Source organism: Plectropomus leopardus, chromosome 10, assembly GCF_008729295.1.
Source record: "Plectropomus leopardus isolate mb chromosome 10, YSFRI_Pleo_2.0, whole genome shotgun sequence".
Classification (NCBI taxonomy): Eukaryota; Metazoa; Chordata; class Actinopteri; order Perciformes; family Serranidae; genus Plectropomus; species Plectropomus leopardus.
Genome location: NC_056472.1, coordinates 11,523,210 through 11,645,796, shown reverse-complemented (window position 1 = coordinate 11,645,796; position 122,587 = coordinate 11,523,210). Strand labels below are relative to the sequence as shown.

The following is a 122,587-nucleotide window of genomic DNA, read 5'->3' as shown; positions in this document are numbered from 1 at the left end:
GCATATCCCCTGTATATTCTGGTTGTATTTTAGTAAAGACATTACTGAGATATGTATGATCATAACATCCTTCTTAAAATAACAAAGTTTAGGGTGGCCTAAGACCTTTGCACAGAGCTGTACAAAACATTGATTAGTAGAGTACAATGTTAATATTGTACTTTGCCAACTTACATTAGGCTACTGCTTCCTCAACACTTCATCAGTGTCAAGGTAACAGGACTTTTTTATGTGATACTGAAAGCATAATTTTTTACAGTACAAAAACAAAGCAATAAAACTCTAAATTGATTTCTTAAAATTAAAGGGAAACTACAGTTTTAAATTATTTATTATTTATAGGCTATATGTTATTTCTGTGGTCTATACCAGGGGTCGGCAACCTTTACAATGAAAAGAGCCTTTTTTGACCAAAAATAATTTTAAAAACCTGTCTGTGGCCGCAAAACATATATGTGAGTCTTATAGTTAATGTAAAACAGCCTATTAAGTCTAAATAATTCTTTCAAATATTTGTCTAAATACATATTTATTAACATATTTTACAACAATGTGGCGACTCTACAGTGGGCTTTTCATGATAATTTTGTACTTAACTTTCTAGAGTTGGCAGTTAAAGCAAACAAATCTTTTTACACTGTTAAATCTTCTATTTTCCCCCAAGACTTTTGGATTTGTAGTACATAACTAGCCTAGGGAACACCGTCATTGAGGTTTGGCAAAATTTAAAAGAAAAGGCACCAGGCCATAGACGTATGACACAAATTTCATTTAAGTTTAATCTAATTATTCTATGGGTTTTCTAGAAGTGGAAAGTGTATGCATTTATTTAGACCTAGAACAGGAAAAAATAAATACATTAAAATGTGAAAAAAAAATTCATGTCCAGTGTGTCAAAGCCACTGGAAGCCAGTAGACAGGTGCTACATGTGGCTCCAGAGCCACAGGTTGCCTACCCCGGGTCTATACAGTCCAAAAAAATTAATACGCTAAATATGGACCAATTCCAAAAGTTGGAGAGGTAAAACTTGGAGAGGGTATAAAGTCCAGAGCTGCTCCACAGACAGTGAATGGTTTAAAAAAAGTTCAGGATGGCTCTGAGAGCAGCCAGGGGAATGTTCTGAGTATATGGGAACATTTTCTATTTCACAACAGTGGAAATAGGCTTATTTTGGTATTTAAAAAAAAAAACATTCTGTGGGTCCAAATAACCAGTCTCTGATTCACTGTCTATGGAGCAACTCCAGCCTTTATACTTAATAACATCACAAGAGACGTCTCTAGTTTCTGGCATTGAGAACGCATGTACACCAATATTGCTTAAACTTTCCTCACCCATGAAAATAGCACACTGGAATTTTTAACTTAGATGGTAATCCCTTTTAAATATTGAATAATTCTCCAAATCATCTGCAGGTCCTTAAGATATCTTAAAATGTCCCAAATGAAGTGTGATAAATATAAGGGCTTAAAAGTCATTTAATAGTCTTAAATTTGATTTTTTTTAAATGTCATATTGATTGAAATCATACCCCACACACATACTGTAACTAAGTAGGGGTTTTCTGAATGTAGGATGTGGGTTTGTCTGTCACATAACAGTGTTGATGGTTGCTTTTTGTATAGTCTTTTTGACGACTGCTGGGGGGGGGGGCAACCTTACATATGTTTTTTAATGTGTTTTATTGTTTTTTTATGTCATTCTGCTGATTGTAGACACGTGACAAATTTCTGTGAAAATGGACAATAAAGTATTATATATCTCATTGCCACAAAACAATTTATCACATTTAATTTTTCCATCTTTTAATTTTTGTTTTGTCAAAATGAACCAGGCTCGTTTGTGTGAAAGTCTAAGAACCATATTCCTGCATAAAACCTACCTCTGCATGGAATTACTGGCAATCCTTGCGTAAGAAAAATGCATTGTTTTTTGTTTTCTTTAAAACTGTCTTATATTTGGTTAAAATTGTCTAAAGGGTAGTAAAAAGCATTGAATGTAAGTGTCTGATACCTGTAGACATCCTGCAGTTGGCTTATATGTATATAAGTTGTGTTCCGTTATGTTGTTATAATACAAGAAAATAACTGCAAATGTAATTTTGTTTATTGGCCTTCTTCCATGATTACTGTTGTTATCATAACAACACAATATGCACATGTAATTGTATGTGCAGATTGGATTCCCATGGGTTCCTCAGCTGTGTGTTGGACAGCAGAGGTCTCCCTTCTCTGAATTGCAGAAGCAGCATCTGCTACACCTGACCTTTCCAGGCTCAGATTGAAGTGCAGATGACCTACAAGTGGTGCGACATAACACTGACACAAACACATTTGCACTGATCAGGGTTTGAAATGTAGACTGTACAAAAAAAAAAACATGTGAACCTTGTTCTTAGATAGACAGGATACACCAAAAATTGCTGTGAAGCTGACTTCTTTCAACATCTTCATGCAAGCGTGATTTTTGTTAATAATGTTCTGTTGTCTCTCAAAGTTTCTTAGACAGGATACCTTGTTATACGCCCTGTTTTACTAGAATAATCCCTTTACTGTTTAGAGAGTGTGCGGTCCTTCACATGGAAGGACTAGTCTACATCAACTTTTCCATGCATTTGGTGTCGGGAGGCTCAGTGAGTCAGCCCCTGGAGAAATACCTGAAGGTAAGTGTAACATCTGCTCATTTGCTCCTCCACATTTTAGTTTGATTTCACTGCTCCTGACTCACTCTACACCAATGCTCAGGAACTATTACGGGTATGTTTTATGTCTGAGCTTGGCTTTGATATATTACCAATTATAAAAGCATTTAAACTCAAACATGCTTTCTTCTGTACTCCGTTGCAGGAGGCTCAGTTGGAGTATCAGAGGTCATCACAGCAGTGGTCCTCCTTAATCCCTGACAAGGTGAGCCAATGTCCAAATGTCTTAACACAGTCATCAATCCTGTTGCCATGTGATTCCACTGACCAGCGTGGACATGTAAAACTTTTCAGTGATGGAGTTTTGGACTTTCTAAGATGACCTGTTTTTAAAGAAGTTTGTGAGACATGTTTCATCACATTATACACAATTTTACTGCCTTTCACACTTCCTCACATATATAATTTACACTAATAAATATACACAGTGTCTCTCTGGCTCTGTCTCTCTCTCTCTCTCTCTCTCTCTCTATATATATATATATATATATATATATATCCCTCTTCCATGGTTAAACCCCTTTTTTTTCCCTTTCCTTTCCCTTCCTTTCACCCATGTTCGTGATTAGCTCTTGTTTGCCGTTTTAGTGTTCTCTATATAAAAAAGTGTCCAGCAGGTTTTGGCTCCTACTTTAACTGCCTGCAGTAAAACGAGGGAAAAAAAAATGAAAAAAGGAACTAGGGCAGGGAATCCAGAGAAAGAGGGTCTAATATATTTGCCTTCTTGGAGCTGAACATGAGACATTAAAGCATTGCAGCTGCTGGCAGGAGCTTCTGGGGTCTTAAATGTGCTGCTTTTGCTTGCTATAACTTCATTAGTCCCTGTTAGAACATCTCACCATAACTTGAACGCACCTCATCAGCTGACTTTTAAAATGAACATGTGTTTTCAAAATTTTGTTGTTGTTTCTATGCAACAATACCATAACTTTGGCAATAATCTGCAAACTGATTCAAACTGGACAAAAAAGAGAGGAAACAACGGCTGACCAAGAGACAGGGAAAACACAGCATGTCTTGAAAATGGTTAGGCATAATCTAACATATTTTTTCCTGTACCCTATTTTAGCCCTCCATCCAACCCCTTTCACACACACACACACACACACACACACACACACACACGTACACACACACACACACACAGACACACACACACAACACACACACACACACACACACACACACACACACAAAGTAACCCCATGTCGTGACCTGAGTAGCCAGTATTCCCCTGTCCAAACCCTCATAAACTTCTACTGCAGCTGGAAACAACACAACCTGGATTTACAAGACTGTAGAGCAGTGTGTGTGTGTGTGTGTGTGTGTGTGTGTGTGTGTGTGTGTGTGTGTGTGTGTGTGTGTGTGTGTGTGTGTGCGCGTAAAACCATTCAGGGTTGCAGCCAGGCCACAGCGACACAGCAAGTCTGAGAAAGCGGTTAGATTGACCACAATGTCGTGAGGAGTAGGTAACACACACACACACACACACACACACACACACACACACACACAGCACTCAGAGCCTATGATATATGCAACTGTCAGCAAAAATCATGCATGATTGTTGTATAATTTCAACCCACTTGCTATTGATATTTGTTTGTTTCTACATCCTTGGTTATAATCAACCTCATAAAAAAAGGAGAGAGAAGAATATGTTATGGATATACCAGATATGGAAGTCAGACTTCCATATCTGGTATATCTGACTTCACTTATTGCATTGATAAAGATTTTGAACTTGTGATCGTAAAAAAAATAAAATAATAGAAATGATCTTTGGATTCCTGAGAATGTTGAATTGAAAAGTAATTTCTGTAAAGTAACAAGGATGAGCCATAATTGTAATGGTTGATGTTTTCTTATTTTAAGGTCAGATAGACATCACCGGTACCTGGGTTTGTTCTTCTTCAGGTGAATATTCTTAAGTTAACATGTGTAGGATCTGACTTACTGCTCTTATGATACATGGCCACAGTCAGCTTTGCAATACTGTTTTTATCAGTGTTTTATTCACACACAGTTTGATGCCAAAAGAACAAAAATTGAACTTTGTCTCAGACACAACAAGGGAGGGGTTTCATTTTAACTATTTGGCACTGGAAGTACCGTGTGTGCGTGTGTGTACGCAGCGTATTTAAAGAACATTGGAAACACATGTCTGGAGCCTGATAAAACCATTTTAGGCACAGGGTAACTTGGCATGATCACACACAAACACACAAGCACACAAGCATGCTCCCTTGGGTGGAGGAAGTTTGACCCTCTGGGAAACAATATTTAGATGCATTAAATATCTGAGCCAAAAAAATGAAGAACTTTAATTTAAACTGTCTTAAGTTAATTAGTTTAGTGAATTTAAATTTTTAAAAAAGCCCTCACACAACCCTCAAAAAGTATCGATTTTGAGCAGAAACCGTACACTGTTTGTCCTGCAAAGGCTGCAATCTCTGTAACTAATACAATATACATATTGTGACAAATATACATTGGCAGATATGTATGGTTTTCTGTGTATGTATTAGAAAACTAAATTTAGGCGGCATGACATATGTTAAAAAAGGTAAAGAAGATGAAATTAATTAATTTACTTTGTATACAGAAAAACCATAGATTGTAAAAAAAAAAAAAAAAAAAAAAAAGAAGAATAAAAAAGATTTTAAAATTGGACATAGCTACGGCATTTTGGCCATTGCCATCTTTGATTTTTGGAACAAAAGTGACCGAATTTGGGTGACAAGCTGAAGCTGTGGAGGAGCAAGGGGTGAATATAACTGAGAAGCCAAGGTCTGTGTGTGTGTGTGTGTGTGTGTGTGTGTGTGTGTGTGTGTGTGCGTGTGTGTGTGTGTCTGTGTGTCCGTGATGTTAGTGATCAAAAATGTAAATATGTTTTGGAAAGGCTGTCAAAAGTTCAAACTGAAGACCACACTGAACAAATGTTTCTCTCTTACAGTTTTTCCATGTCCTACTTCTTGTAGCCTAATTTGTTATTCTTTTGCTCCACTCCTGAGACATTTGGGTTTTACACCATAAGCCTGAACCAGGAAAATCCCAAACTTACAATGTGTGATCTCCACTGATCACAGAGACTTTCAGGGGACAGAAATTTGTCCTTAGTATACAGCTCCCTGTGAACGCATGTTATTGATACATCATTGCTTTGGCATTGTTTACCTCGTTCACACTACAATGCTAGACTGGTGTTTTGAAACGTATCCAGTGTGGAGAGTGTATTCGAAGCCCTCGTCTTTTTTAGGTGTGAAAAACACTGGTTTAGTGTGGACATGACAGAAAAAGAGAGTAATAAAAGGAGAGAGCGGTGACCATCTGGCTCAGGTCAAACTCCCACAGAGGGTGATGATCACAGTTAAGTGTGTGTGTGTGTGTGTGTGTGTGTGTGTGTGTGTGTGTGTGTGTGCACGCGCGCTTGCATGTGTGACTCCCCTGCAGTGAGAGGTGATGACCACAGCTGTGCGTTTGACCTCAAAACTGCAGGAGGCCTCCCCCCACCCAATCCCCTTCCTTCTCCATGTTCTCTTTTCCTCGCTCTGCGCCTATTCTTTATCTTCCTTTTCCTCCTCTCCTCTGTTTTCTTTATTCCAATCTCTTCATCAATTCTCAATCAAAAAAACACATTACAGTTTCTTAAATACAAATCATGCAAGCAAGAAGAGCTGCATAAATCTTAGTGGGACAGCCATTGTGGCTTCACCTCCTCCATTACTTTGACTCAATTAGCACATCACCTCCAGGACTGCAGTGTTTGTGTGTGTGTGTGTGTGTGTGTGTGTGTGTGTGTGTGTGTGTGTGTGTGTGTGTGTGTGTGTGTGTTTGTGCTGTGGGGGAGGGGAGGTAAAGGACTATTGTGTGTAGTTTAGTGATGTTGCCTAACTCAGTCTGTTAAACCTAATTTATCTGAGGGATCCATGGTCATTTACAATGTGATATCATCAGAAGTTTCCATGACAGTCCCTTTGGCACTCTGCTTCTGTTGCGCCCTGGAATGGATGCTTTTACAAACTGTCTTTTGTGCATGTTTTTGTATTGCTTTTGTCAATACAATATACAATATAATCAACAGCACACAGCAGACTTCTGCATGACCAATTACACAGTGAACACCAACCACAAATTCCCATTTTTAATTCTTTGTAGAGCACAGAAAAAGTACTTTAAAGGCCCTGACACACCAAGTTAACAGTCGGCTGTCAGTTAATGTCGGGCCGTGGGTAAGAATCTGTCACCCTAGTTTATGTGGTGTGGTCTGCACGGTTTGCTTTCATCTGCCCTTGTTGGCTAATTTTCAGCCAATTCTTGTTAATAGAAGGCAAGATTTACTTTCGTTGGCCATTGGGATCTTTAGCAGAAATGTTTCCTGGTGGTGCGTGTCACTGTTGACTGGCACATGGTAAATATAATTTGTTCTTTCAACATCTCGTTTTGCTGTTATGCGCTAACTGGCTAAGTAGTGACATAACAGTCTTCCTGTCTCCCTTTTTGAAAGGTTTCTACAGACAATCGCCATCTGCTGGCATGGAGAGATATTTCCTCTCACACAGGCACAAAATGTACATTCTGGTTGGCCATCTGTGGCAGCCTTTGCAGTGTATTCATATACAACTTCTTGGTCAGGACACAGGTGATATGAGGCGACACAGCAGTCTGCTTTTGTTGCTGCTAGTTCTTTGATAGTAGTTTGGTGCGTTCTAAGTATCATTCTTACCACAGTAATGCACAGTCCCTATAGTCAACAAGTAGGTCTTCTTCTTTGCGGTTGGTTGCTTTATGGCAGAAAATAATGCAGAGATGCAAAGTAAGACCAGAGATTTCTTTGCTTGGACCGACAATGAGGTGGAGCATAAGGCAGTCAAGTTTATGAAAACCTGATTGGGAGTCTTCAAAGCAAATACTGTGACATATCGCTAAAATCAGTGCAGCACTGAGAGTATTATCTTTCACACTCGGGGAAGCCATGACAATGGGAAAGGACTAACTTTACCTATAGAAAAGGGATGCCGGTAAGATAAGACCAAATCAGGAGGCGAACATGGGTGTCTCTGTCATTGTTTTCAAAAGTCTCTGTTAATGTCTGTCCACACTAAAAGGCAATCTTGCATTTTTTTTCAACCAAAAGGGGGTCAGCAGTTTTTTTTCAAAGGTTGCCATTTTAGGGGTTCCAAAACACTGGAGGAGTGTGTGGACAATGATAGTGTGGGTCTAGCCTCCGTGAAGGAACGAGGGTGTTACTTTAACAGTTCAAAACCTGAGATGGAAGACTTCCCTCAAGAATTCAGCTCTGTAGTTTACATTCCACAGCAGGCAGAAAAAGCTCACGCCACGGATGACCTGAATGATATTATCTATAGTTTGGAAAATGAGGCAGCTCTCAGTTTCAACTGCGCCAACATGACAAAGGTTCTGCCAAAATATTACCAGTATGTTAACATACCTACTAGTGGTTAATGCATGTTGGACCACTTCTATACAAACTTCCCCCGCCTTGCCTTTGGGATAGCAGATCATATCTCTATTCTCCTGCTTAAAGAATGAAGAAAAGACTCAAACAGGATGAACTGGTTCTACATTACTGTCCAGTGCTGAGTGACCACACAGCTGCCACTGTCCAAAGCTGTTAGAGACTACAGACTGTCAGACGCATCTGATCGTAAGATCAAAATATAATTCTGACTCTGTTAAGGGATACTGCAGAGTGCATTAAATGTACAGCCCTGTCTGAACACAGCACAAGAAAACTGATCGATCCAGTTTTCAAGGGGTTAATCTAGTGGAGTGCGATTCACTGCCTCAGGTCTGGTGACATGGATTTGGGACTTGACACCTCCCTCTGCAGCTAAATCCTTGATCTCCTGATGAATAGGCCTCAGGTGACAAAAATTCACAACCCCACCTCCTCATTGACCTTGTGCACTGGTGTCCACCCGGGCCGCATCCTCAGCCCTCTGCTGTTTACTGTTCACGTATCATTAACAAATTTACAGATGACACAACTATCCTCTGCCTCATCACAAATAGCGACAAGTCAGCAGGTCTGCTTTGCAAGCAGCAAAGTCCTTGTGAGTCGGCGTTACAACAACACCTCGTACCTCAACATCAACAAGACCAAAGAGGTGACAGGGGACTACAGGAAGGCAGCCATATCCCTGCTGAGAGGGTCAGCAGTTTCAATTTCCTTGCTGTTCACATTTCTGGTTGACCTCAACTGGACTGTTCACTCAGAAATCTAGTTTCAGACTGCCCACTTGTCCTTATTTTTGGGAGTCTGAAGAAGTTTGGCATGGACCTGACTTTCCTCACAAACTTTAACAGGGCGTTGAAAGCATTCTGACTAGATGCCTCTTTGGTTTGGCAGCTCTCTGCTCACAACCTCAAGGTCCTCCAGAGATCAGTGAGAACAGTGGCGCAGACCACTGGCAGGAAGCACTGTGCCATTCAGGACACTTACCACACACGATGTCTGTGGGGAGGCCTAAATGATAATCTTGGTCTCTTGCCACCCAGCACACAAACTGTTTACCCTCCTGCCATCTGGCAGACAGTATCAGTATCAGAGACCCTCAGGTCTAAAGGCCCCATAACATGAAGACGTGCTTCAGCTCACATAGTTCTCATCCAACATTGACTGCTGTTATGATGCTGCTACTCATTCACATGTGCCATTATGTCAACAACTGTGTGAATTTAACATGTCTTATAATTGATGTTGTGAATAATTATTTTCCATTTTTTGTTCATTACTGATCTATCTCTATACTTGGTGCTCTTCTATACATTTAATCATCTTAAGTTTCTTAAGTTAAGACTTTTTAGTCATGCTTGCGGCATGGGAATCCCTGAAAACAAAAGGTTTTCCCCAAAGGGGTGTAGTTTTTGCAGGATGCAGCAGTGTATGCTCCATGACTGTCTCTTAACCCATGCTCTAAACGCAAGTTCATACTTTGTACCTGTGTGCCTTTGTAAGAATGCAGAATACAGTTATGCATTATTTCAGACTGATAAAAATGAGAAGTTAAACTGAGAGGCAAAGTATGGTCTAGTTTTATCTCTAAAACTTAAAAAAATCAGGCAAACAAAGGCATACAGAATATTCAGATCATATTTTCCCATAATTTGTAAACATGGTTTCATGTATATAGAAATACGTGAAGACCCTAAATCTGAGAAGATTGTTGTCGATGGACATAACTTAGTTCATCGAAGTGTAAGTATTTAAGCACTATTTAGTTGTACAAATTTTTCAGTATAATGTCATGATAGTCGGTTTAAGAATTTATCAGCAGTCAGACAAAAGTCATTTGTAAACCTGATGGGAAGTTATATGTTGTTTGTGGTTGCAGCTATGCAGCAGTACAAGGACCAGAAATCTAAGTGTATCTTTGTAATTCAATGATTACAAAAAGAAGAAAAGAAAAGAAAAGAAAAGAAAAGAAAAGAAAAGAATTTCTGTTTGAAGTTAAAGTTAGGCATGAGATCTCTTTGTCGGATTATAATTGTAAAGATTAGGTTAATAAACAACTTTTTGGGTCATGGTTATGCTAGCTTATCCAACAAGTGATGGGTGACTCAAATGCGAGCCCACAAGAATGTGCATCAGGCACACTCGTGCTTTTAGGGAGCCTCCTGCAGCGGGGCTCAATCTGCTTCTCAGCATGTGTGCACTGTTATTGTGAGCATGCGAACATTGGCATTTACAGTGCTGTAAGCATGGGTGTAGACTTTGTATATATATTCTAATATAATTCCTTCTGTACTGGAGCAAAAGATCAACATTGCCATACATGTTAGCAATAACAAAGAAAAAAATAGCTTAAAGGTCAAAATTAAGTGCAAAATCCAGGAGTACAGAGCCCAAACGATAAACAACACTGTCACAGTCTCAATATTTTTTCAGTTGCACTGTATGCATCTGTCCCAGCCATAATTTTGCAGCCATATGAGGTGATCAGTCAATCTCACAATGCTGAGCAGTCCACTGATCCATACCCCCAGCAACATCTAACCTGCAAGACATTTACACCAAGCGATGCAGAATGAGTGCCAAGGGCAGCGCCCGAGATCCCAGTTACCCTTACAACAGGCTGTTTTCTCTGCTGCCATCAGGGAGATGCTGCCGCGTGCTGCAGGCCAATACCGAGAGGATGAGGAAGAGAAACTAACACATACTATTCTTCACATTTGCACTTTGGAATTGTTTGCACTATTGTTTATTGCCATTATTTATTCTCATTAATTGTTATTGTTTATTCTCTATGGTCTTGACCAGAACAGGTACATAAGCATGTCACTGTGTATTGTACTTGCATGATTGTGCATGAGACAAATAAACTTGGAACTAAATACAACAAGACTGTGCTAAGTTTGTCTAGATTGAAATGGTTGTATTTCATTATGGTATCCCACATTTAGTGTGCAATTTATTGCATGGACTTTTCTGGCCACACACTCTCGTGTGGCGTTTTTGTCCAAGTAGTTGAGATGTCAGCCAGTAAGCTTCCTGCTGCCTGCCACTGGACCGAACACATACTCTGTTGGTCCAAATAAATCGTTCTTTCATCACACTGTGTGTGTGTGTACGAGTAGTCCAGTACTGTAGGCTCTCTGTGTTGCACTGACAGACACAAACCAGCTGCCTGCATTCCTCTCCCTCTCTCTCTCTGCTGACTTCTTAAGGTCGATCTCCCCTCCCCCCATTCAGACGAGTGTCCCACACATACTTCTATAATGCTATATATACACCAACCCATAACACAGACACACTCACACACAAGTAAGCTGGGCAGGAGACAGCTAAATGAAGGAACATATAGTGAAACGAAAAGAGCAGAACTTTCTCTTTTTTTTGTGTCGCACCTTTTACAGCAGGCGTTTAAGTGGCCTTATTCAACACACGTCACTCATCTTGATGTGTTGCCATCTATTTAACTGAGATAACTGATGTAACAAAATCCACCGCAGCCAATCAGATGCTTTATCCCACTTCAGTTTTCATGTCTATGCTTTCCTCCATTGTTGTTGCCATGACTACCTGCCCTGTGTGTGCTTGTCTGACCTTAATACTACTCCTCTTACTTTGGACCTTAAGTTTTTGGTTGGGGAGCGATTTTGGATTAAATTTGCTTTAAAGCTGTTAAACAACTTTTAGCTGATGACACAAGTTCAAGTTGATTCGGCAAACTTAATAAAAAATAAGTTGCATACTAGTATTTACACATCCAGTCACGGACCAACATTAGCACTGATTTGGAGTTATGTTTGTGTCCACCGGAGGAATGTGAGTTTAATACTCTCCTTCTTGATCTGTTTTGTGTTCATGGGCTAGGTGCTAACTTGGCGCAGGACAAATATAGCATACAGTATCTTTATCAGGGCTCTTTAAAAGTGCTGTATGTAACTCTGGAGAAAGCTAGTTAATTGTTGAGTCTCATTCCCAGGTCATCAGATACAGATGCTTGGGGCTGGGGGTTCAATCCGACTGGTTCAAAACAACACAATAGCTCCTTTCCCCACTGAACTGAAAAAACACCAACACCCACTAGCATCTGGCTTTTGTCTTTAGTGTTTGAAATCAGCTTTCACTCCCAGAACAAATGACTCTACAGAAATCACGGGTAAAGATATCGGCTCCAGCTGCGATCAGCAGTGACAGAAACATGAAACCTGCGTTGAAGCACTAATTTTCGTCCCCTTTTTATGGTCTTATGCAATGATGGACTGCCACAAATTTGGACTGTGTCCGTCCAAGCAGGGAGCGAACATTGTTTCAAATTAGCTTGCACTGCAAAGAGAGACTGAATAAGTAAAAGATTTAAAAAATAAGTAACCACCATAACATTCACGGGCCTCCATGCTGCTCTTTACTTTGCACTAACCGGTTTTCTGGCATGTTTGTTACATCAAACGTGACACACGTGACATACTCATCTAATGGTAATGGTAAAGGAATGTATGGCCTATTTTTAGCAGGATTTCCACGTTTGAAAAACTTGCAAATACATGCTAATTTTGGTGGGGTATAAGTTTACCAACTAGTCGCTAACTGCTGCAGCACTTGTGAGTGGTGTGAGTGAATAAAAACAGAACAGCAAAGTCACGGGTCGGACAGATGAAAAAATGAGTTGAAAGTCAGAGCAGGCCTGCAGCTTCATCGAGCTGAGGGAAGCAGCAGAGATGGATAAAAATTATCTGTGGGTTCGTCACTCCTAGCAAAACCTTTTAAATATGGTCATGTAAATCACTGTCAATATAAAAATATACATTATAGTCACTTTAATCTCACAGAAGACTTAAATCTTAAAACTGGGCTGTGTAATTGCAGAATCAGTTGGGTCAGATTTTTAAACCACGAAATGTTGATGGTCAACACATTTTTTGTAGCAAGTAGTCCATTCAGAACCTTTTTTTAAGCTTTTGGTGATGACAAATTCTAAACAAATGCAAATGAAATTGCAATGTTTATCATTTCACATTTGAAACTTTAAAAAGTGAATGTAGACAGCAGGAGAGTGATGCTGCAGCATTAAAAGCAAAACCAGAAGTAAAGGTTAAAAGATCATTTAACTTACATAAAAATCACATCTCACAACTCATAATGAAACACATATAGATTAAAGCATAAACATAAACTGACATGGTGCATTAAAATTGTTTCATCTCCCTCCTCAGAAACACTTAATGCTGGTTAGACCAACTTGGTCAGCCAACATGTCCTGTAAGCCATCCTCAAATTTGAAAACCTCCTCAGACCAAACAAAAAGGCTTGTGTTTTTCCACCTCGACTCCACATCTAAATAGTTGTTCAGTATTAGGTTTCGCACGGTAGCTCACATACTTTGCATGGCGGTCACGCTTCTGGCTGTACTTGTACTGAGCAAGCACAGTCCAAACCATGAAAATCTTTTTTGTTTTTGTTTATTTCACCTTGGTCTACTGTAAATCTAGTTGTTGTTTGTGTAACCGTTTTTTCTTTCTCTCCAGCAGATGTCCAGCTGCAGCACACCGCAGTCCAAACAGTGACTGACTGTCTGGAAACCTGCTGAACTGCCCACATCTGCTTGACCACTGCAGACACTATCCACATAAACACACACAAACAAACGGCTACAGTTAAAACATGATGGAGTGTGTCCATTTGACCTGGTGTGGCTACTAACTGCTGTGTTTTACACTGCAGGGAGAAACGACAAGTGTGTGAGTGCGTGTGTGTAAGAGGCAGACAGAGATCAAAGTAGTTTAAAGCTCATTTAAAACACCATCATCTCGCCTCCATTCTTAACTGTAAATTGAATGTATGTTGTATGAATGTATGAGTGTTTACGTGTTTGTGCCTGTGTTTGTCAAACATATTGTTATTATCATATGCATGAAAGTCTGGTATTACCATAAATTATCCTCCAAATTAGTGGTCACCAATTAGAGGTGACCACTTGATTATGCATAACTTTAAGCCTTAATAAAATGTCAACGGTGTGTGTGTGTGGGGGGGGGGGTTCAAATGAGGATTTACTCACCTCTGGAGCCAGCCTCAAGTGGCTGATCAAGGAACTGCAGTTTTTGGGACTTCCGAGTGGGCTTCATTTTTCAGCCCCGGAGAGCGCTGCTTGATGCTGACCTGACATGTCATGGCTGTACCTGCACATGCACACATTAAAGAACAACAGAGGAAAGTCCTGGTTACATACCGTAATAATGTTTAGCATGTACACTATGCAAATGTAGCAAGATACTGAAATAAATTTCTCAAGCAATCTTATGAATGACACCAGATTAATTATAATTATTTTGTAATTCTTCACTGGTATGTTCATACGTCATAGCCGTGGCAGCCCACCAAAAACTATCCATCCACTGACCCATCTAATAACCCTTGCTTTTATTAATCTGTGGTGTCTGACGTCACTGATTTTGTGGGCTGAGACATTCAAACACAATTGCCAGAATAATTGTTGGTATTGAATATTTCTGCATACAATGGATAAATGACATTTGTACATAATTTGTTTAAGAAGAAGATATGGTGAAACTTTGTATGACATTGTTGTTAACGTAAGGTTATGCGTGGGCACAAAAACCACTTGTTTATGGTTAGGAAAAGATAATGTTTTTGCCTAAAACACCCTGTTTGAGTGGCACAATCAGCTCGATATGCTTTTTTTTTTTCCACAAAAAATAACTGGTTCTGTTTGTTTGTCTTGATCAGTGGTCTACAGCCAGTGTCACACCATCCCCTCCACTTCCTGATAATAAAGTCAACTTATGTACAAGCAATCAGAACTCGACACTAAAGAAACATTGATATGATACGTTTGAAACATACAAATGGAATGTATAAATGGTTTGCAGAAACATACAATGTCAACATTTTCTTCTGCTGACTGGGATGGACATTTAGACAGTGATATGTCCACTATTCTCCTGGGAAATCAGTGTACTGACATCATTGTTAATCAATAGTGTGTGCTGACAACATTCTTAATGAATAGCTTTAACAGCCAGGGTCGTTAATTATTACACAGCTGCCCATTAGCTCTATATATCAAGGCGTTACCTGACCAGTGAAACCAATCCTCAAATCAGAAGCGTTGCCACCAAATTTGCCACATTCCTCAGATTGATAATTTAATTTCAAGCTCCATGCTACAGTCTCTGTGTCATTCAGCTCATATATTTGTGTAATCATAATGCCCTTTTTAAAAAAAGAGGTCACAGATTTGGCCCCCATGGTGGCTGTGTCTCTACAAAGCATCCTAGGAAAGCTCCCAGCCTAGAAAGTGAACAAACTGTTTACAGCCAGACACCACATTGAATACATTTCCCGTCCTGTTGACCAACCTCCACGACTTTTGCTCATCAATACAATCTGCTTTCAGTAATCAGTGTATTGCTGATTAGGATGAGGTCAGTTTGCATATTAGAAACACAAGTTGGGCAGATATAAAAAGACACAGCTGTTAATAAGGTTTTAGACTTATTTCATCTACAAAATCACTCAAGGAAAAAACATATCTGTCTGCATTTTTTTAACTGGCAACTCAAGATTATTCATAGTTTCACTTGAACACAGTTCCAGGTTGCATAAAAAAATCCCTTGAAAATTTCTAAGTAAAATGATTTTTTTATAAGATAAAAGGGAGAGAAATAAAGAGGGAATTCATGAAAGTGAAAATGGTGAGTACTTAACATTCAGCCAGAGGCAGTGGAGAATATAAAAGTCTGAAATCTAGTTTTAAGGATGTTAAAGTGGCTATAATTGGTTTAAAAAGATAGTGTCAGATAAAAATGTGAAAACAATGTGAAAGGGGTCACCTGCAGTGATGAACCTACCAAGAATTATCATCTCAATCTGCAGCTCTCCTCGGCTTTTCAGAGCTTTATAACAAGTTTCAACTCATTGTATAGCCGCCTGGCCACAGTTTTAGTCTCGTATTTGTTCTTGTAAAAAGACTCTTTACAGGACTGTAGTTTCTGAATGAGACAAAGTAGTCCAACCCCCCGTCCAAGTCTTTTTAGTTGTATTACGGTCAACCATGTCACAGGCAACACAAAGCTTCCTAAGGACTAGGAATAACATTTTGTCTGATTCAGTTTTTGGATGAATATCACTCTGTGGTAGGTGTGAAACCCAGATTAGCGTACTAGATTAGCCTACTGGCCTGTTCCAGTGTAACTTGCTAACTGGCTTTCTTTTTGCAGGCCAGTTTACAGCAGGGAACTCTACTGACTTTTCCTTTTGGTTCTCTTCCTGCTCCCTCTCCTTCTCTTTCTCCCCCTGCCCTCTTCGACCTTCTCTCTTCTTCCTGTCCCCTCCCCCACCCAAACCTTCCCCCACCCTCTTTTATCCCACTCAGGGTAGAAACACACCAAATGCAGAGAGGCCAACCTCCTAAACCTCCCACACTTAGGTCGCCTGTGCTGTGGGCAGATCGATCATGCTGTCAATTCAATTTGCTGCCGCCTGAACTGTTGATGTTGTTAATTCCCATAATTATACAGATCAGTTGTGCATCCGATTGTTTGCAATGAAACCCTTTAAGCAGTAAACAGCAACAGGTACTTGTGGTGCTCTCTGTGGTCGAGCGGTTAAGACGCTGGAATCCATTTAGGGTTTTTTTTTCATGGTTTGCTCACTGCACTGCAATGTGTTTACATGTCCTGCACACAGTGAGTGACTGTGTGTGTAGAGATTCTGTGAGGAGATGGAGAGAGCGCAACCTCACAGCTGCACATTTATATAATGTAGATGGGTGAAAGCTTTAAACTTAAACAGACGTAAACACAACTCTCTGTTGGGGTGTGACTGCTTATGTAGAAGATGTGGCACGATAAAAGCAGAAAGTTATGGAATGAAGTTATGGAATAATGTGTTTAAACCTGCTGCTCTCTCGCATCATGCAGATAATTTTTTACAGGCATTAGAAACTGAGCAGTTGACCTGCCAAAATGGGTAACCTGACAATACTGTGTTTATATACCCGATAATCATACTTAACAGCTATTGCATTTATTAACATTACTTGAATTACTGAAAAAATATTAGATGCGGGTAGCAATAGAGAAAGCCTCAGTTTTAAAATAAGATAAGATAAGATAAGATAAGACAAGACTTTATTTATCCTGGGGTTAATTGTATTGCAAGTGCTGCACAGCAAAGTTAGCGGAGTGCAGGTACAAAGCATGCAATATACAGTGCAAGGAAGGTGCAAATAGGTGCACGCCAATAAAGTATAAAGTATATGCTAATAAAAACCGATTACCAGTGCGTACAATCGATATAGTATGGTTAATGCTTTATGCACTTTATTTAGAATTTCCAAAGATTCATATGATGTGTGTTTTTATCATCTCAACAAAAGTTACACATTAAATTTCATTCGGAGTATATTCTACACTAATATTTTCACTTGAAATATGTTTTAACATTGCACTTTCATCTGTACTTTTTTTTAAACATTCAATTCATAAGTAGTACAGCTTGCTTTGTTTTTCAATGAATGAATGAGTACAAACTATTCAGTAAAAATAAGGAAAATAAACAAGAAAGAAAGAAGTACAATGATTTAATAGTTGACAAATGTGTTAAGGCAGGGGTGTTGAAACTTTTTTTGAATGGGGGCCTGATAAGCGAATGTGAAAAATACATAGGGGCCAGCTGCTACTTGAATCACATGGTTCACTTAAAAAAATACATACATACAACACAAGCTTTACTTCTTTATCTTTCAGTGAAAAAGTGTTCAATGTAGTTACTACTTGGTGCATGTTTACAAACGGTTTGATGGTCCTGCCATTGTGGAGTGACTGAAAATAAATGTAAAGTGATCTTGCTTGATTCATCAATATTCTGTTAAGTAGGAATAATATAGTATATTTTGAAAGACTAGCAAAGGACTGTTTAAAATCAGTCTAAGGGCCACAATTTGTCCTGGACCACAATTTGGACATGACTGTGTTAAGATCATGTAAAACGCATGTTTTTTTTCTTTGTCATAGTAACAGCAAGAAAATCACGCAAATTCGTGTTATCTAGGATATTCAAGAGATCTGTAAAATGCAGCAGAAGGCAAATTGTTTTGAAAAAAACTAACTTAACTTCATTAAATGATTATTTCTCTAACCTCTGGTATAATGTAATTACTGTAACACATTTTCTTTCTATGGGGAGTAAGGGCCAATCAAGAAGGAGTCCTATAGGAAAACAAACGCTGGGATTGGCTGAGACGCGGCTTCGGTTTCAAGGCGCCCTGCGTTCTGTCGGAGGGTCTTGTGAATGAAGGGGGTGCCTGGAAACCGGTGGAATCTGCACGGAGTGAGGAGAGCGAGCCTCTGGACTTCCAACCGCTCAGCATGTGAACCGACGCTCTGTGTGAAGTCAGGTCGAAAAACGATGGAAATATAAGACTTTCTTAACTTTTAAACGCTTCTTCGTTTGAGCCAAAGTAGCAACGCTCGAGTGTTTGACGCGCTGGACTAACTTGGGTTTTCATTACTTTGAGAAAATGGGACTTTGAGTGTTATTTTCACCGGGTCGGGAGTGAGAGTGGGCTGCTTGGAGTCACTTACAAAGACCATCAAGAAGTCATGACACGACGAACGTTTCACTTGGATTTATCTTCATAAAACACGAGGAAAAGACGATTGCGACGACTTCTACTCGAAATACTCGGACTACAAGATAAGTGTTGCGGCATTTCATGTAGATTTTCTTTGCTTTTCAACCGTTTTCAAGTCGCCCTACTTGGATCAAAGTTTTTCCTTCCCTCCCCCCTCCTCCTCAACTATGGCGGCGGCCAGGTCCACCACTGGCTCCGTGTTGCTGCGGATCATGTGGCTTGTGTGCGGGCTGTCTTTCTCATCTGCTCAACATTACAACAGTGAGAGTGGGATTTCTGTACCAGAACACGGGTTCTGCCAGCCCATTTCCATCCCGCTTTGCACCGACATCGCCTACAACCAGACCATCATGCCGAACCTCCTGGGCCACACAAACCAGGAGGACGCCGGACTGGAGGTGCACCAGTTCTACCCTCTGGTTAAGGTCCAGTGCTCTGCGGAACTCAAGTTCTTTCTCTGCTCCATGTATGCACCAGTCTGCACAGTGCTGGAGCAGGCCATCCCCCCTTGTCGGTCCCTGTGTGAGCGTGCACGGCAAGGATGTGAAGCCCTCATGAACAAATTCGGCTTCCAGTGGCCGGAGCGGCTCCGCTGCGAGGCTTTCCCCGTCCACGGAGCCGGTGAGATCTGCGTCGGTCAGAACACGTCCGAACCCAGCAGCCCGGCCTCCTCGTCTTCCCCGTATGCACCCGATTATGTGACCCCTCCCCCAAACATCGGCCGACCCAACCAACGCCCGCCGCAACACAACCAGTACCACCAGTTCTCCTGCCCCCTCCAGCTAGAGGTGCCTTCCTACCTGGGCTACCGATTTATGGGGGTCAATGACTGCGGAGCACCATGTGAGCCCACTAAACCAACTGGCATCATGTATTTCCGAGAGGATGAAGTAAAATTTGGCCGCTTGTGGGTTGGGATCTGGTCCATTCTGTGCTGTGTGAGCACCTTATTCACAGTGCTCACTTATTTAGTGGACATGAGGAGATTTAGGTACCCCGAGAGGCCCATCATCTTCTTATCTGGGTGTTATTTCATGGTGGCTGTTGCCTATGCTGCTGGGTTTTTCCTGGAGGACAAAGTTGTTTGTGCTCAACTAAAGGAAGATGGCTACAGGACAGTGGTTCAGGGGACCAAAAAGGAGGGGTGCACCATCCTCTTCATGGTGTTGTACTTTTTTGGTATGGCCAGCTCCATCTGGTGGGTGATTTTGTCCCTGACTTGGTTCCTCTCAGCTGGGATGAAATGGGGACATGAGGCAATTGAAGCCAACTCCCAATACTTCCATCTGGCTGCATGGGCTGTCCCGGCCATTAAAACCATCACCATCCTTGCCATGGGCCAGGTGGATGGTGACGTCCTCACTGGGGTGTGTTTTGTTGGCATCTTCAACGTGGATGCTCTCCGTGGCTTCGTCCTGGCTCCGCTTTTTGTCTACCTGTTCATTGGCACATCCTTCCTTTTGGCTGGCTTTGTGTCCCTTTTCCGGATCCGCACCATCATGAAGCATGACGGCACCAAGACAGAGAAACTGGAGAAGTTGATGGTGCGGATCGGTGTGTTCAGCGTGCTCTACACGGTACCGGCCACCATTGTGATTGCATGTTACTTCTACGAGCAGGCCTTCAGGGAGCACTGGCAGCTGACATGGCACATGCAGACCTGCAAGCGATTCGCCGTGCCCTGCCCGGTGCATAATTTCGCCCACATGACCCCGGACTTCACAGTGTTCATGATCAAATACCTGATGACCATGATAGTTGGGATCACCTCGGGTTTCTGGGTCTGGTCCGGGAAGACTCTTCAATCATGGCGGCGGTTCTACAAGCGGCTGAGCAACGGTAACCATGGAGAGACAACAGTGTGAATTTTTAGGAAGTTACTAAGCCACAGAGTTTGGATATAACAACCATGTAAATGAGGTCAAATAGCTTTCATTTTAAACAATATTTTTGGACTTTTTTTTAAAATGTTTTTTCAGGTTGTGACTGCAATTCAGGTTTTTGGACACACAACTGAACTTTGAGCTATATTCAATACAAGTTGGATGAATTTTCAATTCGTTTTTTGTTTTTTTTTTGTCATCAACGGATAACCCCTACACTCCTGGCTTTTGCATCTTTGGATGATAAACTGGTTAAAATGGCCATACTGGTCCCTGGACTGCAATGCCGGATTGCTGAGGTTATTTTCAATATGAAACTCCCCTCATATTATTGATTATATCCCAAATATTGCAATTTGAATGTACTCCTCCTGTCTACTCTGATGAGAGCTTCCCAGTGGAAAACACCGAAACAGAAAAGACTGATGGGTCAAGCAAGTGTGGCCTTTTGTCCATGCTGCAGGAAGGAGGTCAAAGGTTAGATCGCTGCCACACCCTCTGACTGTGAATTCATTTATTAGAGATGCCTGCATTATACATGTACATTTTATGTTACTCTGCTTTAGCTTAAGACTGAATGCTTTAAATGTGTTTTAGATATTGCAGAGCACAATCTTGCCTGTTTTAATCTAAAAGAAAGTCCACCAACTTGTGACTCCATGCCATTATGTGCCAAGTGGCTGCCCAGAAATCAAACCTTTTTTTTTAACTTCATTTTTTAGTTTTTTTAACTGTCGAGTATTTGGCTCTGTATTGAATGTTCACTCCGAAGGTGAATGAAGTTATGTATCGGTTTGCACAGCTATCCTTAAGGTTAATAGTGTTAAAAATGACTGATTCACTACAGGATGACCTGGATCAAACAGTTTTAGAGACCACACACACACACATGCGCCTCCACTCTCTGCAATGAAGACACAACAGCTCATTGTTTGTCACTGTGTGTGGTCTCTCAACTGTTGGACCCCTCCCCATCAAAAAGACTTTTAAGCTTTTAAGACATCCAAAGCACCATTTCAAGGATCTAGATTTAATCCACACCAGTTGGAAATGGTTGCTCAGGATTTCTGATGTTATTTTATCCTGGATAAAGATGACTGTACACATCCATGCTTGTGTTCATCCCAGTGTAACTGAATCTGCCGTAAGTGTTACATGGTTTTTACAAGCGGGCCGAACATTTTGGAGTTTTAATGAATCTTTATTTTAGTGTCTGGGCTACCTTACTGAAGCCTTCAAAACAGAGAAACTGCATTTATTTTTTTCTCCATGTAGAAACAGGTCTGATGTTTGCTGTTCTAAATCATGGAAATACCAGGAAGGAGGTCAAAAGTCACAACCATGTGGATTTTTTTTTCTGTCTTTGGAGAGAGGGTTGAAGAAACACTGTGCAGTGTTAAGCAGAGTTGGAGAATTTTATCTGGGACCAAATCACTGGAGACAATATAGCCAATCACTACAACATAATTGTTGAAATTGATCACCCACAACCTAATGATTAGTTCAATATACATATTTAAAATTCACTGGAAACATTTGAATACCACGCAAGGTAAACTGTCAACTAAATGTGCCATTCTTGAAAATAAAACAATACAAAAGTGTATTTCAGTATTCAGACTGTTCATTTTTTTCTGAAATCTAAGTAGTTTTGCAATATTAGTGGAAACTCAAATTCAAGTGAGAAAACACTAAATTTAGTATAATAATGTAACCTCTCAACAGTCCTGAATACAGTATTGGTGACAATAGCCTCAATGAAAAATGGCAACCAGTGATTTAGTCCCATCAATGGTCCTCTGATGCATGCAGAACATGGCTTGAACTGGATCGGCAAACTTCACTTTATTCCTATGACTATATCATAACAATCAGCAGGAGATCTTATGGGGAAACCTGAGCAAAGAAGCATGTTTTATCCTAGGGGAGTCGGCTACAAGGCAGCATGTCTGACAGAAGGTTCTTGTCATAGATCACATTTTCTCTACCTACATCATTTGTAAATGATAATGGAAACTCCTTGCAGCAATTAGGGTAAACTCAACATTATGGCCTTATATACCCGATATTCTAGTTATTTAAATCTACAAAGCTGTGTCCTGCATTCACACATACTAACTCTAGAAACTACACTAAAAATACACTAAATTGTCATAGTATACTGTTGAAGCAATTTGTGTACAAGATGTGTCACATTTCCTATGTGAATGTACTACATACCTCAAACCCCAGTTAAAATGAGTACGTAGGACTGAGTTAGGAAACAGGTCAACACTCCACAAAACATCTCGTCCATGTTTTAACCTAACAAGGCAAAAGTATTCAGTGTAATTGCCTTCAGGCAGCTGAGATCTGCCAGTGTCAATGACACTAAACTAATGTGTTTGTCCTGTATTAAGGTTTCAGAAGGAATATCAGTGTGTGTGTGTGTTTGTTTTTATTGGAACATATGCAACCTACCAAGTACACACATACTGTTTTGTAAAAGGCATATTGTATTTATGGGGATACTCATTTTTGTCTTTTTTACTTTTTTTTTTTTAAAACAAGTTAAGCCTGTTGTATGTGTACAGTTTGAATAAAAACGATAAGGTTTGTAATTCATTGATCCCTGTCGTTTGTGTTCAGAGGTGAACGTGTGCAAGTTGATCAACAGTAAATTCTTGACCTTGGAAACAGCAGTTGACAAAACAATCTCAATTTCAGAGTAAGTAGACCTTGAGTTCAGATTATTTTGCCAACATACGCATGGTATTTATTGTTAAATAATACACTGCCTAAACTGAGTTTAGCCCTTATTGCTTTCACTTCCCACCTAAACCTTATGGCACGCCAGTGAAAATACCTTTCATTCATGAGGTGGACACATGATTTTGTAGACATCACCAACGACACACAGGCAACATTGTGATGCTGGTAAGCAGCACATTAGCTCAATAACTGAACAAGACAAGTCCCACAATGCTAAATGTTATTTATAATAACCTGGTGTGTTTCATTACTAGCTTTATTGGCCAGGTATGTGTGCACAAACAAGAAATTAGAGTCAGGTTTTTCTGGTAATAAATGCAACACTGTGGGCAGCTTTAATGGTACAGTAACAAGTTATTATATGTAAATGTGAATCCAGTATATTGAATCTAACTTCACATAGTATTGGGTCTGCATTGCTTGTTCATGTTCACCAAAACCACCCCAGTTTCAAATAGTAACATGACTCTCTGACACTAGTCAGAGACAATAGTGGTGTTGTTTACCTGCCAAATATCTGTTACTTAATGACATTTCAGCATATTACCATGACATGAATAAATAAATAAAAACATCAAAGTAAAGTAAGTAAAAAACACAAGTATCAAACTACAGTTTTTTGTTTATATTCTGCCACACGTCTGTAAAAATTATTTGTATTTTTTAGAACAAAATGTACTAGTTTGTGATGCTGCAGCATCCTCTACAGTCAGACAAAGAGAAGTACATATATTGTTACGTCCTGGGGGTAAAACAGAAGAAATGTCTGTTGATGTTGACCAGATGCAAAGGAGCAGGACTGAAAACAGAAATTATGCTGCTGTCAGAGATTAGGCAGCACAAGATAATTAATGTTTAAATCTAACAAAGTACCTCATTACAAATGCACCGGGTGGGATACATAAAATTTACATTTAAAAAAAAAGGTATTTGTATATGCATCAAATTAATAATTTTCTCAACAGGTTCTCCATGGCTAAAACTAGTTAATATTCATTACTTATTCTAATACTCTGCTCCATTATGGACCATATGTGAATGAATGTGAATCCAATTTTGTAAATGCTACAGCACTTCCTGGTGGTATAAGTGAGTACTGCAGTGACTACTTTCTGTATAGATGGTTTCTAACCCAATGCAGCAGGCACTTCCATTTCTGTTGTGCCTCAATTTACTCAATGTTGTAATGTTATAAAGTAATAATACTCCATTATAGTCCTGAAAGTTTTTTATGTGTGAGTGTCTGTAGGCATATAAACACCTGAGTTTTTATATTTTTGGCAACTTTCGCTTTTAATCCACTACATTTCATTAGTAAAATGGATACTTTTACTTCAAAACATTTCTCCTAAAGATCTTACTGTAAAAAAGGGAAGGAAGGGAGAAAGGGTTGGACGGATGAATGAAGTAATGGGAAACAAGGAAAAACTCAATTTTGATTTAGCATTACGTCCAACAATGATTCAGGAGTGTAATGACGGATAGTTTTAAAAAAGCACCAAAGCTGATGCAGCTGAATCAGAGATATTGCCTTCTTTTATTTCACGCATGCTTCTTCTTTGTCAAAACCCCAGCACCAACATTACTCACAATGCAACTCAACTGCTGACAGTCAGCAACAGCAATCATTTCAACATCACAAATCAGCTGTTTTTCATAAATTGTGCAGCTTTCAAAGCTAGGAGCAGGAATAAATAGAAACAAGGTTCAGCTCTAAACGCAGTGCTATGTTGCCTGTGGCCATTTGTAACATTTTAATAAACATGTTTTCATCCCAAGTTGTCACATACTGCCACTTTGCAATGGACTTCTATTTCTACATATTACACTCTAAGTGTCTGCGTTTTACGTTCTGGGACGCCGCTACCGTGATGTCAGCATTTGCGCATGGTGGGAAACGCAGCACGTGGTTATGTTAGGCAACAACAGCACAGGGCCATGCCTGAACATCAACTACACACTTGCTGGCATGGATGGTTGAGATTAGGGGGAATAAGCACAAGGTAAGGTGTAGAAAAAAACCCCATCACATTCAGACAGGAAGTAAACACCGGATACCTGCATTAAAGTCCAGGGTTTGTTGCACTCATTCACCACCACTTCCACTGTTAGGTGCCTGCATGCTTCTTATATTACATCTATTTCCTTAAAGTTATATACAGATCCTTTAAGTAAATGCATTTGCAGTTTTCATTACTGCATCACTACAGTTGTAGTTTTTATCCATATCTGGCAGAAGCGCAACAATAAAATGGAAAAAAAGAGAACAATGGCACTCCTCTTTTGTGGTCACAAATAGAAATACTTAAAAATACATAGCCAACAAAATTATGTTTACTTGTTGTTACTTAGCCACATTATTGAATTTGTTACATGAACCTTGTCAAGCCCTTTCCCCTCCTAGAGTATTTCAAATATTTTGTCCCATAAATGTGTTTAGATTTACCACAGATGTAATGTGCAATACAAGGTGTGGGTGAAACTCCATGTTTCATATTATGAAGAGATTTTTCAATGTCTTTCCATTTAGAAAGTAACTAGATTTACAATTATGATCTAATGATCTCTGACCTTGTGAAGTTTTTGAGCACTGGTAGAGCAATATTTATTGTTGTCTGTTTCAGTATAATTTGTGACACCGGCACTTGAGATTGTTAAAGACTGATATTTCAAATCCTGATGCTATGAGTAGAATTTTTTTCAGACAACATAAAAGTATTAAGTTGAGAAGAGAACTTGAGGTTTACTTCGATTAGCAACAGCCAAGCTGAGAAATGAGCCTATTGATTGATGCTAAAAGCATTGATTCATCAAAATTCATAGTAAATGTGCATAATATTCATTTATTTAATCAACTGCCCTAAAATGACTTAAGGTTGCTGTAATAATATTGAAATTCCCCTTATAGGTTATTGGTCTGACCTTTGTTTTCCTTAAAGTTCATCATTGTAGGAGTTACAGATAAGTCAGTGGTTTAACATCACAAATGCACATTAAATTCTCTGCAACAAAAAAAATCTGCATATCACAAAAACTGCTTTTGAACAGAGTATGAATATACAATGTGTGCAGCTTTGTAGAGTGTTTGTCTATGAATTTGAAACCAGATTCTGGAGACCCCCCCCCCCCCCCCCCCCCCCCCCCATTCTTCCCCCAACAAACTCTTATATAATTATTCTTCATCAAACAAAAAAATGTTTACATGATTGTCTTATTTTTGGTAGGTAAAATCCATAAATAAAGGGGGTCATCATTGGTTGGCAAATGAGTAGATAAACAGATAAAAAAATGCGCGCTTTATCCGGTATAAGGGCCACATCAAACCTGGAATCCAGAAAGTGAAACATGCTGCCGACAAACATGTTTGACAATGAGACAACCTGAGGTGTACAGGTGGTAATGGCTTTTTGCTTGTTTTCTTTAGACGTATTTAGACAAACATTTAAAATCTTAACGTAAGATATGAAAGTAAGACTAAATGGGATAACAATAGTCACAAATGCAAAAAGCAGGTCAGATATGTTGTTAATTACTGAAACTGAACATGCAAGTTTAATTATTAAGTGATGGTCACAAAACACTTTGTCAATGACATTTCCACAAAATGTTAAATGGATGATGAATGAAAATGAAAATAGAAAGTTAGCAAATGAATATCCCCATATAAGCAGAATGATCATCCCTACTCTACCTGTGTTCATGACTGCATTGTAATGTAAAGGATGACAGATAGAGACATATCTGTCGTAGGCCATGGCTGCTAAACTACAAAACTCAACAGAGGCACATGTGTAGAGATAACCCATCTGCAGAAAACACCATGGCAGGGTCACTTCATGGGTATCTGAAAACATCTGTGACAACAGAAGAGGATAAATTGCTGTGCTGCCACCCATTTCATTCACAAATAAATTACATAATAATATATACATCGGCTCATGTAACCTTCTATCCACATAAATGACTACAATAAGAACTGTGTTGGCCACACATATGGAGATGTACCATAACAGCATTATAATGAAATACAGGTATTTTAATTTTCCAATGTCACCATAGGCAGTCAGCACAAAGGACATAATCTCAGTTGAATTCTTCATTTCTTTCTTCTGAAATCTGAGTGGCACACTATGAAACACAGAGCAAAGTAATAGTGTTATCTATGTTTCTTTTGAATTATGCATCAGCCCAAATATTCTACCTGCATTTACCTGCACATGAGTTTATCTAAAGTTCCTTTACTATAACTGAGCAAAATCTGAACAACACTTATCTTTGTATACCAGTTTGCAACAGCACCTGTGTCTGTTTACCACATTGGTCAAAATAACAAAGAGAAATGAATAACAGTTATAGAGAAATATACATCACTTATTTAGACAATGGATTATGATGCAGACAACTGTTCACGTCCTTTCAGTCACAAGGGACAAAATGTCAAGATATAGATACCACTACTCAAAGAAAAACATTAAGCATACAGTATATAAACATCAATTCATATTCACATTTACACATATGTTCCCAGATTACTGGTTTCTCACATATGCAAGCCTCCAGGTGGCTGCTGTAACCCTCCCACCTGAACAACACAAAAACCTCCACTGAACTTTATACACTTGTCGTGCAAAGAGATGGGCTGGGCAGGACTAGAGTAATGAGAGACTGGGATGAGAAGCAGGTGGGAAAACTTTTCTTTCCAAAACAAAAACATTACATCACTTACACTAAAGTTTACCTTTGTTATACTTTCTCCTCTTTATACATACATTCACCAACTCTCACACAACTTGTGCAGCATACTACAAGTCACATTTATCCAGTCATATACTTGGTACTTCCCACACAGCATTTTTTCCAATCTGTACAGCATATGATACCCTCTTTCCTTAGACCCTTGCTTGGGATAAGGCAATAGATGTCTTGAACACATTACCAGTTTCATCAGATGGCAAAGCAATTCTTGACATATTTGGAGAGGTTCATAGGAGAGTATATGGGAATATGGGGGTACTGGGGTCACAGCTATGAGCCAACTGATCTTTTTTCACCAAAGTGGGAGCTATGTCTGTTCAGTTTGCACAAAGTCAAACACATTTTTAGTGGGTTCTGCCATTTTCATCGGCTTATCCGGGGCAGCGGGCCGAGCAAGTTACTCTAAATATGCCTCTCCCCTGCAATGCTTTTCTGGTCCTCCTGGGGGATCCCAAGGCGTTTTTCCAAACCAGATTAGATATATAATCCATCCAGTGTGTTCTATGTCTGCCGTGGGGCCCCCTACCAGTTGGACATTCCAAAAACCTTGAACAGAAAGTGCCCAGGAGGCATCCTAATCAGATGGCCAAATCACCTCAACTGGCCCTTTTCTACGCAAAGGAGCAGTGGCTACACACTGAGCTCCTTCTGAATGTCTGAGCTCGTCACCTTATCTCTAAGGTTGAGCCCGGCCACCCAACAGAGAAAACTCATTTGGGCTGCCTGTATCCATAATATCATTCTTTCAGTCACTAACCAAAGCTCATGACCATGGGTAAGGTTTGGAAGCTAGATGAACTGGTAACTTGAGAGCTTTGCCCTCTGGCTCAGCTCCTTCTTTACCACAACAGTTTGGCACAGCATCAATATCACTGCTGAAACTGCAATAAACAGCCTGTCAATCTCACGCTCCATTCGACCCTCCCTTGTGAACAAGGCCCTGAGATACTTGAAGACCTTCAGTTATGGCAGTAACTCTTTTTCACCCAGAGGGGGCAACGCACTGTTTTCCAGCAGAGAACAATGACCTCAGACTTGGAGGTAACGACTCTCATCCCGACCGCTTCACACTCATCTGCAAGCGGCCCCAGTGCATGCTGGTGGTCATGGTGTGATGATGCCAACAGAGCCACATCATCTGCAAAAAGCAAATATGCAATTCGGAGGTACCTATCAGACCCCTTCCTCCCCCCACCTGCGCCTTGCGATCCAGTCCATGTATATGCATATCACAATAAAATTGGTGATAAGGGTCAACCCTGGTAGAGGCCGACATCCACTGACAATGGATTTGACTTTGTGCCGAGTATGCGGACACAGCTGTTACTTTGGTTAAACAAAGACTCAATGGCTTGTAGCAATCACCATGGTACCCTGTATTCTCACAGTATTCCCCACAAGACTCCCTGAGGGACGCTGACCTAAGTTTTTTCCAAGTCCACAAAACACATGCAGACCGGATAGGCACACTCCCACTACCCCTTCAGCAGCCCTGCAAGGGTAAAGAGTTGGTCCACTGTTCCACGACCAGGACGTAATCTGCATTGCTTCTCCTGAATCTGAGGTTTGACAAACAATTGAAGTCTCCTTTCAAGCAGCCTGAAATAAACTTTCCCAGTGAGGCTGAGCCACGTGATACCCTGATAATTAGAGGACACTGGTCCCACTTTTTAATAATGAGAACCACCACACCGGTCTGCCACTCTGCAGGCACTGTACTCAACCTCCATGCAAGACTGAAAAGGTCAGCCAAGACAACCCAACAATGTCCACTGCCTTCATCATTTCAGGGTGAATCTCATCCACACTGCCAAGGAGCTTTTTGTCTACCTCAGCTACCTCTGCCAGACATATGGACAAGAGTGCCCTAAAGTCTTCAGACACTATCTTCTCCACAGAGGACATGATGGCCAGGCTCAAGAGTCCCTAAAAGTGTTCTTTCCATCTGGGTCAACTGTTTTCTTTTCCTGCTAAGCACAGCCTGAGACAAGTCCTGCTTTCCCATTCTGTGACTTGGAACAGTTTTTTTTTTTGCCACCAACAAAAAGTCCCTCTCCATAGCCTCACTGAATTACTCCCACGCCACAGTATTTGCTTTGGCGACTGCTGCATCTGCAGCCCTTCTGGCCAACTGGTACCTTTCTGCTGCTTCAGGACACCCCTGGACCAGCCAAAACTGAAAGGCCTCCTTCTTCAGCCTGAAAGTTAATTATTTTTTCCCCGTCACCATAATCAGCTTAAGCCTAGGTAATGCACATAACCGAATGAGCTGTCATCAACTCGATGAGTAAAATAAAATTTATCTGCATGTGGGGTGGCAAATATCAAAAAAATATGCACCAGCACCTCAAACACATACTTGCCTGCCTAACTTGCACTTCATCTGAAGTGCAAATTAGACACTGCACTATCAGGCAACATATGACACTACATCTACACTACATCCAAGACTTATAAAACAGAAAATGTGCAGTTATATGTAGAGGCAGGCATGGCACAGGCATGGTGAATCAGGAAGGATGTATTTATCCAAGGAGAGAGAGAGAAAAATAAATTTGCCCCTCTGTCTACACCCTGTGGCTCATTTTTGCAAGTACACCGTATATGTTCTTGTGTAATATGTAACACAATATATAAATAAAATGCAATAAATTTCCTGTTACTTTCTTGCAAGTTGATTTTCACCCAGCATAATTTACTTTAAGATCACTATTTCACATTCTGACATTGTTACCAGAAAATCCAATATAATCCATTCTCTTCAAATAAAAAAAAAAAAAAGGAAGACAGAAAAGACTGAGAAAAAGACAATCCATATTTCACTCAAACTGTTTTGCGCATTTTTGGGAGTTTTGCACAGCATATGAATATACAATGTGTGCAACATTTTAGATTATTTTTTGTCAAAGGAGCGTTTTCCATTAAGCAAAGATGCCCCCACTGGCTCTAAACAGTCTTCCAACATGAAGACAGATATTTATTTTCGAACAGAAGTCTTTTACATGACTGTCTTATTTTCAGTAAGTAAAATCCATACATAAATGGGGTGATCATTGGTTGGCAAATGAGGAGATAAACTGATAAAATAATGCGTAATTTATCTGGTACAAGAACCACATCAAACCTGGAATCCACAAAGTTAAAAGTGCAGCCAATAAACAAGTTTGACACTGAGACAATCTGAGGTGTACAGGTGGTAATGGCTTTTTGCTTTTCTTTAGGGGTATTTAGACAAACATTTAAAATCTTCATGTAGGAGACTGAAATAAGACTAAATGGGATAACAATAGTCACAAATGCAAAAAGCAGGTCAGATATGTTGTTAATTACTGAAACTGAACATGCAAGTTTAATTATTAAGTGATGGTCACAAAACACTTTGTCAATGACATTTCCACAAAATGTTAAATGGATGATGAATGAAAATGAAAATAGAAAGTTAGCAAATGAATATCCCCATATAAGCAGAATGATCATCCCTACTCTACCTGTGTTCATGATTGCATTGTAATGTAAAGGATGACAGATAGAGACAAATCTGTCGTAGGCCATGGCTGCTAAACTACAAAACTCAACAGAGGCACATGTGTAGAGATAACCCATCTGCAGAAAACACCATGGCAGGGTCACTTCATGGGTATCTGAAAACATCTGTGATAGCAGAAGAGGATAAATTGCTGTGGTTACATGAGCCGATGTATATATTATTTACATAATAATATATACATCGGCTCATGTAACCTTCTATCCACATAAATGACTACAATAAGAACTGTGTTGGCCACACATATGGAGATGTACCATAACAGCATTATAATGAAATACAGGTATTTTAATTTTCCAATGTCACCATAGGCAGTCAGCACAAAGGCCATAATCTCAGTTGAGTTCTTCATTTCTGTCTTGTGAAATCTGGGTGCCACGCTATGAAACACAGAGCAAAGCTGGCTCAGCAATACTATTATCTATTATCCTTTTGAATAATGCCTCAGCCCAATATTCTACCTGCATTTGAATTTTGTTATATTTGTGACTTTAAGGCAGGCAAACACATTGAGATATTTCTCTTGACTTTCAAATTACAGAGCAAAGAAACAAGAACAAGAGGCTGAGCAAAATTTCAACAACACTGATCTTTGTGCTCCAGTGTGTAAACAGGACCACAGTGTGTTTCACCACACCGTTCAGAATAACAAAGATAAATGGATTATGGCCATAGAGGAATACTCACTTGTATAATGGATTATGTAGAAAACTGTTAAAGAATCTTTTTAGTTGCTTGTGACAAAATGTCAGGGCATCAATATCACAACTCACAAAACAACATTATGCATACAGTAAATGACCATGAATCAAATTCACATGTATGTCCCAAGATCACTGGTTTCTCACACATGAAAGCCTCCAGGTGGCTGTTGTAATCCTCCCAACCTAACATCATAAAAACGTCCACTGGACTTTATACACTTCTTGTGCAGAGAGATGGGTTGGGCTGCACTAGAGGGCCAAGCTGATTCTATAAGCAGAAAAACGTTTCTTTCAAAAACAAAAACATTACATCTCTGAAGAGTTTACCTTAGTGAATGTTTCCTTGTTTGTTTTACAGGTGCATATTTTTTCTTATCAATTGAAATATTTTTTCAATCATATAATTAATTAAGTAAAATCTATTCATATATATATCCCCCTTTCACAAATCATAAAACTTGCCTTAAGGGGCCACACAATCTTTACAGCATACGACACCCAAAACCAAGCAGCAATCTCTTGAACTGAGATAGTTATGTCAAACACAGAATTGCCAAAAACTGCAGTTCTTTGAATGTCCACTTGGGGCTGGCTCCAGGAGCAAGTCAATTTCCCATAGACATCAATGTTAAAATGCTGAACTTGACAGCAAAAATAGCAGCCTGGTCTCTATAGCTAATTTACCTTTGATAAGGCTTAAAACTATATATAATTAAGGGAAGGGCAATGTTGATTGACAATTTGGTCACTTCTGGTAACAAAATACCAAGGTGGCGACGGCCAAAATGCCAAACTCTAGGCCTCAAAACCAGAGTCCACAAACCAATGGTGACATCCATTTTTTCATACACTTTGTAGAGAACAAAAACAAAAAGAAAACAGTAGTGGGGCTAACAGTTAAGGAGATGAAGTTTCAAACTGAACATTAAACTTTTTGACCTGTAAAGAGAAAGGAACTCTATTCAATGTCTCATGCTCATTTCTGTGAACTGTATTTATTGCAAGTAGTTAAAGTTGGAACTAAAACAAGGCCAGTGATGTACTGGTTTAACCCCACACACAGGCCAGCATAACTGCTGAAACCATAATGTTCACCCTATCCATTTTTCAAAGTGGTATTAAACTGACAGAGAGCCTGGTTTAGTTCAATTTTGGTAATAGTTATAAAATCAATAGCCAGATCGTTCTCAGCACACCAGGTCTGTGTGCCAAGTAAAATAAGACACAATTGCACTTTCATAAAGTTAGCAGACTTCTGATAGAAATGTTAAAATGTGGCAGAGGCAAGAAAATCCTGACTTCAAGTTCCTCGGCTAGAGCAAGCTCAAAATACTTAATCCTACACTTCCCATAATGCAATGTGATAGTCTCTTTTGTTAGACCCTCCCTGGGTCATTCAGACTCAACACACCCAATTTGTGCAGGCTTTCTCTTCCAGATACCCAGATGACATTATCAGTTTCTCTTTGGGGTTGTTTGTTTGTTGTTTTTTTTTCCAAAATTTGGAAAGCTACATGCAGAATCATAGAAAACATTATGCAACTATAGTCACAGAATGAGTCAAGCACTTTTAAGACAAGTAAACTGAAGCTGATGTGTAAAATCTGTGAACGGCCTGTTTAACTATAGTACATGAGGAAAAATGGCATTATTAAAATGGTATTTGAAATGGTATAAAGAATGAGGATAAATGTTTGACTTGTTTGTATTTAATCAGATAAATATTATGAAAAAGCTGACTTAAATACTTTTATTTACTAGATATGACAGAAAATACGGAAGACATGGTCTACAAGTCACACTGTATGGCATCAGACTCAATAAAGAAGCATTATCTTTATTAAGTACTTTCATTAAAGTGTTAATGTTACAAACACTTGAGTGAAAGTTTAACTTGGCTGAAGAGTGACCTGAGACACTTAGGACATCAGACAACATATTTCCTCTGAGACAACCTGTTGTGTTCAGTCCACTCACATGAGATTACCATGTTTTTGATCTGTGGATGTAACTCCCATTTGTTGTGATGCAATATCACAGGGACAAAGTAAGACAGAGTAAATATGATGAAACAGCCTCAGGGTCATTAGTCCACTACATCGCTATATCCCCAGGACATCAATCTATTGTTAATGTCATGCTCTGGGACAAGCAGTCTCCATGCAAAACATATGCGTAATTTTGTGGAAACTCCCTACAGAGTAAGAGAAGCTTTGATGCTGAAATAAACAAAACAAGAAAAAAGCTCCCATGTTAAATGAAGAATACACTCTTTACAAATTCAAGTCATAGTGGACCAAGTTTAACAACAGCAAAACTATGTCAAAACATCCATCCACCCACTCTCTCACAACTTGTGCGGTATAATCTAAGTCGCATTTATCGAGATCTATGCTTGGTACTTTTCAAACTTATACAGTGTCACTAAAACACTTGGAAGTGCACAAGACAGTTTGTACTGGCATGCTGTGAATTGTAATGTTTAATGAAAATGAATGTGTCTGGGAAGCAGGCCAGCCATAAGAAACAGGATGACAAAAAATCAGGCCCCTCATCACATACACTCTTTCGCCTGGGGGGGTAACTCTCTACCAACATAAAGGGAGCAATCCAACCTTTTCCGGCAGAGAAAAGCACCTCAGACTTGGAGGCACAGACTCTTATTTGGACAACGTAACACTTTGTTGTAAACTGCCTTAGTGCATGCTGGAAGTCATGTGCCAACAGAATCACATGCAAAGGTCAGTGCTGGAGTGGAAGTATCTCGGGGTCTTGTTCATGAGTGAGGGTAAAATAGAGGCTGTTTAATCCCCTCACTTATGGTCATGGACTTTGGGTACTGACAGACAGAATGAGATCCAGATACAAGCAACCGAAATGACTTTTAATTCATAGGACAGCCTTGCTCAGACTTAGAGATAAGGTGAGGCACTCTAGCTAATGTTAGCTAGTGATGCACACTGTTAGCACTGTAACCGAGCTACAGAGAGACAAGAATGGATGTATAAAGAGACTTGGATACACCATTAGAGGTGGGGTCATTTTGTCGGGGTTGTGATAACACACTACAAAAAATTGGCTTCAAAGCCTGGCGCACTCCTTGGTTGGCTGGAGGCAAGGCATGGAAAAGCTCACTATGTCACATCTTTTAGATTTTCTAGTCTGAATTATGAGTTACTTTACAGCCTGTTCACCCATTGGCAATAAAATAACAATTAATGCATGTATAAAGTTACAGTGCCTTTAAATATCTGGATAAACCCTTTAATTTTACCATACATTTTCAGAAAAACTACATTTTCAACAATCAGCAGATAATATGCAGACTCCTTTTATACAATAATATTATATTAATAATAATATTGATAAATAATAAAATAATATTGAAATGTGACATACAACTAAAGGCAGGTAATTAAACCTCTGGGGCTATGGTGAATTCTAGCAGCTGATTGGTTTGTGATGATGTTCAACAAAGATAAAAGCAGTGACACTGTTTGCTAAACAAGTGGTGCATTATTCCAACCATTGCATTCAATCTTGTTAATACTGCTTTCTGCATATAGCCAACTGAGGCAATCTTAATCAAGCAGAAGACAGAGATAACTAGCCAGTGCTTTTTTTGAAAAAAAAAAAAAAAAAAAAAAGTTAACAATGATAAATGCAACCATATTAAGTGCATTTACCTTATCAGGATTAAATGACACAACGATGAAGCACAGGGTCACTCTTTTCTCTCTCACCTTGATGTGTTACATTGTAATTTTGTTTGTAAATGGTGCTCTTATTTTTATTATCATATTGGAAGAAAAACTTCATGAACCCATGTACATCTTCCTAGGTAATTTATGTCTTAATAGCCTTTATGGGACAGCAGCCTTTTACCCCAAATTCCTTTTTGATTTATTGTCAAACACTCATGTCATATCTTATACTGGTTGCCTGTTGCAGGTCTTTGTTATATACTCGTATGCAGCAACTGATTTTTCTGTTCTAGCCCTGATGGCCTATGATCGGTATGTGGCTATATGTCGACCACTGGAGTATCACTCTGTTATGACTAAACATAGGGCAGTTGTGTTGGCGTTCTTCTCCAGACTTTTACCATTGCTCTGTCAGACTATTCTGATGATAATGACCTCCAAAATGGAATTATGTGGATCCCACATAGAAAAACTTTATTGTGAAAACTGGTCAATCCTAAAACTTTCCTGCAATTCAATTACAACAAATAATATTGTTGGGTTTATCATCATATTTTTCTATTTCGGGCATGACCTTTTCATTTTCTGCTCATATGTGCAGTTGGTAAAATATACCTTAAAGTCAAGAGAGGGCAGAAGGAAGTTCATGAAAACATGTGTGCCACATTTATTATGTTTGCTTAACATCAGTGTTGCTCTGCTTTTTGACCTCATGTACACTAGATATGGATCAAGCTCTATATCACCGAGTGTAAAGAACTTCATGGCAATACAGTTTCTCATGATTCCACCTGTCCTTAACCCGATTATTTATGGACTTATACTGACTCAAGTTCGCAACAGTTTTTTTAGTTTGTGTAAAGTCAACAAACAAGTCAAAGCATTAGGGTGATTCATTGAGAAATTGTTTTGGGTCAGCCATTCCGTCTTTTATGATCAGGCTCCCATAATATAATATGGGAAAGTGAATCGGCCTGCCCTTTCTTTGAAAGCAAAGGAGTTTATCAAATTATACTTTCCATCCTCTTTCCATTTCTGCCTCCAGAATTTGGTTGATGGATAGCAAAATCATAGATTTGAGCCCTGAGGTGCACTTTCTGAGTCCATAGTTCTTATCAACATGTCATGCAATCATCTGTAGTTTATTCATCAGAAAAAAAGCAACACTGTAAGTTTCAAAAGATATGTAGGCTGATGCAGATTCCATATGTATAATAACATTAAGAACTGAAGAGGCTAAGTATACTTGTACTTTCCATTTTCAATCATACTTCAGTTTTTATCGTCTGTCTCAGAGAGGTGTTATGTGTTAAACTTAACGGTCATTCTGGAGGTTGTATTTTCTGCCGCTGTTGGCTTGTATAATTAAAAGGTGTTTCTAATATTTGCTAACTCCCATTTTTCCATTTTCACACATGTGATCTTCAGCCCCTAATGACGTTGCCTAAAGTTATATCACTTATAGCTACATTTGGTAACTTTTGTAACTATGAAGATAATTTTGTGCCAAATTTGCTGAAACTGTCACTATATTCTGAAAAAAGTTCCTAAGACACTCATTGAAAAAAATTGCATACCTCCTCCTCCTCAAACTGCTTGTAAAGGCATTTTGCTAGAATCGACTGTGGTGCACCAGAAACAACTAATCATATCAGAGATGTCTCTAACACAGCGATCAAACTGTCAAACTATGCTGCACCGATAAAAAATGAATCAAGATTCTGTTACTGCATTGCCTGTTTCTTGCCTTAAATGTTTTACAAACATTTAGGGTACTGTTTAGTTGTAAAATGAGAAAGCTGTTCCAGCTGGTGAACGGTGCTTGGTGCTCAAGTCCACTGTATCCAGCATTGCCGCCGAGTCACAAAGTATTAAAACTGCTAATGAAAAAGAACCTCAGAATTCTTTTGTTTTTTACCGAATACAAATTATATGTATATGTGTAATACCTTATTTAAGTCATTCCATTTTGCATTTATAAGCGGCATATTAGCATATAAATTATAAACACATTGGAATGCAGTTGTAAGCATATATATAAATCTTTATTATCAATATCTCCACAAAATGGATTAAAATGGCCCCTTCCCTACTTCCCAATCACCTACCTCCCGGGCTGTTGCTCTGACCACACCCATCTTTGACTGTTTTCATTGTGATCTCAACCACATAATGTTTTGTAACTGCATCTTGAACAGTTGCACATCACAATATGCCAGTAAACTGTGTATACATTCATTTCTACACAAACCTCTGTATTTATCCAAGTGGATGTGAGCGGAGGCAACGATCAAATCTCACATTAGCCCTAAATTAATGTATGCAAGTTTGAGTCAGCATGGACTGGCATTACAGCATAGCAAATGTAGCTGAGTTGGATTATATTTATTTTTATTTAATTTAATTTTATTTATTTTGATTCTGACTAACATCTAAGTATTTGCAGCCACATATTAATCATTTAAAATGTATAGTCTATGAGGGAAGTATTGTATCTTGTAACAGCCTACATCACCACAAGCTCTCCATCACAGCTGGCAGTTGCTGTAAAAGGGTCAGGAAGAGTCAGGACCAAACATGCTCTCCTTTATGCTGTTTAACACTTGCCATCAAGTAGTAAATATCCTGTGGAAGCTTATGAGTGCTGCATGGAAGAATTAGACCATTTCATAAGAATGAAAACAAGAAATCAGGGTCTTCATTCCCAAAGGATAAAATTCCACCACCATCATCGAGTTCAGAGGGAATGCCTTGCTGATTGAAAAAAAGAAGATCTTTGTCTCGATTCTGGCTATGCCAATGACCACTATCGACAGGCAACTTGACAAAAGTTGCCAAAAGGCTGGATTTCCAGGCTTCCGTGGATGCAGTGAACACTTCTCTAAGATCTGAAAGCAAAAACTGCATGGTAAGAGAGAAAGGAGAGATCTTCATGTGGTGTGGCCACACAGGCTGATCAAGTTTGCGCTAGAATTTCTTTAAATACTGACAAATGTGCCCAACTCCATAGCTAAGTATTTGAGCAAGCTCCACGTGTGCTTGGAAGTTGGTGTTGCCATGGAATGTTCAATATTTCCCATACTCTTTGTGGCCTCTTTGAGATGATTCTCATCTGAGCCAGGAAGTAGTCCAAGGCCTAAGGTTACCATCCAGCGGCAGACTCTCTTGTGAGAACTTGAAGCTACATGGATGGTTTCACAAGCATCCAACAGACAGCCTCATACACAGCCAGGCTTCTGAAGTATCCCAATGAGCTGATGATATGGGCAAGGATGAAGATTATGCCTTAAAAGTTACAGAGCCTTTTGATCAGGAAAGAAGTGAGAATCTTAGCATTTGTCAGGCTGCAGCAAAGATCCTGGAAAGAGTGCAAAAGAGGCAGGTAGAGTTGGCCTAGTCATGGAAGAGGTCATACAGGTGGAGCAGAAGCACTACCTTATCAAGAAAGTGTCTCTGGGCCAGCAAGGTACATGGACATGATGCACACCTGACTCCCCTCTGAGCATAATACACCAACATGTTTTCATTCAATTTGATGACCCTGGAAATGTGGTGGGAAGGGTGTCTATTGCTTGTCTTTCAACTCCTGCAAGGTTTTAGGGCACAGCTCCACTCAGTTCGGTTGTTTACCACCTGGGTTGGCTGGGACCCCGTACTTCGACGCTTCACTGGCCTAGGTTATAAGGAAGTAGGCAAGCTATGGCAACTTCAATTTCAGGATCAGTGTGGCTTGATCAATGTTATGTTGCCACTGGCCATTCATTCATTCATTCATTCATTCATGAGCCCCCTCCTCTTCACTCTGCTGACCCACGACTGCACACCGTCGCACAGCTCCAACCTCCTCGTCAAGTTCGCCGATGACACAACTGTGGTGGGTCTCATCAGCAATGACGACAAGACGGACAACAGGAGCGAGGTGAGCCGCCTGACCTTGTGGTGTGAACACAACAATCTCTCTCTGAACGTGGAGAAGAAGAAGAAGAGATTGTTGTGGACTTCAGGAGAAAACGTCCCCAGCACGCTCCTCTTACCATCAATGGTGCCACGGTGGAGAGGGTGAGCAGCACCAAATTCCTGGCTGTGCACATCACCGAGGACCTCTCCTGGACCACCAACACCACATCCCTGGCCAAGAAAGCGAACCAGCGTCTCTACTTCCTCCGCAAACTGAGGAAAGCTAGAGCCCCGGCCCCCATCATGCACACCTTCTACAGAGGCACCATCGAGAGCGTCCCGATAAGCTAATTTCTTTCTTTCTTCTTGCACTACCATATACATTTGCACTACTATAACTTTGCCTTGTCTATTTTTAATGTGTCATTGTTTGAATTGTACAGTTTTATTTATCTCTTTTTAAATATATGTATATTTATGTCTACTCTCTGTCACAGAGAGTTGAGAGTAACGTAATTTCAATACTCTGTTTGTCTTGTACATACTGCAGAATTGACAATAAAGCTGACTTTGACTTTGACTTTGATTAGCTCTAGAGCTAGAAGACCGAGCCTGTGTGTGATAGAACAAAGATTACAATACTGTGACCTAATTTCTATCAGAACAAGTGGAGCGCTCTACCTAGAGGTCCTGTCACTCCTTACCGCTCACTGAAGAGGATGTGTTTGGATATCTGAGGACAGGAAACTGCCAACGTATATACTGTGGGGTATGCACATATTCAGGGAAGCACGTCCTGATTGGGCGGCTACGGTTATGCTTTTCTCGCGAATGCGTGCTCATGATTTGAGGAGTATTATCCAAAGGGTCCAGCAGAGGGCTCTGCCGGTGCTATTAGACCTAGGGTTACAATATCATAACCGTCATTTTGACCACCAGAAGGAAGCAATACACCCCTTGTGCCTTGTCTACAAAATTTTAAAACAAGACGAAAAGTGCACTTCCTGTGAAGAGGAAGACTTTCAGGCCCAAATGGAAATCAAAGAGGGTTTACCTCATTAACAGAGATCCATTTTGCCAGCTGTAGCCTCTTGTTGTCTTTTCACACTTCATTATGAAGCTTTTGGCGCGCAGAAGTGTACATATTTCTGATGACATATAACAGGCAGTCCTTCAGTTTTGCAAAGGACACATTAGCATGCACACTGCTGGCCACAGACCACATCAGAATACTGTAGCAACAAAATTTAGCCTGTTCAAATCTAGTGCATGGGGTCATAGTGGGCTGGTTGCCAGGTCTGGTACCAGCAATAGAACCACTGCTGGTGTAGAAGAGAGTCGGGGTGGTTTAGATCCCAGCACTGGGGTTAGTATTGGCTGAACCCCAAGCTGCCACCACAAATAAAAGCAAAATAAAAACAATGCATATACGTTTGATAATAGAAAGGATGGCAACTAATATTAATAAATACACAATTTTTTTGTCAAGTTGGTGAAGACATATCTTGACGCTTGTTTTGTGTGTGGTTGCTGTGTGCTGATCTCTCAGCGCTACCGTACTTTTTGTAATGTGGTGGGTTCAGAGAGAGATCAGAGATTTTTTCTAAATCGTTTCAGCCTTGTATTTATGTTGTTGTGCATTCTAAATAAAAGGTCTAAAATTTCAAGTTATGAACAACACTCACATTTGTAAACAATTTTTTCTTCATTACATTAAAATCAAGACAATATTCAACAATATAACATAGTGTACTGATTCTTTCTCTCTCTTTTTTTTTTCCTAAGCTGCCACAGCCAATGACATGCCTGCAGTGGAAATGGAGGGAAGAAGCCCCCTTAACATCCCTCCATAAATGTCCACCACTAACACTGTGTAACAGTGATACGTTTGGACATGTAATGTTCAACATACACAGAAGATGTTCCGGACTAACACTAATTGTTTCAACTTTTTACAGCACTGCATCTTGTCCTCTAAATACTGTTCATATTTTTGACAGTTTTGATTTTCTAGAATTACTGCAAAATGAATATATCTAGTGTAGTTTTATTTACACTGTCTGGCTTTGGTGTTACGGTCAACTACAGAGTTATACTTTTCTCTCTCACTTTACTATGTTATATCCTAATTGTGGTGGTAAATGTGTCTCTTGTTTTAACTATAATCTTGGATCAAAACTTACATGAACCCATGTATGCTTTTTTGTGTTCTTTGTGCATAAATGGACTTTATGGGACTGTAGCCTTTTATCCTAAATTTGTCTTTGATTTGCTGTCAGATATTCAAGTAATATCATATGCAGCATGCTTTGTGCAAGTCTTTGTTATATACTCTTATGCAACAGGTGATTTCTCTATTTTAGCTCTTATGGCCTATGACAGATATGTGGCCATATGTCGACCCCTGGAGTATCACTCCGTGATGTCTGTGCGAAAGACTGCTGTGTTAATAAGTTTGTCCTGGGTTGTACCGCTCTGCTGTCAGGTTATGGTTGTATCTTTGACATCAACTCTCAAATTATGTGGCTCCCGCATAGATAAACTCTATTGTGAGAACTGGGCAATTGTTAAGCTTGCCTGTGGCACAACGAGAGCAAATAGCATTGTTGGGTTAGTTGTCATTGCTTTCTACTGTGCGCATGTCCTCTTGATTGCATGCTCTTATGTGCAGTTGGTAATGTCATCTTTGTCATCCAGAGAGGGCAGGAGAAAGTTTATGCAGACATGTGTGCCACATTTGTTATGTCTGCTTAATGTCACTGCTGCTTTGCTTTTTGATACTATGTACTCGAGGTATGGAACAGCATCTATGCCACGGAGTTTAAGGAACTTCATGGCCCTACATTTTCTTGTGATGCCCCCTATTCTCAACCCAATTATCTATGGACTGATCCTGACCAAAATTCGAAAGAGAGTAGGAGCTCTGTGTATGTTGGTAATGCAGAGAATTAGGTTGAGACTCAGGGCATGATTTTTAGAATTCGCATAATGGCCACCACACTTGTCTGTGGTCTTTGTACGGACTAAGTAAGCAGTTTCTGTCATTCTTTCTGTACATTTAATTATCAAACATGCATATTTCACACAACAAATGCATGAAGCAATACATGAGGTATGCGAGCACCTGAATGAATAATTCTTTGGGGCTATTAAAAACAATCACTAATAAAGGTCACAGGTTTTCAAACTCCATCAAAATACTCCAACTCTGACTAGTCTGGTCTCATATTGTTCTCTGACCAAACAAAACACTTTCTCTTCAGCTGAAATCTGACCATCCTTGAGCCTGTAAGTCAGACTCTATCAATAGTCTTTACAGCATGTGCATACCCTAGCTCGAGCAAGTATAAATTCAAACCCTTTGAGTACAACACATAACTAAATCCACTTTCATTGTGTATTGGTTTAAAAATAATGATAATAAAGGTACAATAAAGCAGCCAATGTGTGTGACGTATCTATTTATTCATTTATTTTACCACTGTCAAAAATATGAATAAAGTGGGTCATGTGCAATAATTAAGACTATGAATAATTAAGACTAAGATTATCTGATGTTGGTTCTCTATATTTGTAAAAAGCAAACTAAATAAAATTGGATTGAGATACGTCATCTTTGAACCCTGTCTAAATTCTGACACCTGATAGTTTTGGCCTTTTGATGAAATGTTCATATTTACTTGCCATCTTTCTCTATTTCAACAAATCAAATCAAATGAGCATGAAGCTTTTATCTGGTATTTTGGTAACCTTTAGTATCGAAATTAGGGCTTCTGTACACATAGACCTAAAGATATTTTGTGTTTTCATTACATTATCCATTATTAGCTTAAAGCGCTGCTTTACAAGCTTAAACACTGTAAGTCATGTTTCCTTTTTTGCAAAAAACAAAAGGTAGACAAAGTAACTTCAACACCTTTCAGTACACAGGGTTCCTACAGCTTAAGGCAAGTTATATTAAAGACTTGTTGCGACTTTTTTGATGCCACTCAGGATCAAGTTTTAGACCAATTTTACAATAACCAAAATGGAAGGAAAACACAACATGAAACAACATCAGATACTCTGAGTTAAGGACCATGTTGCCCAAATGTTGCCCAAATGTCTAATATTAATTAATAGAATGCCTTTTAAGACTTTTTTATGTTTTCCCATTTGAAGACTGTTCTCCATGGCCCTGACCTCTGGTTGTTATTCAGACCTTTAGTTCAAAAGGCATTTAAGTATAAAGTTGATATGCCCTAAAACTGATTGAAAATATTGTTTTGGTGTGTGTGTGTGTGTGTGTGTCTGTGTGCATGCGTAAATGTGTGAATGTGTGCGTGTGTGCAAGTCTTATGCCTCAGGGGTATGAATGGACAACAGCTTACAATCACAATGATGAATACGAGAGATACAATCTCCAGACCGAGCTGCATATCGTTACCATAGCTGATGAGAGGCTGCTGTAATGGGTATCATTACTGTGACCTCCCTCATGAGCATCAGTGGAAAACAACAGGCCTCAGGGAACAAGGACGGCTACAGCCAGCTAATTATCATCCACATGGACAGTGTGTGGTAAACTCATGGGATGGTCTGCTGAAGAAATGCGTTGATGCTTTGTTAATATAAAAAGGACATTTTAAATGTTTCAGAATGTCATGTTTTAATGTCTGATATTGCTGATATTTTTATTTAGTAGTGACTTTATCCGACATCAAAAGCTTTGAAAAAGAACCAAATAATTATGAGTGCTAATAAAGTAACCGAATACATGCAGTAATTATGTTAGAAGTGGTCAACAGGTCATTAACGCCACTCTCCTCTGAGAGCAATTACGAAAACAAAGCCACTCTGGAGAGCAGGACTGGGAACTGATTCACCCAAACAGACTCTTCAGCTAGAGTCCCCTCACTTTAACGTACCCAAGGAAAAAAGAATGAAACACATTACACCAAAGAAAGGTAATATTTCACCTCACTATATATATATATATATAGAGCTGTTGTATTATTATTACCAGTCTTCACTGATCCGGCAGGTTAAATAGTGTAAATTTGCAACAATCAGGAAAATGCCACCATCAACTACGGCCTCAAAATTTGCAGACCACACACGTGCACGCGCACGCACACGCACACATGCACAGATATATGTATACATATTGGAGATCAGAGAGTACTCTGAGTGCAGATGGAGCAATAGAACACGAGGTGCAGTGAAAGTGAAACTGTCATTCCTCTGCATCAGCTGATCTTCTCATCCATTGATCTAATCAGGTCTGATTGAAAGATCAATAATCCACCCTGTTGCCATAAGTTCTCAAACTGCTGCTGAGGAAAAAAAGAATTCATGAAGAGTTCTTACTGTAGTGTTTCTCATTTTACTAATGTTAGTTTTGCCAAAACAGGTAATGTTTGCGTACTCTGAGAACTCTGTGTTGCAGTTTCGTCTTTTACAGTGAGTTTGGGAGAATGGGTTGCGAGGTCAGCCAAGCTGGAGCTCAAATTGGAGCTCAGGCAAGATGGCACCCAAATGCTTGAGCAGGTCCCTTCTTCACTGTGGGCCAACCTGCATTCAGGGACTCCGCTGAGCAATGGCTGGGTCTTCCAGAAGGTTTACAGGTGGGCACCAGTGGATGTGCTATCTCCTGTGTCAGATGGGAGCTCCTCTGCCCGACATCTGTACCCTTAACCTGCGGGACACTCCATCAGAGACCAAGGATCATGCACTACTTTTCACAACCAACTCCACTGCGGGTTTCACGACAGCCCCATTCAGCCCAGTATGTTGTCATAGACTCATTCAAGGACTACACTACTTGAAATGAGGAAATAATATTAGAAATAATATTATTTCACAAGTCAACTTTGTTAGCTAAAAAATGCATAAAGGATGCCAAGAGCATGTAGGTATCTAGGACACCTCAAGTTATCAGTTATAGATTTGTTTTTCAGAAAATGTGTAGGCTGAGAACATCTAAAATAGGACTTGCTATTGTCAAGAACCTCGCAATTCAATGCAATTTCGATTCGATTTCGATTAGATTCAATATTGTTCCAGTTGCTTCGATATCGATTCAGTTGTGTGTTGATGTCAGAAATACCCAGATAATTCATTAGAATACCTTCTGATATGTGTTCAATAAAGCGTGCATTATCTGTACTGATTTAGAACAAACTGACACTAAAACTTATTTTACCATTACATTATTTATTAAATAAACATTAAAACTAAAATAAATTTAAAGTACAGAAAAGTGCACATTTTTGCCTGAGCCTAACATAACAAAATTAATAAACATTTATACAGGATTTGTCAACCTGCATTTGTGTGTTATCCACAGCTTTAGCGTTAGCAACAGGTTGCAAAACATCAGCGTGGTGTCAGCTCAAACGGTTACGTAGGTTCGTCGTATTGTTGCAGTGTTTTAACACTGACTCACGAGGCTCACACCACGTAACTACTATCGATATTGAACTGGCAAAAAACACAGTGCAGCGTACTGATGAATCAATTTCTTTACCCAGCCCTAATCTAAAAAGTGTCAACTGTGCGCATGAAAGTTGGCAACCTTGGATGCTAAGCAGGCTTATGTTTACCATGTTTATTTTAGCAAGCCAAGATGCTAACATTTAATAATAAGCTCTGAACACAAAGTACAGCTGAGGCTGATGGAGATTTCATTAATTTTGCATGTATTTGGTCAAAAATAATAGTAAGCCTATTGGACAAATTAATTGGCATGTGGCCATAGCTTTACCATCAACTTTCTGAAGTGGACAGTGTGTCAGACTCTCTTGCTCGAAAAGTTACAAAACAATCCATTGTGACCCACTGTCTGAACACATGAAATACCAGTAATAATACAGCTAACTGGCCAATATGTGCAACAAAAGGTGCTGCACACCTATTAATCTTTAGCTAGATCACATGATTGCACAAGGATTTATGGGTAATGGCCCATGATTTAGTTTTTGCACTGTAAACTTAATAGGCTCTATGAATAGGGAAATTTATCTTCACTAATAATATGTTGGATTCATGTTAATGTGCATTTTCAGAAACATTTAAATTTTAGAAATAAAACCTTAAAACTGTAATTAGATTATCAAGAGGCAATTCAGCGCACCCCCTGCAGTAATTCTGAGGACCCCCTAGAGGTCACGCACCCCTTGTTTAAGACACACGCACTAAAGGAAAAAACTGAATTGTCAAATTAAGAAGGATTCATCCACTGGGGGCCATGAAGGTCAAAACAAAATTCCATGGCAATCTATAGCATACTTGTTGAGATATTTCAGTCTGGACCACAGTGGTGGACAGACGAACAAACAGAACAGCATTACCATCACTAAAGCCATGCCACTAGCAAGGCCAAAAATGAGTGCTCAAACCGAAAGTTTAACATCCACTGTGGGGAACTTTCTGAATTCCTCAGAGGTGAAATAATATGATGACATCTACTAGGCTGGACAAGATAAAAGACAATGAACGACTCGCGGAAAACACAGTTGTGGTTTATCTTTTTATAGATCTCACCGAATTCAATGTGCAAAATATAGATTTCTAAGTAGGTTACAGTATGTTTTGTTTTTCAAAATGTTCTATGATGCTGCCTGTACAGTTTAGTACGTGATAAATTTTCAAAAGCGTGATAAAAGGGTTGTACAAGAAAATATATGAATAGCCTACTGACTCTTTGATTTAGAGAATGGAAAACAGCACTGTTTTTTTTTACTTAAACCTAACAATGTTCATGAACATTGGACATTACCGTTATCCTACCTTTGTCTTTTGCCTCCTGCTCTACAGCTTTATTGTGACAGCTAATCTTGCCATGATATTGATAATAATACGAGAGAAAACACTGCATGAGCCCATGTATGTTTTTATTGCATTTTTATCTGTCAACTCTCTGTACGGTTCTGCTGGTTTCTTCCCCAGATTCCTCATGGACCTTCTGTCTGATACTCATTTGATATCTCGTCCTGCTTGTTTCACTCAAATCTTTATTATTTACACATATGCTACTTATGAACTGACTATTCTCAGCATTATGGCATATGATAGATATGTTGCTGTATGTCATCCTTTACATTATCACAGAAAGATGAACTCTAAAACTGTCTACACATTGTCATGTCTTGCTTGGGTCTGTCCAGCCTGTAACCTTACAGTAAGCCTTTTTATGATTGTCAGGCTTCCTCTGTGTGGTAACAATATACAGAAGGTATACTGTGCTAGTTGGAATATTGTGAAATTATCATGTGTCACCACTGCTGTTAACAGTATTGTTGCTTTGTTGGGTGCCATAGCCATAGCCTTTCTTCCTTTTAGTTGTATCTTGTACACTTATCTGAGAATAGTGGTTGCTTGTTGGAAAAAGTCATCAGAGGTCAGGGGGAAAGTTTTGCAGAGTTGTCTTCCACATGTTATCTCATTTGTGATATATTCCATCACATCTTTTAGCGATACTGCACTAAGCCGACAAAATCCTGATGAGATAAATCCATTTGTGGCTGTAATAATGTCACTAGAATTTGTTATCATTCCTCCAGTTCTAAATCCTCTTGTGTACGGTCTTAAATTACCAGAAATTAGAAAACACATTTTAAAGATATTGTGCGAAAAACCCCAAACTAAAAGAATTCCTGTAGAACATTGCCAGAGTCAACAGTGACCATGTCAGTTATGTGTATTAAACTATATACACAAGTAATGAGTAACATCTAAGCAAAAAGTCACAGTACCATTTTTCTTAATTAATAAATGTCAATATTGTGATAACAGACTTCATGGCAAAGAGTGTTTGGTGAAATGTGAGGTGAGCATGCAATTATTGCTTTCAACATGATTTGATGAAAGTACATGCTTTGGATTCAGTTAATATTGATGTAAATTTCAATTTATTAGGTTACTTGTGTTAAATATCTACTTTAAATTAAATAACATCAAACACAAATATTGTTTCTCATTAATATGACTTCTCTGAGTCTTTAAAGCCCCCCTTCAGAGTATTTTGGCATTTTTATGATATTCCATATGTTTCTGAGTCATGTCCTGAGAATGTTGATTAGTTAAACTGTTTACCGAATACTTTTTGACATATTTTGACATATAGTTGTATACATATAGCATAGTCACATAAAGTTTGGGCTGAAAACTAAAAAAGAAGTTTGTTGCTAAAATGGGAAGATTTCACATGACTAAAGCAATGCTGAAAGTCATATCCTCCAAGCACAGCAGTGATTTTGTTAAACAGTAACTGGGCCCTTCTCAGTGTGAGGGAGCAGCAAGCCAATTGGCATTAGCAGAGTGTCATGGTGTGCTGAGGTGTATTGTTTAACAATATCCTGCAGGATAGGCCGAGCAATTTACAGCACAATTAGCAAAGTAACATTTTTTTGAGCTATAGCTAGCGTATGTTGCAGAGGATTGGTATATTGTCAGAAAACTTGGGTAGGCTGAAGACTAGCCAAGAAAAACTATGCAAGTGATCACAACACTGACATGGCAGGCACAACCGGCTATTCAGAAAACACCTGCAGTTTATGCGTATATTTGTAGTTAAGAGTTGTATAACAAACCTGTACAGATTCCAACACATTTTTAAGAAAACTATGCCCTCTGGGTCTGCAAAAAAAAGTTCCAATGTCAGCAACAACAAATTTTAAACAATTTGCAAATAAAAGAGCGGAAGTAATAACATGAAGTAGTTCATTTTTGGGGACTGTGAAATCAATTCAAAATTTTACAAACTGAATAATGAACACCAACTATTTCATTTCAATCTTTGTGAACTGAACTTTGAGCTAGCTCTTGTTGTTGTGAACTTGCATAAAGCTGCTGTAGACTGATCTTTTTCATGCAGTTTATTAAATACCAGGGTCACGTGATGTATATCACTTGCTAGTTAGCACTAAAATTAAAAGAAAAAGCTGTGGCTGATGTTTCTGCTATTAGTTTTGCAGGTAACTGGTCATAAACAAGAGTATTGGGCATATTGGGGTCAGATTACCAAAGTACCACATTTCATTGCAATACATCTAATAGTTGTTGAGATATTTCAATCAGAACCAAAATGTCAAACTTACGGTACAAGAGGAAAAGTAGAAAGATCACCAGAGTCATTAGGATTAATTTTTTGGAAACTTTTGGTTACTTGAAAACTTTTACAAGCTGTTGGTGCTAAAAGGCACATGAGGGGAATACCAAAGTCAGTAAGGTTCATCCTCTAAGGGCCATGAATATGTAAAAAAAAAATCATAATAATCCACCATAATAATCCACCAAATAGTTGTTGCAATATATTTTAGTCTGACCAAATTGGTTTATATTCTGACCAACTAACAAATCGTAACTCCCATCACCAGAGACATGCCACAAGTGTAGCCAAAAACAAAAGTTCTTTTAGAAAGGTTTACACTCATTGTGGCAAATTTTCCAAATTCTCCTGAGGTGAAATAATGTGGTGACGGCTACCAGGACAGACAAGATAAAAGATGATGTACACCTCCCAGAACACACAAGTCTGTTCTCTCTGTATGTAGCCCTTATTAAATCCAATGTTCAAAAGATTACTAAATGGGTTTAAGTGTAGAATTGCTGTCTTTTTAAGTCAAAGAATGGAAAACATTACTGTCTCTTTTTACCTTAACTTAACCATGTTCATGAACATCGGACACTATCGTTATCCTACCTTTGTCTTTTGCCTCCTGCTCTACAGCTTTATTGTGTCAGCTAATTTTACCATGATATTGATAATAATACGAGAGAGAACACTACATGAGCCCATGTATGTTTTCATTGCATTTTTATCTGCCAACTCTCTGTACGGTTCTACTAGTTTCTTCCCCAGATTCCTCATGGACGTTCTGTCTGATATTCATTTGATCTCTCGCCCTGCTTGTTTCACTCAGATCTATGTTATTCACACATATGCTTTTTATGAACTGACAACTCTCAGCAGTATGGCATATGATAGATATGTTGCTGTATGTCATCCTTTACATTATCACAGAAAGATGAACTCTAAAACTGTCTATACATTGACCTTTTTTGCTTGGGTCTGTCCAGCCTGTTACCTTTCAGTAAGCCTTTTCATGATTGTCAGGCTTCCTCTGTGTGGTAACAATATACAGAAAGTATACTGTGCCAGTTGGAATATTGTAAAGTTATCTTGTGTTACCACTGCTGTAAATGATATTGTTGCTTTGTTGGGTGCCATAGCCGTAGCCTTTCTTCCCTTTGGTTGTATCTTGTACACTTATCTAAGAATTGTGCTTGCTTGTTGGAAAAAGTCATCAGAGGTCAGGAGGAAAGTTTTGCAGAGTTGTCTTCCACATGTTATCTCATTTGTAATTTATTCCATCACATCTTTTAGCGATACTGCCCTGAACCGACAAAATCTTGAAGAGATAAATCCATTTGTGGCTGTAATTTTATCAGTAGAATTTATTATCATTCCTCCATTTCTGAATCCTCTGGTGTACGGTCTCAAATTACCTGAAATTAGAAAACACATTTACAAGATATTTCTATATGCTTCAGACCACAAAGAAAAACAGAATTCCTGTACAGCACGATCAGAATCTACACTGATCATGTGAATTTTGTGTGTTTATAATAAATCATATACAAAAATTCATTATGTCAACAGCAAAAAGACAAAGTAATGGTGTCCTATTCAACTTTCTTACACAACGTTCATGACTGGACAAATTGATTATTTCTCCATAATGAAGTTTGACTTCAGTATTCTGATAATATGGCATTAAATGTAATGAGTGATGAGCATGCAACAATAGCTTATAACATGAATGGATAGATGTACATGCTTTTTTTCAGGTGACATTTATGTGACTTTTAATTTACTAAGCTACTTGTTTTAATTATGCATGGTAAATTAAAATGTATGTCATAATTAAATATTTTATCTCACTAATATAAGTACATTCATGTATCCCAATATTGACCCCCCCCCCAATAACACTAGATGAATGCATTGTGGGGATTCAGGCCACATAATGCTTCTACATCATATATTCAACATACATACATACATATTGCTGCATACTACTGATTTGCTGCTTTCTCAGTCAGTGATTCCAGGTTCAGTTGTGACTGAGCCAGACTGGGAAAAGTTGTGGTTCTAACGTTGGATTTTCCAGTCTTTGCAGTGCTTTGGGATGATTGTGCAGGTCAGAGAGAGGAGGTCACTTTGTCCATTATTTTCCTTACAGAGTTAGCATCTCAGTGCTAACTTGCAATTGAGTTCATGAAAGGCAAATATCGTGGTTATAGGTTTGTTTACTTAAATGCACAACTTCATCCGTAAGAAATGAGTGAGGTCCTGGTGTAGGCAGGCAGGCCGGAGGCTAGCTGACTGAGGTCTTCTGTTCCATAATGTAATATTTACTGTGCCTTTGGCTTTGTTGGGTATTCTTTCTGATTTGAGTATGCGCTAAACGGGTGAAGCAGATGCTGAACGTAAGAGATCTGACGCTGCTGTTCTTTCCTGGTGCGCTGCATCTGATTTTAGAAGGGGCTATAATGGTTGAGTTCCTTCACATGAACATCGCTTTCCCATACTGGACATGAAGATTAGACTGTTGCTGAGGGCTATTGCAGTGGATCGCAATGTTCTTGGGTTGGCATCCCAGCTGGTGCCAATGAGTTTGAAGAGGATGCTGTTCCTTGCACTGTTGCCTGTTGTCTTCTCATATGCATTTTGAGTAAGACATATCTGTCTCGAGCATAGCTAGTTTAAGTGCAGTCCGCAAGAAACATTTCGTGCAGCCCCAGAACATAACTATATTTTAATCATCTAAGTAAAATTCAACACTATGATTTTGAACAGCCTACATTTAATGCATTATTCCACTACAGTGTCAAACTGTGGACCCCTAACAAGCATCTGTCAGCTTAGGAATGACAACTTTTAAACGGCTACTGGTTGCATGGAGCTAATAGTAACTAGTGAGAATTATGATCTGCCATCAATGGTAGTACTGATAGCTGAAGTTAGGTTTTGTGGGACAACTATGCAGTTTATCGTCGAAGTGAGGTGCATGCATTTTTCCTGTGTGGCCCTCAGCCCCCTAAATTTGCACTCATCGAAAGTGAGAAACTCTACCTTACTAAGTCCCATTTGACAATGTTCCAGGTTTGATCCAGATCATGTTACTAACAACGTACAATTGGCTTATGGCAATTAATTTAATATTTTTTTGAGATTTTTCAGTCTGGACAGAAGTTAGGGGACCAACTGACAGACCGACTTTGTCATTACCAGAGCCAACCACTATGGTGTAAAGAAAAAAAAAATGCTCCATGAGAAAGTTCAATATGCTTCATGGAGAAGTTACCAAATTCTCCAGAGGCAAAATACTGTGGTGTCTCCTACCAGGCTGGACAAGATAAAGGATGCTGAATACCCCCCCAGAACACATAGTTGTTTATCTGTGTCTAGATCTTAAACCAATGTGCAAAATATGACTGAATGGGTTAAATGGGTTAAAGGTATATATATTTTCTAAAATGTTTAATGACATTGCCTGTTCAGTTTAGTAAGACTGTTATTTTTACAATACAGCGATAAGAGGTTTTACAAGAACAGATAGAGATAGGTGTTGAATTTTTCTCTCAAAAATTAGATGCCTTTCAATTTAGATAATGGAAAATAGCACTCTCTTGTATTACTTTAACCTAACCATGTTCATTAACATTGGAAACTATCGTTATATAGCCTTTGTCAGTTGCCTTCTGTGCTACAGCTTTATTGTGATAGCTAATCTTGCCATGATATTGATAATAGTACAAGAGAGAACACTACATGAGCCCATGTATGTTTTCATTGCATTTTTATCTGTCAACTCTCTGTATGGTTCTGCTGGTTTCTTCCCCAGATTCCTCATGGACGTTCTGACTGACATTCATTTGATCTCCCGTCCTGCTTGTTTCACTCAGATCTATATTATTTACACATACAGTCTTTATGAACTGACCATTCTCTGCATTATGGCATATGATAGATATGTTGCTGTATGCCATCCTTTACATTATCACAGAAAGATGAACTCTAAAACTGTCTACACATTGTCATTTTTTGCTTGGGTCTGTCCAACCTGTTACCTTACAGTAAGCATTAATACGATTGTCAGGCTTCCTCTGTGTGGTAACAATATACAGAAGGTATACTGTGCCAGCTGGAACGTTGTAAAATTATCATGTGTCACCACTGCTGTTAACAGTATTGTTGCTATGTTGGGGGCCATAGCCATAGCCTTTCTTCCCTTTGGTTTCATATTGTTCACTTACTTTAGAATAGTGGTTGCTTGTTGGAAAAAGTCATCGGAGGTCAGGGGGAAAGTATTACAGAGTTGTCTTCCACATGTTATTTCATTTATGATTTATTCTATCACATCATTTAGTGATACTGCCCTCAGCCGACAAAATCTGAAGGAGATAAATCCATTTTTGGCTGTAGTTTTGTCACTAGAATTTGTTATAATACCTCCAGTTCTGAATCCTCTAGTGTACGGTCTTAAATTACCAGAAATTAGAAAACACATCCTCAAGATATTATGCTTAAAGCTCCAAACAAAAAAGAATTTCTGTAGAACATTGCCAGATTCTACACTGATCATGTAAATGTTGTGTGTTGGGAATAAACTGTTTTCCACTTTAACAACCAACTTAATTGAAAATGCCTTGTCAAAATGTGTTTCCTGTAAGTACAAACTTAATGGCACAAAGTGAAATTTGTGCTGAGAACCATTGCTTATAACATGAATCAATAAATAAACATTTTTCATTTTCATTTTTAATGTATTCATCTCCATAACACTAGACAATGTACTGTGGTTGATCAGCCCACTTTATGCTTCATTTATATTCCCACATCAACTGTGTTTACGTTCATTAACTTTGTAATATTATATTATGTTACACAAGATTACTTTAGCTGTCACTTTTATCCAAAGCCACTTAAAAAATGTGCATTTAATCATGTGAAATTAACCCATTAATTTCAAGAATTAGGATTTATCAGCTCAATCAAATATGCCAAACAGCCTTAAGTGCAGTTAGATCTAAAAACATTAAAAGATAACGGGTCTTTCATTAGCCAAGGTACAGTCCAGACAGATGAGTTTTCAGTCTGCAATGGAAAATGTGTGGAGTTTCTGCTGTCCAGATGCCATGCGGGAACTCTTTCCACTATTGTGGAGCCAGAACAGCAAACACTCATAAATTTTCCTGAGCAGTACCTTAGGCCTTTCTGTGGGGATGGAGTCGCAAGCCACAGGTAACACAGTGGACAGCCTGGGTTCATCCTGCCAGTGTCACTGTGAGGCAAAAGGGGAAGGACCCAATCGCAGTCAATTGAGGCAGATTGGGACAGTTCAGTGATTTTAGCTTAAAGGCAGGTACGGGTACACAGGTAAGCAAAGGGAAACAAAGAGATTGATGGCCTGGGGACTGAGAAACAGTGAAGAGGGAAACTCCTGGCTGAAGGCCTGCAGATGGACAGAGATGGAGCAGGAGACCTCAGTGGTTAGCTGGGGGTTGGAAGGCAGGAAACCTTAGATGGACGGCCTAGAGGCTAGACTGTGGCCTAACAGTGGTGGAGCAAATGAGTTCAGGAGGAGCACCACACAATAGGGCAGGTGGGTGGGGTCACTCTAGAGGACAATCAAAGGGCAGGGCAGATGGGTGGAATCACTGCAAAGATGATGGGTGAAACTCTCTGGAGGTTGGCCCCAGAGGTTGGTGATGTAGGCATAGTCACTAGCAGGGCCATGACTTGATGTTGGGAAAGATGAATGGCAAATGAAGATTTTGCTGTAGGTGTGCTTACCACTTGATGATACCAGAGAAGAAGCCTGGCGACAGGACAGTGAAGACAAACTGTCCAGAAGGACTGAAGCTGTAGTGGTCCCCAGTGCAAAAAAAAAAACGTGTCTGTGAGGAGTTTGGGGAGGCTATTGAGAAGGACTTTTGGTTGGCCTTAAGGAAGTCCTGGCAAACTGTTACACGCCTCAGGAAGGTACAGCAGGGCTTGTCTAAGGCTATGCTCAGGAAAGGGGGAGAGCTGCTTACCTGGACTAGGGATTTTGTCAAGTGCTGGAAAGAACTCCTCAAGGAACTCCTGAACCCCACCATCACATCCTCTGTGGAGGATGTGATGAACCAAAAGTAGTTGCTGAGGTAGTCAAAAAAACTCCTTGGCAGCAGGACACCAGGTGTTGATGAGATTCACCCCGTGAAGCTGCAGGCTCTGTACATTGTTGGGCTATCTTGGCTGGCAAGCCTTTTCAGTGTTACATGGAGAGGTCGAGAACATTGCCTGTGGAGGGGCAGACCACATTGGTTGTTCCCATTGTTAAAAAAGAGGGGACCGTGGGATGTGCTCTATTATCGGGGCTATTGCAACGATCATCCTCACTGGCAAAGTTTTTTCCAGGTTGTGGGAAAGAAGGCTCACACTAACTGTAAGCACAGATTACGGAGGAACAATGCTGATTCCGTCCTGGCCATGAAACTAGACAGTGGACTGGGTCTTTACCCTTGCTGGGCAGCTAGATCTTTCATGGGAGTGTGCTTATCCAGTCTACATGTGTTTTGTGGACTCTGAGAAAACTTATGACCATGTCCCTGTGGTGTCCTGTGGCGGGCACAACAGGAATATGGGGTACGAAGGTCATTGTAAACAGCCATGTGGTCCCCATATAACTAAAGTGAGAGCTTTAGTTCTCACTTTAGTTTTACGTCGATGTTGGCTTCCATCAGGGTTGTCCCTTGTCATGGATTATGTCTGTTAGATTTATGGACAGGATCTCAAGGTGCTGATTTGGGGACCTCAGACCTTCATCTTTGTCTTTTTGCAGATAATGGGACTCTATTTGTGTCATCACCAGGGGCGTCGTAGTGGGGGGAAAAGTGGGAGTGACTACCCAGGGCCCCAGTGGGGAGGTGGGCTCTTAATGGGCCTGAAATAAAAATAAATTTTTTATTGTCACTTTTTTTTCTTTAAGTTATAACTGCAATCACTTCACTTAATCCCCTACTAAATGTACAAAATGGTTTATTCCACTAACACAGCATTAACTCCAGCATACACTGGGGCACTTTACAGGCAGGTGTGAAGGAATTACGATGAGAGGGTTGAGATGGGTTTGGACTGTGTTAGTGCCAAAAGCAAGACTTCAAGTGTCTAGGGGTCTTGTTTGCAAGTGAGGGTACAATGGAGTATAACATAGACAGGTGTGTCAGTGTGGCATCAGCAGTAATCTTAATGTTGTACCAGACCGCCGTGGTGGACAGAGCTGAGCCAGAAGCCAAAGCTCTATATTTACCAGTCCATCAATGTCACAACCCTCACCTTAACTAATGAACTTTGTGTAATGACAAAAAAATGAGATGGTGGATACGGGCAGCTGAAACAATTTTCCTGCATAGGGTGGCTGGGCTTAGCCTTAGAGATAGGGCGAGGAGCTCAGACACCTGGAGGAAGCTTAGAGTAGAGCCGCTACTCCTTGTTGAACAAGTCCAGTTGAGGTGGTTCGGGCATCTGATCAGGATGCCTCCTGTTCAAGGTTTTCTGGGCACGTCCAACTAGTAGGAGGCCCCAGGAAAGACATGCTGGCTGGATTTTATGTCTCATCTGGCCAAGGAATGCCTTGGAGTTCCACCAGAGAAGCTGGAAGGTGTTAATGGGGAGAGGGATGTCTGGAGTACCTTACTCAGCCTGCTGCCCCCATGACCCCAGCCCCTATAAGCAGATGAAAATGGATGGATGGATGAATGGATGGATGGACGAATGGATGAATGGATGGACGGACACACGGAAATTTATTTAGTAGTTATTGAGTTATTTCAGTCTTGATCAATGGTGAATAGACCAACCAACAGACCAACACTGCCATCACTAGAGCAATGCCAGTGGAAATGTAAATGTAAATGCAAATGCAAATGCAAATACAAATGCAAAAAAAACCCAGTTTTTTTTTTAAGTGAAGTTCAAAATTTCTTCAGAGGTGAAATAATGTGGTGACATGTACCAGGCTGGACAAGATAAAGGATGTTAGACACATCCCAGAACACACAGTTATGGTTTATCTGTGTATAGATCTCTCCAAAACCAATATGCATAATATACATTTCTTTATAGGTTTAATGGTACTTTTTTCCATAAAATTTGATGACGCTGCCTGCATGTTTCAGTAATGCTGCTGATTTTTCTAAAGAGTGATAAGAGGTTGTAAAAACAAAAATAAATGTTGACTTTTCTCCGTACACAGCAAGACCCTTTGATTTAGAGAATGGGAAACAACACTATCCTGTTTTACTTTAACCTAACCATGTTCATGAACATGGTGTTTTTCTTTTGCCTCCTGCTCTACAGCTTTATTGTGACTGCTTATCTTGCCATAATAGTGATAATAATACAACAGAAAACACGATATGAGCCCATGTATGTTTTCATTGCAGATATGACAGATATGTTGCTGTATGTCATCCTTTACATTATCACAGAAAGATGAACTCTAAAACTGTCTACGCATTGTCATTTTTTGCTTGGGTCTGTCCAGCCTGTAACCTTACAGTAACAATCAACATGACCGTGAGCATTCCTCTGTGTGGTAAAAATATACAGAAGGTCTACTGTGCCAGCTGGAATATTGTAAAACTGTCATGTGTTTCCAATGCTGTGAGCAATGTTGGTGCTACACTGGGGGCCACAATAACCGTCCTTCCCTTTGGTTTCATATTGTTCACTTATCTGAGAATTGTGATTGCTTGTTGGAAAAAGTCATCAGAGGTCATGGGGAAAGTACTGCAGAGCTGTCTTCCACATGTTATAACTTTTGCAATTTTTTCTATTACATCATTTAGTGATGTCACCCTAAACCAACAATATCTTGATGAGATAAATCCATTTGTGGCTGTTATATTGTCACTTGAATTTATTATCATTCCTCCACTACTAAATCCTCTTGTGTACGGCCTTAAATTACCAGAAATTAGAAAACATATTGTTGAGATATTATTCGCAAAACCCAAAACTAATAAGAATTGTGGCAGAATATTACCACAGTCTACAATGATCATGTAAATGTTATATACTGGATGTAAACCATACAAAAGCCATGAATAATGTCTAAGCAAACGACATAAAATATATAAGATAAGAACCAGGCTAATAACAAAATATTTTAAATTCAGTGTGAATAGAAAGACCAACCAACAGACCAACACTGCCATTACTAGAGCAATGCCAGTGCAAATGTAAATGCAAATGAAAATGCAAATGCAAAAAAAAAAAAACTCAGAAAGTTTTTTTCAGTGAAGTTCCCAAATTCTCCAGAGGTGAAATAATGTGGTGACATGTACCAGGCTGGACAAGATAAAAGATGTTAGACACATCCCAGAACACACAGTTATGGTTTATCTGTGTATAGATCTCTCCAAAACCAATGCGCAAAACATACATTTTGCAATAGGTTAAAGGGTACTTTCTTCCATAATATTCAATGATGCTGCCTGTATCTTTCAGTAATACTGCTGATTTTTCTAAAGAGTGATAAGAGGTCATGAAAGCAGAGATAAATGTAGACTTTTTCTCTGTAAATAGCAAGACCCTTTGTTTTAGAGAATGAGAAACAACACTGACTTATTTTACTTTAACCTAACCATGTTCATGAACATTGGACACTTTCGTTATCTAGCCTTCGTCTTTTGCCTCCTGCTCTACAGCTTTATTGTGACAGCTAATCTTGCCATGATATTGATAATAATACGAGAGAGAACACTACATGAGCCCATGTATGTTTTTATTGCATTTTTATCTGCCAACTCTCTGTACGGTTCTGCTGGTTTCTTCCCCAGATTCCTCATGGACCTTCTGTCTGATACTCATTTGATATCCCGTCCTGCTTGTTTCACTCAAATCTTTATTATTTACACATATACTTCTTATGAACTGACAATTCTCTGCATTATGGCATATGATAGATATGTTGCTGTATGTCATCCTTTACATTATCACAGAAAGATGAACTCTAAAACTGTCTACACATTGTCATTTTTTGCTTGGGTCTGTCCAACCTGTTACCTTACAGTAAGCATTAATACGATTGTCAGGCTTCCTCTGTGTGGTAACAATATACAGAAGGTATACTGTGCCAGCTGGAACGTTGTAAAATTATCATGTGTCACCACTGCTGTTAACAGTATTGTTGCTATGTTGGGGGCCATAGCCATAGCCTTTCTTCCCTTTGGTTTCATATTGTTCACTTACTTTAGAATAGTGGTTGCTTGTTGGAAAAAGTCATCGGAGGTCAGGGGGAAAGTATTACAGAGTTGTCTTCCACATGTTATTTCATTTATGATTTATTCTATCACATCATTTAGTGATACTGCCCTCAGCCGACAAAATCTGAAGGAGATAAATCCATTTTTGGCTGTAGTTTTGTCACTAGAATTTGTTATAATACCTCCAGTTCTGAATCCTCTAGTGTACGGTCTTAAATTACCAGAAATTAGAAAACACATCCTCAAGATATTATGCTTAAAGCTCCAAACAAAAAAGAATTTCTGTAGAACATTGCCAGATTCTACACTGATCATGTAAATGTTGTGTGTTGGGAATAAACTGTTTTCCACTTTAACAACCAACTTAATTGAAAATGCCTTGTCAAAATGTGTTTCCTGTAAGTACAAACTTAATGGCACAAAGTGAAATTTGTGCTGAGAACCATTGCTTATAACATGAATCAATAAATAAACATTTTTCATTTTCATTTTTAATGTATTCATCTCCATAACACTAGACAATGTACTGTGGTTGATCAGCCCACTTTATGCTTCATTTATATTCCCACATCAACTGTGTTTACGTTCATTAACTTTGTAATATTATATTATGTTACACAAGATTACTTTAGCTGTCACTTTTATCCAAAGCCACTTAAAAAATGTGCATTTAATCATGTGAAATTAACCCATTAATTTCAAGAATTAGGATTTATCAGCTCAATCAAATATGCCAAACAGCCTTAAGTGCAGTTAGATCTAAAAACATTAAAAGATAACGGGTCTTTCATTAGCCAAGGTACAGTCCAGACAGATGAGTTTTCAGTCTGCAATGGAAAATGTGTGGAGTTTCTGCTGTCCAGATGCCATGCGGGAACTCTTTCCACTATTGTGGAGCCAGAACAGCAAACACTCATAAATTTTCCTGAGCAGTACCTTAGGCCTTTCTGTGGGGATGGAGTCGCAAGCCACAGGTAACACAGTGGACAGCCTGGGTTCATCCTGCCAGTGTCACTGTGAGGCAAAAGGGGAAGGACCCAATCGCAGTCAATTGAGGCAGATTGGGACAGTTCAGTGATTTTAGCTTAAAGGCAGGTACGGGTACACAGGTAAGCAAAGGGAAACAAAGAGATTGATGGCCTGGGGACTGAGAAACAGTGAAGAGGGAAACTCCTGGCTGAAGGCCTGCAGATGGACAGAGATGGAGCAGGAGACCTCAGTGGTTAGCTGGGGGTTGGAAGGCAGGAAACCTTAGATGGACGGCCTAGAGGCTAGACTGTGGCCTAACAGTGGTGGAGCAAATGAGTTCAGGAGGAGCACCACACAATAGGGCAGGTGGGTGGGGTCACTCTAGAGGACAATCAAAGGGCAGGGCAGATGGGTGGAATCACTGCAAAGATGATGGGTGAAACTCTCTGGAGGTTGGCCCCAGAGGTTGGTGATGTAGGCATAGTCACTAGCAGGGCCATGACTTGATGTTGGGAAAGATGAATGGCAAATGAAGATTTTGCTGTAGGTGTGCTTACCACTTGATGATACCAGAGAAGAAGCCTGGCGACAGGACAGTGAAGACAAACTGTCCAGAAGGACTGAAGCTGTAGTGGTCCCCAGTGCAAAAAAAAAAACGTGTCTGTGAGGAGTTTGGGGAGGCTATTGAGAAGGACTTTTGGTTGGCCTTAAGGAAGTCCTGGCAAACTGTTACACGCCTCAGGAAGGTACAGCAGGGCTTGTCTAAGGCTATGCTCAGGAAAGGGGGAGAGCTGCTTACCTGGACTAGGGATTTTGTCAAGTGCTGGAAAGAACTCCTCAAGGAACTCCTGAACCCCACCATCACATCCTCTGTGGAGGATGTGATGAACCAAAAGTAGTTGCTGAGGTAGTCAAAAAAACTCCTTGGCAGCAGGACACCAGGTGTTGATGAGATTCACCCCGTGAAGCTGCAGGCTCTGTACATTGTTGGGCTATCTTGGCTGGCAAGCCTTTTCAGTGTTACATGGAGAGGTCGAGAACATTGCCTGTGGAGGGGCAGACCACATTGGTTGTTCCCATTGTTAAAAAAGAGGGGACCGTGGGATGTGCTCTATTATCGGGGCTATTGCAACGATCATCCTCACTGGCAAAGTTTTTTCCAGGTTGTGGGAAAGAAGGCTCACACTAACTGTAAGCACAGATTACGGAGGAACAATGCTGATTCCGTCCTGGCCATGAAACTAGACAGTGGACTGGGTCTTTACCCTTGCTGGGCAGCTAGATCTTTCATGGGAGTGTGCTTATCCAGTCTACATGTGTTTTGTGGACTCTGAGAAAACTTATGACCATGTCCCTGTGGTGTCCTGTGGCGGGCACAACAGGAATATGGGGTACGAAGGTCATTGTAAACAGCCATGTGGTCCCCATATAACTAAAGTGAGAGCTTTAGTTCTCACTTTAGTTTTACGTCGATGTTGGCTTCCATCAGGGTTGTCCCTTGTCATGGATTATGTCTGTTAGATTTATGGACAGGATCTCAAGGTGCTGATTTGGGGACCTCAGACCTTCATCTTTGTCTTTTTGCAGATAATGGGACTCTATTTGTGTCATCACCAGGGGCGTCGTAGTGGGGGGAAAAGTGGGAGTGACTACCCAGGGCCCCAGTGGGGAGGTGGGCTCTTAATGGGCCTGAAATAAAAATAAATTTTTTATTGTCACTTTTTTTTCTTTAAGTTATAACTGCAATCACTTCACTTAATCCCCTACTAAATGTACAAAATGGTTTATTCCACTAACACAGCATTAACTCCAGCATACACTGGGGCACTTTACAGGCAGGTGTGAAGGAATTACGATGAGAGGGTTGAGATGGGTTTGGACTGTGTTAGTGCCAAAAGCAAGACTTCAAGTGTCTAGGGGTCTTGTTTGCAAGTGAGGGTACAATGGAGTATAACATAGACAGGTGTGTCAGTGTGGCATCAGCAGTAATCTTAATGTTGTACCAGACCGCCGTGGTGGACAGAGCTGAGCCAGAAGCCAAAGCTCTATATTTACCAGTCCATCAATGTCACAACCCTCACCTTAACTAATGAACTTTGTGTAATGACAAAAAAATGAGATGGTGGATACGGGCAGCTGAAACAATTTTCCTGCATAGGGTGGCTGGGCTTAGCCTTAGAGATAGGGCGAGGAGCTCAGACACCTGGAGGAAGCTTAGAGTAGAGCCGCTACTCCTTGTTGAACAAGTCCAGTTGAGGTGGTTCGGGCATCTGATCAGGATGCCTCCTGTTCAAGGTTTTCTGGGCACGTCCAACTAGTAGGAGGCCCCAGGAAAGACATGCTGGCTGGATTTTATGTCTCATCTGGCCAAGGAATGCCTTGGAGTTCCACCAGAGAAGCTGGAAGGTGTTAATGGGGAGAGGGATGTCTGGAGTACCTTACTCAGCCTGCTGCCCCCATGACCCCAGCCCCTATAAGCAGATGAAAATGGATGGATGGATGAATGGATGGATGGACGAATGGATGAATGGATGGACGGACACACGGAAATTTATTTAGTAGTTATTGAGTTATTTCAGTCTTGATCAATGGTGAATAGACCAACCAACAGACCAACACTGCCATCACTAGAGCAATGCCAGTGGAAATGTAAATGTAAATGCAAATGCAAATGCAAATACAAATGCAAAAAAAACCCAGTTTTTTTTTTAAGTGAAGTTCAAAATTTCTTCAGAGGTGAAATAATGTGGTGACATGTACCAGGCTGGACAAGATAAAGGATGTTAGACACATCCCAGAACACACAGTTATGGTTTATCTGTGTATAGATCTCTCCAAAACCAATATGCATAATATACATTTCTTTATAGGTTTAATGGTACTTTTTTCCATAAAATTTGATGACGCTGCCTGCATGTTTCAGTAATGCTGCTGATTTTTCTAAAGAGTGATAAGAGGTTGTAAAAACAAAAATAAATGTTGACTTTTCTCCGTACACAGCAAGACCCTTTGATTTAGAGAATGGGAAACAACACTATCCTGTTTTACTTTAACCTAACCATGTTCATGAACATGGTGTTTTTCTTTTGCCTCCTGCTCTACAGCTTTATTGTGACTGCTTATCTTGCCATAATAGTGATAATAATACAACAGAAAACACGATATGAGCCCATGTATGTTTTCATTGCAGATATGACAGATATGTTGCTGTATGTCATCCTTTACATTATCACAGAAAGATGAACTCTAAAACTGTCTACGCATTGTCATTTTTTGCTTGGGTCTGTCCAGCCTGTAACCTTACAGTAACAATCAACATGCCCGCGAGCATTCCTCTGTGTGGTAACAATATACAGAAGGTCTACTGTGCCAGCTGGAATATTGTAAAACTATCATGTGTTTCCAATGCTGTGAGCAATGTTGGTGCTACACTGGGGGCCACAATTATAACCGTCCTTCCCTTTGGTTTCATATTGTTCACTTATCTGAGAATTGTGATTGCTTGTTGGAAAAAGTCATCAGAGGTCAGGGGGAAAGTACTGCAGAGCTGTCTTCCACATGTTATAACTTTTGCAATTTTTTCTATTACATCATTTAGTGATGTCACCCTAAACCGACAAAATCTTGATGAGATAAATCCATTTGTGGCTGTTATATTGTCACTTGAATTTATTATCATTCCTCCACTACTAAATCCTCCTGTGTACGGCCTTAAATTACCAGAAATTAGAAAACACATTTTTGAGATATTATTCGCAAAACCCAAAACTAATAAGAATTGTGGCAGAATATTACCACAGTCTACAATGATCATGTAACTTTTATATATTGGATGTAAACCATACAAAAGCCATGAATAATGTCTAAGCAAAAGACATAAAATATATAAGATAAGAACCAGGCTAATAACAAAATATTTTAAATTCAGTTTGACTATAATTTTATGATAATATTCATCATGGTACAATGGCATATGACTGTTGCTTTGAACATGAAGAAATTAACATGCATACTTTGATTTTAGTTGAGATTCAAGTGATTTGTGTCATTAGGCTACTAATGCTAATAATGTGCTATATATCAAAAAACACCATTCACAAATACTGTATCTCATCAGTAAAAGTCAATCTAGAGGAATAGTTTTTTGATATTTACCTCTGCACTTTAGCACTTGATGTCTACATATTTTCAAGGTTAACAAAACAAAGAAAAGGAAATGTGAATTTGGATCATTTAATAAAGACACTTTCTTGATTATTATAGTAAAGGAGAAGGACTCAATTACATTTAACATAATATGAACATGTTAATGTTTAATTTTTTATGCTTCTGTATTTTTTTAATTTTTTTACCAATAAATACTGAAGTATTAAATGCCTAGATTCTCAAGCTGATCTTTGAAACTCATGTCAACACAATGAATAAACAGTTCAGTTTTACTGAATGTTTCTCAGATCCACTCTCAGCCACACAATAATAAGGCAAACTTTGCACAATGGCCAGAAATTGGTTTTGCAGAACATTATGATGTAACAGTTTACCCCTAACCTTTTGGATTTAAAATGTGTGAACTTCATTTTTATATACTGTTAGACATTAGTGTGAAATTTGAGCCTATGAATTCTTGAGTTATAGTCAAAAACATGTTTTATGAGGTAATCGTGACCCTGACCTTTGACCGCGAGATTCTAACCAGTTCATTTTTGAGTCCAAGTGGACTTTTGTGCCAAATATGCCATCCTCAGATATCGTGTTCGCAAGAATGAGATGAATGAAAGGTCGCAGTAACTTTGACCTTTGAACATCAAACCCAATCAGTTTATTTTTGAGTCCACTTGTATGTCTGTCAACTTTGAAGATTTTACCTTAAAAATTTCCCGAGATATTGCGGTCGGAAGAATGAGACAGACAAGGTCAAAGTGACCTTGACCTTAGACCTATGACCACCAAAATCAGTTCAGTCAGTTCATCCTTGAGTTCAGGTGATTATTTTTGCTAAATTTGATGATATTTTCTCAAGGCACTCTTGAGATATCATATTCACAAGAATGAGCCAGGCAGACGGACGTAAGGTGCCTTCAAAATGTTGACGTGTCCTGCACTTCACATTAGTTCCTATTGCTATGTGCATTCTTTGCCAACCCACAAGCAGAGCTATCCTCTGCTTAGCGCTGTAACAGTTTGGTTATGTTCAAGGTGAGACCAAAGGTCAGTGACAAAAGTGATGCACTGTGATTGCTGGATGTGCTACTAGAAAACTGTGTTCTAAAATGTTTGGCATTAGAACTGAGAAATGAATTTACAGCTTATCCATTCTGCCATAGGGGCCGTAAAACCATTTTAATGCTGTACAAAACTGAAGTTTGATTCATTAAAGATTGGGGTTTTTTTTATCATTTTTGATGGACCTCATAAAATAAGACTATATCAGTCTTAAACCTTAGCTTGCCAGAGAAATCACTACAAAGTCTTTTAGCTTTTACTTAATACTGTGCACACTCCCACAAGGTGCAGTCGGTTTTTGATGAGCAGACACAAGATGGAACAACACTGGTCCCCAGAGGATTTCCGGCTAAATTTCATGGGTTTATATTACCACAGACCTTCGAGGCTTTGTATTTTAAGGGCTTTTGAGGGCTTCGTATTTTAAGGTCAAATCAATCTGAATCCACAAAGTGATTCGGATATCCACCTTTACTCACCTCACACTCCCACCTGTTGTGTCCTGTTGCACACGAACACACTGCAAAGACTTCAGTCAATGGCAAGCTGGTCACCAATATTCATGTACTTTGTGTTCCTGCATCAGAAAAAAAATTGTAAGTTGTCTGTATTTCAAGGTAAAAGATAAAACTTTGTGAGTTAAAGATCACAGTCAAAGTTAGACAAGAAAAACAAATCTTAAAAAACTGCAATAAAGTTTTGCTTCTCATTTCTCTAGCATTGTTACCTGGTGGTATCTATGTAAAAAATGACAAGACAAAGTCAAAGCCAAGTATATGAATGAACCACATATGAAATGCTAGAGGGCTTTTCATTCTGAAACGGTGGAGTTTACTTTGCAACGATGGACAATATGCTATGTTATATCCAAATAAGTATCCTTTCTATTTTATTTGTATCTATGGGTAGGAAATTAGAGCATTATAAAATAATATTTACACAACTATTGTCAATCAAGTTATCTTTACATGAAATCATACAATATGAAGTCGTAATATGATATTACGATTTTGAATGATTGTGTTACCGTCTCAATTCTCTGAGGTAGAAAAATCATGATGATGTGCAGTCAGACAACATAAAAGACACAGGACTCCTCCCATTACTTACACCAGTGGTGTGGCTATAGATCTAACCAGGAGCAATATGTAGAAGAGTACTGACCACCAGTTCAGTGAGTATAGTTAACCTACAGTAGGTATGACCAATATTATATGACATTATATCAAAATGCCGATACTTAAGTATTCTGTAACACAACTTAAACTTAAATTTTCATTTGCACAGATGCATTAAAGTCTGTCAAATCAGATCACTGATTTCCAAAGACAGGAATGAGAGTTTGTCCATCAAGGGCAAAAATACTAATTCAATTGTTGCCGATTTATTGTAAGTGGAATGGAAAACAGTACTGTTTCCTTTTACTTCAACCTTACCATGTTTGTGAATGTTGGACCCTACTGCTACCCAGCCTTTGTCTTTTGCCTCCTGCTCTACAGCTTCATTGTGTCTGCTAATATTGTCATAATACTGGTGATATCTCGAGAGAGAACTCTACATGAGCCCATGTATGTCTTCATCGCTTGTTTGTCTGTCAACTCTCTGTATGGTTCGACTGGTTTCTTCCCCAGATTCCTCATGGACCTTCTGTCTGATACTCACATGATCTCACATTCTGCTTGTTTCATTCAGATCTATGTAATATACACATATGCTTCCTATGAATTAACCATTCTTGGCATTATGGCACATGATAGATACGTCGCTGTGTGTAATCCTTTACATTATCACAGAAAGATGACCTCTAAAACAGTTTTTAAATTGGTAGTACTGGCTTGGATTTTACCAGCCTTTGGTATTACAGGTTGCATTTATTTGTCTGCCAGGCTTCCTTTATGTGGCAATGAGATACAAAAAGTGTTTTGTGCCAACTGGAATATTGTAAAATTATCGTGTGTCACCACTGTTGTCAACAATGTTGTGGGTATGCTTTTGACCATAACTACAGTTTTCCTTCCCCTTTTTTATGTCCTGTACACTTATTTACAAATTGTGGTTGTTTGCTGGAAAAGCTCAGCAGAATTCAAAGGGAAGGTATTGCAGAGCTGCCTGCCACATGTTGTTTCATTTGTGATTTATTCTATTACAGCATTTTGTGATATTGCCTTGAGCCGGTACAATCTTGAAGAGATTAATCCATTTGTGGCTGTTATTCTGTCACTGGAGTTTGTAATCATTCCTCCAGTTCTGAATCCTCTTGTGTACGGCCTTAAATTACCAGAAATTAGAAGGCAAATTATAAGGATGATACCTTGGAATAAAATATTCCCCTAAAAATGATCAGTTAGAACCAAAACTACAGCGTATTGTTTCCCTAGAATTTTATAAATACAGACTGTGAGAACATGTTAGTCTATAGAAGCTGAGAATAGTGTTTTAATACTAATAAAAGTCACCTGGTAATTATTTATTCACGATAAATCCAAAAGAGAAGATTACAGTCATACAGGATTTCATGACTGAAGATAAATTGGCCACAATTTTATGTTCTCAGGATATTCAAATAAATTAATCCTCAAAATACAAATATGTTGTGGACATTAAACTGTATGTTGCCTCACTGTACACTGGCTTTAATGATAATATGATCAACTGAACCTGCTATTTCATGTTTTTTGACACATAAGAATGTAAAAAAAAATTATCAGCCGATGTAAATATTTTGGTTTTAGCTGGGCAACTGAAAAGCATGTTGGAAAGATATTGGTTATGCTAGAATTGACATAAATAAATAAAGCCCTTAAATACAGAAAATGACAATACATTTAATAACTGTTGGGAATTCGCATTAACTAGAACCTTCCAGAAACACGACTGTTTTGATTACAAATTACGATTTCCTGAGGCTAAATTGATGATTTGCTTTCCATTCACAGAACACATATTGGCATTTTATTTTAAGAGGCCTCATTTTCACTTTCACACAATTTCAAGAGCTCAAGCTGAGAAAGAATAAGAAACTTTTGGACATAATAGTTTTGCTAAATTCTGAAAACAGAACAAGTCCTTGGTTTTATTATACAGCATTTATTTGTATGGTTAAATCTTCCTGTAATTTCTTTTTAAAATCTGTTAAAGACGATAGTTCTGATTGCTTTAGGTGGGTTTGTACCCACTGACTCTGGGTGTGATCGTCCGATTTTAGAAATTCAATTTAGTCCCATTTCAGTCAGATTAACATGCTTACATGTATTTTAAAAATTCAGTTTTAGTTGACTAACACAATAATTTGACTTTTTCTGGCATCATGTAAACGTACTGACTGGCTATGGATAATAACCTGATACTACCCCATTTCAAAACATATGAACTATCCCTTTAAGGTTGAAGGTTAGAAAATACCATATAAATCATATTTACCATCCTTACACTGACAGAAACTGGAACAACCAGTTTCCACAATATTTCTCAGAGTAACTGCATTCATTTTACAAAAAGTGGACATCTACAGTGGTAAAGTCAGCATTTCTTCAAGTAAATTTAACTGTTATTGCTGTGACTGCCAGTCAGCCAACTGGCTGTGAGCCGATAATGAGCAGAGTAGCATTGACTCACAAAGATCATCATCATCATCATCAATTTTTAGTAATTATTAAAGTGTAGTTTAAGCTGCTGGGAAGCCCTTGAAAATGAATGAGGGAGAAGCTTTGCCTCACAGCATGTACAGCAGGGGGTGGGAATATTAGGCCACACGCACACAAGTCACAAGCAATCCTCAAGTTATTGTGGTGAGAATCAAGCTAGTCAAGTCGAGTCCCTACCTAAAGTCACACAAGACAAGTCATTGCTCAGATCAAGCAAGTCACAAGTCATTTGAAATTCTGATGTTCAGCCAGTAGCAGCTGAAAAGACACATTCATGTACCGTTCTTTAGGGGTCATGTGGTGATAGATGAGGTTTCGATGTTGCATACCGCGGTTCTCTGTTCACTCAGCAACATAATCTTTGAATCCAAATTTTATTGTTTCTGGACCAGCCCCCTCCCTGTTAGCTGCCTCATGTCCTTTCAGGTTGCCAGGTTTGTGCGCATCCCCCAGTCATGCTTCAAAAACAATATAATATGTAGAAAAATGCAAATATTTAATGGAAAAAAAGTCCTTTTGAGCCATTTGTCTCAAGTCTAAGTTAAGTCTCAAGTCATAAATACCAAATCAAAGTTAAGCTGAGTCTTTTATCAATACTGGTCAAACAAGTTTCAAATCCTCAAATTTGTGGCTTGAGTCTGACTCAAGTCCCCCACCTGTGATGTAGCCTGCAGTAGCCTATCTATTAATCCTGGATTCCTGAGCAAATCCATCTGTTGCTAGTCCAAACATGGACAATGTTACCTAGCTTAAATAAACAGCAACATTTCCAGTGGCAGCGACCAAAAACAAAAGGGTTTACCTCAGTGTGTCAACTAACGGATCTAAGCACATGAAGTGGAATAATGATGAATATTGATGAAAAGCAGAAGGACTGGTTAGCTTTCAGACTGCAAATTTGCAAGCTATGGGAAATTTTAACCCCCAAAGAGAGAGAGATTAATAAACTTATAGTTATACCACTTGAAAAAATATTTGAATCTGTAAAGATTTCCCAGGCAAATGTAGCGCCACCTAGAATGTCATTCCAGTGGGCCTTTCTTTGTCTTGGTGGCAGTGAAGTCAGCCAATCACCAGATTCCAATGTATTCCTCCAATGTATCACCATGAAATAAAGAAAGACCTTCAACTCCTGATGAACTCACCATCAGGGAGTCTCCAGCTACATGTCGGCTACTGAGCACTTTGTTGAAGGTATAACTTGAAACTAAAAGAGGCTAAATAACAAGCTCAGGTCAGGCTTTCTAAGTGATTTCTTAAAAATAGTTTTATGTAATTATACAGTCACTGATTAGTCTTCCACAGGATCTAAATATTAGATTTACAGAAACAATACTAAAAGAAATTATTAGAAGAACAGTTTAAGGATTTTTCTTTAAATCTCTGTTTCATCCCAAGTGTGTAAAATGGAAAATGACACAACAATGTTTCACTTTAACCTCACAATGTATGTGAACATAGGACCGTACCGCTATCCAGCCTTTGCACTGTGCTTCCTGCTGTTTGCCTTTAATGTATTTGCTAATCTTCTTTTATTAGTGGTAATATCACGCAAGAGAACACTACATGAGCCCATGTATGTTTTTATTGCATTTTTATCTGTAAACTCTCTGTACGGTTCTGCTGGTTTCTTCCCCAGATTCCTCATGGACCTTCTGTCTGATACTCATTTGATCTCTCGTCCAGCTTGTTTCACTCAGATCTATGTTATCTACACCTATGCTTCATATGAATTTACCATCCTGAGCATTATGGCATATGATAGATACGTTGCCGTATGTGATCCTTTACACTATCACAGCAAGGTGGCCCCTCGGACAGTTTGTTGGTTGGCAGCCTTTGCTTGGATATGTCCAGCTTTTTCTGTTGGGGTATGTCTTTATTTAACGATTAGACTTCCTTTGTGTGGCAACAAGATCTTAAAAGTATACTGTGCTATCTGGAATGTTGCCAAACTGTCATGCGTTACCACTTTTATCAACAATATTGTTGGCTTGCTTGTAACTGCAATTACAATAATTCTGCCCCTGATCTATGTCTTGTATACCTACTTTCGACTTATACTTGTGTGCAAGAAGAGATCAGCAGAATTCAAGAGCAAAGTGTGGCAAACCTTCTTACCACACACTGTGACATTTGTCAGCTATTCCATCACTGCATTTTGTGATATTGCCCTAAGTCGTGTTAATGTTGAAAAGCTGAACCCATTTTTTGCCGTAATTTTATCATTGGAGTTTGTGATGATACCTCCACTTCTGAACCCTCTTGTTTATGGCCTGAAGTTGCCAGAAATAAGAAGACACATTTTCAGCATGCTGTCATGTTTGAAAGCTCTTTCTTAAACTCTCTTTGAAATAATTACTTCACAAAGTCACGAAGTTGATTATATTCATATCATATTGCCTATGAACATTTTGCCTGTAGGGTCTGTGTAGGGTATGTTACTCATTCAGTTATTCCATTCAATCATTAAACATTTGAAGAAACAGGCAGGAGTATCACCGCAGAAGTTAGCCAATGTACTGCTGTGGACAGGGGCAGCAACAAAACACATTTTATCCACCTAATTAACCATCTATGCTTTTGTCAAAGCCAACAGACTTTTTTGAAAAACAATGCTTTAAACTGATACTTTGTGTTACTATAACTGAATAGAAATATATTTTTGGGTTTTTGGTTAGGAGCCTTTAATAAGGTCTGTGGTTAACAACAGCTTAAGAGACTTTCATGTTTTGTTCTATGAGATAAAATACGTCCGTAAATACCCCACTTCTTAAGATTTTATGTGTCTTGCTATGAAGTTGCTAAATGAGACGACAGAACACCATAAAGCAGAACCGCGCTGAACACGGCTTTACAGCCTCGTAGTGTTGGCGAGGCAACCATTGTGTAATTTATTTATAGCCTAACATTAGCCTTCTGCTTCTGATAATTGTATTTAGGCTTCAAAAATTATAAAAGTGCAGTTTATTTGTGAAAATGTATTTGCTAAACAAAATGTGTAAGAATCAGACACTTTTGTTTGCCACAGAGCTTATTTTCTGCAATGATCCAAAATCCCATGGAAAAATTCCATGGGCTGTTTGACGAGGGAACCAGTGCAATGTTAGCTTCCGGGCTGGCCTGCAGAAAAACATCATCCCTGGACTCTACAACCATTAAAACAACCTTTTTTTTTTCCTCAATGTGACTAAAATATGTTTTGCTCCTGCACCCTGTCCACAGGAGGACATTGCTTAGTTTTAATTGCAGTACTCCTGCCAGCTTCTCCAAACTGGGGGCATGCCAACTGTCATTCATTATATGTAATATACTGACTATGGATAAGTACCTAATACAACCCCATTTAAAAAAAATCTGAGCTATCCCCTTGGGGTTAAGAAATTTGATTAAAAAAATTTAATTCGTGATAATAGACACACTGTAGCCTGCTATGAATGTAAAGGGGAGGTGCACATAAATAACATTTGCTGCATAAATTAAACTGGTGAAATCATTTTTCGCCCTTGGTTTAGACAGTTATCCTATGATGCAATATAAATAATTTAAGAGGAGACAATAAAGCCTTGTTTCCAGTCTTGTTTTTGACATGCTCACATCGTACAGCGGCATCTAGTGACCATGGTCATCATGACAGTAATTAATTATTAGAGTATAGTGGATGTCTTTCCAAAATGTAGCACATCAACCTTCGGCCAATCCATTTCATTTGTAGCCAGAACCACCACAACCTCAATACTCCTAATCCTCACCTTTATCACTGTTGGATGGGTTCAAATCTGCAGCATCATAATCACATTTGCATCTTCATGAGGCTCGAAGGCATAATGTTTTTTAATGTTAATTTATTAATTAATAAATCAGTAACTGTACTGTATGTACAATACAGGCATTTCAAGTCAAAGATTGTATCAGCGCAATAAGGGCATTATAGAGTCCAGGTTTGACATTTCTCATTGGCCGACAGGCAAATTAGCATCTCCCTGATTCCCTCATCAAAAAGCCCATGGGATTTTTTATTGGATTTTGGATTATTGCATAAAATAGGCCCTGTGGCAAATAAAGGTTTATGATACTTACATGTTTTGTTCAGCAAGATAATCTTTACAAATTACCCAGACTTTTATGATTTTTGAAGCCTAAAGTTATCAGTTACAGTTATCAGAGGTAAACAGCTAAAGTCAGGCTGTAAATGATCTACACCCTGGTCACAAGCATTCAACTGATCCACAACAAATGGACATAGGTTTCACATGGGAATTTACATGGCTTAACACAAAAACACCAAAATCACGTGATTTCATGTGCAAAGCACGTTTCACGTAGTTCCCATGCGATCACATGTGACCACATGGATTTTTGCTTATGTGAAATCCATGTAGTTTTTCTGCAAGGGTTTAAATACTTTTTAAAAATCCCAGCGAACAGATACAGGCAACTCAGCATCCCTCCTCTCCTCCCCTGCACTCCTGCTGAACAGCAGCACCAAATGGTATGTAGTTTGTGTCTAAATGAATAATCAAAGCCACAGTGTGACAAAAATAAACATTATTTCAAGTTGAGTTTTGGGTTTTAAAGAATTCTGGAAGTGGGAAAGCAATGCAGCATCTGTCTCCCTTCACACCTAAACAGTTAGTGAACCTGAATCTGACAGAATTGGAGGGAGATTGTGTGGTTTTCCACCAGAACTCAGTTCAATTTATTATTTGTCTCAGATGGCCATTTGTGTGCAGCAAGTGTAAAAACATAATGAAAACACAAAAAGCACAACAATATGACACAGAAACATATAACAGTGGACATTAATCTGTACTCAAGGTGACTTGCACCGATGCAAATTCAAGCTCCACAGGAGCAAATTGAGAAGTGTCCACGATAACTCCATGGTGCCTATAATAATTCAGATGGTGTTCAAAATAACAACATCTCCTAATAACATAAATCATTTCCAGTGTAGCACACATCACCAGCAACAGGACATGACAGTCACAATAATGCAGGACCAAGACCGCTACCATAAAGTCCAATGCTGCAACATAGCACACAAGTACAATATATACAAACTATTACTAAACACATCAAAATCTTCATAATCAATACTAGAATTACAATATGTCTAGCTACTGGCACTCAATCATCGTCATCAACAACATCAATACTACAAACAATATGTGCTGTTACTGTCACCATCATCATCAACATCATCATACTACAACAGGTACTGTTACTGTCGCCATATCATCATCATCATCATCGTCATCATCATCATCATCGTCATCCTCATCCTCATCCTCATCCTCATCATCATTATCATCATTACAGGTACTGGAGAGCCAAAGCAGTTACCTCCTTCTGCTGTTAGTGTTTAAAGCGTAAATGGAGATAGGACTGATTAGTTTACTTGCTGTTAAAGCTTAATGGTGAGTTATCTGCTAAGTTAGGCTAGCTGTACTGAGATGTTTTAACAGTGGTTTCATGTCACAACAGTAACAAAAAATGCAGGTGCTTAGGGCAAACACTATTGTTAGCTGGCTGTCCATGAAGGCGGGCCACAGGGAAGCGTGGATGCGGTTCTACAGGGCGCTCCATTTGCCTGAACTTAAGTGGCTCTGACAAGGGAAGGGGAGCGACAGGGGCTCACCTCACATGCAGCTGTTGGGCATAATACATGATTTTAATGAAGAGCTGATGTCATGGGCTATCTCGAAGAACTAAAATATAAAATTACTAAAGGAAAAAGAAATAAAAGTCTTAGAAAAAGAGAACACATCTAGTCAGAGGCTGAAAGGGAAGGTGCTTGACCACCACCTGTTCTCGGGCCTGACAGGCTGGCTCCCCTCCACACTGCTCCTCATTAGTAAAGAAAAAGGAAGGCAGCTCTGTTACGAACAAGATCAATCTTATTAAGCTTTTGTTATGAGGCATTAGACCAGAATGCTGGACAGTCATCTAGATGGGATAAAACTAAAGATTGCATTTATTTGTTTTTTGTTGGTAATTAAATAATTGAATCATTAGATTATGCAGACCACACACACATCTATCTGGCACGGAGCTGATTTAGAGTTTGAGGTCACATGTTCACAACGTCAGTAATGATTACTGCTAAGAGAGAATATAAGCAACTGGGAACATACAATCTAAGGGAATGGGTGGACACAGAGCTAAAGGCACCTTTTTCCTTCTATCAAGTAAGTAGTGCAAATTTCTTACATGCAGTATTAAAATGACATCTGACGATGACAAACTGTAATGTTTTATGATGGATAATACATCAGTAATTACTATGTTTACTCTGTCAGGGTTAAGTGGGATACAAAACTACAGAATTGGTCTCTTTGTTCTCACTCTGTTGTGTTACTGTGTAATTTGGGTGGTAAATTTGACCATTATTGTGACAATAATTATGGACAAAAAGCTTCATGAGCCCATGTATATCTTCCTCTGTAATCTGTGCATCAATGGACTTTACGGGACAGCAGGCTTTTACCCCAAATTCCTCATTGATCTTCTGTCTACCACTCATGTCATCTCTTATGCTGGATGTCTTTTGCAGGGTTTTGTGTTGCACTCCTCAGCTTGTGCTGACTTCTCTCTTCTAGCGCTAATGGCCTATGACCGATATGTGGCTATATGTAGCCCTCTGTTGTACCACTCTGTGATGACGAAACAGAAAATTTGTGTGTTTGTGTTTTTTGCTTGGCTTATACCATTTTACCTTTTGTTCATGAGCACAATAACAACTTCAACATCTAGGTTGTGCGGCTCACACATACCGAAGATCTACTGTATTAATTGGCTGGTAAATAAACTAGCCTGTTCGGCCTCCATAGCAAACATTATTATTCCAGCTTTTAATTATACTTTTTATTTTGGCCATTGTGTGTTTGTTGCTTGGTCTTATGCATATCTGATCAAAACATGCATGACATCAAAAGAGAACAGGAGCAAATTTATGCAGACATGTGTGCCACATTTATTCTCTTTAGCAGTCGTTGTTGGCTCTTTGCTTTTTGATTTGCTGTATGTGCGTTTTGGATCCAAAGCATTACCACAAAGCGCAAATAATTTTATAGCAATGGAATTTCTCATTGTTCCTCCAATTATCAATCCACTGATGTATGGTTTAAAGTTAACACAAATAAGAAACAGAATTCAAAGATTTATATGCAGTAGAAATTCAGTTGTTGGACTGAAGTCATGAGCTGGTCTGCACAAAGGAAAATTAAACTTGTATATGTTTGTGATTTGTGAAAAATACCTAATATGTCTAACAATATTGTTATCCTTAGACAACGTGACAGGAGCAGTGAAAAACACAAAACTGACAGAACAAAAGAAAGCAGTTTAGGAGGAACAAACTGTCTCTAAGGCACGTTTCAATTAAATGTTTCAATTGATTTTCAAACATTTGTTGTTTTGAATAAATCTGAACCTGATCACCAAACTTATGCCTTGTTTTATATTGCAGTGCTTACTTTGCATGAGTTGTGGAGTTTTAAAAAAGTAAAAGTGAGTTTACCCTCATGAAAGAAAAACAGCACATATAAGCAGAGTAATAAAAAGAAAGGCTGTTGCTTTGGCGACCATTTGTCAAGTAACAGACCACAGTCAAAAAGGGCAGCTGATGTACACACAGCATTTGAACAAACTCTGAAATTCTGAAATAAATACCATCACAGTGACTTACTGACTGTGGAATACTGTTGTTACTCTCACAGCAGACGCACAAACAAACAACATATAGGCATAAAAAAATATTTTGCAGTAAAGTCACAAAGCTGTCCCTCAACATCTTATTATGTTTTGCAGGGGTCAAATTAAATGTGCTCTAAAAGTTGTTTTTTGTGTCATTTTATTTGATTTTTACATTAAAAAATTAAATAATGGGAAAAGTGGCTGAAAAGTGTGAAGGACAGATCATGCTCTGCAATAAACTCACGCTAAGACACACATATTTTTTGTTCGGAAACAGTCAGTCAATGATGATGAGGTTGCAGCAGTAACTGTTGCTACTGGTAACGTTGTAGTATGCTGGAGTGCACACACGGCACATGGTTTGTGACCAGGGTCCAATTCATGTCAGTAAAGCACTTTTTTACCACTGGTGGCATATAACAGCTTCCTCGAGCACACTGTGCAGAAACAAACGCCCGACTCCTTTCCTTTGTGGCACCAACTGCCAAAAGGCTTCCCATCTACACCAGTTTCTTCAATCCACACCCAGTGCCATTTGTTTTTCAGTCCTTTATCAACTAAGGCCGTATCTTCTCCAGGCTTCATTAATCTACTTTTCATTTTTTCAGCCAAATCTAACTTTTTAACACTAAATCATTATCACACACCCGTAGAAGCCACTGAGTTTGGGTAATCGTTTTACTTTGTGTCTTTGCTTTGCCATTCAAATAAATTTGGCTACCAGTTTGTGTAAAAAAAAAATCTGTAATCTGTGATCATTCAACAGTTCATTTATCTCTCCCTGCCGTTTTGAGCAACATTGCTCCGTTCCTAGATCTCAGCAATTAACGTGAGTGCAATGCCAATATTTCCCTCAGAAGCGATGTCTTACAATGAGGTCATAGTTGCAATAAATTTATATTTATAAGGATCTCTGCTATCAAGTGCATCGAAGTTATCAAAAATAAAACCTTTTCCCAGTGACAGTCACTTTCAAAGTTCCACATCTTACACTGATATGCAAGTTTACTGCATTTAGAATTACATCACTAAATGTATTTTAGTACCTTCTCCACAACCCCTACTGCTTGAATTCCCCACTTATTCTGATTCATCAGAGAGATGATTTAAACAGAAGAACCAGCCTCTCGTAAGTCACACTCTATGATCTGCAGATTGTGAGGTTTGAAATATTACTACTGACCATCTACATGAATGAAACTGTGCCAGCTGACATAGTTTAATGGATAATGATTCTGTACTAACATTTTTTAGGTTTTCAGGATTAAATTACACAGTGCAACACAGAATCACTCTCTTTGTTCTCACTTTACTGTGTTCCTCGATCATTTGGATAGTAAATGCTGTTCTCATAATAACCATCATTGTGGAGCAAAAGCTTCATGAGCCTATGTATATTTTCTTGTGTAATCTGTGTATTAATGGAATTCACGGAACAGCAGGTTTTTACCCCAAATCCCTCATTGCTCTTCTGTCTACCACTCATGTCATCTCTTATGCTGGGTGTCTTTTGCAGGGTTTTGTGTTGCACTCCTCAGCTTGTGCTGACTTTTCTTTTCTAGCTGTAATGGCCTGTGACCGATATGTGGCTATATGTCGCCCTCTGGTGTACCACTCTGTGATGACTAAACAGAGTTTGCGTGTTTGTATTTTTTGCTTCGCTTATACCCATTTATTTGGTGTTCATGGGTACAATCACAGCATCGACATCGAGGTTATGCGGCTCACTCATACCAAAAATCTACTGTGTTAATTGGCTGGTTAATAAACTCTCTTGTTCTGCCTCCATGGTAAACATTGCTATTCCAGCTTTCAAATATACTTTCTATTCTGGCCATTTTGTTTTTATTATATGGTCTTATGTACATCTGATCAGAACATGCCGAACATCCACAGAGAACATGACAAAGTTTATGCAAACATGTATGCCACATTTATGCTGTTTACTTACTTTTTTGGGTGTTTGCTTTTAGATCTGTTGTATATATACTGTATATTTGACTCAGAGGACTTGTCACAAAGTGTACGAAATTTTATGTCGATTGAATTTCTCCTCATTCCTCCACTCATGAATCCCCTCATATATGGTTTCAAAATGACACTTCTAAGAAATAGAATAATAGAGTTTTTGAGAGGTAAATGTCTGTAGACTAGTACACCATCATCTATTGTGCTTTTAATAATGATGTTTAATATAACCTCTGATGCATTTATTTCAAAATCTTCAGTATCAATAAAAGTCGATTTAGTTGTAATATGAATGATATTAGAAGTCTTTTGTCCAGTGATGGCTGAGTTAACTGGTTGGGAAATACGGGTTATTCAACTTCTAGAAGACATCTTCAACACTGAACACACACAAATGCTCCATTGGTTTCGGTTTTAATCTAATAGGAATTAAGCTTGTTAAAAGGGCCATAATGGTAAATGCATTTTAAGTTAAAACTAAAATATGGTATTCTCTTTTTGATCAAATGCAAACAAACTTTCAACCTACATATATTGAACAACAGCTACAAAGGAAAATTAATGTATTAAAATGTATTCAATTACATTTAACAGATCTTTTTGAAACTTATAAAGTAGCAACTTGAGGTTATCATCTGTTTTAAGTGGATAACTTCAAGATTCTCACTCCGTCTGGATATTGAGGTTCTTTGGGGAGTACAGCGGACGCGGACCTTACTGTGGACAGTTGTAATAGGGGCTACTTCTGAATATCTCCACTGACATTGTACAGATGTTGTTCTATGGAGATCCACCACCTCTGTATTGTTTCTGACTCTGGAAAGATGTTATGCTTTGAAATATTTTGAGGCCAGGAGAGAAAAAAGGCTGTGTTGTACCTCCACAAAATGCCAAGGTTCCAAAATGTAGTAATACAACACAACAGTATTTTATACAACTTAGATGTGTTGTGAATGTAATTGAAAGGCTATTTCTTATTTGCTGAATTCTGATTTAGGAAACACTAAAATTCCTCCTATCTGTAATCAGCCTATTTACCCAAAAAGGCAAGTGCTACAGTAACCATCTTTTGTTATTTCCTTTAACAACTGGAGATACACTGTTCTGTACATGAATATGATACAGTAAAAATACAAATACTTCTAATATTTTTGAGACACTGGATTTAACCAAATAAAAATTAAAAAAACTAATATTTCCCTGTAATAAGAGACTGTACAGGAAAACGTGAATATACTATGGGATGCCATTCATGAAAATATTATATATAAAGTGTTCTGTGAAGTTTCAGTTTGTTGAAAAGCCAGTCGGAACTTATAGATTTAAATTTTGAAAAGAGTAAATGGAATTACAGTTAGAGTGCATGGAATGATGTTCAAATGTATGAAATGACAACTGGAATATACAGACTGAAAATTTAAATATGGAATGAAACCTGAATATATGGAATAAAAGTCAGAATGCATAGAATTACATTGTGAAATGGAAATGTCTGTCAAAATGGAATGACAGTCAGAATATATGGAATTAAAGTGTAAATATATGGAATGACAGTATATACAGCATACAGAATATATTGAACCAAAGTTGAATGAATGAAATCCGATGTCATCAAGGCGCTGGAGCTATTTTTTGTTTTCCATGTGATTAAGCAATACAGATGTTACTTTAAGAAGTGAGTAAGCGACAAGCGAGTCAGCACAAAATCAAGTATCACCAATTCTGAGTAATGAAGATATAATCAATGTATGGGCCAAAATAATACTAGTTACCGTATTCAATTCCATTCCACCGATGAAGAATTTTTTTCACATTGCTGATCACTAAAAGTAGTGGACCTTAAAGGCCCGGCAGTTCCTGCTCTTCAGTGATTGTTAACACAGAAAGAAACAAAACCTTAATCTCCCAGGTGCTCCCCAACAACCGTTACATGTATCTGGAGACTCTAATAGTTCACATGAAAAGGCCAGAGACACAAGAGGTAACACCGGAATGAAAATTGAAATGCTTAATTCGGATCAGAATGGACCATTTCAACACCAGAGTTACACAATGAACTGGCACGGGTAAATTACTGTTTAGGCCAATGGAGTCTGGTGGTTTTTAAGAGAGGGATATAACAGCTGTTTCTAGTTAAAGAAAGGATCTTACTCTTGTTGTATGAAATGTTAATTATCTTTTTATTACTTAGGATTGCTGATACTTAATTTTGTGCTGACTCGTTAGGGACAGACTTACAGCAATATCCATACATATTAATCACACTGAAAACACAAAATAAAAGCTTAAGAATTTCTGATCACTCAGTACATGTATTCTTCCCATATACTCTGCTCTGTCATTCCATATAGTCAAACTTTAAATATACTGCAATTGCAACAATGCAATTACAGACCTGTGGAATCCAGTGCTACCAACCATGTCATGCTAGCTCCTCAGGAAGAGGGCAGAACAGTGCTCCAAATTTGGGCTTAATTTTGGATAGAAAAATGGCATGGACATTGTGCATGGGCCCCTTGACCTCTGACCTTCAGGTATCGAAATGAAAAGGGGTTATGGGTACCAATGAGTCTCCACTTTACAGAAATGCCCACTTTATGCTAGTCTCATGCAGTTCTTTCCTATTCAAAACTGGTAAAAAAAATAACTTTCCCTTAATACCTTAATATGGACTTCATAACTTTTTTAAAATGCAAAATAATGAAACTGAAAACATGATTTAAAAAATGTGATGAATCACTATAAACCATAGAAATTCTTAATTTTTATACACATAAAATATATGTGTATATATATATATATATACACACACACACACACACACACACATATAGATAGATATATAAGATATAGATATATATTTATATACACACACACACACACACACACACACACACACGAGCGCACACACACACACACTCACGCGCGAGCGCACACACACACACACACACACACACACACTCACTCACTCACGCGCGCACACGCGCGCACGCACACACACACACACACACACACATATAGATAGATATATATAGATATAGATATAGATATATATTTATATATATACACACACACACACATGGCCTCCTAATGTCAACTCAAACAAACTGTATTTTAGTGACTTGTCTTGAACCTCTGTTGCTTGAAATCCCAGTTTGTGTTGAGTCATCAGAGAGATCTGATTTAAACACAGGAACACACACTGGTGCAGTCAGAGGCACTCACAGGCACAGGATGCTCGCTGCCCAAACAGTAACTCAGGAACATGTACGTCAAAGATGTCTCTGTGAAGTCACACTGTATCATCTGCAGATTGTGAGGTTTGAATTATTACTACTGTAGATTTCAATGAATGAAACTGTGCCAGCTGACGTAGCTTAATGGATAATGATTCTGTACTTACATTTTTTAGGCTTTCAGGATTAAATTACACAGTGCAACACAGAATCATTCTCTTTGTTCTCACGTTACTGTGTTACTCGATCATTTGGATTGCAAATGTTGTTCTCATCATAACCATCACTGTGGACCGAAAACTTCATGAGCCTATGTATATTTTCCTGTGTAATCTGTGTATTAATGGACTTTATGGCACAGCAGGCTTTTTCCCCAAATTCCTCACAGACCTTGTGTCTGACACTCACGTCATCTCTTATGCTGCATGTCTTTTGCAGAGTTATGTGATATACTCGTCATGTGGAGCTGACTTATCTATTCTAGCTGTGATGGCTTATGACAGATATGTGGCTATATGTCAACCTCTGATGTACCACTCTGTGATGACTACACAGAGGATATCTCTGTTAGTTGCCTTCTTTTGGCTCTTACCTCTTTTTTGCATGCTTGCTAACACAATGACAATATTCCAATTAAAGTTATGTGGCTCACACATCCCTAAACTTTACTGCTCAAACTCACTAATTGCTAAACTAGCTTGCTCAACCCCTTTGACAAATATGAGCATTTCATATTTTAACATTATTATTTACATTTTCCATTTTTTCTTTCTTGTGTGGTCTTATATATACCTGGTCAAAAAATGCCTAACGTCCACGCAAGGAAGGAAGAAGTTTATGCAAACATGTATGCCACATTTGGTCTCTTTATTTAATTTTGCCACTGCAGTGCTTTTTGATTTAATGTACGCACGATTTGGCTCAAGAATATTATCACAGAGTCTTCAGAACTTCATGGCAGTAGAATTTCTTTTAATTCCTCCTGTTATAACCCCGCTGGTGTATGGATTAACATTAACCGCAATTAGAAGCAGAATTCTTGTTTTTTTGGGGAAAAAAAATAAAGTGTCGAAGTGATAAAGTAATCAAGGCGAGAGATCCTCCTCTCAGCTCTTCCATGCTTGAACAGGTGTTATACCATCTTTTTTTCTAAAACATTTTCTCATTGATTCAGAACATTTATGTGACATTAAAAGAGGTATAAAATAACCAGTGTTTATTTTATTATTCCCAGTAAATTTCTGTTGATGTCTGATTTGACCGTTTCTGTGAGCTATGTTATATGACATACATGTCATGATGGAAAGTATCACAATGCATTTATCTTTTGTGTCCAAATTTTTAAAAATTCATTATTCCAAAGCCCTCTAACTGTGCAACTTCATTGCAAATACAATATGCATTTTTAACCTTTGCCCTATCACATTATTTGTTGGAGAAAACAATACTGTAGTTTTACTTAAAAAACACTCCTCCACTATATTCTTTTAGCTCATATGTGCCAGTAAAATTGAATGCTATTTGCAGGTTTTGGGCTTTTAAAATATCTAATCATTTGCAAATCAACCAGCTGCTTTTGGAGTTGTTGCATAATTTTTTAAGTTGACGAATGCTTTTCTAACTGTTCCACATATTGAGAGGTCATGTTTAAAAGCATGCAACTGCATATTTTATATCAACTGTGGCTAAACAACAAAACAACAATGTGTGTGTGTGTGTGTGTGTGTGTGTGTGTGTGTGTGTGTGTGTGCACCTGACTGCTTTTTGTCTGTCAGCAATGGCTCAGAATGTCTGAAATCTTTTTTGGGCGCAAAACCTTTGCACAGCCACAAGTACAGCTTGCAGCTTTTCAATAAACAGTATTTGAATTAACAACAGAGGGATAAAGGCTCTGACTTGTGACTGCATTTATTCCCAGCCTCAGGCCTAAGGGTACCTTAGTTAGCAGCAAACACACTGTCATATAAAGGAGATGAGACTCACATGTTGTGCTTGCATTCACTTCATGACAGGAGGAATGATTTTTCTGTGCTGCCGTCAAAACATCAGGTATAAAACATTTGTTCTAAACTAATGGCCTTACCTTCAGTCTCCACTTTATATAACATGGCCATTTAACAGCATCAAGCTAGAGCAGTAAACATTATTTCACCTGTTAATTTACATGTTCATTCAGAGATAAAGATTCAAAATTGCAAATCATGTACAAAAAAATCAAATAATAATTTACAGTTATAGTAATTGTAACATGTTAGTTTGACCGTGGAAGTAATAGTATCATAACGTTATTTTAATGTTTGTATTCTAGATTTACCATTACAGTACTTAACAAGAGTGAATTTTCAAGTTTTTTTATTTAAATAAACGGAGTCTGGCTAATAACTGGAAAACAATTAGGCAAGTCTAGAATATGTAATGAAACCTTGTTTACTAATGCAGAAAATAGGTCGAACCTTGGTAATGACCTAGCAACAGACACGTTTTCTAGTCCCTTCAGAGTCTGCCAGCCAACTTGAGCTTATGCTTTCTATAGTTGTGGGGTTTCCCAAACTAAATAAATACCCCAGATATAAACACAAAAATGCTTAAATGCTTAAAAATCTGCTTATCTGCTTTTTAGCTAATAGCACCATATGACTGTTCAAGCTGATAGAGGATGCCAAAAAAAATGCTAAACATTTCCAAGCAAGGTTATGTCCAAATTCATTTAATGGAAAAAAAACCCAAAAAAACAGATTAAATCATTTACAAAATTCACATGTTTTTACCTGACGAAATGTTATGCTTCAATCCATATTTGATGGTGTTTAGCCTTTCAAAAACAACTTTGTTGCTGAGATCACTTAGCCTAAGTATTGTAGCGATGCCCACTTTCTAAATCTGGACTGAGTTTTTTTTAGTTTGCAGTTAAGTTTGCTGTTTTGTGTCCCAAAATGCAAATGTCACCTTTTGTCAGTGTTTATATTGTGCCTGTTCAGGACACAGTGGTCTACTTTATGGTTTACACCGTCAGCGAGTTTACTGCTACTCTTCATAATGTTAACGTCATTGCTTCAGTGAATACTGGGGGTCCTTGTGCATTATGTGTCTCACATTTACTGATGCCACTTTGACATGTCCTGTTTGTCTCCAGTCTGATGAAAGAAATACCATAGACATACATTTTCTGCAGGAACAGTAGTTAAGAAATGATATAGTTGTTTTTGTATCCATGGGGAAGGTGTGCTGCCATGCTTATCCCAGCACATTCTTGACTCGGAGTCTGAGCTCACATAATCTGGGTACTCTGTCGCACAATAGCTTGTTACTTCACATTCCCCAAATCAGAACTGAAGTAGGAAAAATGTAATCCTCTTAAAGTGCACCTTATACAGGGAAGAGTCTGCAAAGGGACTTACTGTAAACTTGGACACTTCCATCATTACGGTCATTCAAATGCTGTATTTCAGATCTTGATTTAAGTTAGTGTAGACGTGTTTAATTATAATTCTACACCTCACCATGTTTGTTTTTGCTGTATTTCTATTGTTTTTTAGCTACTTACGTTGCTATTACCGTTTGTTGTTTGATATGATCCTGTCTCTTTTTAAACTGTTATTTGATCGCTTGTTGAATGTTTGAAATGTCTTGTTCACATTCGGCATCATTGAAAATGAAGCACTCCCTCAATGATTTCTCAAGAGTCTTAAATAAAGGTTTGAATGAATGTCTTTTACACAAGTGCACCACCATTCTGTTTATTAAACATTTCAGACCTAAGCCAGAAACCACATATACGTCTGTTTGGCTGCAGAAAATAATCAGAAAATAACGTCTTGCACAAAACCTGCATTATAGAATCAAATGCCTAATTCTGCTTGGTAACTTCACAGGTTTCTCTGTCGTTTTGAGTTAGTTTTACACACACACTGTTACACGCTACACAGGCCCGCTTGCATTAGCAAGTTAGCCAACCGATCAAGATCTCAGTTCACAGAAGCAAACAAATCACACACCGCACAGCTGATGGTTTCCAGCCCAAAACATGTTCAAAAACCGCCCCAAAGCACAAAACCGCACAAAACATTTAATCGGTAAAGCAACGTCATTTTGACCACCCTAATAATTTCTGTATCATACTTAAAAGCAACGAAGGCCTGCAGCTGAGGCATGCATAATAACCCCTAAAGCAACAAGCAACCTGCAGCAGCCAACTACCACAGCAAAGCAGCTTTTTAAGGTGCATTCCTGCCAAACTCTGGACTGAAGCTGTACAATGAGATCATCTTCATCATATTTGTTTATAAGGCAGCTGGTATCTTTTTACAACTCAGTATCATTTCAACAAATAATACAATAAACTTTAACCTTAAGTGGGGTAACTTTGCATAAATTCAGATTTATGCTCCAATTTATGCCCCAATTTACGCTCCTCTTTGCACAAGCGTAAACACACAGAGTGCATACAGTGCAAGCACACGCACAGAGAAAATGCACTTTTACAAGGCAGATTTTAATTATTTTAAATATTTCCGATTATTCATTACATATGCAATGAATTATATTATAATTACTAGGTTTTAAGTCAGACAGGCTGGTGTGTGCTGCGAGGTCTTACCTTTAAATGCAGAACAGGTCGTCGGTTTGCAAATTGAACTGGCTGCTGCAGGACACAGCTGAACATCGGGAAGGTACTTTGTAGAAATATAAAGGGTCCCTTTCACATCGCTTTCAGTATGCTTTCTCGTATTTCCCCACTTTGGCATGATGAAAAACACACTTTGCCACACTGGCTAACTTGCTACCGCCAAAATTTCACTACCACAGCACACTGCGTCGATACCTCCAGCGCAGGCGCTATGAGGTCAGAGGTCACGTTAGGGTGACGTTGTCAACCCCAGCTGTTTCTTCTTCTCTTGATTATTGGCGGATCGCAAAAACCCAGCTGCTTCTCACAAGAATGGAGTATAAATCAAACAAATTTGTGTGTGTGTGTAATATAATGTATTTTTCTTATAATAATAATAATTTTCGTATTTATTTTGTGTGTGTGTGTGTGTATAATTTATTTTTCTTATAATAATAATTTTATTTTATCTTATATATATAATAATTTATATATATATATATATATATATATATATATATATATATATATATATATACATGTAAAACCAGCCCAAATTCGAGCCCGAGCTCAATTTCCCTGCACATTGCAACCCAAAGCAGCCCAACTGGCCGGAAAACCCCAAAACCCTATCCGGCACATCCATGGATGTATTATGAGGAAGTCAACACAGTCTGTGTTGCCGGAAGTGTTATCCAAAAGCACCAAGTGTGATGCGCCATCTAGTGACGTAGCGTAGTAGTGGTTTAGTGACTGAAATTACATGGCGATGACATGAATTGAAATAAATGCAAAATTATTATTATTATTATTATTATTATTATTATTATTATTATTATTATTATTATTATTATTATTGTTGTTGGAGTTGTTGTTGTTGTTGTTGTTGTTGTTGTTGTTGTTATTATGCAATGCCTTCTATGAAGACAGAGTTTACTTAATTATTTCTTAAGTCAGCTGTTTTCAACCATCTACATATTAACTTTAAAGTATTTAAATTACTAAAAAGATTTAAACTTGGGAAGTGTGTCTGGACAGTGAATTGTCTTTTATCCCTGATATATACAGTACCAGGGATTTTGTGGAGTGTCACTGCAGATTTCACACAAATCAGTAAAGTTAAAAATATACTACTATAAAGGATTTTCCAAAATACAAAACAGATGTTATAAAGTCCCCTTGACCAAGAAAAACACTTATTACAGCCTTCATTCCCACTGCTATAAACATCTTCAACTAAATGGTAATGCACAACACATCTACATAAACACTATGCCACTCTGCACATAGTAGAATATTGTAATTTTTATTCTGTCTAAATTATTTGTAGTAGGTATTTATTCTGTTTTTAGGAACACATGCTGTATGTTTATTTTCTCAGTTTGTTTTGTAAAGTATGATGTATGTTGAACTACGCCTAAGACGATTATTTGTTGACAGACAATAAAGTTTCCTGCCTCTGAATCTGAATCATCACTTATAACCCAATAGAAGTGAGTGACGGTGTATTTTTCTGCAGAGACTCTACCTGTATTTTATTATTTATTCCATATTTTCTGTGTTTATGGGCATGTACCCGCACAGTGCTGAAGTCATAATAAAAAGGTAGAGACCCAGTGATCAAGAGTGAATCTGGGTGTGGCTTTCACTTTTGCTGGCGAGTATGTTCACAAACAGTAACCAACTATCCTCTGTGTTGTTTGCTGTTGTGTTAGCTCCTCCTTACTGGACAGAGTTTGAAGTGTTTGCCAGGAGGAGAGCTGCTGTGGAGCTGGCAACAACACAAAGTTTGCTGATCCGGCAGGGAGTCAAGACGGTCCAGCATGCTCCTACTTGGTACTGGGTTATTTCAGTCATTACCTTTTTCCTTTATCCACTGTTTCACAGCTGCAACAGTAGCGACCAAACAGGCTACAGAGCCTATGATGTTAGCACAAGTTTAAATAACTTGGTTTTCATTGGCCAATGAGCCCCGTCCTGGAACACATGATGCTACTCTAATGTGCACCCTGGAGGACAGACACACACAGAGGGTACATAAAGACAAAAGAGAGAGCTGGATAATTCTTTATGGATTTTTTGTTGATCTACTGGCCCTCCGATGTGCGGGCCCACCTGGAGTTGTCCCAGTATGCTGAAGCCCGGCTCCTTGGACCAATAAGCTGCCCAGCAGGGCCCCAGCTGCAGCCCCAACAGCTGACCTGGTACTTAACCCTGTAGCCACCCTGGAGGAGCCAGCAAGGGCCCCAACTGCGGCTCCCAGCGCAGTGCCTCCAGCCCTCAGCCACGACGGAGTCCAGTCAATCTCAAGTTGCCCCACTTGGTCTGCAGTCTCACTCTGTGGACCCAAAAAGAATCACTCTATTAATATACCTGGTTACCATCCCAACTTTCAGCAATATCAAGCGCTCAATCTCACAGCTGATTAAAATATGTCCTTATGTTTATATCGCAAGCTGTCTGACTGTATTCAGTCAACCAATTATCTTATATTTGCAAAAAGTATGTGTTTCCAAGACTTGGGACCCACCCCAAGGACAGACAAACCCTGATTATGACACTAGTGCCAACTGCAGGTCTCTCGTTCTTGGCAAAATGCTTCAGTGACTAATGAGTGTAATGAGCTGTGAATATATAAGGTACTGACATTCTCTGTGGCAAAACAGTTGGATCAGACTTTCCAGCTCTGCATGAAGTAATGTAACACTGTCTGTCATGGGTCATGACGTTTGCTGAGTACATTCACACTCCTCAAAACATGAATCTTTGTTATGTGTAGAGGGAGGAAACTATACTGAACACCCAGGCTTATCAATATGGTTTAGTTGGTGGTAACTCAACTGGCTTAACAAAAATAATTTCTCCAGTTGACATTAACAAAGTTTGGCTTTGTGGCAAAATCTTAAAGAATTTTTACAGAGATCACTTGTTTTGCAATCCTCCTCTGATACAGTTATCAACCAAGATATATCTGTTTGGGCTTATCATTTGTTTTTGCAGCAATGTTCATCTCACTCACCTTCTCATGTAACATGTTGTCATCATCCAACACTACCAGACCTTTCTGTTCTGTCTCTGCAACTAAAAAACATTAGTGACATTTACTCAGGCAGAAGAAGTCACATAGCATTGTTATTAACTAGAATTACAACTTTGTATGTCTGTGAATACATGGATGCTGATTTAAGCACACTTTCAAGGTGGGCACTGATGGAAAAGCTACTACTACATATTTGATTCAGTATCTGATCAAATATCTCTCATTTTGTTCCTGAGTAATGAATAACAGCCAGATAAGTATTTTTGCAGAATGTTATGATGTCACAGTGAAGCTGACCTTTGACCTTTTGGATATAAAATGTTATTACTTCATCATTTTATCCTTTTAGACATTTATGTATTGTTATATCGAGTGGGTGAATTCCAGAGTTATAGCCAAGAATATGTGTTGTGAGGTAACAATGATCTTAACTTTTGACCACCAGGATCTAATCAGTTTATCATTGAGTCCACCTGAACGTTTGTGCCAAATTTGAATTTCCATCAAGAAGTTCTTGAGATATCGCAGTCACAAAAATGGAATGGATGCACGTACAGACAAGAAGACAAAGAAGTTGGCCAGTCGGAAACCTGAAAAAAAACGCTATTACTGAAAGGCTACCTGGATCAGTGACCTCTGTAGCGCATTCTAATGCCGCCATTTCTCAATATGATAGAAGAGTAAGGTGTAAGGAGAGAGTCAGCACAATTTTGGTCGTGTCCACCATTGCACAAAATGTCGCCTCAATGAACTGTGCACACTCTGACATTACAAGCCAAAAACTCTGTTCTCCCTGTTTCCATGTCAACACAAAAAACAGTTTCTGAAAATCTTCAACCTGGCAGAGTTTCACAAGAGATCTGTTTAAAGTGACCTAAAACACAGTTTTGCGTGTTGAAAAGACCTAAAAACATAGAAAAAGCAACATTTTCATATATACCTGTGTACATGTGGACAAGGCCTCAAATAACTACATCAGACTCATTTCACTAAGGATCTGCAGGGTTGAGTTTTACTCACTGGGCTTAACAGCTTCTCCATGGTGGCTGAATGGCACCGTAAATGCCCATTTGTGTTGTTGGCCAAGATCCTCCAATGATTTGAGGCCAGTCATTGTTTTCTTGTCACTTTTGTTGAAGTGCACAGTGTTCATCTCATTTTTGGGTTCTTTTTTCTGGTAGTGCCTCTGCATCCCTTCGATTGTGGCCTTCAACACCCTCTTTGTATCCTCATTTTCTCTCTTCAGCTGTGCTATTGTCTGTTTAAGATCTTTGGCTTCTCTTTTGTGATTGATCATCATTTGATCCAGCTCTTCATCTTTCTTCTCACACTTTTTCTTCAAGGCTGCCGTCTCTCGCTCTTGTTCCTTCACTCTTTCCTCCAGCTCTACCTTTTCCACCTCAATGCTTTGCTTTGTAGCTTTAATGACATCATCTTTCGCAGCACATTTTTCACTCAAGCTTGTTATGACTCTGTCTTTCCCTATAATGACTTGCTTGAGCTGGCTGTTCTCCCTCTCGGCCTCCATTAATCTTCTGCCAATCTCGTCATAGTCTTTATTCCTCCCCTCCCTCGCTGCCTCCAGAGCGTCAGTGTCCTCATCTTTCTCTTGAGCTGTTTTAATCATGTCCAATACTATCCTCTCCTTCTCTTCAACTGTTCGCCTCAGCAGATCATTGTCCCCTCTTGCCTTCTTGAGCCGTCTTGCTTTCTTTTTGGAGATTTGATCCAGCTTCTTGTTATTTTCTTGGAGTGTCATAAAACTACGCAACAAGTGTACGTTATCATTACCCACCTCAGTTTCCTCAATCATTGCCAGCAGTTCTCTAACCTGAACGTCTCCAACCTTGTTTAAGTTATCAAAAACATGGTATCTATTTCCACATTTGTCCACCAACCACTGAAGGGCAGGCCACCTCTCAATGTGCTCCTCAATGGGGGTGACTCCCAGTTTGTCTCCCCAAGTGAACAGTGTGATGGCTCGAGTCCACCCCCAAGGTCCAAGCAAGTTTAAGTGTTCCTCCGTTTTCAACCGGTCCGTTTCAGTGAAAGTCTCATCACTGCGTACGACCACCAGGACAGCATGAGGAATTGGGGAACACAGAGATGCACTGTGGGTAATCTGCTGTTGCACTTCCTGTGGAGTGTCCTCTGAACAGTATCTGCCATGCCAGCCAGGAGTATCAACCACAGTGACTTGCTTTTGGTCAGCGTAACCCCGTCTCTCAGAGCACTGCGATGTTGGATGTCCAGCAGGAAATACTTCCTCCCCCAGTATGGTGTTTCCAGCTGAGCTCTTCCCAACCTGCTTTTGCCCCATGATGAGAACTCGAAGCATTGAGATCGGAGGCAACTCTCCTGGATTTTAAATAACATGCAGAATTTAAGCAACAATATTAACTTGGAATAATTTCATATTTGGATATATTTGACAATTTAAATGACAATAATGTAGAAATCTGTTAGGAAAAGTGTACCTAAACTCTTTCAAAAAGGAAAGCTTTTTTTAAAGAAACTTTAGCTATTTAATATTCCTTGGTAGAACCATAAAATTATTTAATCAAAATTAGTCTTCAGCTGCAAAGTTCCATGTGAACTTGCAATCTGAGGACAGCAAACTCAAGCAGTAAACGCTACACTCACATACTCAGAGCATTAATATCGCAGCAAACAGCTATTTGCAATGTAAAGATATAGCGGTGTAATGGTGTCCTGAGCAGAGAATGACATTCACATTGACTGAGACCTGTGGGCAAATATTCACTCTCCTTTTAGCTCACATTTTGGTCTCTACCAACTACAGATGGAAATATTTAGCTCTCAAACTGCTAAATTTTGCAGCTACCTTATTTGTTTAAAACACTAACCTATTATGGCCAACAGCTACATTATGAAAGCAGTGAGAGTGAACAAGAACAGTCAATTTGCAGAAAACCAGAACAACAGGCTGAAAGAAGCTAAAAACCTCTGAGGGGAACCACAGTGATAGGTGATAATTCTTTGTTGGGTTCAACACTACAAGTGACTGCTTTCACATCACACATTCAATCCAGTGTCATAAAAATATCGACTAATTAAAGAATACTTACCCATTAAAGATCTGAGTGTGCTTCTGGTTATTTGCACATTCATTCGTCTCAGAATCGCCCTCTTTTCCACTTTTTTCCTTTCCCTCCCAGTTATTCTAGAGACTTCTACGTTTGCAGCCACATAACCATCTCCACCTGCGTTTTTCTTCCTTGCAATCATTGCATCAATCTTCTTCAAAAGTTCTTCAATCTGAGCATCATCATCTTCTCCCCAAATGCTCGTGTCTAAAAGGTGGTATCTATGTCCACACCTCCCCAAAACTGCTTTCAGAAACCTGTGTCTTGCAGCGTAGTCCTCAATGGACGAGCCTCTCAGTCTCTCACATCTGGTGAATATTAATATCATGTTTCTCCACACCGTCTCATTAAGCAGCTCAAGAGGTCCTTCAACTGTCCACTCCCTGCCTCTGTGAGGGCTGATGGGTATGACCATGAGGAAGGTGTGAGGTCCTGGCAGGCACATGGTCATGCAGGCTGCCATGTTGTCATTCACCAGGCCGGGGTCTCGAACGGAGTAGTGGATCCACCTTTCAGGGCTGTTGACCACAATAACTGTACGGCCATCATCAAGAACACCCTGTCTCCTAACACACATCTTCACATCTCTACTGGTGTCAAACATCTGTCGGCCCAGGATGGTGTTTCCTGTCAAACTCTTCTCCAGCCAGTCGTGGCCAAGAAGGACAATCCGCAGCTCCTGAGGACAGTGTTTGTCCCCTGGAAGATGACAAAATTAATCAGCAGCAGTGCAAACATGTCATCATATCGTAATTTATATCAGACGCAAAAGTAGAACTGAAATGAAAGAAGAAATAGAAGGATTTTGATATAACTTTTCAATGAAGTTGAAGGGAATGGAAAGTTCATTCTGGACCCTGAAAACAGTCGTTGTCAAGCTCAGTTTTTCAATCTTTAACCAGCGCAGTCCTTAAAATATTCAGAAAAATTGAACATGATACTCTGTCTGCTGAGGAGGATCATTTGAAGCTCCAGGACAGCGACCACAAAGACCTTGCTGGCAGATTGCTTACTCATGTCTGTGTTTTTGATTGCTCTACTCTGACAACCATAAAGTCACATAACTGTTGTAAAGCTCAATGCTACATGCGAAATAATTTATTTTATTCTCAATAAAGTGTTAAAAGTTGAAGTGCAAATATAATTCAACTGCATACCTTTTCGTGTCTGTGCTTTGCAGCCCACTGAAACTCTTTCTTCCATCTTTTATCCTGTCAAATGCTTTTTGAAAAACCACATTGTCGGTCCCCATGGTCAACCTGCACTTTAATGTTTGACTCGGCTTCCTGTCTGATAAGCGGTCAAAGTCTAGCCGACCCAACCACTCATATAATCTCTGTAAGGGGAGATATCACACGTATAAGCACAATCAGAGAACAACTTTTGAACAGTGACACTAAGTTAACCATTACATTTATCGCCAGGGTCTGAGGTCAGTGTGTTTAATTTATTCATTTTTCAATGAGCCTCTTATTTTAAGTGATATACTGTTGATTACATAATAATCTGTCAAAGCTGGTAGTTTTTATTAATTGACATGGGCAATTTCTCTATTTCTGCTCTTCCCACAGCTTTAGGGTAAGAGGGCTCAGTTGGAAAAAGTTGAAGTCATGTATATCCACCAATCAGAGCAGAAAATTTGACCAGTTAAAACAGTTTAACAAGTTTTCAACTCTAAACCCTTGATAAATATTACCAGTGGAATTTTTTCCCTTTAAAATTAGTTTTGATGGTTGCTTATTTAGAATATTTTATATTATTTAGAAAAACATGTTTGGAACCAAGTTTTCAAGGGCTCTTGAGAAGATATCTGAAAAGTAACGTTAACAAAAGCAAGAATGACACTTTTTCAGCTTCCTCAGAAAGCCTTTTTATTCAGATTCAAATTCAGAGTTAATGCCACAGCTGCTGCATTGCCAGTCTGTAAGAGTCCCTGAGTCAGAATTAACTCGATTCAGTGACTGTGCAATAGTGCACATCATGCAAAAAGTAACTGACTACAGTAAGAAACCATGATTAATTACAAACTTGAAAAAAAATGCTTTGTAAGCATCATCAGCCTTCTGTCTGTGGCTTTAATTAGAAGAGAGGCATCGCTGAAGGTATTCGCAGCTCCAAACCTGAAAAGGCGAGCTTGTGTCAGGTATAACCTTTGCAGATCATTTCGTATACTGCACCCTGGAGGCCAGCTCAGTTCAAATCCTCTTCTGCTGTAGCTTTTCCATCAGTGTTACATTTGGTTGTAGCCTGAACGCGTGGCCCGTCCTTCAAACGAACTATTGCAAAAGAACAGAAGAGCATCTCTGCCATTTCTAAAAGTGAACATCATACTCATCATTTACATTATGTACATATTTATACAGTCTCTCCACATCCAGTCACATGTCTTGTGACTCTGTTTCCAATGTGTCCCCAAGATGTTTGATGGACAGTTGGTCAATGTGTCATTCAAAAGGTCTACTGCAAAAGAACAGCTACGTACATCTCTACAATTTCTAGGAGTGAATGTGACATTCATCATTTACCTTATGTACATATTTTCAGTTTACAGTCTTTACATTTGGTCACACCTGTGACTTCATACTCAATGAAATTTGTGGATGTGTCACAATGACCGGCGAATGTAAATGTGCCTCTGCAAAGATGGCTGTGTTGATGGATGAGAGAAGATGGGAGGGAGGAAATGGATTAAACATGTTTTGTGTGAGTTCAGCTGCCCCTGCCCCACAAATCACGCTTGTCTTTTTACCTGACCTGCTGTGCAAACAGACAAAGTCACACAAATCCAAATAAGTCAAAAGAGTAAGAGTTGCTTTGTGATTAAATCCTTTAATATTCTCAAGTGTTTTGAACATAAAAATAGCCTTAGAAAACAAAACAAAAGCTGACTCAAGAGGTGCCACTAACTCAATTATCTTAGATTTAAGAAAAAACATTAAGTGGTGTCAATTTGTTAAGTTATTTGATTCCATTGGAGAAGTCAGAAAAAAACAACAGCCACAAGTTACAGTAATACTTATTTACTGAATAAAAAACATCCCGTGTAAAAAGTTACTTTTTTTCCCCCAAATACTTGTCTGAACTTCTCAGCATACTTTCTGCTTTGGATTATGATTTTTACTGAATGACAGGATGAGTTGGACTGGGTTCGAATCTGATCAGATCTCTCAAGGAAAAAAGATACTAAAGCTTTAAAGAAATATTTGAGGTGAAGCAACTCAAAAGTATCTTGTAAAAAATGAGAATTACAAACAGAGCTCTTTGTGCATCAGAGCAACCTTCATCCATTCTCCTTTCCTTTCAAATGTTAAACTTTTACAACAAGCTGCTTGGCAACTAATCCCAGCACTTGTTTTAATACACCGGAGGACATGTTTGAATCAACCTTTACTACCACAGCGGCTCAGTTAGCTTCTACATTTTCACACAAAAATTAAGCAGCACTGTCTATTAAGGCTTGCATGAAATCTGTCTGGGTGGAGAAAGCTCTACAGAGAGGAGGTACACAACATGTTTCTGCTGAGTGATAAATTAAAACCAACAAATGATTAAAACTATGTGGCACGGGGGGAGGAGGGGAGAGAGCAGGACACCAAATATCCCCTCCTTGTCTTGCTACCATTGTTTGTATTTTGGACCAGAGAATGTGGCTTGAAGCATCAGAAGAGATCCACTCATGCTTTAGCAGCCACATTTGTTTCAGTTAAAACAACCAACTCTGGGACGACTGATTCTAAAAATGGTGAAATATGTGGAGCCATGCACTGACGACGGCGAGGACTTCCAGAAGAACAAAGCTGCCTGTGTGTAAGCAGCTTCCTTTAACTAACAACTATGTTCAGGTACAAAGACGTCATAAACAAACCAACAACGTTCAAGCTTTACACTTTGAAGATTAAAGTTTCAATTACTCATTTGGTAATCAAACCAATGAAAGCACACTGCTCCTCCATGCACTTTACTGGAAAGAAGAGAATGAATATTAAAACCGGAGGTAAAAGGGGGGTGCTGTTTTAAAGGGGTGGCGAATAAGCAATCCCTTGCCTGAGCAAGCTTGATTTAAGGCAAAGGTTAAAACATTACTACCACAGTCTATATCTGAAGACAAAAATAATTCGCTAACAGCTGTGAGGCTACATGGAGACAGTCGGTGACCTTTTCCTGGAATCTGGATCTGCAGATATTTAACAGCAGAAGCAGAGCAGAGCAGTGTGGACAGCTTTTAAACTGTCGACACTGGCATGGGAAGAGGGTGGGGGTGTGGTTGTAGGTTGAACTGCTTCAGTGTTTGGACTATGATTGCTGGTTGAATAACCATCACATTTAGCAGGTAAGGAAGCGATTACCCTTTAAAAACAAACAATAATATGTATGCAAATGTCTATTTGTGTAAAGCAAGTGAAAATAGGAATAAAAACTGGAAAAAAACAAAAAAATCTGAAAATGTGTCAGGATGAGTCTGTGGGTGTTGGTGCTGCGGGCTACAAATGAGACCTGTAACAGATGGTAGGTGTCCTTGATGAGGACGGTTTTCACATTCAGAGCCCTTGCTGTGGTTTAGCAGACACCAGCCTTTTTGGAGCCACGATGTTAAGAGGTCAGTTCACCAAGATCACAAGTTAAAAAAAAAAAATCCCATCTAACCCATGCAGTATTGAGGTCTGGAGATGATGTGGGGTTTTTATTTTGAGATCTCTGCCTTGAGACTGCTGCTGCAGCTAATCCAATACAATAGAGGTGAATTGCAAGTCATTGGGGGTGCTACAAGTATTTAAAATTGTATTTTAAAAAACACTCAAGAGCTATGCCTTTGTCCAGAGCGACAAAAAAATTGTTTCTGCAAAGACACACTTCTGTCAAGTTTTTCAAATGCACCATGAACGTTTCATTCACCTGTGTTGTATTGAAGCTGCAGTAGAAATGTCAGTGGCAGCTATCACAGACCCGAGGAACATAAAAACGATCCGGCTGGCTACACACCTGCAAGTTAAAATGGCAAACGTTTTGTGATTTGGGTGAACTGACCCTTTAAGATTAAGGAAACCAGGCTGGGCCTCAAGGCACCGGTTCCCATTACAAGTCCCACTTTGTGAAAACAAGGGAGGGAGATGTTCTGCATGTTACAGATTGCTGTTGCAGAAACGCACTGCCCCCGGATGGCTAAGATTAAAACAGATCTGGTACGGATCGGCTTGTGTTCTGATTGGCTGATGACTCTGGCAGGAAGTGGAGGTAGGTAGCGCAGAGCAGGAAATGGGCTGACTGGCTGTCTTTGTGACCCCAGGCAGGTTAAGAGCTTAACCTTGGGTGTTACCAGGATTTACATGGGACTTGGATGTGGACAGTGGGTCACTAGCTGGATTAAGAAAGATGCAGGGGAATACAGTACTGCATCTCCCCCTCCTTATGTTCTGTGTTACACCAGAGAGCTTGAACCCCAGACCTTCCACGCTCTCTCTCTCTCTCTCTCTCTCTCTCTCTCCCTCACACTAGTGCCATTTAGTAATTCTAACTCTGGTCTCTATTATGTTTTCACAGCTGGGTCTCCTCCCCCGACCTGCCGACTGACTCAACAGTAGGAGGAGAATAAAGTTGGGTAGAGGTGAGACACCGCAGGGCGACTGTACAGACACAGCCGTACACGGAGGGGGGTGACACACTTTAGTTTTGTTTCTTGGCCTCCTGGTTGCCGTAGCTGGAGCCTGTTTTCTTCACCTCAGTGACCCCAATGAGGCGGCGGATAGCTATGGAGGCTGGGGAGAGAACGAAAGGAGAAGAGACAGAGCGGAGTGAATGAGGACAGCGATTCAAATATTTAAACAGCACTGGGTGTTCAGCAATTTCAAGAGCTTTGAATTTATTTATTTGTTTTTGTTTTGTCTTTATTGTATTTTTACAGGTGAAGTCAAATAATATCCCCTTTTCACAGGGATCTACTACAGGGTGGTTATGAAGTCAATTCCTTAAGTCTCCTTTGCATTTTTACTTAAAACCAAACAACAGCATGCTGCTCCAGGGTGTGGTTTTAGACAGCATGCTAGCATCACAGAAGTAAAAGTGGCCTGACTCTTAACACAACAGCCTTGGCCTATAGTGTGGTGTACAACAAACGCATCAGCAGCCCTTTCTCAACAATAAGGCTTTTTTTTCCCCATATCAAGTTTTAAAGTTTGAATAAGCTCAGCAGACAGCATGACGGTGGCATTCATGTAACCTTCCACCCATAAACCCATCCTGCCAGTTGTCCCTTTTTAATGACACTTTCAGTTCTGTTACTACCTCCCTTGCCAGCTCAAAGGGAACTCTCTCCCCCATTCTGCAATTGCACCTTTTATACAGAAAGGTAAGACAGCACAATGGTGCCATTTTCCCACTTTGAGCAGGCAGTGTAAAAGGGGCTAACCACTGCCCCCCCGGTCAAACCACAGGAGGAAGATGCTGTGTCATTTTTCATTCTAAGGGCTGCTGGTGCAGAGTTTACCTACCTATGATGAGGAAGAGGATAAAGCCAATGATTAGGAGCGGGGAGCCACTGACGGCCACTCCACAAGCAAAGTTGATGAGGGGCGAAAGCAGCAGGGTGGCCCAAAACAGGAAGTTCAGAAGCGTCCATGGCCTGCGATGTGGAGTTATTGTGGGTCCGGGGAACTTGCCTTCCTTTTTATAGATTTCCTGTAGGGCATCCTGAGTGGGACAGGAGGAAGAATTGGTTTGCACTGAATTAACTGAACATGTTTGCCACTGCCTCATTTGACCTAACACAATAGTAACCTCCCATTTTTACTTCAGAAAATATCCCTCAACCCCTCAACCCCAGGGCTTAAGGGCCAGAGCAACAACTAGCAATGACTTGCTGGTCCAAGCATCTGAAAACTTTGTGCATTCTACATTTTGGCTGCAGATTGTTCCTTTAATATCAGCTTTCCTCAGTTTACCTTCTCCTGGTACAGTTTGTGCAGCCAGATGGCACACTCCTTCTCATCGTCTGGTATCTCCTCCACAGGAAAGCGCCTGGTTGGCAAAGAGAGAGAAAAAAATCTTAAACTGGGAACGGACCTGAAGATTCTTAAAACAACAAAGACTAGACACCAAAAAATTCAGCCAACATTCACAGATTGTTTTGCCTTGACAGTCTGAAATGAGCACATAATGAACAACTGAGGAAATACTTAAAGGACAACACACTGCATGACAGGCTGCTGCATTGCTAAGCAACCGCCAAAATCCTGAACAAAATCCAGGAACATGCTGCAAAAACCCAAAATGTATGTCCATCAAAAACAATTTGACTTGCTGATCTGCGCTGTATTTTGCGCAGAAACAAAAAACATAAAAACAGCAAACTTTGAATGAGGCAGGTAATTGAAATTATGCACAGAGAGCTGAAGGTGTGTGACCTCTAATAGAATGATGTGAACGTCAGGTGCATTGAAACCTAATGAATGGGATAAGCACACCACACAATTATACTGCTTCCTCGCCAAGTTCTTATTTTTCTCCCTTTTATGACTTGCTACTAACACACATTAAATCTGTGGTTTTGTGAAAATTAGTCTGGATGAGAATGGCAGGTGGGGACTGGATTACACTGCATGACTGTCTCTTTATCAGTGAAGCCAACTGACCCAGAGTGAGACAAATTTAATCTGACATCAGTCCTGAGCAAGAACAAAAAGGGAGAACTAGAAATACTGAAATCATGACAAACTGACTCAATACAACCAGAAAGTTTTAAACAAATAGCCAATATACATCTGACATATGAGGATATTCAGTGAACATTGCACAAGAGCGTATCATAATGTAATGGAAAATAGAGTTGAAGCAATCAATCGATTAGTTGATAACTATAAAATTATCTGTCAACTAATGAGATAATTAATTAAGTGGTCTGTATAATTTCTTATTAAAAGCTTCTTAAATATGTATGTCTTCTATTTTCTTTACACTTTAATGTCAGCAAACTGAATATCTTTGAGTAACAGACAAAGCAGGACATTTGAGGATGTCATTGAGTTTTGGGAAATACTGACCAACATTTTTTGCCATTTTCTAACAGTATACAGACCAAACAACTAATCGAGAAAATAACAGACAGTTAATTAACAGTGAAAGTTCTTAAATATTTGTTACTGAAGGACATTGAGACGTGACATATATTTCATGATCAATCCAGTCCTCTTAAGAGTGCAACAGAAAACATTTCATAATATAATAAACCACTTGTGGCCCATTATGACAGTCTGTCACCACCAGGTGGCTCCCTCACCTAAAACTTTCTTCAACTCTGCACCAAAGATCATCTGTTACTGTTCTGTGTGATTTCTCAATGTTACAATTATCTGACTCCACTCTACTCAATCATGTTTCCACAAAATTATCCTCTGGTATTATCCTTTTTATTTGATTTACTTAAAAAAATGAAGAAACGCTATATTTCTTTAATTCTGTTCTGCCATCCAGACAAAAGACATGCTTTCTGAGCCATTTCAGTGTGAGCTATCCCAATCTGTCCCTGTCTCATGGCCAGCTCTTTACTCAGTAGGAGTGTCCTGGCCATTAGAGTTATTGTTCTGAAACCATAAACGTGCTGGGAAACAAGCCAACATTTGGAGCGTTCTCACTGTCTCTTTCATTGTTATGGGACAAAAAAATGCAGTTGGGAGGAGGCCAAAAGGTTTAGAATACATTCATCATTTTCCTCTTGAAGAATCTCAGTACAGCTGGCACTGTAATGCATCATTATTACAATAACTGATGATTCAAAAGCAAATGGAGGGTATCAGTGGCACTCACCTTACACTCATGTCGGCTTTGTATTTCTTGCCATTGACAATGCCCAGGAGAGTGGGAGTTTGGTTGTCTTTGAAGTTGAGAGTCACATCGTACACAGCAGTTACTGTAAGAGAGAAAAGACACAAATTAAGATTAAAAAGCCCTTTTTGCAAAACACTTAGCCCGAGGCTAAGAGAGCTGTTGGCCTGGAGCTAAAGAGGGTTCACACACTGACACATTCAAAAGTGGGGGTGCTGATACTGCTCCAGAGCGTCATTAGCCTTGAGTTTTTTTGGGTTATCCCCCAAAAAATGACCAAACACTTTGCTAAAAGTTGCTAACAGAGTTATGTCACGTTTTTGTTGTCCAATCATGCAAATCTTTTGTAACATCATCAATATACCTGTGCTTTATATTTATGTTGTGACCACAGGTCAGCTACTTTAAAACAACATTACTGGAGAACACTGAAAAAATCGTATTGGTCGCAAGCAGAGGGAAGTTCGCCACTACTGGATAAGGCGAAAACAACAGATATCTTCTTTTCAATCTCCCCTTCTCCGCTCTCACTTAACGTTTTTGCGTACTGATTAAGAGTAGTCAATCGTCATTCTAGAATTTAAACATGACTCGTTTGCGCAAACGACATTTAACTCAGGAACTTCGGGAAAGTGCAGAGTGAACTGTTAATTGTTAAAATACCTTCACTCTGACTTATTAATATGAGTGAAGATTATGACAAAAGAAAAGATGTAGGCTACTAAAACAATCATGTAGCATGCTTATTTATATTGGTAATGTTTAGTTCATTTATTTTACATAGATATTTTAGTAGAAAATAATGGCAGTTTTTCAATACTCACAGAGAAAAAAGTATTTGGAGCCCTACAATGCATGTTTGAAAAGGGAGTATTTTTTTGCCCAGAGCTACAGACAGCCCTGGGCTAAGAATGTGAAGTGTGAAAAGTGCGAACAGACGTTACCTGTGCCCTTAAGACACTGCAGTGTGGTGGTGAATCCTTTGGTCCGGGGTAGAAGGTGGTATTTGAGTTTGGGCAGGCCTTTACTCTCTGCAACCTGCATACTGATTTGGTGCTTCGTTTCTGTGAAGCGGGTGCCCTCGCAATACAGCAGAAACTGAGGAGAGAGATGAGCTGTGTTAACACACACCTATAAAAAAGATTCACACAGACTTGCGGTAACCTCTTTTTTCTTGTCCTTTCCATTAGCCTGCTTCTGCTTGGCTAAATTACAGATCGAGTTCGCCTCAGCGTAACCCTAAAGTAAAGGCTCTACCTTTTCTCAACAGGCATGTAAATGACAACTCTACCAAAGAGCGTTTAGTTTGTTTATCTGAGAACATAGAAACTGTGTCATCAGCAGTGACCTAATGCTTGACTTAAGGGGTAATTAGATCAACTGCTGATCTGCCTAATCTCAGCTGGTGAACTGGTTGAGTCAAGGTAAAAAGCTGCTCTACACCTTCAGTAAAAAGCTGCACAACAAACAGCAGCACCTGCCACAACCAGGTAAGATGCCATGGATGAAAGCCACCTGCTTGTTTGAACACAAAAAAGCTGTTTTGCCTCCCAAAGCAGGGTGAAGCCTCCTCTGGCTGTTTATGCACTGTGGAATGCCGAGTTCATGAGGTTTCAAAGAAAAAGAAAACACAGACCCTCCTGCTGAGTGTTTTAAAAACAGCTGGTGCACTCAGAGAACTGGTGTGTATATCTTTACAGAGTTCAATCAGTTCAACGTATGTTAGTCAAACGGCAGCATCTTTTTCCCTATGAAACCTAAAGAACAGATATGAGAGGATTCAAAGAGTGATTCAAGTTCATCAAAACTTGCATCTCACTTTTTAAGGTTTTAGCCACTGCTTTTATTGGCAGTGAAAACATTGGACTCACCAAGTTGACAGCTGAGATTTGGGAACACAAGCTGTCACATGATTACACAGGTTTTTAACAAACTGCCAGGTTAGTCAAACTTGTTTGGAAGGAAAAAAAACAAAGACAAACAGTATTCTCATAACCCAAACTGCTCAGTGTGAGTTTATGGTTTTTGCACAGTTTTCCTGTGCAATACGGGTTTATTACCTCCAGAAAAATGGTCTGATATGCCCGGTTACTTGTGTCTTCAACTGCAGAACCTCTATTTAGTGATCTCTCACTGCTCTGATATTTCAACGATTGACTTAGTATAGAGTAAAGAACAGTAAAAATGAGGCATAAACTACAAAAATGATACCCAAATTGTAATTAAAAAAAAAAAAGTAAACTGCTTTGTCCACATCAATGATTTCTAATTCCAAATGTAAACAATCATACATACAGTTCACTGAAATCATGCACTCATGTAACTACTTGTCTGTTACTAAGATGTCTATGTCTATTCTGAGAGGTTATTTCACAGCTGTTATTGTCCTGCTGGGCCAGAGTTGTAGCATGACAATGATTCTAGACAAACTGCTAAACCTTACACACAGTTTACTGCTACACCTACACACTCACAGAAGACAAACGAACACAGTATGTCTGACGAGTACCTACCCACATATATTCAGGATAGTCTTTGAGCCTGCTCAGTCCTTTAAAGACAGTCTTTCGGTCCTCCTCCCACTTTCTTTTGCAGAAGACTATTTCTAGAAAGTACCAGGTCCAGCCAATCAGAGGAACCTTCAGTAGCTCGTGTTTGGCTAGCACTTTTGAACTCTGCAGAGGGAGGACAGGTATAGGTTTATAACAATGAAGCTTGGGATTCCTTGCAATCAGATTTTTTTTCCATTTTCAATTTATTTTTTGCAGCATTACTGACCCCGAGGACACCAAATCTTTCACACATGGTCCAGCCACACAGGAAGTCAATCTCAAAGTTGTGGTTGAGGATGGTGATGACATGCTCTTTACCAAACTTGTCCACCGTAGCTTGGTCGGTGTATAGGGTGCATTCTGTGCCCGACCACCACTCCAGCAGCATCACCAGCTCTGCACAGACATCACAACACATCATATGGGGTGGGAATATACTGACTAGTCATCATTTATAGTATTGCGAACTATGCGAGTGCCTATTCAAGGCATTTTTCTTTAAATAAATGTCAGGTTTGTTCCTCAGATTTGCTGAGTACTTTAACAGTGATTAATGACACAAATTAGTTGTCCATTGTTTAACTGACACAGCAGCTGAATGGAGCTATTTTAGTGTTAATGCAATGTCTGTTTGAGCCTCAGCTGCTCTCATTAAGCCACATAGGACTGTCACTGCCACCTGACCGGCACCAAACAGTGGACAGAAAAAGTTAGCTGGTGCCTTGAGATACTGTGATACTGATACTGCATAATGAACATGCATAGACACCTGGTACATTTCATCATTTACATTTTCTGAACTAGGAAATTTGAAATATGCATTAAATAAAAATATAACAACAGCACAGGAGAATGCTCTACTCACGACTCCAGAGGGAATAGGAGAGCCGGCAGTTGATTCTGCGATAGAGTTGCTTGTTGATCGGCCAGAGGATGCAGGTGCAGAGCTGAATGAAATTTATGATGAGGCCGCTCACCACAAACACAAAGCCCATCAGCAACTGCAGGATGAACAGGCTCTTCAGGTAGGCCAGCAGAGCCATGGCTGAGGAGCCTGGAGAGCTGAGTGGGCTCCTCTCTATACACTACGACCAACCTGAGAGAGTGAGAGAGGGCACAGCGATGAAAACAACTTTAGTGAAAGATGTGGGCAAAAAGACAGCACAAGGGAGGGGAGGGTGGCAAACAATTAGAGACTGAAAGGAAGTGGCCTGTTTAAATCTGTTGTTCTGCAGGCAAACATGCTTTCAGAAATTCAAAAAACAGCAGTGTTTCTTACCACGGTGGGATCCTTTTACAAGCCGCGTTTACACGGTCCTTCAGCCAATATTACAGACCTGATGGAGACAGAAGAGCAGGGGCTGAGCTATCAGTGGCAGAGGCAACATAAAAGGCTACAGCACAGTGTCAATGCAGTAGAATTTAATAAAGGCCATGTTTGATCTAACAGGTTGAATCGTGTTAGCTAAAGGCAAGAGAACATCAAAAATAGCCTTTATTGTTCTTAGTGTAGGTGGCATGCTTACATGAAGCAAAAGACAGATGCAGGGTCAAACTGTAAAAAGTAATATGCCATGACAGCTATGAAAAATAATTATATTCTTGTTAAACAAAGCATGGTTATTTTTTGTGGCTACTCACATTGTGACCTGAATCAGACTTTTCACAATGGCTATGAGAGAGAAGAATTACGCATTTTACACGGAACCCCAACACTACTTGAATATAAGCAGTTTCATTTCAGTAGACCACCTCTCGTAAAACGCAGGGCACAATAATACAGGATGACCACCGCTCCAAAGTTAATAAGTCCAAGCTGATAGGATTTTCTTTTGTACACTTGTGATTCATCACTGCACAAAAATTGATCACAAAAAAAACTGAATTCAACTGAATTGTAGGGCAGTGTAATGTAATAAAAGGCATTTTCTTCCTCCTTGAGTCTCTGAAACCTTCTCTGTTTCCCAACTTCCTGCATTTACTATGTGAACTCTCCTGGTCTTGGTATGACATTGGTGTTGGGAGCTTGTAGAAAGTCATAATGTAAAAAAATATGCATAGTTAAATACAAACAAATGTAACAAGATAAGATGTCTGCACACTTGATTCTATGCAGTGTTTCACTTTAAAGACTGCATTGATCTAAATGTGTGGAAATCTTTTCAATCAGCTAAAACGAAGTTAAGCTTCGGGGTTTATACTCCATAGTTCTAATAAAAATAAGGCACAGGCCTCGGAAAACTAAATTTCAGTTTTCAATAGTAGGCTTTAGGCTGGGAGGCTTTACATTTAAGCCGAAGCACAGCAGTACTGGGTGAGATATTAAATTCAGCTGATGCCACTTGCAGTGCAACGACTAATTGTTGTGATATCCCTCAAGTTTCCATTGTATTATTAGTAGAGTGCAACTCAGGGTGCATATTTCTGTCCAAATCCGAGACCAATCCAAGAAAGTAGTACTCCAGCCCGACCCAAACTCGACAGGCATTCTGTTTTTTATGTTCGAACCCTACCCGAGCCTGGTGCAGTTACTGTGACAAAAACCCTCCACTCCAGTGGCGCTGCTGAAACACATAGGCAACCCTGTTTACACTAACACGTCCTTCTTTGCATCAGTTTGACAGCTCACTAAAAGGCGTAGCATAGCGAGAAAGCAGAAATTTACAGGGCAGCGAAGGATGACGCAACATGTCAAGTGGGATGAACCTAGACTTCATTTGTAAGTGTTTGTCAGAACCCGGCCGGCTGGGCTCGGGATGGTGTGCAAGCTGTACTAACAGAGGTTATGTAAACACATAGAATTGGAACCACAGTGAATTAGCGCATTTTTAAGTGATCTGTATCAGTTATAAAAAACCTGCTCCTGAATTTGATGGTTCCAGCTTAAAAAATGTGAAAACGTTTTACATTTCTCTGTTTTATATTATTCTAAATTGAGTATCTGTTAGAGTGTTGATCACACAAACTTGTAAATTAATCACACAGATGATCATTAGTTGGAGCCTTGGCACATCATATTCCGCCGCTGATGCTCTCCACCATGACAGACCTGCTGCCAGTGTAGCGTTTAAGGTTCTGTGCGTGCTTGTTTGTCTTTGGGTGCTCCAATTTCCTCCAACAAGTCAACAACACGTTAAACCCAAGCGAACTGGAAACATTTCATTGCCCTTAGGTGATGATGTGACTGTGTTCGTCTGACTATTAGCAACTGATTGGAGAACTATTCAGGATGTTTCTGTGCAAAGCATGCTGGAAAGGCTCCACCCCTCCATGATGCTGAATGATAATGGACTGGTAAAAAGATGGCTCTATATTATGCAGGCACCTCACACATGTTTATACAGCTTGGATGCTGCCAAGGTAAGGTCAATTGGTGCCCATTAGATGTCCCATTAGACATCTCACATTACACCATGTACTGGCAAAAGACTTGTTCTATCAGCCCCCATGACACTGTTCACAAAAATATTGAGCGTTTTTTGTTAGAAGTGACAGTTACTACCACTGAGTACCAATCATGATGACTACAAGATGTCTGGCCTTGGATGGTCCTTTCCCACATCTGCACCAAAGCCCATTAAAGTGTAGGTCAAGCCAGTTTAAAGCTGTTCTAAGAAGCATGTCTAATCTGAGTTGTCCTATTGCCAGTCTGTACGGCGATCTGTGGACACCCAATCCACTCCAAGACTGCCAACTGGGCCTTCACCCGCTTTGTTTTACATTATTTTTTTTTGGTGACAGCACAAACTGTCAACATGAGAGTATATGGCTAAAAATAATATAGCTGCTGAGTTTCTACTAAAACATTTTAATGAAATAGATCTAAACATCATGAAACCAAATCTTTGTTTACATGAAACTAGCGTCTTCTTGTAACACATAAGATATAAACTAAATGAATAATATAAGGCTCCAATCTGAAAGTGAGCGCTTGATTTAATTCACCACAACAAGCACTTTAAAAGTAAAGCATCAATACTGCGCTCAATAAAGTTAAACTCAAGCACAGCGTAAAATTTAGTTTTATTATACTGTTAACTGTGCAGTGTTAGCAACATGAACATATGTACAGTCACCTGCATTGCTGATACAACTGTGTCAGCAAACCAGCAAAAAAAAAGAGGCCGTCTGGCTTTACAGAACAACAGCCTGTGTGTTAGACAACAAGGGAGAAACAGAAACACTGTGTGCCTGCGTGTCACACTGACATAACGGTCTCTGACCACAGACACTGTTCTGTTCACATAGCATCTGTAATGACTACTTTATTTGTTTCTTCAATCAAAGTCTCGCAATTTGTTTTTTTCACAAGTGCAACTAGATAAACAGAAATGGGTAAAGTGAGTAGAACCCTAATGACCAGAAATCCAAGACGTTTACAGCCACCTTTCACCTCAAGTCTGTATCATATTTGATTCGAACTATCTCGGGGAAGAGCAAACCAAGCAACCTTAAACTGCACCGCATAGTTAACACAAGGCCAGTTCATTGTGGGCAACTAATGAAGGCAACTAGTCTTATCTAGTGCAATCAATCTCTCTCAAACACTGTAACACAACACAGAATAGCACAGTGCCCTGGGTGTGACGGAGAGGAAATCTTACATGCACATCCACAGAGCTTCACCTCAGTCTGTGGGGCAAAAGATAAAATGTTTCTAAACCTCTGTGGTTAGGACGCACTGCTGTGTTGATATACTGTCACGTGTGCATGTATGTCATCAATCACCCGATTGATTACACTATCAGTCCAAACATCCACGGTTGTATCTGTATTACGTTTAAGATATGACCTTTGTTCCGACTGGGAGAGAGTGACTTGGAGGGGTTAAGTTACACCATTGCACATTTCACTCGTGGCGTCTGTGACATATTTTGCAAAGGTGGTGAGCTGCAAAACTGTAGAATCAAAGAGGACAGTGTGTAGTAAAGACAAAGTACAAGTTGTACATGTTTTTTTTATGTTTCAGTTACCTTCAACATTATGAATAGAAGTAGCTAAATGTGCTCTGGACAATAAAAATGAAAGTCTAGAATAAGTAGCTGGGCACATGTTTCTCAATAAGTTCCTCAAAAGTTGCCCAACCGACTTATCTATTTGTTTATAATAACACTGTTCATAAATAAATATAGTGCAGTATAATCAACTCTACGAGCTTAAGATAACAGATCTTTGCCCCAGGATGTCATCTCTAATCTAATGTTTCATAATTTTGTGAAAATTACTAGTAAATGTTATTAGATAAAATTGTTGTCATAAAGATCACATGAAATGTGCATGCTTGTGGTGGGGTTATCAAGCAATGATAAATCAATCAAGATAAACACAACTATTACGTGTGTGATTTTCTACTGTAGACTACTATTTAGCTCTCGCTTTCAATTTATTAATTTTGGTTGACAGCAAAAACAAGCTGTGACATAGTTTGATCAAGTTACTCATGATATTTACCACAATTCGTCTGTAGTATGTTTAAGGAAAGATAAAGTATTCCTTGTTGTCCCTTTGTGGAACTTTTCATTTAGGCAAGCACAGCTGCAATCAACTTAAAACAATAGGTAGCCAATAAGAAAGAGTACAATATCAAATATTGTGCATGCCTGGTGCGATAAAAGATACATACACGGGCTTTACAAAAATGAGGACAGAAACCATAAATCCATAACACATAATGCGTAAAACTAAGTTTCACAGTGCCTCTTTGCTTATGAACTACCTAAGTCAGGATTAACCTGTTTTATCGTTGAGTGGTGTATGTAGACGTTGGGAGGAAGGAAAGCTTAAGGCAGTTTTACGTTTGCTGGAAATGTCTACCTGAAGGTATACTTAGTATTCACAACACAGATTACAGGTCCTTAACAATACAGTGTGCATGCAAGGTTGGATATAAACTTTTTTGGCAGGTGGACTCCAAAATCTACCAGCCACTCAGTTGCTTACCATTGATTTTTGGCTGGTGAGTGAAGCAAGTCTAGCAGCAACATACATAATTTACAAGCATTTGACTGGTGGCTGGTGCTAATTTTCAACCCTGTGTGTGTGTGTCTGACAACAGTTCTGTCATAGACAGTGTGAAGGGACGGATGTTCAGTCTTTGGAGAAAGTGAAGCCCCTCAGCTAGCCCTGCATACAGATACTCAAAGTGGGCACCCCATTTTAATTTATTGCCTATTACGCCCAAATTGTTTATAGGAGCACACACACCTGCTCAATTTCACGTTCACTAATGATTACAGGGTCAGGGACTCCTACCTCCGTGGGCTCGATTTATCATTTTAAATGGTTCCTACAGCTTAAGGCAAGTAGGATTTGAGACTTTTCAATGCCACTTGCAATAAAAAATTAGACCAATTTCACAGCAATGAATACGGAATTACAAAAAAAAAGAAAAAAAAAGGACATGGACCAACCTCAATTACATAAGATTAAGGAGAATTTTGCCCAAACATTTATTGTAACATAAAACGTGACTTTTTGGTGATTCTATTGCAAGACGCATTATTTAAATTATTATTTTTAAGTTACCCATTATTTGAAGCTTTTACAATGCAATGTGAGGAAAAAAACGATTAATAAAAACTGCACCTCTGATGTAAAATTTTGGAAGTTAATCAAAAAATATTCAACAGATTTGGAAGAATAATTGCCTCAAGTCAAGTAAAGTAGTGCTTAGGTTGGTATTTTAGGGCCTTAAAATATTAATTTATTTTTTCCCCTTACAATCAGCTGCTGGTTCAAATGTTTTATCAATACCGTATGAAAATCAGCTTGTAGAGACTTGAAACTTGCTGGGAAAAGCAGAAACATTTAACTTTCTGTGTTGTTTGGCTTCAAGCAGCCAATGGAGAAGTAGTCTGACCACCTTTTGCTGCAGACACAAGCATTAACTGTGTGAGAGTTTAGACAGATTTCTAAACATATCATGAACCTCGTTCTCATTTTCCTCCATATTCTCTTTCTGTCTCTGTACAATCGCGGAGTCATATAACTCTGAACAACAACAAATTTTCACGCCAGTTGAAATGGAGGCCTTGAGTCACAGTGTCTAGAGCAAAGTGCATCTTATCACTGACTTTGTGTGCATTCTTGCTGCCTCCAAAAATAACTTCACTTCGCAAAACGCAACCATCTACCAGCACTCAACATATTTGCTTTGAGAACAGGGTTAAATGGCCAATCAGGATCTCAAAGGAATGTTCGTCCAACCAAGTTAATACATTTTTTTCTTTCTTTTCATGAGTACTGTCTTAAAACCATCCTCTATCGTGCAGTTTTATTCTAATGAAGAAAAATATCTGCTGGTAAATAATGTGATTTATACATTGAAGGGCTGCTCCCTAAAAATCAACAGTTTGCGTTATCAGAGGAGACTGCAAGTTGACTCTAACGGTCGAGTAGAGAAGGTTAATAGAGACAGGAAGAAGTGCACAGGCAGCAAAACTTGTGATTTCAACTTGAGCTGTCCCTATGCTCTCAGCACTGATTCTGACTGTTAGAAAAGTTGCGTAAATATTTTTGAACCACATGTTGGTGCAACCTTCTTTACTGCTTTCCACTGTAACTCAATTTTGGACTGACAGCAGCCCAACAATAGAGACACTCCGGGTTGCATGAGGATTTTCTAAGTATTTGCAGGATGCACGCTTTTACTTTCTTTGACTTCACATGAGAAAAAGCATGAATCCTTTAACCACAGTGACATGACAAATTATTAATATATTGAAGACATGTTGCTGCAGACTGAGTCAACTCCTTACATCCAGATTCCAGGACTAATACATTCACTTAAGAGAGTCTATTGTTTGCATTTTGCATCAAAATGTATAGAAATCTAAGAACCTGGTGAACCTGAAAGGTTTCTGCAAACTTTGACTGATTAGGTGAATCAATGACACATTTCAAATTGTCAGTTTAATTTTAGTTAAACTTTGTTTAAAATATTGAGTGTGTCATTTGCCCCGTATCTTGAATCAACATTAATGCATAGGAGGTGAAGTGTATATAGTGTACACCACAATGTAAAAATTTGACTTCACGTAACACAACAGCTTTATCCTACAAGCAGCTTAACTATGCTATGGTTTAGAGCCAGACAATACTACATTTCTGAAATGATACGAGGTGTATCAGCCTACATAAAATAAACACATGTAATAAGTACCCCTTAAACAAATCGAACAGTTAAACCAAGTACTTTGTAGAACAGATGACAGCATTTCTGAATTATTTCAAAATCTTTTACATTTCTACACATTTATTTCTTTTTACTTTTTGCCTGACATATGCCGCAATACTGACTTAACCGCAATAAGGAAATACTGGCCAATAACGGCAGCCTGCTCTACTAAGATTAGGGAATGGGTCCTTAAAAATGTTACAAAAATGTTTCCTCTTTTTAACCATTTCTTTACACAATATATTGACTACAACTATGTATATAAAAACTTCCAGGCAATCATGCCAATGTAAATGTTGCTCTATATCCGAGGTCAACAGGTAAACAATCCTATGTGTCTCAGCCAAAGTGTAATTGATTAGATCAGTGCTCCATTTCAGTTATTCAGGTTAGCCATTCAGAATAAGCAGTAGAGAGTAAAAACCCATTTTGATAAAAATGTTCACACTTGATTCTCCCTCTTGGCCCAATAAGAATATCACTGCCATGGATCTTAAAACAACAAAATAATCTCATAACATGTTTTTGCAAATCAAACAAATCAAGTTGTCCTTACTGTGGTGGTTTAACCAAACTTTAGGTGTTCTGTTGTGAAGACTATATTTATCTTGTGTTGTGGTTTCAATGACTTCATATAACAAAGATGGAATAAAAGATGTTCAGAGGAACAAACACTGGGTTTAACAATGAGAACAACCGGTAGATGTCCACCTTCCTGTGGGTGCAGGCCCACCTGCAACCACACAAAGATTAGAGACGCTGACTGGGTTAAAGCTGCTTAAGGGCGGACAGCTGCTTCTGCTCTACATCACTTGAATACAGCTACGCCAACAAATAACCACTGCCTGCTAGGAGGCTCTGATTCAAGAAAGGAGAGTTGAAATGTACATTAAAAGACACCAGCTAAACACTGGCAAACTGTAGCCACATCCTGGAAGGCACAGCACCTTTGTTGTCTTTTTAATGCTTAAAAACCTGGCCACTGTGAATAGTTGAACCCTTTAGTACTATGCTTGCTTCCACCTCTTCAATAATTCTGATAAAAATGGTCAGGCCCATCGTATCACAGGTATACCACCCTTGCTCTTAACTTACCAGTAGACATAGTAGGCCATTGCCATAAGCACCAACGCCCCACAAATCCCAGTGAAGATCATCACAGCACTCTGGTTCAGCATTTTGGCTCCTGGTATCTCACCAAATCAAAGCCAGAGTAAAAAAAAACAACATATAGAAAAGTCCTGCAGAGTGCAGTGGATGGTCACAGGCTGTCCTGCCTCATCGCCATGGTAATCCCACAGAAGGAAAGAGGGAGATTATGTTGATGACAGCGAGAACACAGCGAGATCCTGTTGGAGGAGCTGACTAATCAGCACAAGAGTTTACTGAGGAGCAAAGAAGTTCATATCACCAGAAAATGTTTCAATAAGAATAAATCCTCATTGAGAGCAAGTGCAAAAAAAGCACCAAAACCTTCCAAAAGCCACAGTGGATTCTCACTGGAGTCTACTAATGAATGCTAGGAAGACCGCTCACTTCTGGAAGGAGGGAGGCAAACATGTACTGTAAGAAGTGTTTTACATGCATTCCCAGCCTCTAATCCAATGGATCAGATTAGGACTGATTAGCAGGCTATGGGCACCCTGGATATGTCACATTTCATTAACATTAGCAATGAAGAACGCTGGGATCTCCACAACCAGGGTGGAGTTTGCAGAAGGGCGTCTGTTGTGTTAAAGGAACCAATCATAATGTAGAATATCTTGCATTACCTTGCCACTGGCCACCTGTTAATAACGCCTACGCTGCATTAGGCAGATGTGACAACCTCAAGAAGAGGAGTAATCATTTCCTTAAACAACCTCTTCATGTGAGTTGCTGAGCTGTGCTTCTTTTCTCTTGGGTGTAATATAAAACCCCAGTAATGAGTCATTAAACCCGGAAATCTGCTAGCATTTTAGCAGCTCAAATTCCCTCGTCTCAGAGTCAATGGGTTTTTGGTTAGAAGCCTTACAAATGGTCTGTGGTTACATGTTGTTCTATGACATAAAATACATCAGTAAAAACCCCATTCGCGAACTCTGAAAGTTGCTAACAAGTAGCTAAATAAGACTACTGGATGTCATCACGCCGAACCATACCGAACACGGATTTACAACCTTACAGCGGTGGCAATGCGACTGTAGTGTAGTTTGTTTTAGCAATAGGCTTTTCACTTCTGGCAATTACACATAGGCTTCAAAAATACTGAAAGTGGTGATCATTTGTGAAGATTATCTTGCTGAAGAAAACATGCAAGTAAAATAAACACGTGTTTACCACAGAGCTTATTTTCTGCAGTGATCCAAAATCCAGTGGAAAAATCCCATAGGCTTTTAGGCAAGGGAACTAAAGTGACGTTAGCTTCCAGGCTGGCCTACAGAAAAATGTCATCCCTGCGGCACTCTGATAGGGATAAATTAAGCCAAAGCCTGGAAATCTATGATGTTTATCCTACATCCTTGCTCTCTGTCTTCTTGACAGTACCTTAGGTACCAGAAATTATTAATACCAAATATGTATAACTCAGCCACACAGAGATGGCGAACTGGGCCAGTGGGCAAGCCAACAAAAAAGCCTTTGAGTTCCCACACAGAGCTAATGTCAAATATGGTTCAGACAAGCTGGCAGAGAGATACAGAAATATACTCCTGCGTTTACTGAAGCAAATGGGTCAAAGGTTAGTGTACAGTCCTAAGGCCTCACCACTGGCCGTTTAAGCCAAATATAAATAGAGATAAAAATACATTGTGATAGCTTGACAATAAAGGTCATTCATGTTTCAAAGCATGAAGTACACTCAATCCTGCAGCGAGCACCACAGTGCTGCTCAACTCTAACAATAGCATCTCTAGTTATGCAGTTGTGTGTTAGGCCAAGTGTGATACTTTAAAGGCAGACTTTATAATATCACCAAATATGGCATTTTCATCCAAAGAATAAATATAATATCATATCCTGATGAAACTAGTGTGTAATGACTAAGTGGGCAAAGGCAAATAAAACAGCTAGAACGGTCTGCTCAATTTAGATATTATTGCGATAAGATATTACGATATGCACAATCTATGACAATATCTAGTCTCATATCACAATATCTCTGTAATGTCTATAGTATAGCATTACAATAGTAAGTTTTGACTATATAAACATTCAAGATATTAGCCTTTGGGTGATATATGTCACAGTGAGTGCAGTGTAAACTGCATCCATGAGCATGTTCAGTGACATTTTTCTAACAGAAAACTGCTACCCAGATACAAAATAAAAAATGCAGCTGTAGCACGGTTTCAAATTAATTCTAAAATGATGGGATTTGATACTGAGGATATCTTGAAAACAACTCAGACATCGCATGCAAAGTCTCAATACATTGGCATCTCAGAAAGGACAGGCAATATTCAACAAATAAGCTTAAGAGCTGGCTAACTTAGAAAGGCCTTGCATCACTTAACACTGTTACAACCCTTTCAAAGCTCACTCCAGGCTCTGGATGTGGCCATAATAAGAAGTGATGACTGGTAAGACTCATGGATATTTAAGGTACTTCTTGCTGTAGTCAGCTAAATAATGGGACTAATGTTAAAGGGAGGAGGGGGAGTTAATGGGTAAAATTGACTGCTTGAGTATAAACACAATAAGTTGAGTATGATGGTTCACAGTTACATTGCTTTTAACCAGACAGCTACAAAAAAAGATCGCATGGCTAATAAACTTACACGTTCCTAGAGTGGGATTACCGTCCAAGGTGGTGCTGCTCAGATAAAAGCTTATCTACATAGTTATGTCTGGGAGTCCTAAAGGGCAATACTTGATTAGCTGATAATGAGTTCAATAGATTACTATGTGTAAAGGCCATGTCAATGGACTCTGAACCAACAGTTGTTCATAAAACAAGAATGTTTTTCTAACATGTATGATTCAGATATACAGCCTGACACGTTTTGAGGTAGATGTTTCAATTTGGCCACCACCGCAGCACATACATGTCTAATTATAAAATACATAATTTCTGTTTGCACTTTGATTTACAAGGCAAACACTGTTATAAGACACCGTAATAAGAGAAGTGCTTAAGAAAAAAACACAATGACTTTTAAAATGCTATGGTCTGTAAAGGGATTATTAAAGGAAAATAACTGACTTTGCTTTTTCTTAAACAGAACTCTGGGTAATCACCAAAAGGAAATTAAATAGCTGATGACCAGAGTTGGCCAGAGAGATTTCTCACCAGGCTGAAAGCTCGCATACACGGCTAGATATTAGCAGTTTTCCAATTTATTTTACATCATAGCCACAATTAGTGTTTGCTACACATTTTATCTGATTAATGAGAAATGGCTATTAGGAGACCCTGTGGTCAGCAGGATCACATTGTGATTACTGCCAATACTGAAAAGATTAGACAGTCAAGGGGTAATTCTCTGAACAGAAAATTTACAGATTGCAATTTAGATAAGTGGCTATTTGTCATGGTCATTCATCAGATTACTGAAAATGACAGACACACCTTTCATATTAACTTATAATCTATAACAATAATCATGAATCATTGACATGGCAAAGCACAGCAGTCAACCCATCTCACTGACAAGGTCTGCTGCATACAAGTATACAGGTTTGGAAATATTGAGTCATAAACATATTCATATTAAAAATTCATTACTCTCTATTTGCCAAGACAAAAGATGTATAAATGGACTACACATTAAAGGCAAGCTCAGTAATTGTGGGTCCATTTGTTTTAAGTTGTACAATTGCCATTTTGTTCTGACTTTTTTTTTGGTATTTTAATGAATTAAACATAGTATCTGTATATATATATATATACAGATACTATGTTTAATTCATTAAAATACCAAAAAAAAAGTCAGAACAAAATGGCAATTGTACAACTTAAAACAAATGGACCCACAATTACTGAGCTTGTGTCTTAATTGCAACCTGGTGTAAATACACCAGAAGGTTATCACTGTAAATCTTACACTGTCTGCCCAGGAGGAGAGTTCAAGACATGCTGAATGAAAAGGGAGTGCACACTGAATACTTGCAACTTAAACCTGTTAAAGTTGTTGTACTCTGAAATATTTGCATTTTTAATACTGTATACATATTTCCTGTGTGTTCTGGTTGTGTTTTAGTGAGGGACTACTGAGAAATTCAAATGTATGATCCTTGGTAAAAAATAAAGTTTAAGGTGGCCTAACACTTATGCACAGCAAAGTACATATTCCCATTAAATATTCATCATAGTCTATTTGTCAAGCCACCCGCTGTATAAACGGACGACACATACAAGGCTCTAACTACGTGGACAGTGTTGTGAGCTGCCTCTTGCACAAAGCATCAACACTCAGAGCATTATTATGATCACACTAGTAAACATCAAAACATGCTTTAAAACACAGCTAGCAACAACTGTCAGAAATGATCAGGATAACATCACTTGCCTGTCACGCACGTACTTCTCGCCTCGTTGGTTAAAATTAAAAGCAGCCTAAAGTTGGCACTGACCAAAAGAGCCGCAGACCTGAATGAACTCCAGTAACCTCACGTCTGGTGTGTGTGGTACGACATCGTTACGCAGGTCAACTCGGAGCCAGCTGCTTCACATGACGTACGGCGGGGCACAGGCGGCTGCAGTATAAGGTTTTTTTTTTTTGTTTTTTTTTACATTGAACCCAGTGACATTTTGCCACCTACTCTGGTATGCACTGCCTTGCTGCTACAGTATATCACACTATCCGACTGCAGCTCCATGCCCCCCACCCCCCCGAATAAAAGTGCGGCATAGCTAGCTTAATGCTAAAAAACGAACTAGCCAGCATGCCCCTTTTGGCCACTGACGACGACGAAGTCAGCCTCCGCTTCGTGGCTTCCGCTTCAGCAGTTTGGGGGAGTGTTAAAGGAAAATTAACTCATCTCGCATTACATTTTTACTACTACAATAAAGGTTTCACAGATCTAAAACTGTGTTTAAAATAATATTTAACTTATCTGGGATAGTCTAGTCCAGATTGTACTGTCCAAGTATGGTGTTTTTTGATTCTGGACATGGCCCACAATGGTCAACATTTGAGAAGAAAAAGCAGTGAAATCTTCCTTTTTTATTTTTTCCACGACTAGAATAAACTAATCACTAATCCAAACTGTGTTTTTATCAACCTTTAGCCTTACTGGGATAGTCTTGTCTAGATATTACCTGTCTATGTATAGAGGTTTAAAAAAAAATCTGAATATGGTCTTATGTACTCTACATTAAAGTGAAGTCCCCCCCTTTTTTCTTTTTTGCATTTTAACAAATAGAAAAAAATGTTTCACAAATCTGAATCTGTGTTTTAAATAATATCTGACCTACATAGAATAATCTAGTCTGTATTTCAAAAATAAATATAAATACACAAAGAAAGAAAGAAAAAAAGATCTGACCTGTCTATGTAGTGTTTTTTGTTGTAGATCTGGTTCAATGTGGACTAGACTTAGACTAACCACAGTGTAATCTACCTTTTTATAATTTCACAAAATCTGAACATGAGTTTTAAATAATCTTTACCCTCTCTGGGATAATCTGGTCCGGATTTGACCCATCTAAGTACAACGGTTTTCAAGAAAGACCTAATCCAGAGCAGTCTCTTTTTTAAATCTACCATTTTTGCATTTTCACAAATGAAATAAATGTGTTGGTATATTTGTGTCTGATCTGAACCTGGTCTGGTGTGGACAGTGAAAAAAGCAGTGGGATCTTCCCTTTTCATGCATTTCCTCAAACAGAATAATAGGTTTTTACAAACGGTAGCGAGCCAAGCAGTGTTGGGACTTTTCCCTTAAGTTTTGAATCGGAAACCAACTTCAGCGTCGTCGTCCACTGGGTTTATCATCTAACACACATGTCTCTACTGCGGCCGGGGGACGCAAGTTAAGCTAGGTGCGCGGTGGACTCTAAGTTGCAAATACAGATCATTTCACATCTTTACATGACAAAATAAAATAATCACATATGATCTGCAATTATTATCAAATGCCGAAAACACATTAGCGTTAGCTGACAGGAACCCGGACCTGATGAACTCATCCGAGCAGCACAAGGACAGAGTGAGCTGCTAACGCTCCTGGCTAGCATGCTAAGTTAACAAAACCAGTGTAACTATGGTAATAATTATATTTAGGGAAGGAGATTGAAGCTGCAATTTGGATAGTTGAACTCCCAATGAGTGCCAAATTCTCCACGTCTATTGTCGTCTAATAGTCCGCTGACCTGTGCCGTTTATCGCTACGCTATGCTAGAAGTGTTAGCAAGCTAACGTTAGCAGCCAGTGTAACGGTACTCCGGGCTTACCTGAATATTATTCACTTAGGAGTCGGAGGATTTTGTTAGACTTTTTAGCCAATTCCTTGTCTTCCGGGGCGTTAAATAAGTCGGTTAAGGAGCCCCTCTCACCTCGTCCGTTTCCCCAATAAAAATGACTTGAGGTAATGCGATTTGCAAGACCGCTATTGTTTGTCTGTTAAAGCCCCACATTTCCTCAAAGCCCATCTGAAGGTGGTATGCCCTACATCCGGTCCGGCCCCTCAGCCATTCTTAGGAATAATTAAAAAAATATATTTTTACAAAAACATCCGGCTTCTGCAGCGTGCCGATCCATATTCTGCAAGTTCAAATAACGTGCTAGTAAAGTGGTAGATTTACTGAAAATAAGCTTTGTATGTTCTTGTACAGTGCTGATCCTCTCTCAGCAGCTAGACTACACTGGCTCACAGAGTAAGCTTGTGCTTTTAACCCGTTGAAACCTGGAAAAATTTGTTTTTTTTCCCTTCTTTTTTTCAAAAACATGGGAAGAGGGCGACGAGCAACTTCAAAAGAAATGACCCCAAAAATGAACAAGGAATGAGTTAAAAAGTGAGAAATTTCTAAAAGTAATTATTTTAAAAAACTGAAAAAAAGAGGAAGAAACCTCACCTCACCTCAATCAAATACATTATTTTTTGTAAAATAATCTTAAAGCTATAATTAAGACAATCAAATATAGTATAGTTCGCTGGATTTTTCACTCATTTTTAAAAAAATATTATCTTTTTTTTTTTTTGTTAATATCTAATAATCCCTTAAAGCCAATATTCAGATACTTTTGTAGTCACTTTTTTTTCTTTGAGTTTTTTTTCAGTGTGTAGGACATTTTTTTTCCACCTTGCTCATTTTTCCCTGTATTTTTGAAAGAATTTGAACCAATTTTCTCAGGTTTCAAAGGTTTAAATGCTAGTAAAAAAGGCATCTGAATGCAGCACAATAAAACTGATGTCCATCCAGGTGTTAACAGGTTGAACTAGATTTTGTGAGAATCCCCATTGTCTCAGAAAGAGAAGTTGAATCTCCTCTTCCCCAAACATGTATTGTCCACAAGTAACGTGTATTACCTGAAACATGATACCCTAAATTGCACAGTCACAACCTGTGGCAGAGTTTATTCTGTTGTGCTGCAATGCTGCAAATGAAATTGTTCTAATAACATTTAGCCTTTTTAGCCATTTAGCCATTTTTTCATTAACACTCAAATGAATGGAATTGTATCAAATCTAATCTGGCATTGGTAAGGGACTGTGAGCTACTTAACTTAACAGAGTAGGAGTGTAGTTGGGGTGTGACTACTAATATGACCCTCCCTGGAGCGTCCAATAATTTTCATCCAGCCCCCCTGAGTGCCTGGAAGAACATGCAGGACCATTCCTCCACCCTAGATAACTATATTTAATAGTTTCTGGCTATGATAAATGATGTGATTTGGGAGAAAACATGTCTTTAAAACCCACTTGCAAGTTTTGGTATTCTCCATTTAAAATATATAAAAATAACTACAATTTAAAGTTCAATTCCTCTCTCTGCTAAGCAATATCAAAACCTTCAACTCCCTCGCCAGTGCTGAAAAAAAATATTTGAAGTGCCTCTCCCAGTGTTGCACTCCCCTCTCATAACCAATGGTTCCTAATGGTGCACAATACATTAACCTTTTACCAGACATTTTTCTCCCAAATCTCCACCTTTCACAGCCAGTAGCATGTCATTTAAGTAACCCCCTAAGTAGGTGTGCATGCCTGATCAACTTTAGACCTCTTTAGCCCCCTGCTGGTGTTTTTGCATAGCTGCAGCACAAG

General features: G+C 39.1%; 15 protein-coding genes and 2 pseudogenes across 15 annotated transcripts; 14 read left to right on the top strand and 3 right to left on the bottom strand.

Moving 5' to 3' along the window:
- The first annotated feature begins 18,518 nt into the window (after positions 1-18,518).
- Positions 18,519-23,312, top strand: LOC121948970 (frizzled-7-A-like). The gene has a single exon (XM_042494542.1). It carries the CDS (start codon positions 18,997-18,999, stop codon positions 20,692-20,694), a length of 1,698 nt encoding a protein of 565 aa, XP_042350476.1. The 5' UTR covers positions 18,519-18,996; the 3' UTR covers positions 20,695-23,312.
- A 3,333-nt stretch (positions 23,313-26,645) lies between these two features.
- Positions 26,646-27,563, bottom strand: LOC121949121 (putative gustatory receptor clone PTE01). The gene has a single exon (XM_042494728.1). The coding sequence runs from the start codon at positions 27,561-27,563 to the stop codon at positions 26,646-26,648; it is 918 nt and encodes a 305-aa protein (XP_042350662.1).
- A 3,601-nt stretch (positions 27,564-31,164) lies between these two features.
- On the bottom strand, positions 31,165-32,114 carry LOC121949120 (olfactory receptor 6B1-like). The gene is given in 2 exon segments (XM_042494727.1): positions 31,165-31,928; positions 31,931-32,114. Coding segments are annotated over 2 exon segments (948 nt in total).
- A 4,006-nt stretch (positions 32,115-36,120) lies between these two features.
- Positions 36,121-37,062, top strand: LOC121949119 (olfactory receptor 49-like). The gene has a single exon (XM_042494726.1). It carries the CDS (start codon positions 36,121-36,123, stop codon positions 37,060-37,062), a length of 942 nt encoding a protein of 313 aa, XP_042350660.1.
- A 5,031-nt stretch (positions 37,063-42,093) lies between these two features.
- On the top strand, positions 42,094-45,743 carry LOC121949118 (olfactory receptor 6N1-like). The gene is made up of 2 exons (XM_042494725.1): positions 42,094-42,994; positions 45,511-45,743. Exons 1-2 carry the CDS (start codon positions 42,094-42,096, stop codon positions 45,741-45,743), a joined length of 1,134 nt encoding a protein of 377 aa, XP_042350659.1.
- A 2,020-nt stretch (positions 45,744-47,763) lies between these two features.
- On the top strand, positions 47,764-48,732 carry LOC121949117 (olfactory receptor 10J4-like). The gene has a single exon (XM_042494724.1). It carries the CDS (start codon positions 47,764-47,766, stop codon positions 48,730-48,732), a length of 969 nt encoding a protein of 322 aa, XP_042350658.1.
- Positions 48,733-50,677: 1,945 nt separating this feature from the next.
- Positions 50,678-51,661, top strand: LOC121949114 (olfactory receptor 51E1-like). Its single transcript, XM_042494718.1, has one exon. It carries the CDS (start codon positions 50,678-50,680, stop codon positions 51,659-51,661), a length of 984 nt encoding a protein of 327 aa, XP_042350652.1.
- Positions 51,662-53,726: 2,065 nt separating this feature from the next.
- LOC121949113 (olfactory receptor 10A6-like) lies at positions 53,727-54,704 on the top strand. Its single transcript, XM_042494717.1, has one exon. The coding sequence runs from the start codon at positions 53,727-53,729 to the stop codon at positions 54,702-54,704; it is 978 nt and encodes a 325-aa protein (XP_042350651.1).
- Positions 54,705-58,375: 3,671 nt separating this feature from the next.
- Positions 58,376-59,169, top strand: LOC121949111 (annotated as a pseudogene).
- Positions 59,170-59,709: 540 nt separating this feature from the next.
- On the top strand, positions 59,710-60,687 carry LOC121949106 (olfactory receptor 10A6-like). Its single transcript, XM_042494705.1, has one exon. It carries the CDS (start codon positions 59,710-59,712, stop codon positions 60,685-60,687), a length of 978 nt encoding a protein of 325 aa, XP_042350639.1.
- Positions 60,688-64,358: 3,671 nt separating this feature from the next.
- LOC121949105 lies at positions 64,359-65,155 on the top strand (annotated as a pseudogene).
- Positions 65,156-67,958: 2,803 nt separating this feature from the next.
- On the top strand, positions 67,959-68,894 carry LOC121949104 (olfactory receptor 51E1-like). Its single transcript, XM_042494704.1, has one exon. The coding sequence runs from the start codon at positions 67,959-67,961 to the stop codon at positions 68,892-68,894; it is 936 nt and encodes a 311-aa protein (XP_042350638.1).
- A 2,716-nt stretch (positions 68,895-71,610) lies between these two features.
- On the top strand, positions 71,611-72,546 carry LOC121948992 (olfactory receptor 142-like). The gene has a single exon (XM_042494576.1). The coding sequence runs from the start codon at positions 71,611-71,613 to the stop codon at positions 72,544-72,546; it is 936 nt and encodes a 311-aa protein (XP_042350510.1).
- Positions 72,547-76,463: 3,917 nt separating this feature from the next.
- LOC121949103 (olfactory receptor 4Q2-like) lies at positions 76,464-77,408 on the top strand. The gene has a single exon (XM_042494703.1). It carries the CDS (start codon positions 76,464-76,466, stop codon positions 77,406-77,408), a length of 945 nt encoding a protein of 314 aa, XP_042350637.1.
- Positions 77,409-79,124: 1,716 nt separating this feature from the next.
- LOC121949102 (olfactory receptor 4E1-like) lies at positions 79,125-80,051 on the top strand. Its single transcript, XM_042494702.1, is given in 3 exon segments — positions 79,125-79,540; positions 79,542-79,855; positions 79,858-80,051. Coding segments are annotated over 3 exon segments (924 nt in total).
- Positions 80,052-83,247: 3,196 nt separating this feature from the next.
- On the top strand, positions 83,248-84,183 carry LOC121948993 (olfactory receptor 6N2-like). The gene has a single exon (XM_042494577.1). The coding sequence runs from the start codon at positions 83,251-83,253 to the stop codon at positions 84,181-84,183; it is 933 nt and encodes a 310-aa protein (XP_042350511.1). The 5' UTR covers positions 83,248-83,250.
- Positions 84,184-96,672: 12,489 nt separating this feature from the next.
- Positions 96,673-121,123, bottom strand: agpat3 (1-acylglycerol-3-phosphate O-acyltransferase 3). The gene is made up of 10 exons (XM_042494390.1): positions 120,777-121,123; positions 106,505-106,562; positions 106,091-106,321; positions 105,452-105,621; positions 105,187-105,348; positions 103,618-103,771; positions 102,656-102,758; positions 100,795-100,870; positions 100,345-100,543; positions 96,673-99,612 (listed from the first exon to the last, which is right to left on the bottom strand). Exons 3-10 carry the CDS (start codon positions 106,266-106,268, stop codon positions 99,521-99,523), a joined length of 1,134 nt encoding a protein of 377 aa, XP_042350324.1. The 5' UTR covers positions 106,269-106,321; positions 106,505-106,562; positions 120,777-121,123; the 3' UTR covers positions 96,673-99,520.
- Positions 121,124-122,587: the final 1,464 nt, after the last annotated feature.

Excerpts from the sequence above, each read along its gene's own strand:
- LOC121948970 (XM_042494542.1), top strand. The coding sequence starts at position 18,997 with ATGGCGGCGGCCAGGTCCACCACTGGCTCCGTGTTGCTGCGGATCATG.
- LOC121949121 (XM_042494728.1), bottom strand. The coding sequence starts at position 27,563 with ATGAAGAATTCAACTGAGATTATGTCCTTTGTGCTGACTGCCTATGGT.
- LOC121949119 (XM_042494726.1), top strand. The coding sequence starts at position 36,121 with ATGATAAATGCAACCATATTAAGTGCATTTACCTTATCAGGATTAAAT.
- LOC121949118 (XM_042494725.1), top strand. The coding sequence starts at position 42,094 with ATGAATATATCTAGTGTAGTTTTATTTACACTGTCTGGCTTTGGTGTT. Across the intron at positions 42,995-45,510 it reads AAAGAGAGTAGGAGCTCTGT|TGAGTTTGGGAGAATGGGTT; the intron begins GTATGTTGGTAA and ends CGTCTTTTACAG.
- LOC121949117 (XM_042494724.1), top strand. The coding sequence starts at position 47,764 with ATGGAAAACAGCACTGTTTTTTTTTACTTAAACCTAACAATGTTCATG.
- LOC121949114 (XM_042494718.1), top strand. The coding sequence starts at position 50,678 with ATGGAAAACATTACTGTCTCTTTTTACCTTAACTTAACCATGTTCATG.
- LOC121949113 (XM_042494717.1), top strand. The coding sequence starts at position 53,727 with ATGGAAAATAGCACTCTCTTGTATTACTTTAACCTAACCATGTTCATT.
- LOC121949106 (XM_042494705.1), top strand. The coding sequence starts at position 59,710 with ATGAGAAACAACACTGACTTATTTTACTTTAACCTAACCATGTTCATG.
- LOC121949104 (XM_042494704.1), top strand. The coding sequence starts at position 67,959 with ATGGAAAACAGTACTGTTTCCTTTTACTTCAACCTTACCATGTTTGTG.
- LOC121948992 (XM_042494576.1), top strand. The coding sequence starts at position 71,611 with ATGGAAAATGACACAACAATGTTTCACTTTAACCTCACAATGTATGTG.
- LOC121949103 (XM_042494703.1), top strand. The coding sequence starts at position 76,464 with ATGATGGATAATACATCAGTAATTACTATGTTTACTCTGTCAGGGTTA.
- LOC121948993 (XM_042494577.1), top strand. The coding sequence starts at position 83,251 with ATGGATAATGATTCTGTACTTACATTTTTTAGGCTTTCAGGATTAAAT.
- agpat3 (XM_042494390.1), bottom strand. The coding sequence starts at position 106,268 with ATGGCTCTGCTGGCCTACCTGAAGAGCCTGTTCATCCTGCAGTTGCTG. Across the intron at positions 103,772-105,186 it reads ACTATCCTGAATATATGTGG|TTTCTGCTGTATTGCGAGGG; the intron begins GTAGGTACTCGT and ends CTCTCTCCTCAG. Across the intron at positions 100,871-102,655 it reads AAAGCCGACATGAGTGTAAG|GCGCTTTCCTGTGGAGGAGA; the intron begins GTGAGTGCCACT and ends TTTGCCAACCAG.